This window comes from Rutilus rutilus (assembly GCF_951802725.1).
Source record: "Rutilus rutilus genome assembly, chromosome: 3".
Taxonomy (NCBI): Eukaryota; Metazoa; Chordata; class Actinopteri; order Cypriniformes; family Leuciscidae; genus Rutilus; species Rutilus rutilus.
This window is the reverse complement of record NC_140211.1, coordinates 1,018,843-1,163,021: the sequence shown is the minus strand read 5'-3', so window position 1 is coordinate 1,163,021 and position 144,179 is coordinate 1,018,843. Positions and strand designations below refer to the sequence as shown.

Sequence of the window (144,179 nt, the reverse complement as noted above, 5' to 3'; positions counted from 1 at the left end):
TCTTTCTGTATGTACTGGTCGCCTAGGTCCTAGGTGAGTCTGGTCTGGCAAAAAAAAAGTTATAGGAAAGTTCCTTGTTGGGCTCAGATCGCTTAGCTTGGCGTGTGGTATATCGTTCCCATTGCGTCAGCGTCGACTGAACCTATGAAAGAGAACGTTTCGGGTTACTCGCGTAACCCATGTTCTCTGAATAGGGAACGAGACGCTGCGTTCGCTGCCAATCAGCACATGCCTTCACGTGGCAGCCCTGTTTTGACTAATTTTACAGTACCACACATTTCTAATTAATTAATTCTTTAATGGAATCAAAAGAATGGTTATGAACCACAGAAACCACCAACACTAGGCAAAACGATATGAGAAAGGAGAAATATGCAATTACTTAAGGGAAATTGTACTTATTTTTCGCATAAATATGCTTGTAACTAATTGCTTTAATATATAATTGTACTTGTATTCACTTATCTAGCATGCAAATATACTAATTAGAATATTACATGGCCCAAGCATGTAGCAGGCACCAGTATTCCTGGTCTAGGAGGAATACAAAGGAGTAATGGTCATTTTGAGGACCTGATGGCCGCCATATTGAAAATGGGGCCTTTCTTTGAGTCAAACTTTGGTAAACTTTTAGTATGTTTTTAAGTACATCCAATACTACTGTAAACCACTGAGAAACCTTTTGTTAGAATTTTTTGGGGGTCAAGCCATTTTTGCAGCTGATTAAGCATCTTCCACTAAAACAGGAACTTGTTTCTGAGTCTGTGAAATGTGGCGATATTTCATAAAATACAATAAAAAAATCCATTGCCTAATCTAAATATATATATATGAATTTTTTTTTTTTTTTTTTTTTAAGTAATTTTTCATAGAATGAGCCACTCAATGTTTCAGCTCTTACCAGGTACTTTGCAAAGATCTTCTTATGAAGAAACACACAGATCCATGTTTCCAGTTATTATAGCGGATCCCTGAGCTCAGGCGAGGACACTGATGATGAACACTAGGTGGAGCCACAGCATTATATTCCCTCCAGTGAATCAGTGTTTGTTCAGAATGACACGTGTGTGTGTGTGTGTGTGTGTGTTTAATCTGCTCAAGTGTGTGTTTGCTTTCTGTGTGGATTACTGAGATTTTAACTTGTCGTTTACACCAGAGCAACGAAGCATTTCCCACAAAGCAGCCTTCCATTTTCTGGTTGTTGAAACCACAGATGTAAATTTTACTTCTCCCAACAATGCTAAAAAATGAACATGTGAGAGCGTGTTATGGGCTATGTTATGTTATAGCCAGATATGACGACGCTAATGCAGATGAGCATCTATTCATCAAGCCAACGTGCAAACTATCGCAGATCAAAGCGAAAGACGCAGACACACAATCATCCTCATTAAAGGTAAAGAACTGAATGATCTCACCAGGGCTGTTGCTGCTCTCTCTTATTGCGGTCTTTGATTGTGATATTAGCTGATGATCATTAAAATGCAGCTCATGTTGATTTCGGTGACGTGAACTCCATTAAATCTGCATATAGCGCGGGAATTTAAGGTTGGATTTATATCTGTTTTGCGAAACACATGTATGTGAGCAGGTGTAAACATGCCCTTAATGTCCCCCTGTCCCCCTTTCCGTTAAAACTCATCTCTGATCAACAGAATTACACATTTAAAAGTTTTTTCCTTGAAAAAAGATTCTTTATGCATTCAAATATCTTGACTGTAACTCGACACCCTTGCCTCATTTAGTATGTGCGGTTCTATGAATATGCAAATGAGCCCCGCCTCCACTCACTCACTCAGCTCAGAGATCCACTGGTTGACGATCACACGTTGATCTGATTGGTTACAAGGTAGTTTGTGACGTCAGAAACACCAGCGATTTCAAAGCGTGTTTTTGAGACTGTCTTTGGTTCACTGCAGTTTTGGGGATAAATGTGGGCAAAATTATTTTATTAATTAAAAAAAAATACTTTCCTTAATCTGAGCGGTACAAGACTTGGCTACTTTTCCTAAGTTTGCACCTGAACACACACACACAAAAATGGGCTCGATTCTACAATGTTAAGTGGGTGAAAAAAAACGTCCTAAATCTTGCCTTGGTGGACAGAAATGGGAAACCCATAGGGATGAATGGGAAACCCATAGGGATGAATGGGGGAAAACTAATTCAGAGCTTTTTTTTTTGTTTTGTTTTTGTCAAATAAAAAAATCAATTGATCCAACACAATGCATATCATACACACACACAAATGAAGGGGTGATCCTGTACAACATTCCCACTGTGGCACACACACACACACAAACACACACACAAAGCATTCAATGAGCCTATAACAGAGCTGTTTTTTTTATATATAAGTCACTCACACATACAAAAACAAAAAACTGAATGAGCACACATGCGCACAACTATGATTATTGTTTGTTCTTACCTGTTTATTCTTACATAACACTTACTTTGAGTTATGGTCATATTTGTCTGAGCATATTTTGGCATCTTTGTATAGTCTCACCTAACACAAATATATATATTTAAATTACAGTTTTAACTTGTGATAAAGTCAAAAACTTAAATTCATTATAACAGTTTAATAGAGTTCAGCCTATATGCAGCCATTGAGTACTGCAGCCATCTAGTCACTGTTGATATTATTGCTTTTTTTGTGTTAATTTTATACCAGCATAAGACAGCAGATGTCACCAGAGTCACCTTTAGCTGTCTGAATTTAATGAAATATTATTATTTTTATTTTTTTTGCTGAAGTTAAAGAAATATTAAATATTACTTAAAAATAAGAAAATATGGTACTTTTAGAGGTAAATAAATTCAAAAATAAAATACCCCAAAAATAAATATAAAAAAAGATAGTGATATAACATTTATTTAAAAAATGTTTTTGTTGGATCACACCTGAGACCTCTGTGCCCACATTTGTCCATGAATACAGAAGTATAAGGCTGAATTAAAATACTCATCAATGGTGTCGACTTATGAATTTACACGTGGCTTGTCTTAAAGCGTATTAAAAACACCACATGGGGGACTTTAAATAATTTAATCAGACCCAAAATTGGATTAAAAATGCAAAATAACGATGCACCACTCGTTGAATTAAACACTGTCTAATGATTCACGAGGCAGAAGTGTGTGCTTATCGCATACTTTCACACACTGATTCATGTTTATAACACGTCAAAGCCCTTAACACACGGACTCAGCCATTCTTCATGTAAAATGTATTATTTGACTGTTTCTCAGTTTAGACCTGTTGAATTCTCTCTGTCATTCATACAGCAGAAGATGTGTGTGTACTTCAGATGTTCAGCTCTCAAACACACACACACATTCTGTACGTATGAAACTATTAATCATCTAGCACCTCTGTGTTTACTTCAGGCATTTATTGAGCTCTTTTAATCTTATTAACGCTCAGTGAGATGAGTGTTGTGTACCTGACCCAATACTGCTGTAGATTTAGACTGTAGATGTGGATTTTACTGCTGTATTTGTGCATGTGTGTGTCATTTATATTGATTTGTGGAATCATACTCAGACTTTGCATTTCAGACAATTATTTTATTAAAATAACAACAAAAGTTTCAGGACAGACAAGTATAAAAAAAAATGCAAAGTTATCCTCAGATGTGCACTAATAATAAAAAAAGAGTATAGTTATATGTTTAACTTAATAAGAGCACCACAAACACTTTACAGAGCAGTGTAACACATGCGGTACAACAAGCTAAACACACAAGCTAAACAAGCTAAACACACTCAAAAAAATAAGCTGTTGAACAAACTTAAATTAACGAAAACCTTTCCATGAAAATGAATTACATTTTTCCAACAAAATCGAATTTGTTTGAAATGATTTGTTGTAATCTTGTTGTATAAACTTAAATTAATTAAGTCATTCCTGCTAGACAAAGTTTTGTCAGGTTGACTTTTTTGTCCGGCCTAAAATCACCAACATTATAATTTTAGCTAATTTGACTCTACCGTTATTTCCAATGATAGAAGCTACTAGTGTTCAGTTTAATTAAAACCAAACCACTTTTTACAGAGTAATATTGAATATTACTTATGCAGGTCTGCGAAAGAGATTAATGCATGTGTAGATTACACTGAGTGCCCACAGCCCTAAGCTAAACACAGTCGCCACTCTACTGCATAATGGTCACCACAAAATTCAAAAGCATTACAGAAAGTCCTCTAAGTTTCTAACATTACTGAATATTAAACACGAACATTAACTAACAATATCTTTCCATTTACAGAAAAACACATAAAATAACACTTTAATCCCTAAATTTACCCTCCTAATGCAGTCCCTTGCAAAGCATGCTGGGAACTACAGATCCACTGCCCAGTTAGTTGTCAACAAAAATGATTCATGTAGTTTTCACACAAATAAATTAATTAAGTAAACTTCAGTTTTAAATATATTAGGTTGATTAAACACAATTAAATTAAGTTGTGACAAAATATTAAATGTGTTACTTTTTCTTATTTTAATTAAATTTAACAAGAGGCATAAGTTAATTTTTTGAGTGCACCTGATGCATGCTTTATCAGGAGTTATATCCAGCTATAATCATTGCACGTTTATGTATATCAGTACAACCTCATTAGCTGCCTTTATAGTTACATAATTAATCATCAAAACTTACTTTACCATCTTTTTTCTTTCTATACATTGTCTCCATCAATATTCAATGGAAATGATATTTGATTGCCATATATTTTTGGAAGCAGAATCATTAGGGATCATTATCATCCTTTTTAATGCCATTAGTGCTGTCAATCGATTAAAAAATTAACTTTAATTAAAAAAAAAAAAAAATTCTGTAATTAAAAACACCTAAATTTGTATAGGTTTATATTAGTTTATATATTTTAGAATGTAATCATTTCACAGTTAATCTACAAATGAATGTAGAGACAACATAAAGGCCAGTCTCACTGATACTAACACAGCTATTGATATCTGGATAAAACTTATTTCTCCCCCTTAATGTTAAACATTAATTATAGCCATCTAACATTACAGTGTAATTGAAAGCTATATAAAAAAAAAATTAACATTCGGCTTAAAAAATATACAACTTTGAATTTAAGTGAACTTAACAAACAATCCTCACATAAACCCATAATAAATGTAATATTTCCCTTTTCCCTTACAGTCCAACAGGTAGGACGTATACGGAAATGTAATAAGGTTATCAAGCAGTCTGCACGGCATAAATTATAAATTAATTATAGACTAATGCTTATTAAAGCTACAAGAGTTCTTTAGTCAATAGCAGCGAGTCATTTTCTCTGTTCCCTTTGTTCAGTGATTAACTTTACTGATAGTTAGCTTTATTGGCTGCTGTCCCTTTAAGAGCAGCCGCTGCTGACCGAAACACGGATCTAACACCTTTTTCCGTCGATGTGTGGCGGTCAGACTGAATATGAGATTTTACGGCATTGATTCCCATTGTAGCTACCCAACTTAAATACCTTTTTACAAACGCTGCAAAATCCTTCTTTATTTTGACCACCGACGGGCTGCAACTATGTCCTGAATTGTTTGTCTTCTTTGCACTTTCCCATTTTTCTGGTCTAGTTTTATCCCTGTTGTTCCTGCTGTTCAAAATGCCTGTGTCATCTCCGCATCAGCCGGAGGAAATCGCCAAACTGGTTCCACGTGTTTTCATCACACTAACGTACATATTTTGTGACAGCAAATCAAAATGATTAATTATGAAGGCTATATTCAAATAAATTGGTAATTTAAACATTTCTTCAAAACGATTTTAATGCCTGTAGGATTACAACTTAATGCTTTTTAATGCCCCGCGGAAACCCTGCTTATAAATGAATTACTGAGAATAAGCTGAGAAGAGAGAATAAAAACATTTAGTAGGGCTGGGTAATGCCTTTCAAATGACTACAAACACAGCGTTCGGAAACACACACACATATATATATATATATATATATATATATATGTGTGTGTGTGTGTACACTATATCTAAACTTTTTACTTAACCTGTACTTAAATATTTAAAGTACTATGTTTGAATAAATCAGTCATGAAAACAAGTTTTTATTACAGCCACAGTTTAAATATGTAAACAAATAATTGTGGTAGAAACATTATCATTAAAAAGTTGTTATAAAAACTCTTTAAAGGTTTGTATATAAATCAGTTACTTCTGATATTTTAGTAATGTATCAATTGACCGGGTTCCCTGTACTTTCAGCTTTAGCTGAGTTTTTTTTTTTTTTTTTTACTTTGAGAATTTTATATTTACTGTACCTGATATAAGTCCAAATGAATCTGTATCGAATTGAGATCAAAACTCAATCAAACCACAAGCTTGTGAATCGAAATTGAATTGAGAAATTTGTCAATACCCAGCCCTAATATGTTGTGTTATATTTACACATTTGAAACATTTAGTCTTATCATTTACCTACATTTAGTACTTATTTCATTAATACATTTATTTGTCATCGGTTTAAATTAAATCATTTAGCATATAAGATTGTGATTTCACACCCACACATAAACAAGTGCAGTTCAATTCATCAGCATGCTTGTGTTCCCTATAAAATAATGAATCAGAAATGATATCAGCCACTGGTTCACACAGGGTTCATAACCGTTCACTGCACTGCTTTTCCGTTGTTTTTCAGTGTAAATATGCACTAGATGGACGTCTTTGACCGTTACTCGGCGTCTTGCTGGTTTTTGTGGTTAGTGTATGTGCGTTAATGAGACGTGTTTTAAAAACGCAAAAGTTCACAATGCGTTCTCGAAACCCTACACTACTTGATATCGCTATACTAGTGGAGCTCTGAGGAGCGGAGGCCTCTTTAACTCACATATCAACTCTCTATAGCGAGACGAAGCCGTTCAATCTGAAAGCAGTAGCCAAGGAGACTCAGAGAAAGCCTAACTACTCAGTACTCCTGGCTGGTCAAGCCCTCAGGACGGAGACCTTAGCATGATGACAGTCCGAAGTGAACGGAGGCCTAACTACGTCCTACACTCAGGACAGCTATCAAGAAGGCTCCCAGAGAGCCCAAATACTTGATAATCGCTATCCGGGTGTAGCTCTAGGGAGCGGAAGCCTCTATAAAGAAACTCTCTAAGGCGAGAGGAGGCTCTACGGTGCTCCGGATGAGTGCTAAGCCCCTGGCTGAGCTCGCAGTTGTAGGTGGAGCTCAGGGGAACGGAGGCTCAACACTAAGCTCAACGAACAGTGGAGACCTAACAACGCTCCTATTCCAGGGTCTGCTACTCAATACCGCTGCCTTCCGAGCTTTAAGAACAGAAACTTCAACGCCTCGCGAAGTGAGGGGATGATTACCCACATTCACACTAAGACAGGCCCAAGGAGGCTCACAGGGAGCTTACGACTCGTAACATCCAACAACCCGTCATATGCAGGGCAGGCAGGCTGAGATCGCTCAGAAACATCGTCGTCCTCATCAGCCTCATCCTGCACAGCTTGGCCTGTGGCGAGGGACGTACTCGCTGCTGAGAGAGAGATACTCAAACCCCTCTCAAGCTGATCTGTGAGCTCCACCTGCTCGCCTCACGACTTCAGTCTGCTGCTCGCCTCGTCTGCAGCAGGTCCTGAACCGCGGGCACGGATGGCTGTCCCGATTCCCTCGGGAAAAGGGACAGACGAGAGCGAAGTTTCATTAGAGGAAAACGCTCACAATGCACGCATACAGCCTCCTCAAAGACACATACACATAATGCACATTTCGTGTGTGTCATCAGGTGTCAGAAAACACTGTCCCGGATGAACACACATTCTAAAATTCGCAGTGCTAGTGCTGGTCATGTTCTAAACTTGCCTGTTCAGATCACACGTTCAAACACAATGGCCCTCATTTATCAAAAGTGCGTACACCAAATTTCCAGCGTACACCTGGCGTACACCCAAAACCACGGTGACTTTGAGATTTATCAATATGGACGTTGGCGTACGGCACGCTCAAATCCTACGCCAGCTCAGGAGGTGGTGTACGCACGTTTTGAGTGCGGGAATGCGCAGAAAAACTATTCCTAACACCACAAAACGCACTGACAAACTAAAAGATATGATATATTATGACCCACTGTAAAAAAACAACAACATAGTAATTATAAACTTCAGTGTTTATTTTTGTGCAACATGGACTTCAATGTTTAATTTGTGTGACTTTACCAAAGCATTTGAACTGTAGGCATATGTATTCCTTAAGTTGCGAGCCTGTGCGCTTTACCTGACGTTTCAAGCCTGTTTATACTTTCGCCTGGCTCCGCAGCGCTAGTCTCCGCAGACTGCGCGCGCACCTCCCCAAATGGCGTTTATACTCGACGCGCTCGCAGTTGTACTATTCTTTGAAACGATGGTTAGGCCAGGGTTAGGCCCGGCAGGTGTGCACGGACTGGGTTTAGTAATGAAAGGCTTTCAATGACCAAAAAAATAATTCAGACTGACAAAATAATAAAAATGACATTCTTCTTCTTTTAAATAATAATAATAATAATACAAATAATAATAATAACGACATTCTTCTTCTAAATAACAATAAGTGTCATTAATAATAAAAATCTAGAAATCAATTTTGTTTCTTTCCACTTCCCTGGTTTCACTTTCTCAAAGAAGTTTCTCTTCTTTGCCGTCTTCCGTGTGTCCATGGTGTAACATGAGGGCGTGGGGGGAGCGGAGACTTGAATATATAGGGGCGTGTTATTCTAATGACGATCGTTTTCAGCCGCGGCATTTATCAAGCGCAGGTATTGCGTACACCTGGATTTCAAAGGTACGCACAGCTTCATAAATCAGGCGATGAGAAGAGTGTAAGCATAATCTTACGCCAACATATACGCCCGTTTCTACGCAAGAATGATAAATGAGGGCCAATATGAGGATGACGTATTGCACAGGTGCCCTTTCATACTCTCGGTCTCACCTGTAGTGACGTCATAGGTGCCGCCTGCCAATGTCAAGTTCATTGTCGTGTTTAGATTTCCACTTCAGACACCGGTCACGCCCAAGGCATTCCCCATAGTGACCCCTAGGGGACACAGTGTGAGTTCCCTTTCAAACTATCCACCTTATTCTGCGCCCGTTCTATTTCCCATGATTCATAGCGTTTTCAACTGACTAAACGGTTTTCTACTTGGTTGAAGTGTTTGTTTACATAGACTGTTAGTAGCAGCTACTAGCGTAAAGGCTATGGTGATCGTTTGTAGTTATTAGTAGTAGTAGATAGGGCCGTAGTACTCGAGTCCGGTCTTGGACTAGAGGCTGACATTTTTTCGGGAAACAAAATCACTATTAATCACGGGATTGGGACGAGACAGGAAAAAATGTCAGCGGGAGTGGGCGGGACTGGGAATCGTAATAAAACTATGATACCCAACGTTATACACAAATATACAGTTTCTATAAATAAACTCCTATATTTAAATTTTGAACTAAATTCTATTTGCCCTGTTTATGCTCTCCTGTTTGCTTTGGTGCGGCTGGTAAAGTGAATGACGTGCTCCACACACCCGTACCAGTTGGTGGCTGTAATATGCGTGCCTGTGTGTGTTTGCATGGATGATTTAAAGGAAATGTAATGTGTTTAATGTGCATTGTTTAAACTGGCTTTCAGTTCAATAAAGTAACATAGACTGTGCTACTGTATTTTATTTACTTTAACTGACAGATTCCGGTAAAAAAAACACAACACGGGAGTGGGAGGGAACAGGAGTCATTCTTCTGACATGAGTCATCTTTCATTTGAAAGTCACGTGTCTAGTATCTGTAAAACCGCATTTTTCCATCTTAAAAATATATCTAAATTACGTCATATGCTCTCATTGACAAATGCGGAACAATTAGTCCATGCGTTCATGACCTCAAGGCTAGATTATTGTAATGCTCTACTGGGTGGTTGCCCTGCACGCTTAATAAACAAACTACAGCTGGTCCAAAACGCAGCAGCTCGAGTTCTTACCAGAACCAGGAAGTATGACCATATTAGCCCGGTTCTGTCAAAACTGCACTGGCTCCCTATTAAACATCGCATCAATTTTAAAATATTGCTGATTACTTACAAAGCACTAAATGGTTTAGCTCCGCGGTACTTGAGCGAGCTCTTAACGCATTATACTCCTTCACGTCTATTGCGATCTCAAAATTCCGGCCAGTTGATAATACCTAGAATATCTAAATCAACTGCTGGCGGTAGATCCTTTTCCTATTTAGCACCAAAACTTTGGAACAGCCTTCCTACCATTGTCCGGGAAGCAGACACACTCTGTCAGTTCAAATCTAGATTAAAGACACATCTCTTTGACATAGCGTTCACATAATACATTATAGACTTCTATAATTCAATATTAGGCTGCATAGATTAGGTCAGCTGGAACCGGGAACACTTCCCATAAATCCTGATGTACTTGTTACATCATGAGAAGAATGGCATCTACGCTAATTTTAGTGTCTTTGTTTATCCCAAGGTTTTCCCGCAGCCTGCCGGATCCAGGCCGTTTCCAGATCTGATGAAGGACCTTCGCCTGGACCCGATGTCAATGCAGTGCTGAAGGGCCAACTAGTCTCTCCCTATGGAGGATCCCTTTCCCACTCTACAGATAACGCGTCGTCGGGAAAACTCAATTTGCGTATCTACCCCGAATTGATAAAATAAAATAAAATTCTGAATCAAAACTATAAGGAAACACCAGTAATTTGTTTAGGTTTGGTTTGTAGGGAATTCCAAACCTGCACACATATATTCAAACGCACATAACTATAGAACTCGTTCTTAATGTGCATCTGAACGCCATCAGCGTTTCTCACAGGTTCGCGTTTAAAGTCTGTGTAGAGAGAATGGTGTCGTCTTGGCGGCCCTAATTTAAAAACAAATGATCGTTGCGACGGAAGCGAATCAATCAAAACTAACTTTAGCTGGAAAATAACTTTATTAAAGAACCGCTATAAAGCCAAAACAATCTTACGTTATATTATACATTTATCTCTGTGAAGCTGCTTTGAGACAATCTACATTGTTAAAAGCGCTATATAAATGAAGATGACTTGACTTGACTTGACTTCTGGGATTGGGACGGGATTGGATGTTTTTTTGTGGGAATGGGACGGGAGAGGTTTGAAAATCCACTCCCGTGTCACCCTCTATCTTGGACTTGGGTCTCGGACTTGTCTCGGACTCGCTGGCATTCGGACTCGGACTCGGACTTGTCCCGGTCTCGGCCACTGGTCTTGCCAAATATGGCTTTTGGTCTCGACTGAGTCCAGGTGTCTTTATTATGTTCCCAGTAAGCACACATACAGTATGTCGCCGCGATATTAAAATAAAATATTATTGAAGGGAAAGTGAAACAATAACTTGCGTTGCGATGGGCATTTCGGCTCTTTTTCGTGAGCCGGTGTTCCGACGATTTGTGCTGCGTTGTCGAAAAATGCTACCGTAGCGCGAATCGATCACAGAGAATGTAATTTATTCTCTATTGTTTCCATAATGGTGTAAATCTCACAATATTATGACATCGTTATTTCATTTAAAACAGGGTAAGTGTATGGGGTGCATATATTTTAAATGAACTAGCAATTATCACATTTGATAATAACAAGTAAAAATCTCTCGCACTCTCGCCTTGGGCACCAAATAACCTAGAGCCGGCCCTGAAGTTTTCCGACTTTTTTACTTAAGGCCTGTTCACACCGGGACGAATTTCGCGTCCGATATTCGTCGACGTTTAACGCCTCGTGAATAAACAAAGGGCGCCAATGTGAGTGTGCACACCGACACGAAAAACGCCACGCGTACAAGCGTCATTTTTTAAAAAACGCCTTGGGTTCGTTTTTTTGGTTTGACGCGCCGCGTTAAAAACTATCCGACCAATGAGATTGCCGCTTTTGCTCACGTGTCTGGAGCTTCTGAAGTTACAGTAAAACACAACTTGGGGGCGCTCAAACACAAAACGGTCTTGCCGAGCACACATACGCAACGGCGAAGAAGATATACGCCAAGTAGCGTCTACACTGCAGGGAAGAAATAAGACGAGGAAGATGCAAGGCAAGATGAGTGTAGAGCTGCTGGTCTCGTTGGTGTCGGAACATAAAGAACTATATGACAAACGCCACAGCGACTACAAAAACTGGTATTTCTGTTTTACATTAAGCGCCATCTAATGTCAGGGAATAAATTTGCACGTTCACTCGGCTCATCGTCAGCGAAAATCGCTTGGGTGTGAACACAAAAAACGCGTTGAAAAACGCTGGCGAATAACGCGCGCCGATATTCGTCCCGGTGTGTAGGGCCCTTTATGCTTCAGTTTTAACGCAGCTAACCACTCTAAACGTTTACTTTATTGAATGTATCTGATACGGAACCGGACATGGGCATTATCTCCTTCTTATCTTATGCTCGAAACACTCAGTTTCTAAAAAGTTTGAAATCTTCTTTGAATTGTTAAAACAACCAACAACAGCACATGAGGAGCTTGAACTCATTCTCTCGCTGCTAGTACAGGTCAAGCGCTACGAACCGGAAGTAGGCAACCGGAGTCGTCGTTATGGCAGCGCGCATTGTTTAGAGCAGAATAAGGTGGATATTAGCATCCACTCTAACACACAATATTGTTCTGTTTATTCTCAGTTTTTTCATCTGCCGCTTTAAATGCTCGAGCTCGTTAAAGCAGGACGGATTCTGATTGGCTGTCAATGTTTTTTATCGTTCATCAGCTGGAAAAAAACTTTTTTGAAAGTGATTCTAATGATATTGTTTCTCCGTGCTGTTTATCTTTATAGCTGTGCTGTGGACTCTGCATACTGATATTGTATTTAAGCTTATTATTATTATTCTTAGCCAAAATTTCTCCACGCTACTCCTCCTAAACTGTTCAAGCTACAACCACTAAACTCAGACTAAACCTTCAAACTGACTTGAGTTGCTTGCTCTTTTCAGACTGATCAGACTAACGGTTTTCCTAAAATTACTGATCAAAAATCGGAAAAATCCCATAGACTGCGGAATGTTCAAATTGAGCCAAGACTATTTAAACTTCAACTGTATAAATTCAAATGTTGACAGTTGGAGAGGCTCATCAGACTTCATCAGCTGCCGCTCTATGTGCTATTTCTAATCCATCCAGACTCATTTTCCATTCTATCTAATATTTCTAATCTATCTATCTCATAACATCCACCCAGAACACAATAGCATCCACCCAGAACAATTATTTGATAATTGGATTGTTTTTCACAGCAACAAAATATTTTTAATTGTTATAAAAGGACAGAGAAAGACAAAATCAAGTAATAATGTAATACTTCAAACTACTTTAAACTTCTCGTCCAAACTTTTCCAAGCCAACTTAAAGTTTGTCTCGATGAACTTTCGCATCTAGTTACAGTTATCGTGTGAACAGGCCTTTACAGAGAAAAAAGTTAAAAAGCAGTGCAGTGGAACGCAAACATTTGTTCTGTTTGAAGCGCTGCATAATGAATTCAAGATTATGATTACAGCTGTTGCGAATATCTGATTGTTACAGGTTTCTATCACTGTTTATTTAAATATTATTTAATTCGTGATTTGAGAGTGGAAGCGGAACTGATTCACTCTAAAGATTGTATTGACGTTTGTTAATGATCATAAAGTCAGTGATTTACAGTAGGTTTACTTTTTTTATTTTTATTCTGTTAACACTGACTAATCCAATTTAAGAGATCACTGTTGCACCATAAAGGAGACATTGTTTTTATTTTTATTGTTTTTTATTTACATTCCATCTCAGCAGCTGCCTTAATCTGTGGCGTTATGACTAAAACATTTTATTTATTTATTTATTTTCTATGTCTGATACTGTTGGTTCATGTTGAGTTTTCTGTTCTGCAGTTCAGTCAGTATCAGAGCAAGACGAGATCCCTGAATCAGTCAGATCAAGAGTGTCTCGAGCTGTAATAGTGTTGCTGTGAGCAGCAAATGTGCAGCACTTGATCTGATGATGTTAGGGGATTATTGTAATAATATTGCTTCATCTAAAGCTGTCGTACCTTAAAGACTGAACTGATGCTGCTGTATTCAAGCTGTACATTATCAGTATTCATGATCTCAGTGGGAATCAAACCATGAGCTTGATGTTGCTAGTGCCATGCTCTATTTGGGCATTTTTATACATTTCTGTAGTATGTATATCCAAGAAGAGATATTTACTTTTTCATATTCGTTCTTCTGTCTAAACACACTGGATTGGTCAGTCAGGCGTCTGAGCTGTTACCCAGTAAAGGTGCACTGGACTCTACAGCTGATTCTACAGGTTCTGGACAATCCAGAATTGTAAGTGGACTCGGATCTCCTACACCTGGATTAAACAGCGGAGCGACTGATTCAGTGAATCTGGTGCTCATGGTCAGCAGATGTTTCCTCTCTTTGACACTGTAAAATGACAGCTGACCGTGATCATAATCTAACAGAACTCCCAGTTGTTCAGGTCTCGGCGTCAGTGAGAGTTTAACTGATGGATCAGAGCTGATGTAAAAGCCATTAAGACCGTCTGAACACAAGAACCAGTAACCGTCTGATGGAGTTAAAGCAGATCTGTCTTTTGAACAAAAATTTCCATGTTTCGCCACACCAATTAACCAGTAGTTTTTAGGAGGTGTACCTTGTACCACCAAATCTACCTCCCAATAGTGACGTCCAGATGTAAATGTTTGAGCTCCAAATGCACATAACTCATATGGAAATCCCTCTCCAGTGTGTTTATATTCTGGAGCGTCTCTCACTATTTTACAGTCCTTAGAGACCCTCAGATCTGAATGTGAATGCTCACGGTCAATAGTGATCTGAACTGAGGAAGAGATAAAACAACAATTATTAATCCTCATGTGTGAGATGATATTACACTTACTGTAGGAGCGTATATAACTGAGATGATGAAGAGTGTGAGTATATAACAGATGATGAAGAGTGTGTGTGTGTAACTGAGATGATGAAGAGTGTGAGTGTGTAACTGAGATGATGAAGAGTGTGAGTGTATAACTGAGATGATGAAGAGTGTGTGTGTATAACTGAGATGATGAAGAGTGAGTGTGTATAACTGAGATGATGAAGAGTGTGTGTGTATAACTGAGATGATGAAGAGTGTGTGTGTATAACTGAGATGATGAAGAGTGTGTGTGTATAACTGAGATGATGAAGAGTGAGTGTGTATAACTGAGATGCTGAAGAGTGTGTGTGTATAACTGAGATGCTGAAGAGTGTGTGTGTATAACTGAGATGATGAAGAGTGTGTGTGTATAGCTGAGATGATGAAGAGTGTGAGTGTGTAACTGAGATGATGAAGAGTGTGTGTGTATAACTGAGATGATGAAGAGTGTGTGTGTATAACTGAGATGATGAAGAGTGTGAGTGTGTAACTGAGATGATGAAGAGTGTGTGTGTATAACTGAGATGATGAAGAGTGTGTGTGTATAACTGAGATGATGAAGAGTGTGTGTGTATAACTGAGATGATGAAGAGTGTGTGTGTATAACTGAGATGATGAAGAGTGTGTGTGTATAGCTGAGATGATGAAGAGTGTGAGTGTATAACTGAGATGATGAAGAGTGTGAGTGTATAACTGAGATGATGAAGAGTGTGTGTGTATAACTGAGATGATGAAGAGTGTGTGTGTATAACTGAGATGATGAAGAGTGTGTGTGTATAACTGAGATGATGAAGAGTGTGAGTGTATAACTGAGATGATGAAGAGTGTGTGTGTATAACTGAGATGATGAAGAGTGAGTGTGTATAACTGAGATGATGAAGAGTGTGTGTGTATAACTGAGATGATGAAGAGTGTGTGTGTATAACTGAGATGATGAAGAGTGTGAGTGTATAGCTGAGATGATGAAGAGTGTGTGTGTATAACTGAGATGATGAAGAGTGTGAGTGTATAACTGAGATGATGAAGAGTGTGTGTGTATAACTGAGATGATGAAGAGTGTGTGTGTATAACTGAGATGATGAAGAGTGTGTGTGTATAACTGAGATGATGAAGAGTGTGAGTGTATAACTGAGATGATGAAGAGTGTGTGTGTATAACTGAGATGATGTCATACCTGCTTGTTTCCTCAGTTCTTCTATATTTTCATCTCCCATAACTAAATAAGAAATGAATAATTTGAGGTTTTAGAGAAGGAAAACTAGAGGTGTAATTGAGGACATGAAAATAATATAAATAGTTTAACTTTCATGAATTGTTCATTTCCCATATTGAAGTTGTATGTTTAATTATATTCACATCATTTGCGTCAAAAAAAAAAAAAAAAGTGGGTGGGTCCTCCCCCAGAAAAATGTAAACTAAACTCCACTTAACGTCGGGCGGTGCTTTGCCTCCACGTCGTGCATTAAATGCATAGCTATCCGTGGATTATCCCCCTAATATGGTAATTTGCCAGCAATGACAACTGTTATTGATGTTTGCAACGCAATATTTGACTGGAAAGGTACAACGGGCAGTTACTTTCGTCAGTTGCGGCTCGTTGAGAAATATAATGTAGCGATTCAGCGGAAATGGAGTTTAATTTATTAATTTTAATTAAAAAAAATATATTTAATTTAATTCCTCAAGTGGAATGGATTTGACTGACGGCGCTCTGAAAAGCGAACAGACAAATGCGCTGAATTAGAGATGGTAAAAGTGAGTGGGTATAATATCATTGATCTTAAAAAGTGGGTGGGTCCGGTCCCACCCATATACAATGGTTCCGACGCCCATGATTCACATTATGCTTCTTACAATTATAAGAAACTGCATATATTATTTATTAAATAGTTCATAAAGTATACAGTGGGGTCTAAAAATCTGGGATTCAAAAAATCTAAACATAATCTATGACAGTGTAATATGACATAAAATTAACTCCTGGAATAGAAGGTCAGATTTCCTTGATTCGATGAAGCACAAGATGCTCTTTATGCTGATACAATTATTTATGAAAGATGATAGTAAATTAAATAAACACAAAGCAGAAGCTTTTTCACTGGTTCTCTCAGACCAGTGAACAACATGACAGCACTGGTTTATTTTTACCGTGAATGGAAAGTAATGATTTCTGGGTCAGCATCAGTTGCAGTTCTTAATATTGACTAGCGTTAAAGTTGCAAAGAACAGACAACTACTAATACCTTCTCTGTAGTTCATAACTCCATGCTCACCATCTAAAATCAGAGAAAATATCATTGAAGGGGTTCATTATCAATCAACAAATACTTGAAAGACAATAAACCACATTAAATGACACAGGGAGTCCAGCTTGTTTGTGTAAAAGTACATATCACTAAGATTCATCCATTTTATGCATTAGTTGGCATAAAAACATTTTCTTTTTCATTTAAAGTCTTTCCAGATCGGGTTGCAGTGAGATCAGATTAGTTAACAACATGTATATTCATCGAGTCTTTGCTATAGAATAGTACAGTCACAAACAGAATGATTTCCATCATACCTGCCACATAATTAGGTGTTTCTCTGTATGTATTGTGGTTTCTGTGTGTAACCACCATATTTCACACATATGCATCATGGATGTGCAAAATCACATTTACCATTTAAAGGCAGGGTAGGTGATTTGTTCTAGAAAAAATTCTTGTAATGCTGGTTGAAAGTCTCTTTACATCCTGATAGCAGTCACTACATTAATTGGTCTAAATGTATTTATATATATCGTCTGTGAAAGGTGTAGGAACATAAAATGTTCGTCCAATGCAATGATACAATGTCTTACTTGCCTGTCAACATATGTATTTTAATGCCTGCTCGCGCAAACATCACACGTCATCAGTGCGTTTCATGCTATGCAGTTAGACAGACGTCAGTCACCGAGCACCGCAAACGAAACAGCAGCCGCCTTTTGCAGTTCCTCCTGACCCAAAGCAATGAGCTCATGCTGCATTCACGCCATAACCTGTGACGTTATACTCTGAGAGGTTCGTGATTCTAATTTATGCGTTTCAATGGCAAAACTATCAACGCCGAAATGAATCTGCAGCAGTCAGGTGGTACAACTAGAGCTCTGTAAGTTGTTTGTTCATTATAATTGTAATGTTATGTGCTTTGAGTTAGTTTAACACCATCTCTTGTGAGGCTTTTGTTTGCTCATTGCTCTACGCATTCGTGTGTTTTGAAGAAGCTTTGGAGATGCTCTGAAGGGAGGGTGGGATCTTATGCTTTCAAAGCTAGCTTGCTATTGCAACCCTACCTTTAAAATAATGGTGTCATATTTATTGATTCACCTTCAATGAAACAACATCTTTGTACTAAGATATACTTACATTTTTTTAAATAAAAAGCAAAAGTAACGATAATCTCTTCTGTTCAGGGTCAGTGTCTGAAGATGTTCAAGTGAACACCATGACGCATGCGTGTGATGCTGACGCAGGAGCCGACCAATACTGAGCCTGCCTTCTGACACTGAACCCGGAAGCACTGCACTGTGTTTACAACGTGAACAGCCTCAGAGACTGACACGGAGTAGAGGAGATTGTTGAGTAAAGTCGTTATTTTTGTTTTTGGGGAGGGACAGAAAGCTCTCGGATTTCATCAAAAATATCTTAATTTGTTACCGAAGATGAATGACGGACTTACGGGTTTGGAACGAAATGAGGGCTAGTAATTAATGACAGAATCTTCTTTTTTGGGTGAACTAACCCTTGAATGACATGAATTTATGTTACTTACTTTGATCTGCTTGTTTCTTCCCTGCAAAACAGATAAAAAACATTATGAGATGAAATGGGATAAATAAAGACTGAAGACTAAATATTTTTTAATCTTTTAACCAGATTGTACCTGTTAGTTTATGTCTGTATTTGTACAGGATCAACCCAACCAAACCCAGAAGTGCACCAATAAAAAGGGTGAAGAAAAGAGCCTTCCATGGATCTGATGAATCTGAGAAAGAGAAACCAGATCAATCCAAACACCTTCAAAATATATAAATCAATTACAGTAAAGTAGAACAATAAAAAAAAAAAAAAGTCAACATAAAAATGCTAATTGCAACCCATTTTGCATTTGCATAATCCAAGAGAAAATAATGGATGTAAAAAGAGGGATTGATGACATCTATTATGGAAATATATATATATTTATTATAAATTATATTTATAGCTAATTATATTTGCACAAAATGTAATTAGTAATTAGAACTAATTCGGTTAGGACCCTGGGTGTGCTCTTTGATAACAATCTTTCATTTGAAAGTCACGTTTCTAGCATCTGTAAAATCACATTCTTCCATCTTAAAAATATATCTAAATTACGTCATATGCTCTCATTGAACGCATTAACTAATTGTTCTGCATTTTTCATGACATCAAGGCTATTATTGTAATGCTATTATGGGTGGTTGCCCTGCACGCTTAATAAACAAACTACAGCTGGCCCAAAACGCAGCAGCTCGAGTTCTTACCAGAACCAGGAAGTATGACCATATTAGCCCGGTTCTGTCAACACTGCACTGGCTCCCTATTAAACGTTGCATACATTTTAAAATATTGCTGATTACTTACAAAGGCACTAAATGGTTTAGCTCCGCAGTGCTTGAGCGAGCTCTTAACGCATTATAGTCCTTCACGTCTATTACAGTTGATAATACCTAGAATATCAAAATCGACTGCTGGCGGTAGATCCTTCTCCTATTTAGCACCAAAACTTTGGAACAGTCTTCCTAACATTGTCCGGGAAGCAGACACACTCTGTCAGTTCAAAGCTAGACTAAAAACACATCTCTTTAACCTGGCATACACATAACACATTATACATTTCTATTATTCAAATCAGTTAAATGATTATTATTACAATGTTAGGCTGCATAGATCAGGTCAGCCGGAACCGGGAACACTTCCCATAAATCCTGATGTACTCGTTACATCATACGAAGAATGGCATCTATGCTAATATTACTCTCTCTGTTTATCCCGAGGTTTACCGCAGTCCACCGGATCCAGACCGTATCCAGATCTGATGAAGGACCTGCACCTGGACCCAATGACAACGCAGTCCTGAATGTCAACTAGGCTCTTCCCTGTGAAGGCCTCCTTCCCATTACCTCTGTACAGATAAAACGTTATCAAAATGATTCCAGTTCGCATGGATCCGCGGAAACGAGTAAAAATTCTGTATTATGCAGACCAGACAAGTAATTTGCCGATGTCACTTTGTAAAGAAAGATTACGTGCCTGTGCACATTTACAGTATCTCACCAAAGTGAGTACACCCCTCACATTTTAGCGAACATTTTAGTATATCTACTTAAGGGTCAATACTATAGAAATTAAACTTGGATGTATTTTAGAATTGTCAATGTGCTGCTTGTATAGCAGTATATATTTACTGTCCTCTGAAAATAACTCAACATACAGCCATTACCAGCAGCCATATCACCCTGTAGCCCAACATACAGCCATAACCAGCAGCCATATCACCCTGTAGCCCAAGACTGGCTGCCCACTGAAGCTAAGCAGGGCTGAGCCTGGTTAGTACCTGGATGGGAGACCTCCTGAGAAAACTAGGTTGCTGCTGGAAGAGGTGTTAGTGAGGCCAGCAGGGGGTGCTCACCCTGTGGTCTGTGTGGGTCCTAACACCCCAGTGTAGTGATGGGGACACTATACTGCCAAAAGAGCACCATCCTTCGGATGAGACGTTAAACCGAGGTCCTGACTCTCTGTGGTCATTAAAAATCCCAGGATGTCCTTCGAAAAAGAGTAGGGGTGTAACCCCGGCATCCTGGCCAAATTTGTCCCCTGGCCTCTGTCCGTCATGGCCTCCTAATCATCCCCATATACTGATTGGCCTCATCACTGTCTCCTCTCCACCAGTAAGCTGGTGTGTGGTGAGCGTTCTGGCGCAATATGGCTGCCGTCGCATCATCCAAGTGGATGCTGCACATCGGTGTTGGTTGAGGAGATCCCCCCTTCCTTGTAAAGCGCTTTGAGTACCTAGAAAAGCGCTATATAAATGTAACGAATTATTATTATTGTCAAAATAGCTGGCAACAAAAGTGAGTACACCCTAAGTGATAATAGCTGTACGTCGTTTAATCATGCAAAGCCACATGTCCTATTCATCATTTTCATGTTTTTATTTGCTTGACAGGACCATACAAATTGTTGTATCTTGTATTAGAGCAGTTAAAATTTGTGCTTAGAGTACAATTCTCTCATACTGACCACTGGATGTTCAACATGGCACCTCATGGCAAAGAACTCTCTAAGGATTGGAGAATCAGAATTGTTGCTCTCCACAAAGATGGCCTAGTCTATAAGAAGATTGGTAACACCCTGAAACTGAGTTACAGTGGCCAGGGTCATACAGAGGTTTTCCAAGACAGGTTCCACTCAGAACAGGCTTTGCAAGGGTCAAAGAAGTCGAGTCCTCGGGCTGTGCGTCAGATGCAGAAGCTAGCTTAAAAAAACAGACGCATGATCGGTCCAGCATTGCTTTAGAGGTTGCAGAAGTGGAAGGTCAGCTTGTCAGTGCTCAGACCATACGCCGCACACTGCAACAAGTCGGTTTGCATGGCCGTCGTCCCAGAAGGAAGCCTCTTCTGAAGCTGGCTCACAAGAAAGCCCGCAAACAGTTTGATGAAGACAGCCTGTCCAACAGCATGAATTACTGGAACCATGTCCTGTGGTCTGATGAGACTAAGATGAACTTGTTTGGCTCAGATGGTGTCCAGAATGTGTGGCGTTGCCCTGGTTGGATACAGTGGGCATACAGTGGATAATGGTGGTGGTAGCATCATGGTCTGGGGCTGCATGAGTGCTGCTAGTACTGGGGAGCTGAGCTTCATTGACGGAAACGTGGATTCCAACATAAACTGTGACATTCTGAAGCAGAACATGATGCCCTCCCTTCAGAAACTGGGCCGAACGGCATGATAATGACCCCAAACACACCCCCAAGATGATGACTGCCTTGCTGAGGAAGCTGAAGGTGAAGGTGATGGAGTGGCCAAGTATGTCTCCAGACCTGAACCCTATTGAGTACCTGTGGGGCATCTTCAAGCGGGAGGTGGAGAAGCACCATGTGTCTAACATCCAGCAGCTCTGTGATGTCATTATGGAGGAGTGGATGAGGGTCCCAGCAACAACCTGTGCAGCTCTGGTGAACTCCATGCCCAGGAGGATTAAGGCAGGGCTAGATAACAATGGTGCTCACACAAAATATTGACACTTTGGACACAGTTTTGACATGTTCACTTACGGTGTACTCACTTTTGTTGCCAGCTATTTTGACAATAATGGCTGTATGTTGAGTTATTTTCAGAGGACAGTAAATATATACTGCTATACAAGCAGCACACTGACTACTCTAAAATATATCCAAGTTTCTTTTCTTTAGTATTGTCTCTTGAGAAGATATACTAAAATGTTTGCTGAAATGTGAGGGGTGTACTCACTTTTGTGAGATACTGTATATTACCCATACAAACGTTAAACTCGCATACCTATAGACTAAACACGTCATGTGCACGCCGTCACCGTTTTCACAGATTCATGTTTATGAAGTTTACACAGAGTATTATGTGCCTTCAAGGATGTTTTGAGTGTACTTTGTGGGAAACATTTGAAACCTGATTATATCTCTGATTATATACTTTTTTGTGTGGAGTCAGTTCTACCCATGAAAACCTATAAATTATTTCCAAATAATAAGCCATGGGTATCAAAGAAACTTAAACAACGACTAAATAAGAAGAAGGTAGCATATTATAATAATGATGTTTTAGCTTAAAGGGACATTCAAAGGGAAATTAAAAGACAAATTAAGGTAGATAAGGCCCTATATAAACAAAAAATTGAAGCTAAAATGTCACAGGGAAATTGTAAACAGGCATAGGAAGGTATTAGGACGATGATTAGTGTATCACATAAAAGTAAAGGAAAGTATAACACAAATATGACAATCACAGATGGTAAAAGTGAGGATCTGGAGCTAGCAAATAGGTTAAATAATTTTTTTCACGTTTTGAGGGGAATAGTGAGTATACTAATAGTGGTGAGGGAACTTTCTTGACATATATGATAATGCTAATGTTTTATAATTCTTTTATTGAAAGTGTTTTTACATTTTGTATCACCTGTTGGTTTGGAAATGTCACAGTGGAACAAAAGAGTTTGCTTAGGAAAGTTTAAGTATTGCGAGTAAACTACTTGGTATCCCTATAAGAGGCCTTGAACAAATGTATCAAGTCAAGTCAAGTCAAGTCAAGTGTATTTGTATAGCGCTTTTCACAATACAGATTGTATCAAAGCAGCTTCACAGTATTAAATTAAAATAATACAACAAGGTTTGTTTCTAGTGGAATATAAACTAGTTTATATCTAGTTGATATAAACTCTTTTATATTAAACCAGATGCCTTAGTAAAGCTGTTCTTAAATGAAAGGTAGTTTTGCCGTTTACTGAGCGGGTCCCAGTGATGATTTATTTTTATTTTTTGGGGGTGTTTTTTCATGTTTTTTATATTTATGTATATTGTTGGTTCTTTGTGTGTACGCATGTTGAAACACAAGCAAAAAAAAAAAAATCCCCATGGGGATAATAAAGTAATCAATCAATCAAAAGATGATAACGTTTTCAAAAAATTCTAAACTTGCACCTTGGCACCTATTTCAAAGTTTGTATTCTTGAGCCGCCAAACACTGTTGTCGTGCAAATGAACGGCCAGAACGCATTAAAAGTTTTCTGTGTTCAGTTGAAACGGTGTTGTGTTAGCGGCCCATAGGTTAATAACTAATGATTTTTTACAACGGAAGTGAATCAATAAAAATTTTTACTTAAGCTGGACAATAACTTTATTCTTGAGCTGCAGTAAAACCAAAACAATCTCTGTTCTATTATGCTTTGAAACAATCTGTATTGTAAAAAGCGCTAAATAAATGAAGGTGACTTGACTTGACTTGATCACAGGGCTGAACTACAAGCTAACTTGATCACTTTTTTTTAGATAACTACCATGAAATATCCTGCCATATTCTGCAACTTTAACATGTATGATTATGAGTGAAATGTCCCCTTACCTGAAGAGATGATGGCTTGTATGTTCAATCTTCCTTCTCTAAACTCTCCAGTCTTGAGAGACATTGAACATGAGATCAGTTGAGCGTCCGAGTGAGAGACGGCCGTCCAGCTGTGGACAGAGAACATCTCATCTGCTCCACGTCTGCGAGACACTCCTCCAGGACGGAGAGCCGTTCGCTCATCTGACATCCAGGTGATGTTCGGCTCTGGATACCAGCCGCTGGACTTACAGCTGATGTTCACATGTCCATCATCCAGAGGCTGTGGAAACAGGACAGGAGCGGATCCTAAAGCTGGAAGAGAAGAGACAGGTGTTCAGATGTTCTCCCAAACTGTGCAAGTATATTTTTAATTTCTTTGGGTAAATGCATCTCCAGTGGTTCAGTGGAGGCTGCTTGACCCTTTATTTGGAAAATGATGGCAGCATTCCTTAAAAAATGTGTTTGATATTCTATTGGTTACAGAGATAGATTAGTGGAAATCTGGAGAAAAGCCTACTCAAGCAACAAAACGTGAACTATATCTTTAATAAGGTGTAGATCCTTGAAAACAATGAATTGTAGTTTTTGACTCACCAGTGACTTTGAGAACCACTTTACTGCTGTCATATGACTTTTCTCCACTGACATAACAGTAAAATGAATCTTCATCCTGAATCCTGAGTTTCTCCAGGCGTAGAGAGACGTCTCCATCCTTCAGTCCACCAGACAGATCTGAGCGCAGAGTCAGTGAGCTTCTGTTCCTGAACGATTCCTCCTGGACCTGGATCTTCCCATGCTGATAGAGGAGAACAGGGTTGCTGAACTGGTCATGACGGTACCAGCGGATCTCCAGAGCTTCAGCGTTCTCAGGAGGAGAGATCCAGCAGGGCAGAGTGACTGTGGACCCGACATGAGCCACTATCTGATCACGAGGAACCACAACAGTGAACGACTCTGAGAGACACAGAGAGACACACCCAATGAAATATCCCATGCCTTAGTCAATAATGCATGTGCATTAGTGCAAATATTCTAAGCATAAACTGTATTTGTTTGTATATCTTACATAATGAGCATTTGTAATTCTTCATTTGATGTTCCACTGAATTTAAACGTGTTTGATTAGTTTATTGTGCGGCAAACATATTTGCTTATTCTTTTGCTCATATAATTGTTAAGATATAGTTTTTAATTTTTTTTTTTTTTTAAATCATGGAAGCAAGGTTTTTTTTTTTTTTAAATGACCTTGTTGTCAAAGAGTTATAGCATTCGGGTTTTAGTTTAGTGCCACATTATCCTAAATAACCTACAATGTGTTATTGTAACCCAGATATTCCAGATATTTTCTGTAGAACTCAGTGGCTCCGGTGCTGCTGCCCTCAAATGTTAGTCTGGAGCCCTGTGAACTTAAAATAAAACTGCACATTGTAATATCTGTACGTTAAGTCTATTTATTATTAAAGAATTGGTCAGTATTACAGTTATTTGGGGGGAAATTTGAATAATTGCATTGCAAGCTGATTTAAGGTGTGCCCCTAAATTTTCAGTCAGGGGCTAAAAAAAAAAATCTCCATGTTTTCGGTGCTGATGCGTTCATGCAACATGTAAGGGTTACTTGATTAAAATTAAGATACAATTAATACAAAACGAAATCAAATTTAAAGACAGGCTTTGTGCTTTCTGTTTGAGGTCTCTGTGAAAGTTTTAAAGCAGTCTTTTAGTGCCGCTTTCAGAGCGCTCACGTCCGTAACGGAGAACTGTCCCATCTGTAACATTGTTTTTTTTGTAAAATAAATTTCTAAATAAATGCGACTTATAGTCCAGTCCGACTTAGGCTATATATGTTTTTTCGTCTTTATGGCGCATTTTTTGACTGATGCGACTTATACTCCGAAGCGTCTTAGTCCGGAAAATACGGTGAGTTGTTTATTCTTTCTGTGCGGCCCGGTACCAAATGTCCCACGGACCGGTACTGGTCCGCGGCCCGGGGGGTTGGGGACCCCTTAGACCACAGCCTTACCTCCTAAAGAACTAATGAGCAACAACGACATTTCAACAACAACAACATTTCTATTTCAAATAGAAATGTTTTATTTCAAATTACAAATTATGCCTATGTAAGAAGGAATATAGCATACACAAAAAATCCTGTAAAATTAAACGAATAAATGGGCCTAATAATATACACAAAAACATACATAAAAGTTTTAAAAGTAAATGAACTATTAGGCCAGAATTTTGATAAGTGAACTTTTGCGCAACGCGCACAATTAAAATTTAAATTGGCTTATATCCATTGTACACACAAACTGCTGTAAAACTAAACGAATAAATGGGCCTAATAATATAAATATTATTATGGACGACACAAATTAAATAAAACGAACCATTAGGCCTACTTGAATGACAAAATGGCTCGTATTGCCAGCAGTAAGTCAGACTTGTTCCCGGTGCGTGTTGGACTCCGGCAGGGCTGCCCTTTGTCGCCGGTTCTGTTCATGATTATTATGTACAGAATTTCTAGGCGCAGCCAGGGGCCGGAGGGGGTCGGGTTTGGGGACCACACGATTTCATCTCTGCTCTTTGCGGATGATGTTGTCGTGTTGGCCTCATCAGACCAGGACCTCCAGCATGCACTGGGACAGTTTGCAGCCGAGTGTAAAGCGGCTGGGATGAAAATCAGCACCTCCAAGTCCGAGGCCATGGTTCTCAGTCGGAAAAGGGTGGCTTGCCCACTTCAGGTTGGTGGAGAGTTCCTGCCTCAAGTGGAGGAGTTCAAGTATCTTGGGGTCTTGTTCACGAGTGAGGGAAGGATGGAACGGGAGATTGACAGGCGGATCGGTGCAGCTTCTGCAGTAATGCGGTCCCTGTACCGGTCTGTCGTGGTAAAGAAGGAGCTGAGCCGCAAGGCGAAGCTCTCGATTTACCAGTCAATCTACGTTCCTACTCTCACCTATGGTCATGAGCTGTGGGTCATGACCGAAAGGACAAGATCCCGGATACAAGCGGCCGAAATGAGCTTTCTCCGCAGGGTGGCTGGGCGATCCCTTAGAGATAGGGTGAGAAGCTCGGTCACTCGGGAGGAGCTCAGAGTAGAGCCGCTGCTCCTCCACATCGAGAGGGGTCAGTTGAGGTGGCTCGGGCATCTTTTCCGGATGCCTCCTGGACGCCTTCCCGGGAAGGTGTTCCGGGCATGTCCCACCGGGAGGAGACCCCGGGGAAGACCTAGGACACGCTGGAGAGACTATGTCTCCCGGCTGGCCTGGGAACGCCTCGGTGTCCCCCCGGAAGAGCTGGAGGAAGTGTCTAGGGAGAGGGAAGTCTGGGCATCCCTGCTTAGACTGCTGCCCCCGCGACCCGGCCCCGGATAAGCGGTAGAAGATGGATGGATGGATGGATGGAATGACAAAACTAATTTGTTTGAATATTACGCTATATTTAACTTACACTTTGTTACAAGTTACCGTATTCAATTGGCTAACCTTTTGCTTTCTTCCCAGCGTGTTCACGCAGCACACTTTCATGTTTTCGAGAGATGTGTCTTTTTAGATTCCAAAATGAATCTCTACTGACTGAAACGATGTCTCCACATTCGTTTTCTTGTACCACATTATCATTGTTAGTAAGTTTTATATTAATAGTACAAGTCAAGTCAAGTATATTTGTATAGCGCTTTTCACAATACAGATTGTATCAAAGCAGCTTCACAGTATTAAATTAAAATAATACAACAAGGTTTGTTTCTAGTGGAATTTATTGATTGATAAAATTAAATATCCCCAAAATATCCCCAACGGAGCAAGCCAAAGGCAACAGTGGCAGGGAACCGAAAAACTCCATCAGGTGACCTAATGGTGACCTAAAACTCCATCAGGTGACCTAATGGAGAAAAAAAAAACCTTGGGAGAACCCAGGCTCAGTCGGGGGCCAGTTCTCCTCTGGCGTTTATTAACTAGAGGCCGGATTTAACTGTAAGATTAAAAATATTATATGAATGCCTGGCTGAAGAGATGTGTCTTTAATCTAGTTTTAAACTGGGAGAGCGAGTCTGAGCAACGAACAGTATCAGGAAGGCTATTCCAGAGTTTTGGAGCTAAATGGGGTGGGGTATAGGGTGGTGTGGCGCAATGGATAAGACACATGCCTTTGGTGTGAGAGACCCGGGTTCGAATCCACTGTGAGACACCAATGTGTCCCTGAGCAAGACACTTAACCCCTAGTTGCTCCAGAGGCGTGCGACCTCTGACATATATAGCAATTGTAAGTCGCTTTGGATAAAAGTGTCAGCTAAATGAATAAATGTAAATGTAAATGTAAATGTAAATGTGAAAATGCTCTCCCTCCTTTGGTGGTTCTGGATATCCTAGGTATGACCAAAAGCCTTGAATTAAGTGATCTTAAAGAGCGCGATGGATTATAGGGCGATAGAAGATCCGTTAAATAGACTGGAGCTAAGCCGTTTAGGGCTTTATAAGTCAGTAGCAATACCTTGTAATTAATACGGAACTTTATAGGTAACCAATGCAGTGATGATAAAATCGGTGTTATATGATCATATTTTCTTGATCTAGTAAGAACTCTAGCGGCGGCATTTTGGACTAACTGTAGCTTGTTTATTGAGGATGCAGGACAACCGGCTAATAAAGCATTACAGTAATCTAGTCTCGAGGTCATGAATGCATGAACTAACTTTTCTGCATCAGAAACTGATAGCATGTTACGTAGCTTAGCAATGTTTCTAAGGTGGAAAAAGGCTGTTTTTGTAACATATGAAATATGATTTTCAAAAGACAGGTTGCAGTCTAGTATAACACCCAGGTCTTTTACTGTAGAGGATAAAGTAACAGGACATCCTACTATGTTAAAGTTGTATTGTGAGAGGTTTTGTGGGCGGTTTTTTTAACCGATAAGTAGTACCTCTGTTTTGTCTGGATTTAATAAAAGAAAATTACGCGTCCTCCAATCTTTTATATCTTTAACACACTCAGTCAATTTGGATAATTTAGTGTTTTCATCTGGTCGTAATGAAATATATATTTGAGTGTCATCAGCATAACAATGGAAACTAATTCCATGTTTCCTTATAATATTTCCAAGTGGCAGCATATATACTGAGAATAATAGAGGGCCTAACACAGATCCCTGCGGCACTCCATAGTTTACTGGAGTTATGATCGGTTTTTCTCCATTTAAATAGACAAAATGGTAGCGGTCAGATAAGTATGATCTGAACCAGCTTAATGCTTGTCCTTGAACACCAGTATAATTTTGTAGTCGATCTAAGAGTATTATGTGATCTATAGTATCGAACGCAACACTAAGATCAAGTAAAACTAGTATTGAGATACAGCCTTGGTCAGAAGCTAAAAGTAAATCATTTGTGATTTTAACGAGCGCAGTTTCAGTGCTATGATGCGGCCTGAATCCTGACTGAAACTTTTCATAGATGTCATTTTCTTGCAAGAAAGAGCCCAGTTGAGCGGACACAATTTTTTCTAATATTTTAGACATAAATGGAAGATTTGAAATGGGTCTATAATTTGCTAGGTTATTATGATCTAATTGTGGTTTCTTAATGAGAGGTTTTATAACTGCCAATTTAAATGTTCTTGGAACATGACCTAAAGATAAAGACGAGTTAATAATATTGAGGAGAGGCTCTTCCACTATAGGTAACACTTCTTTCAGTAGTTTAGTTGGTATAGGATCTAATAAACATGTTGTTGTTTTAGATGAAGTGATAAGTTTATTTAACTCTTTTTGTTCTATAGTTGTAAAGCACTGTAATTGTTCTTGCGGGGTGATAATTGAGGCTGAATTATAAGGCGCAATTGAAGATTGAACGTTTACAATTGTGGTTCTGATGCTTTCTATTTTCTCAGTGAAGAAGTTCATGAAATCATTACTACTGAACTGTAACGGGATATTTTGTTCAGGTGACGTCTGTTTATTTGTTAGTCTAGCCACGGTGTTAAATAAAAACCTTGGATTGTTTTGGTTGTTTTCTATTAGTTTGCGGAGATGCTCAGCCCTGGCTGCTTTTAGGGCCTTTTTATAACGTGACATACTGTCTTTCCACGCGATTCTAAAGACCTCTAAATTAGTTTGTTTCCATTTACGCTCTAAATTACGGGTTTCTCTCTTTAGAACGTGCGTAGAATTGTTGTACCATGGTGCTTTAATTTTCTCTCTGACCTTTTTTAATTTAATAGGTGCAACAACATCCAATGTTCCAGAGAGAATGGTGCTCATAGTGCTAGTTAGTTCTTCTAGTTCATCTGTTTGTTTGGGTTCAGGGAGCAGCTGAGACAGATCAGATAAGCAATTTGAGAAATTATCTATGGTGGATGGAAGGATTGTTCTGCCTGGTCGATAAAGCGGCGCAGCATGACATAGTACAGCAGTACGTAATATGCAAGTTACCATGTAATGGTCAGTAACATCAGATTTTAACGTGTATGTTAAAATCTCCAACAATTAATGCTTTATCGACGTTGACCAATAGATCTGAGAGAAAATCTGCAAACTCTTTTAGGAAATCAGCGTAAGGCCCAGGCGGTCTATATACGGTAGCCAAGGCTAGAGATAATAGGGATTTTTTTCTTACATCTGAGAGCGTAACATTTAGTACAAGTACTTCAAACGAATTAAACTTGTCACCCGTTTTCTGGGTAACATTAAGAATATCTCTATAGATTGTTGCAACACCGCCGCCACGACCAATCAGACGGGGCTCATGCTTATAACAGTATCCTGGTGGAGTAGACTCATTAAGACCGAAATAATCATTTGGTTTAAGCCAGGTTTCAGTAAAACAAAGTACATTGATGCTATTATCTGTGACTATTTCATTTACAATAACTGCCTTAGGTGTGAGTGATCTAATGTTTAGAAGACCTAGCTTTATAAATTGTTTTTGTTCACTAATAGCGAGATTTTCTGTTTTAATAACAATTAGATTTTTCCTAGATCCTGCAGTAGATTTATTATTTGATCTCACTAAACGAGGAATAGACACAGTTTCTATGCAATGTTCTACACTAGTATTTATATCAATTAAGTTGGTGCAGCAGAGACTTTAACATAGGGGTGTCCAAACTTATGCAACCTGTATTTTAAGGAAGAACATTTATTTATTTACGATACATTATTCATTCACAAAGAAAATTGGTGTCCTTAAAGATTGGATTTTTCCTAATTTTTTAAATTAAGGCATTAAGTTCAGTTTCCAAAAGATGATTTTTTATTCCTCTTTTTAGTCAACTTTAGTATGGGTGTCTAAACTTATGCATAGCACTGTATGTCCAGAAAATGCTCTGTATATTGTCCAACGGCTACATTGAAAAATGTCGTCCAAAGTCTTGTTCTGTCTCACTTATATTACTGTCCAGTAGTTTGGACTAGTGCGGCCCAAAAACATTTAAGAAAACTTCAAATTGCACAGAATAGAGCAGCCAGAGTAGTTCTGCACTGTTCTTTTCGCGCTAGTGTGTGTGAGATGCATATTAAATTATCTTGGTTAACAGTAGAGGCAAAAGTAAAATATAATCTTCTGTTGCTCATGCACAAGGTCATGGCTAATGAAGCATATAACTTTATAAAAGAAAAAATATTGTTTAGTGGATATGGTCATGAGCATGTGACACGCTCAGTCAGCAACAAGATAATGATTACTCCTAGTCCAAGATGTAATTTTGTATACAGAGGGGCTGTAGAGTGGAACTTACTTCCATCCAGCGTCAGGGAAATCAAAAGTCAATTTTCTTTTAAGAAAACAATAAAACAGAGATTACAGGAGTGAAAGTATTATCTATTTATTTTTATTTTTTTGCATGTTTTGTTTTTAAATTGTTTAAATTGCATGTTGAATAGATGTTGCTTTTTGCATAACTGCATAATTTGTACTGTTCTTTTAAATGTGTGTCATGGCAGCTAATACATTGTATAGTTTTCATAGATCTTACTGATGTATTGATTAATTGAATTTTGTATTTTTGTATTGTGATTTTAGTGGACCCCAGGAAGACTAGCGACCACCATAGTGGGAGCTAATGGGGATCCAAATAAAACAATAAACAATAAAACAATAAACAATAAGGCTTTCAGGATACGGAGTGCATTCACAGCCAAAAACCTGGGTTTAGCAGAGCACACACATCCCGTCAAGATAATCCAGAAGTACAAGCACCTTACAGACCTGCCACTACAGCATCTTCACAAAGTGAAACCAGTAGTTCTCATTGGCTCATTAGCCTCATCACACCCATAGAACCAGTCAGACTGGGTCCACCTGGTGGCCCTGCTGCTGTGAGAACATGTCTAGGATGGATACTATAGGGCCCAGCTCATGAACTAACCGGCAGACTTTCCCCACAACAATGTCTCTTCACAGCTTATGGCCCAGTAATGACCTTGTGGAGAATGTGGAGAAATTGTGAAAAATGGACACTCTTGCATATCGGCAAGACCAAGAGTCCATCCAACTTCTCCAGGACAAATCCGTGAAGGTGGATGTTAACAGAATCCAGCACTATGCTACCACTCTTCTATGTACCAAAGGTATGCCATGTCTACATGCACATAAAGAAGCTGTCCTGCCACAATTAAGGGGAATAGGAAATCAGCTGAACAAGAATCCTAGATGGTCAGGTTACAGCAAGCTGGCTACATCACAAAACTCACTTCTGGACAGGTGGACCATTCCAGAGAGAGCTGGTAAATTCAACATCATCTGGTAGAGCATATTAGAAAGAAAAGGGTTATCTTCAACTGTTCGTTTGCTGACCAAGGCCACAACCTGAATGAGTACTTACTGCCAGGTCCACCACTCAGTCCTTCTCTTCTGTCAATTCTTCTGCGTTTTCAGTACGATTCTATTACCATTATTAGTGACATTTGTGGGATGTTCCACCAGGTGAGGTACACCTTTTGCCTGAAGACAATTCATTTGGAGAAATCTTCAGAGAGACAAGGCACCAGACATGTATGAATAAGTCAAATCAAGTCACCTCTATTTATATAGCGCTTTATACAATACATATGGTTTCAAAGCAGCTTTACAGTGATAACAGGAAAATTATGCATTTCAGCTGTTCTTCAACTTCAGTGTTTATTCAGTTCTATTGTAAAGATCATAAATTATTCAAATTAAAGCCAAAAACATTTTTTTTTTGTAAAAAAAATGTCATCGTCCAGCTTAGTCAGTTCTTACAACAAGAAGAAAAGAGAGTGGGATGATCTCCGGCTGCCTGGGGACCTACTGAACTTGTGGTAAGGTTGGAAGAGTGAGCTTGCATTGTTTACAGCATGTTGTTTTACTGAGGTGTTACTGCAGTAAAGAACTGGATCGCCAGCATAAGGCAGGTCCACATTTTCTGTAATGCTTCAGAGCGAGCCTACGGTTCTGTGGCTTACTTATGAACTGAGAAACCCTAAAGGTAGAGTTCTGAAGTTCTGAAGATAGAGCTAACTTTGCCCATACACAGTGTTACTCTGTGGTCTGAATCCCCGACTGTACTTACCCAGCTGCTATCACACTCCTGTCATTCTAAAGTGGCATCCAGGAAAAAATCCAGGAACTCGCAGAGTCTGATAACTGGACGTAAGTGCCATCAAAGGAGAACCCCGCAGGTGCCATCACAAAGGGAAAATTGCTCTTTAACAGGCCAGGAAATCAGATGGAATAAAGGGCATACATTTCTCAGACAAACAACTGACCATGGGTCAGAGAAGCCACTGTTAATGACCATTGATCAAGACAATGAACTGAGAAAGCCTGTGGTCTGTGGTCTATCAATCTCTTTTCCACCTCCTCCCGATCCACAGAAGTAACATACACTTTCAGGGTTACTGAAGGCTTACATCCAGCATGCCAACAGGGCGGCCACTGATATCCCGACAGCAGATGACTACAAAGAGGCAGAACTTGCTGTCCTTCGTCAAAGCCAAACCGACTGATTTCCAGAGGAACTGTCCTACCTCAGAGAAAGTAAATCCTTACCAAAAAACATCTCCGGTTACTCACGTAACCTCGGTTCCCTGAGAGGAGGGAGCGAGACATTGCGTTACCACGCTATGGGGGTTATCCCTTCCTTTCAGAAATACTGAAGCATGATTGCATTGCGCCAGTGAATAAACCGGCCAATGACGCACGGACGCACGAGCTAGGGGCGGAGCCTTCCATTATATAGCTCGGAGCTCACAGTCATTGAGTCAGAATCTCCGACTGAACGAACAGGTGTGCTGTGCGAGACTCTGAGCGTTATAACCATGTAACCATTGCCATGTAAAGGCAATCTCTGAATCATGGTTAACTCCTAATATTCCGGATTCTTTTCTTTCAATTGAAAATTATGAATTGTATCGTAAAGACCGCATTAGCAAGGTCGGCGGCGGAGTGGCCTTCTATGTGAATCGGAAATATGCACATTTAATATCAAAAATTTAAACCGAAACTGAAACATTAAAATTGATCGTACATTTTACACCTCAACATGCAATCACCATTATTGTTACCTACAAACCCCCTAATGTTAGTGAAAGTTCTTATCTATCCCAGCTTACTGACATAATTAAATCTGTTACAACAAAGGAGCTTGTAATTCTGGGTGATATCAATCTTGACTGGAATGATAGCTCATCGAAATCTTTAAAAAATATTGCAATAAAACTTGGACTGTATCAATTAATTAAGGATCCAACAAGAATTGGTAAAAACGCGCAGTTCGATTCTGGATCTTTTTCTCACAAATCAGCCTTCAAAATATGCAATGTCTGGTGTCATAGATGTGGCTATTTCAGATCATTCGCTCATCTATGCAGTTAGAACGATCTTAAAATCTAAAAAAAACTTATGCTTCTCACTCTGTACCAAAAATACCAATTTCAAAACTGTCGCAATTCAATGCTGATTTTAGTGCTATTAATTGGAGTGATGAACTGTCATTAGAAGATCCAGAACAAATTTTAACGCAATTTCATACTAAATTACATTTAATACAGAATAAATATGCCACTGTCAGCAAGATTCGATCAAGAAAAAGTAAATTACCTTGGATAAATTCTGAAATAATTCAACTTCTTAAATTGAAGGCTTCTTCTCTTAAATTGTATAGGGCAAGTCGAACATCTGAGAGTAAGAATAATTTTATACAAATTAGAAATAAATGTACTTTGGAATTGCGTAAGGCTAAGGGCGGTCTATTTCCAACAGCTGATTATTCAATCTGCTAGCAATCCAAAGACATTGTGGCAGACCCTTCAGGTCATCACCGGTGAAAATGAAAATGAGAAGAAAAATAATGTTAATGTTCAAATTTCCATACGGGGTACTCTTATCTCAGATTCAGAAAAGATTGCAAGTGCTTTTAATGATTATTTTGTATCATCTGTTAAGGAATTGGCTAAGCATTTTGCCATTCCCTCTTTGTCCTCACCTGTTCTTTCTTCAACATCTGATCAGTTCTCATTTTCTGAGATCTCACAGAACGAGGTGATACAAACATTACATCTGCTTAAAAACTCCAATGCCCGTGATATTTATGGTTTAAATACCTTATTTTTAAAGACACATGCTGATAGCCTCATACCTCTCTTTCTGCATTTAACCAATCTTTGTATCAGGCTTTCTATTTTCCCCACTAACTGGAAAACAGCACAAATTATTCCGATTTTTAAATCTGATGATCACACCCTTGTCTCAAATTACAGACCTATTGCAATACTTCCAGCAATGTCTAAGTTGCTGGAAAAAGTCTTGCATAACCAGTTAAGTTCTTACCTTCAAACTAATAACTGGCTCAGTGACTGTCAACACGGTTTTCGTACTAAGAGATCTACTATGTCGGCGTTACTACTTTTCACTGAACAAATACGTGATGCACTTAACAAAGGTCACATTGCTGGAGCTATTTTTATTGATTTCCGTAAAGCGTTCGATACGGTGAACCACCAGATTCTGCTAAACAAACTTCACTTATTTGAATTGTCTCCATCTGTGATAGAAATGATCTCTTCTTATTTGACGAACAGGTTGCAGACTGTCAAAGTTAATCAGGTTATATCTCAACCTTTAGTTTGTGACATAGGGGTTCCGCAAGGCAGCATTCTTGGACCCTTACTTTTTCTTTTATATATCAATGATTTTCCTCGAGTGTGTAAACACTCAAAATGTTTGCTGTACGCTGATGATACTGTGATTTTTCTTTCTGGTGTAAACCCCAATGTCATAAACTCCAAACTATCATCTGATCTTCACCTCATACATGATTGGTTGAAAAAGAACCATCTGACCATCAATGTAAAGAAAACTGAATGTATGTACTTTCATTCATCCAGAAAAAGTTTTTCTTTTACTGATGTTATTACTTTTGTAAATCAAGATCTTGTTGTTACAAAAACATACAACTACCTTGGTGTACTACTTGATTCACATCTTACATATCGGGAACACATCTCTAAATTGATAAAAAAGTTGAATCAGAAACTCTATGTGTATAATAAGATCAGATCATATCTTTCTTTTTCAGTCTCTGAAACTTACTTGCATGCTATTGTGTTCTCAACAATGTCCTATTGTCTTCCAATCTGGTCTCTAACCACTAAGGACATTACTGAACCAATAGCACGACCATATTACCGAGCACTTAAGATTCACAGCAATATACCAAGGTGGTCTCATCATTGTAGTGCGCTCACACGCACAAATGCTTTGACCAATGAGAATTACGTAAACAGTCGTGCCATAGTACTTTATTTTCAGATTCAAAATAGCTCTTCACCAGCATCTAGAATTCCTTTTCCGACACACAATGTGAGACCATTACGTGTTACTAGGTCAGTCTCACAGGCACTTATTCCAGTTCCACCATACAAAAACAACTATGGTCAAAAATCTTTTTTCTATATTTACACTAAAGTTTGGAATGATATTCCCCATCGCATTCGAACATTGTCATCTATTGCATATTTCAAAAAGTCATATAAACTGTTTCTTCTTGATAGTCATACATGCATGCATTGATTGTGTATTGTTTTTAGTTTTGTCTTTTTGTATTTAATGTTGTATTTGTCTGTATTTGTTTGATTAGTTATAATGTTTTGTTTAAATGTGCCGAAATTGTGATCATTGTTCTATGTTGCTGCAGAACAGGAACTTGCTGTAAACCAGTTTTTAAACTGAGTCAGGCCTGTTTATTGTAACTTAATTGTTGCTTTTAAATTTTCCTGTATAATAAATGAAATGAAATGAAATGAAATAACACAGCAGCGTGCGCAATGTCTTGTTCCCTCCTCTCAGGGAACCGAGATTACGATGGGGAGACCTCGACGGTCTGCCTCGTCGACTGTAGAGAGGAGAGGTGCTCCTGCTGCTTGGGCTTGCATGCGATTCATTTTAAAATCCTTGACACGTTAAGCTATTCAAACAAATAATGACGCAGCTACATGTACTTTTGTAATTTAATGTAATATACGTCACGCAGTTAGATGATCTTAGAAGTTGGGGGTTTCTCACAAGGAGCATCTACAAGGAAATTTCCATTCTAACCCTTTAACCCGATTCTGCTTCTCTGTTTGTGATCAGACCATTTTAAGCCGTTGAACTCTGGGAAAGCTTTCAGTGATCCAGTAATCGCATTCATTCAAACAATCAGTCCAAAACAGCAATAATGTAAAGAAGGCCAGGCTGATTACATCAGCGATATCAGAGAGAATAGAGACTCACATTGTGATTTTAGTTAATTATTTATTCCAGTGTGTGCTTTGCTTTAAAACACGAGCTCTGTCATATTCTGTGATTGTTTCTGAAGAGCAATGTACAGGAGTTGTACAGTCAGCGTGTAAGAAGTGATTTTCCTGCTAAAACAAAAGCTGAGATAAAATTCACCCTGCAATAAAGCAATAAAGCAATAAAACCCACCCTGAACAGAAGATCTCAAAGAAAGAGCACAGGACATTGTCCTGTCCAAACTTATCTCCTTCCTTATCTCTCTGCATCCCCCTCTCCCTCCTCCTTCCTCTCCCCCTGATTCAAGTCACCAAAAGATCACTAAGAATATCTAAATATCACATATGATGTATCTTGTGAATCTATTGTTTTTCCTTTTCATGTTTGGTATCATTTTAAATGTCTCAAATGTCTTTTAAATGATTGGTAAAATGGTCTTAATTTCATTGCAGTCACTGGTTTAATGAGAAAGATTGAAAACGTTGGAGAATTCTGTTCTCCTCAGGTGAGAGAGCCCCCTCAGAAATGAACTGACCCAAAACAACAAAATATTGGTATAACCCTTTTGTTCTGGTCTGGGTATTTAAGGGTAGGTGACGGAGCAGTCTTTGGGAACCTGTAACCAGGAAAGCCCCCATGCAGTGCTGTGTCCGTGTTTTCTCAAGTCTAACACTTGGAACACACTCACACACCGCTGTGTGTCTCTGTCAGGAATGCATTGCTTACTTTCAGTCTGGTGTTTCCGCAAATCTCTGTCCAGGATAGATCAAACCGAAGGCACTAATGAATGGAGCCCGGGGCATATCATTAAGGAGACCTTCCGATTTCTGACTATCACTGACTTAGCACGTTATATTGACGCACAAACAACAAACCCTGTATGTTTGCTCTCGACCACTGATCGAACGCTGCATTTACGCACAGACACAGTTGTTTCCGCACACACTCAGGATAATGTTTGATTTGTCATGTGTACGTGGCTGTGTTTAGTAATCGTAGATTTATTCACTCAAGTCAAGGCGGTTTATCCAGGTGTTTCCTTGTGGTCCTGTTCGGTATCGCAGCTTGACTCGTCAAAAATGACAACAAGCTCTGTGTTGTTGCTCTGTACACATACTAAACTGTGAATTCTGTCAAGTCTAATGTTTTTTTCATGGGATCTTTGATGTTGCATACATTTATTATATAAAATAATTATATGGACTCCTTTTATCATATGGATATTTGGTGTCCTTTTGAAGTCTTCAAATGTCCTTGAAACTTGCAGAAAATACAGTTTTGTGAGAATCATCATTCAGTCTGATTGTTTACTCTGCTGGATACAGCAAATGATGACAAAATTAATGTGTTAAACAAGATAAATATGCTTAATTTCATGATAAGTGTGCGATTCATCCGATTAAAAAAATTGATCAATTGACAGCACTAATTTATTCCTTGTAAGCACTGATGCGGTGTTGCATCTCAGGCATCATGTATGCGCTCAAAGATGTTTACATCTTAGTTTGACCGCAGTAGCCATGCTCATACGCACAGCATTAGCGCACACGTGGTTTTGGTGCGTTCAAGTCACTTCGTCGGAGTAAGATGGCCGTGTACTTCCTCTTAATTAATTACACAAACATACAGCAAAGTTCTTAAACTCTACTTCTAGAAAATGAAGAACAAGGAATGTGCATCAGGTGTGTTTTGCTTTTTTATGTTTTCAATTCACTTATGAAGCCACTGTAAACTTTATCGTTACATATTATATTGTTATAATATAATGCTATCATATTTTGTGCAGGCAATCAGCTTACTTTGCTGTAAAATAAAAAAGCCTGACAATATCACTGCTAAATACCCTGAAGTATTGTGGTAACTCGTACCGACAACTCGTAGATCGGGGCTTAAAAAAATCCAGAGCTCTCCACTCGTATTTACGACATTATGATGGCGTTCATGTGTGTTCAACTCGTAAATATGATCTTTACGACATGACTTGAACGCACCATTTGTCACATTATGTTGAACAGCCCATTCCAATTTATTCAAATATCATATTTTACCTTTATTGATCAGTGTTTTAATACTGTATTGTGTTTTTACATGTTTACATCCATATTTATATTTGTATTTTGTATTCACAGAACCACACATAGCCTATGCACATTTAATAATCATGGTTCTGACCAGACAAACTGTAGTCTTCAGCAAAACCCGGACTAGTGATCAAGGAAACATTTGATAAAGTATTAACTAACATGAACTAACAATGAGCAATACATATGTTACAGTGTCAGTATGTATTAATATTTGTTAATGTTAGTTAATAAAAATACAGCTGTTCATTGTTTGTTCATGTTAGTTCACAGTGCATTAACTAATGTTAACAAATACAACCTTTGATTTTAATAATGTTTTAGTAAATGTTGAAATTACAATGAACTAAGATTAATAAATGCTGTATAAGTATTGTTCATTCTTAGTTTATGTTAACTAAAGTAGTTTACTAATGTTAACTAATGAAACCTTATTGTAAAGTGTTGTCCTCTGTCTCATTTGTTTAAATCGGTCATGGGGGTATCCAAAATTGAATCGTAAATTATCTCATCATGTTGATTTTGAGTAGATTTTATGAATAACCAGGTATGTCAAGGTGCCACGCTTGCTGGAATTGTTTCATGGCTGGAAGTTTGGAATGCCACAGACCCACCAATAACATTATTCCCCATCCGCCACTGGATATTCCAATGGACACTCAATATTTTTTAGAAAAAAAGGGCAAACCGAGAGAAAACGAAGCTAGAACAGAACACCACGTTACAATAGCAGGCCTGTGTGAGCGCAATATTTTAGCCATCTGAATGAAATCAAAACCTGTTTGTTTTGTTCTTACCAGAAGTCTCTATGAGGAGATTCACCAGTAAAGCGATGATAATATTCGACATCATTCCTGTGAAAATACAGACAGACTCAAATAAAACAAACTCTGAGGGATTTCTCCCTCAAACACGCGAATAATATGAGAGAAATATGATCAGACTGTCGTGTTCAACGAGGAAACAGAAACTCACCGGAGACAGAGACCCGTCAGTTAAATCACAGTAATCTGGTTGGTTTAGATGAATATGAGCTGTTCGACACAATAATAGAGTCGAAATAAACGATAAAATAGACGAAAATCAGAATCTATGAAGCGTGCTCCCGATTTCCTCCTTTAGGATACTTTCACTTTCTATAGATAGCGCGATCCCAATAAAACAGACGTCATCAGATGACGAATAACCCTTCATATTCAGTTTAATTCTGTTAGATGTGTTTTTGTGTAATACTCTTTGCGGTGTGAACATGCAGTGTGTGTTTTCTGTTTTTACGAGGCGATTTAATAAACAATGGAAAATTCATGCGGTCAGATCTCGTAGCTTCGACAGTGACGTGTAGGATTTTTCCCTCATGGATCAATATTATGAACCTGCAGACTCGGAGCCTCTGCTGCAGCTACAGTCCCGCACCCAGAGTCCCGCATTCTCAGAGTCAGACCCCTCGTTTTTCGATACAGCGCCTCCTGCTGTTCAGAAGATCGTATAACACCCTTATCCAAATGCCATTGAAAACAATAGGATGCAATATTACGGTCTCGTTTTATTTAAAGTTATCCAAATAAATATTTGCGTTCCCTGCTTAATGCATGTGCCAAAAAACTCATTAACAAATTACCCAGTAGTTATTTTTTTGAGCGTGGGTGTAATTGAAAGAAAATTACTGATGGAAGGGATACAATTAGCCAACAGAATGAACTATCTTCTGAAAAAATATTATGTGATATTATATTGCTACAATGTTTTTTTTTTTTATTCAAATTCCAAATTTTCTTTCAGTTCAACCTTGTAATGGTCCAATTAACATTATACCATGCTAACATTACAAAACTTGTTTTTTGATATTTTGAATGCAAAGCAAAACTCAAATAAGAATAGACAAAACAGCAATAATAAACAATTCTGTACTTTATTTAACGATCACCTAAACATCATCTTGCTGTAAACAGGACAAAGCAAAGAAAAAAGGAAGAAAGAATTGTGTTAGTGACTTTACTTTTCGTCTTCAATTGCATTAAAAAAAACCTAAGTCGCTTTGGATAAATGCGTCTGCTAAATGAATAAATGTAATGCAAATGCATAAGGTAAAATAATTACTTTCTGGCAGGCGAATGTTCCTTCTTTTTTCCTTCTTTTTGCAAACGCTCTGTCAAATTCCTCGACTTCACTAAAATAAAAGATGAATGCCATTGTCAAAAATATTGTTAATACATAGTGAAGGCATAGTAAATTTGATTATTAGGCAATTGTATGAGTTGTAAATGGCTGGCAACAACCCCATATCACAGTTAAATTAATATTGATTCATTTTAATACTTACGTTTTATAAGAACTAATTTAAGTAGTCTACATAAATTATATAAAGTAAAATAATTGCTCCGGCATTAATTAACGTTAATTCAATTTATAGTTTTAGGAGAAAAGGTCCGGTAATTAAAAAAAAAAGGTCAAAAGGTAAATCTGATTAAATAATTAATGATGATATTCTTTGATATTAACACACTTAATGTATTTAATTGGTCTACTTTAATGTCAACTAATTTTAATCAAATTTTTACAATGGCTTGTCTACAAAAAGTCCAAGGTTAAAGGCTAACGTAAGCTATCAAAATATTTTCGGGCAAAAAAGGCGAAAAAACATACATTAACGGCTCAAATTTTGTTACAGACTATCTTTACAAATATTAAATGGACTAATCATATGTTGGTGTGTTGATGAGCTATAAAGTAGTTTGATTAAAAAAGAAATCGAATGAGTATGATTCGCTAAATAAAATTGACGATAGCCTACTCACGTTTCGGCTTAAGTTCTTCACATGTTTATCCGATCCAATTTGATAGGAGGCGCTGTCTCGAAAAACGAGGGGTCTGAGAATGCGGGGCTCTGGGTGCGGGACTGCTGCGGGCTCCTGCATTAGTTTGGATGAGGAGAGAAGCTTCATCAGCCTGTTCTTCTGCTCATGGTAACATTAATGTGATGCATGAACAGCTTTGGGAATATTTTTAATAGTGAAATCAGAGTTTGCTTTTTGTTTGACCCTGTTTAAGTGAACAATCTGAGCTTTACTGTTGTTTATGGGTTTAATCTGATCCTCTAATAGGCTATATGTATTTATTTTATCTTTTGTATTATTAATAAAAGTGTTTGGAGCTCTTCAGAGTTTGAAATTAAAATATGGTTCATTTTAAGTTGGCAAAGACCAAAATAGTGACATTATGGTAAATACTTGATATAACAAAACTGTGTGTCATATGTTATTCACTGAACTAACAAATTAGCTCAAAGAGCTTAACTTGTTATTGGAACACCTGAATTCAGTGATATGGAGGGCTGTCCCAATACTTTTGGCAATATAGTTTATGACCTTGGCTGAACTTTACCATAGTCTAATACTGCATTAACATTAATATTATAATAATAATTTAAAAAAGGAATGCTTATCAAAACTTAAATAAAGAACACAAAACGTAACTTTTTATGCATCAAAGAAATCCATAAAGGCAGTCCTGTCACACAGGAGATATAAAAATGTACTATTTGAGGAAATATTGATGAATTAATGTCTTTAACTGTGTAGATGAAGGTGGAGGTATACATCCACCACTATGTTTATGTAAAAATCTCCTATGTAAAGGTAGTTCTTTTACAACTATATGAGTGCCTGGCAAGTATGCTGTGATTTTGTGTAGGCTACTACGGTTGACAGAAAAGTTGCTTATATTTCTTATAGGAATTAGAAAACCATGTTAGATACAATCAGGGACATGTAGCCAATAAGAAAATGCTATTTGTATCAAAGAAATTCATTAGGAAACCATTCTAACATGAATGGCCTGACATTTTAGGGGTGAAATGCATATAAAAATGTATTTTATTCAATCATTAAAACATGCTGAGATGGCATGATATGTGTTTCTCATAGTTTATCCTCCATATGACTCAACGTTCAGATTTAAGAATACGATTTTTTTTCCTCCAAGATTTTTTTAAAAGTGGAAATGTACGTTTCTGGTAGAATGTCCCATGATTAATTATGAATATTTGGATCAATTCATCGGATGAAGCTAAATCAATATTACAATTAATAAATCAGTTCATCCAGCGAACACTCAGTATTGATAATTTATTAATTCTAAGAAAAGGGCCACAGAAAAATAATATTTTTTTTTAGCATGTACGGCGCTCAACAGCGTTTAACAAGATCAAAAATCGTTTACGTGACATTAATCTGCAAGCAGAATCAGAACCAGGGAGCTCATAGGTATTGTGCACAAGTTTTATTAACTAAATCCAAAACACAACTAATCTAAACAAACACAATCACACATACATGGGTAAAATGGAAAGTCACAGAATGAAAACAGAAACAAACGGAATGAAGCTATGGAAAAGATTCTTTCAACATGAAAAGAACAATCAGCTTATTATTTTCAAAGCATCTCGTTAAGAGGATTTTACTGCTTATCCCAAACCTCTGTTAAGTCAGTTAATTGTACGATACTTGCATTACCGTTGCAGTGGAAGCAGTTTCGTAATGTTCCTGATTTGATGGTTCTATGAGTCAGTGGCGTTGAAGTTGCAATCGATTTCCTCTGTGTTGAATGAGGAAGATATGATGAACTTGCATGGTTAGTTCGACTGCGTCATGGTCGTGGAAGTTGCACACATCTTGATGTGTTGGACCTGCTGGCCGGTTTCCGGTCCCACACGCACAGCAACCAGCAGAAGCAGCCCAGACAGCAACATAGTGTCGGCCCAGATCCGGCCCACGTCTGGGTGTACTGGATGTGGGCCTACACTTGCTGTCTGGTACCCCTTTTCCACCAAGGCAGTGCTGGTGCCGGTTCGGAGCCGGTGCCTACTCGCGATGCAGTTCTTTGTGTTTCGACAGCCAAAGAACCAGTTCTCAGCCAGGAAAATTTGTTCCAAAGCGGCACCAACTCTTTGCTGTACTAGAACCGTTCTTTTACCACGTCATGCTTACGTCCGGGGCTGGGGGCGGGGTTATTGTGACCAACAACTCGACGGGAAAGGTTGTGACCGCCATTGCTAAAAAACACAGCGCTAGCTAGTAGACGTCTTCTTCTGACCCCAATATAGGATCGCAAAGCCAGGAGAAACATTTGCAGAAAGACGATGTAGTCCGCCATTGTAATTGTTATGCTTGAAGTTGCCGCAAGCGTTTCTGGGAAAGCTAAGACATATGGCAACGTACACAGTGACGTAACGACGTTGTTCGCTGGGCTCTCTAGTCAGTGGAAAAACAAACAGGTTCTGAGAAGGTTCGCAAGTTGAACCAACTTTGAACCAGCACCAGTTCCAAACCAGGGTGGAAAATGGGTATGGGAGGAAGAGAGGGAAGAGCCTGTGTGGATGCTCTATAAAGCCTGGGAAAGTCACACCGTTCAGGAGTGCCTTGACCAGTGAGGAAGGTGGAATTTCCAAGCGGGAAAATTCTTCTGTTGGGAGGTTTTATGGCTCTTTGTCTCAAGTGTTGTTAGAAATGGGCCTGGGAGTTTGTGTCCATTTATACTCAGATTAATATAACAAACACACTGCATTCTATGAGGAGGTTATGTACACTAAAGTGTGAGTCTTTGAATACAATCAATTGAATACAAAATTCCTATGAAAGTTATGTAGCAGGTGTGCATTAAGAGCATTTATTTTGTGATTCCACTTGCCTTGACCATTTTTGGTTTTCCTCATTCTTTCCGTCCGCCATGCTGATTTGTGGGGGTGACGCACTTTGCCTCTTCCCACTCTGCATGCGCATTCACAGCGGTGGGTCACGCAAGTTTACGTGCTGATTTAATAAGGCCATATTTCTTGTAACTGATTGTTTCACATGTTATACTTGTGTAATTGTGACTTTAAGTCCCTCAGTATTGGACACACATGTTTTATTAATTATTGTCTTTCTTTAAGGGGTTTTCTTTACATTAATTTAATCTTTTATCGTTCACAGCGCGTCGTGCATTGCTGCCGCACGAGTCCTCATAATCTGTTTGTTACTCCAGATGAAATAAAAGGGACGAATTTCAGCATTCAAGAGTGATTCTTAGTTGACACAACGCAGATAACACACCGCTACACATACAGTAGTAGGATGAACCCGTATGCGCAATCCCTGTTTCATGGGCCATCTGTAGCGTCTGGACCAAATCACGATGACTTACTCATTCTAAGATTCAGAAAGCTTTACCCCATTGACTTCCATAGTATTTTTTTTTTCCTACTATGGAAGTCAATGGGGTCCATCAACTGTCTGGTTACCGACATTTTTCAAAATTTCTTCTTTTGTGTTCAGCAGAAAAAAGAAATTCATACAGGTTTGAAACAACTCGAGGGTGAGTAAATGATGACAGAAATTTCATTTTTGGCCGAACTATCCCTGTAACAGCTGAATTCAGTCTACTAAACGTTCTCAGTTTATAGTCTATATGATTGGAACCTAAATTAAACATTTAATAGATTTGTAATACAACAATAGTATGTAATTTATGTTGATATCAACAATTATCTGATTGTGTCTCATTTTAACAGCTACAGAATGGCACAGAAAGCCGAGAGAGCGCCGTCTACAGGCAGGTAAGGGAACATTCAGTCCAATGATAAAGTATGCTGATGAAATTGCATTGGTCTCCTGTCAGAAAGAAATTAATTGCTCCTTATACTTTGAGTATATTGACAGTATTATTTGTAGGGGTGTAAATCAGACAGTTCATCATGATACGATATGATATCGATTCTCTCAGCCAGCAATACGATATTTGCCGATACCTCAAAAAGTTCTGCGATATGATTACGATTTGATTTGATTCAGGGCTATATCGATTGATTTATCGATATTTAGATATTATGTGCCAAGTTTACACAACCAGCTACATTTTTATTAACTCACAAATGCAACCAAAATATATAACATTAATGTTTAATTAAACTATTTGAAAATTGCATGCCATCTCCCAATTGGGACATACAGAAGAGTTCATTTGCAAAAACAGATAACTTCGTTGTTGTTAATTTTCATCAATCATGTTTTTTTTAAAATTGTGCATTCCATCAATGAAACTGCAGCTGGGTTGTAAAAAATAAAAAAAAATACAGGTAACTTGCAAAATTAAAGTTAATTGAAAATATGTTTTTTCATATATTAAAGCGTTAATCTCCTCAAACTTTGTTATTGTGGTTACTAGTGATGGGAAGTCCGGTTCTTTTCCTCGAACCGGTTCTTTCGGACAGTTCGTTTCAATGAACCGGTTCAAAAAACCGGTTCACCAGTTCTTTTACGTCATCACGTAATGACGTCAATTCTATCATCCCGGCGTCTAAATATACATTCAAATAAAGGCATTTGTAATCATAACTTCAGTACTCATCGTCATGATCATCTTGGATAGGTTTCTTACATTTACGTTTTGAAAATGAACCCTGTAGTAGGCCTAAGGCAATGCGCAAACGCGGATGTTTTACATGTCTTAAAGTGAATAAACTGGTCTTCATCATTTTTATTTTATTTGCAATTAAATAAACTTACATTTCGCCGAATTCGGCCCCTCATTCAAGTCATTGGTTCACCCGTGCTCATGTAACAGCACAGCACAGACAGTATATAAACAGAAACACAGCATCAGTTGGCCAAAAGAAAGTTCGGTTCAGAGACGGTGCGATCACGCATGCGCAGTCTCTCCAGCTCATCGGTTCTCCGTATCGAACGTGTCCGAAAGAAACAGTTCTCGGTTCTGTGCTGGTGATCCGAGAACTGCTGCAACAACCAGTTCTTGACCAGAGAACCGTAACATGCCTGTGTGTGAGCTGAAAACTTACTAGGCTAAATCAGTCGACAAAACTAAAAACTCGATGCATGTCTCCAGTAGGCTATGTTTAATACGTTATGTTTTTGATTAACACATTATAAACATTTGCACCCTTTAAAACCTTGGAAAGAGTTTAGGCTACGTCAAAAACGTATATCACCTTACTTAGAAATTAAATTATCTGTTCCTGAAAATAATGTTTTAGTATAATAATAATGTTTAGTTTTATAATCCATTCATTGTTTCCAATCTTTAAAATAATACAGTGAAAAGGCAGTAGCCTATGTGATAAACATGTTTCTAACATGTTTTATTTTGTTACACTTATTGATGTTCAATAAAATACTTAAGAGACGCATTTCGTCCCTCTGAAAAAATTGCACGCATGCTCAGCTCATCAGCTCATTGGTTCTCCGTATCGAACGCGTCCGAAAGAAACAGTTCACAGTTCTGTACTGGTGATCCGAGAACCGCTGTACCTGTACGTTCGGTAGTGCGCGCATGCTCAGTATCTGCTCGTGCTCATCACTTCTCTCAGCACAACATATCTCAGTTCAGTGAACTGTTGGATTTACTGGAGTAACATATATGCCTACTCCGGGATATTGGTTTATTTTGAGTCAAAGGGACTGTCAGGACTCATGTCCGAAAGTGAGTAACTTAAATTGTGGATCAGCGCTGACGCAAGACGCGAACTGTTTCAAACGATTCAGTCCGATTTAGTGTACTGGTTCGACCAGTTCACTAAAAAGAACCGGTTCAAAAGAACGATTCGTTCACGAACCGGCCATCACTAGTGGTTACACGCAATACTGGGAGCTTTTCCCTCAACACTGTAACGTACTGCTTTAGCAAGGTTCCGTGAAAAAGTTTCAGCTTTTATTTTCCTTTTACGCCCCGAAGAAGATTTCACGGGTTCATTAAGTTTGTTGAAATTATCCATCCTCGATCACTTTTAATCAGCTTTAATGAAACTCCTCTCGGCTAGCGTATCTTTTCGAAGTGACTAGCAGCCTTATGACCTGACCTCAATACCGCGCGCTGATTTGCTAAAACGGACTGGTCGGACAAAGGGTGCTTGTCGGTTTCTGCTGTAAAACATGAACTCGCGATGCCTTGACCGTGGACAATACCGGCTTTTGTGACGAAACGTGTTTAGGGTTCAGTCAATCTTGTCAGGTGTCTATTTCAGATGAGGAGATTAACGTTTCAAAGACACACCGCAGACAGTATGGCAAGTAAACGAAAATGCGCGTTTTGGAGGAAATGCATAGATGGACGTTACATAAGGATATGGAGAGTGTCAAAATAAAGGTACCTAATATCGATATTTTACGTGTGGCAATGATGCTTTGTGTCATTAGACATTTGTTCGATGCCTCGATCCATATTGATGTATTGTTACACCCCTAATTATTTGTTGGTTTGATAGCAGTTATCAAACCTTCTTAATATTGAAAAGACAAAAGAGATATGCCTGAGGAATCAAACAAGAATAGTAGGTAATGGCCCTGTATACAAACCAGTTGTCATAAAAGGAAAAACTGTAGAGCAGGTCACAGATTTTAAATACCTAGGTACAATTATTGATGAGAAACCTCATTTTGAAAGTAACGTAGAACATCCATAAAAAGGCAAGACATTGCCTGGGTCTTCTTAGAGAACGTTGTCTCTAGTATATAGATCAATGATTGAGAGTATTCTTACATATAATATTGTTTCATGGTAAGGTAATCTGACAGTTAAACAGAAGAACAAACTTTTACAAATAATCAATCACTGGACACAAACAACACCCACTTCATGGCTTATTTGATTGTTTTATGAAAAAAAGGCAATTGCGATTTTTAAAGATCATACTCATCCATTTCATTCTACTTTTAAAATGCTCCCATCTGAGCGTAGACTCAATTCCTTTGGCCAGAAGAAACGTGTATTAAAAAAAGTCGTTTGTCCCAATGGCAGTGATTATCTTATTTTCTAATATAATACAAGCATTATAGCGTTTTTTTTTAATGGATTTTTTTTTTTTTTTATGATGGGGATAGTGTTTAATTGTATAATTGAGTTAATTCTGTGTTTGTGTTGTTAATGTGTGATGTGTTTTAAAGCGTTAATGTGGATGTCACCAGTGTCAAAGTATTACGATTCGTCTAGGTTTAATCGTAACAAAAATATAGACATGACTCCCAGGCCTAGTCGTCAGACCCGAAAGATTCAAAAGACTACAAAATTCAAGATAAACGATAAACGTTTTATAAAGATGGGAAAAAATAAACATTTATAAAGTTGAGTGTTTTCAGAGTAACAAAAGAACCAGTAGGTGTAATAATCTTCAGGAAGACCCAAGGCCCAAAATAACAAACAAAACAGATAATAAATAAAATGTCAAACTAATTTCCCTCAAAGTATCCAAAACAAAATCCAACAAATTACCCTCAATACACTAACAAAACAGAACGAACGTGATTTCAAAAGAAAAGGGCAGGTCAACCCTACAAAACACCACTGAAAATAAAAGAATTTCCGCCTTGTGACAAACAGAACGGACAATAAACTTAAACAAGAAATCACAGCTCTGTTGTCACACAAGGTTGAAGGAAGAACAAGAAGATATGAGAATGAAATGAGAATGAGTGTCTGTGACATGTGAAGGTTTTTTGGAGAAGGCTTAGGAGTAGGCGAAGGACTGGTAATAACAAACAAGCAGACAGGACTGAGGTGGAGCCGGTGGGACGGAGGACAGAGGCGGAGCTGGAGAGAAGGAGGACTGAGGCGGAGCTGGAGAGAAGGAGGACTGAGGCGGAGCTGGAGAGAAGGAGGACTGAGGTGGAGCCGGTGGGACGGAGGACAGAGGCGGAGCCGGAGGGAAGGAGGACTGAGGTGGAGCCGGAGGGACGTGGAGCAATGTTGGAGCAACGTTAATAAACACAATGTCCATTTCTTTATTTGTCGTTTCAAGTGTTTAATAATCCACTTCGAAGGCAATCCATACAGGCAGGCAAACAAAACAACCTCTAACATAGACCGTGACCAGACGAAGAGTGACTTTCAGTGTACAACTTCTAAAGCAAACACAAACGAGATGATAATCAAACACAGCTGAAACACAGAACTCATAATGACGGTAACCAAGGAGACAAACGAGTGGCGGGAAAATAGAGCAAAAGGGAAACAGGAAAACAAACTAACAGTCCGTGATAATGAGACTGAGAATAAGTGACTGTGACAGTTGTATTTTGATTCTGAGAATATTTACAACTACAAGAAATTATTATTTTTTATATTGATGCAGTTGTGTCTTTCGTTTTCATTCGCCCTCAGCCATCTGTATCAGACTTTACATTTCAGATCATTGTGTTTTTTATTAAATGAACACAAACATCAATCATTGTGCATTTCAATATTAGTTACAGTGTTTTATAAAAGAAAAGTAAGAGCCCAAAGTACAACGATCATCTGTTAAATATCAAAAGTATTTGGTCAAGGCACCGTTAGACATTTTATCAAACATTTTAGACATCATGTTTCTCCATCAATATACAGTAAAAAAGTACTAATATTTTTGAGCGTCATGTTTTGTGACCCTTGATCTTAAAGTCATGAAGACTTTTATTCCTCCTGTGAGACTGAAGATTTACATTTATTCATTATCAGACGCTTTTATCAGTGACTTACAAATGAGGAACAAGCAGTTTGTCGTAAGAGCCAACAATATTCATAATACACAAGTTTAGAGTCGGACCACAGATTAATACACAGGTTAGGGAAATTAAATGCAGGGAAGTATAAAGTATAGTTATAGTAAGTTCATGTGTTTCTGGTTGTGTGTTAGTAACAGAGAGGATGAAGAACTCTTTAATATGTGAAGACTGTAATAACTCACTTCATCATCTCTGTTTTCAGACACTAGATGAATGTGGGAAAGAAGTTGAGTTTGCAATCCCAGCTTACATCTGGACTGTCTCTCTTCTATTGGTGTGATTGTTGTTTTCTATGGCTGATACTGTTGGTTCATGTTGAGTTTTCTGTTCTGCAGTTCAGTCAGTATCAGAGCAAGACGAGATCCCTGAATCAGTCAGATCAAGAGTGTCTCGAGCTGTAATAGTGTTGCTGTGAGCAGCAAATGTGCAGCACTTGATCTGATGATGTTAGGGGATTATTGTAATAATATTGCTTCATCTAAAGCTGTCGTACCTTAAAGACTGAACTGATGCTGCTGTATTCAAGCTGTACATTTTATTTTTCAGTATTCATGATCTCTCAAACCATGAGCTTCAGCTTCACTTTATTCATATTCGTTTTTCTTGCTAAACACTGGATTGGTCAGTCAAGCGTCTGAGCTGTTACTCAGTAAAGGTGCACTGGACTCTACAGCTGATTCTACAGGTTCTGGACAATCCAGAATTTCTAGCGGACTCTGTTCTCCTACACCTGGATTAAACAGTGGAACGACTGATCCAGTGAATCTGATCCTCATGGTCAGCAGATGTTTCCTCTCTTTGACATTGTAAAATGACAGCTGACCGTCATCATAATCTAACAGAACTCCCAGTTGTTCAGGTCTCGCCATCAGTGAGAGTTTAACTGGTGAATCAGAGTTGGTGAAAAAGCCATTAGGACCGTCTGAACACAAGAACCAGTAACCGCTTGATGCAGTAAAAGCAGATCTGAATAAGTTAAGATCTCTATATTCCTCCACACCAATTAACCAGTAGTTTTTAGGAGGTGTATCTTGTACCGCCAAATCAACCTCCCAATAGTGACGTCCAGATGTAAATCTCTGAGCTCCAAATGCACGTAATTGATATGGAAATCCCTCTCCAGTGTGATTATATTCTGGAGCATTTCTCACTATCTTACGGTCCTTAGTGATCATCAGATCTGGATGTGAACGCTCAGGATCAATAATGATCTGAACTGTGAAGAAAACAATGCAACAATTATTAATACACTTCAAGCTGTGTGAGATGATATTTACAAATATGTGCATATATGACTAAAGATGATGAAATATATATATAACTGAGATGATGTCATACCTGCATGTTTCCTCAGTTCTTCTATATTTGTGTCTCCCACAACTAAAATGAAAAATAATGTGAGACTTTAGAGAAAGAAATCTACTCCTGTATCTGTATCATCAATATATAACAGAAATTATTAGTTTTTATCAACTTTTATGAATGGTTTATTCCCCATAATGAAGTTGTATATTTGATTATGTTTCTGCAACACTTTGTAAAATATACAGCGGAGTCCAAAAGTCAAAAGACAATCTGGGATACAACACTTCTACTCTCGGAAATAAAATTTTGAATCACAATACGTGTGTGTGTGTGAGTGAGTGTGTTGCTGTATGTGTGAGAGTGTGTATGTGTGTGTGTGAGAGTGTGTGTGAGTTTGTTTGTGTGTGTGTGTGTGTGTGTGTGTGTGTGAGAGAGAGAGAGAGTGTGTGTGTGTGTGTGTGTGTGTGTGTGTGTGTGTGTGTGTGTGTGTGTGTGTGTGTGTGTGTGAATAGGTCAGTCCTAAACTCAGTGTTTTGAGAGTCACCAAACCTGTAATATTAATGTTTTCTTCTGCTACAACATGAATGTTAATGTTTATTTGATGATTAGTGCGTCACTTCAGCGGTTTCAGTTCTTATAAAATATATCAAAGAACAACATCTTCAAGTACCTTCTTTAGTCAGTTTCTCCGTAGATTCATCGTCACAAACTAAAATGAGAGAAAATGTGATTGGAGGGATTAATTATCATTCAGCTTCCACAAATACTCCAGACACTATAAACCTCAATAACTCCTTTAACTCTTTCAGGCAGAATCTCTTTTATATATTAACTTGTATTGTTGTCAGTTACGCTTCTTAGGCTCAGGGTCAAAGGTCATTCTAGCCTCATAAAAACACCACACTGCTCTTCGTGTTCATCCGTTCATCCAGGAATTACTTTAGTTGTGTCAGTCTTTCAAGACATTCAGATCAGACTGGTTTGAAATGATGATGTTCTTAATTATCAATTATATCTTCAAATAAGAAATGAAAAGTGCTGTATCAGTGTTTGCTGAGGTTATGAATTCTACAGTCATAAACTGAATGATTTTCATCACATCTGCCTCTTGATTTGGTGTTTCTCTGAATGCACTGTGGCTTTAATGTGCAACCCCATCATTTATCTTATCAAATCAAAATGTTTTAGAATGGTATGATTATATTTATAGATTGTGAAAATGTAAACATTTCAACTATGAACTCTGAAGCAATCCTGTTTCTGGAGATCTTCCTGCAGAGTTCAGTTCCAGCCTACACACGGTCAGGGCCGGAGCGAGGGCATGGCTTCTGTGTTTTTTTCAAAAGACCTGAAACTCTAGGTCCCCTTTCAAAAGGGAACTCAAACCCTAGGGATCGCTATAGGGGAATGCCTTGGCCGCGACCAGTGTCTGAAGTGAAAATCTAAACATGACAGTGAACTTGACATTGGCAGGCGGCAGCCTATGACGTCACTACAGGTGAGACCTAGAGTATGAAAGGACTCAGAGTCCACCCCGATCGGCAGCTCCCAAGCCCCCCACAGACTGGAAGCTTGAGCCCATGCCCAGGGAAGGGAAAGCAGTGCCCACCATCGCCCCGGAGCCGAAGCACAACAGAGAGTCTGACCAGGGGTGTGAGCCGGGATCATCATCCATTGTCGTGGGAGTCCTCGTGGAGTTTGAGGGAATGGAAGCAAGCCCAGCCCACCCTCCCGCTACTGAGTGTGAGTACCAGCTGGACTTGGAGAGAGGAATACCGGTGTGGAGAAAGGAATTCCTTATGTCCCCTGATAGTGCCAGAATGTACATCCATTTCAGTCCTGCTGACCCCACCCAGCCTCCCTCTCCCAACACATCTACATGCCAGAGTCCTGCATGGGTCCGATTTTGTAAATCCGCACCCGCCCGTACCCGCAGTGCTTAAAGCCGCATCTGACCTGTTTTCCGACAGCAGCACTAATTAAAATCCGCACCCGACCCGACCCGCTTAAAATAGAACCGACCAACCAACCCGCATAAAATCAGTTTAGACTATCACATTATAGACACACTTACAAAAATGTTTATTGCCAGGTCATACAGAAGTTATTACACGACAATTAACACAAGGACAACTTCAGCCGAAGCTGTCAAAAGGCCGATACATGAAGAACATGGCTAACATTACCACAAAACTGAGTAGCCTTGTAACATTTTACCAATCGAACAGATGTGGCTACAACACTATGGGCCCTATCTTGCACCCAGCACAATTGACTTTGTACACCGACGCATGTATCATTCCTATTTTGCACCCGCGCACAGCGGACTTTTCCCTCGACAGACGCACGTCGGTAAGTTAGGAAATACATCTGCCCTCCCCGGGGCGGTTCAGCGCAAAGAGGAGGCGTGTTCTGGCGCAAATGTTCCCTGATGCTATTTTGCAGGTTTAGAAAACAATTCAGCCACTGACCAGGAAAAACCTTGTCTAAAGTCAGTGGCGCCTTGCGCATGTTATTCATATGCTATTTTAAAGGCGCATGCTTGGCCATAATCAATGTAGCGTGTGCACAACGCCATACACTTTGATTCTCTTATCTACACAGAAGCAGCAGTTTTCATTTTTGCAAATCATACATTATTACAAGGAAAAATATTAGGTTTTGTAGGTCTTGATAAGCCTAGGGCTTCTACCTATCCCTTTTCGAACAGTGTGATTATTATGCAAAAAAAAAAAAATTGTTTTGTTTTTCTTGTTCTTGTTTTTGTTTTATTTTTATTGATGGATATTTCATGTGTTGCTGTCTTAGGTTAATTTATTTTTTAATTGTTCGAAATAAAGATTTCATTCATTCATTCATATTAACACACAAGGGAAATCATTGTTGTGTCCATGAAGATGTGAAAAAATAGGCATAAATCTAGCTTACACATTTACCCAAATTATCATACGCCTGTTTAACCGAAGCTAATTTGGGTGGGTTTCTCCCATCCCCATACAATGTAACTTCTCTGTGTTCTCTTACGAGAGGTCTCTCATACTGCGTAATATCTTACGCTAGGGGAAAATCTCTTTTCCTCGAGATACTGAAGCCAAAAATTATCCTTAATTTTGAAATAATGTAAAACGCGTTGCGGCAGCATGCAGACATAGGCAAGACGGCTCGCGCGCCTATTGGCTGCCCTGCGGCAACTGCAGCAGCCTATCAAGAGAGGCCCTTCGTGACGTCAGAACCAATGGGGACGCTTCGCGCCCACTGTGTCACGTCCCGCCGAAACGGGCGTGGCTTGGGCCTATAAATACAGCTCGACAGGCTGGTAGAATCTGATTTTTCATCTCTTCAGCGGAGCTCACGCATCGCTGAATCCTGAGAGGAAGAAGCCGCGCCATCTGAGAAAGCCTTCTGCGGGACGAGCCTTTGCATCTGAAGCCGCTGGCCGACAACTCGCCGCCTTCAGTCGCCGTTCCTGCTACGCTATCCGGCGTGTATATCCTTTTCTCTGCTAGTGTGTGTTCGCCGCTGCGACTCACACTCTCTGCTAAAAGAGCCAAGCGTCTTTGTAAAGATGTTTCGTACCTTCTGTGGCTCGTGTCGAGCCCCACTCAGAGACGGGGACCGCCATGTCATCTGCGCTTCCTGCCTGGGTGAGGATCACGCAGCTCTCGCGCTCGCTGATGGCGGCTGCCCTCACTGCGAGCTGATGCCCATGGTGACTCTGAGGATTCGCCTGGCATCTTTCGCCGAGACTGCACCTCCGCCCGCTGCGGTGCCGCGCCGTAAAAGCGCCGTGCTCAGCGGGTCCCGGAACCTCCTCCAACCAGCAAAAGCTCGCCGGTTCGCCCGCCAGCTTTGCCCGAGTCTCTCACTGACGGACAGCGGCCGCAGTCTGCTGCCGCTTCCGTCATGAATGACGATGAAGAAGCCGCGTCTATGTGGATGGATGTTTCCTGTAACGGGCTAGCTTTCTTAACGTTACAAGAAAGCTACCCCGCCCCTCGCGCCCCGTTCGCGTGCGTCACTCATCGGCAAAAGGAGGAAAGAGTGTTTTTAGTGCCGCCGAGGCCGGACCAACCTCCATTTCTCACACATTTCTCAGTCCCCTCCTAAGTTCAGGCAACTGGAAATATCAATATTGCAGTAAACAAGCCTGTTATAATACGTGCACGCCTGCAAACAAACGCCGTCACAAGACATGATGACGCTATCTGGCTCAATGGTGAGATAAAGCCCGAGGCCTCAAAGTCTTCCTAGCCCGCCTAGGAAAACGACGGTGTTCAAGTCCCGCTCCGGCCAGACTTCCACCAAAACTTCTCGCTCGTTCAGTTCCAGAAAATGTGACTGTTCCCGTGTATTTTGCAGAAAACAAGCTGGTACCACAGCCGTTTGCCTGCACACAAACGCCGTTTTTACAGCGGCCCAGATAAATCTCATAAAGAGTGTATTTTCTGGTATTCCGGCCACGGCTGATGGTATTATGAGTGTAGTAAAAATGCCCACAGCCCAGTGCTCATTCCTACACACAAGCACAGCCCGCCACATTCCAGGGCTTGCACACATGTCGATTGTGCATTAAATGTAGTGAATGTGCCCACGACCCAGTGCCCACCAACACTGCACACTGCATGTCTCACAGTTTCTGTAAAACGAAACCAACGTACATACAGTCAGCTCAAGCCTACGGTGTTTTCAGTGTAGTAAATGTGCCCGCTGCCCCGTGCCCACATTCACTCACAGACATGACAAGCCACACGGGGTTCCCCCCCGGCCACGGGCAATGGTGTTATGAGTGTAGTAAAAATGCCCACAGCCCAGTGCTCATTCCTACATGCAAGCACAGCCCGCCACATTCCAGGGCTCGCACACATAAAATCGACTCATGTCGATTGTGCATTAAATGTAGTGAATGTGCCCACGACCCAGTGCCCACAAACACTGCACACTGCATGTCTCACGGTTTCTGTAAAAACGAAACCAACGTACATACAGTCGGCTCAAGCCGACGGTGTTCTCAGTGTAGTAAATGTGTCCGCTGTCCCGCGCCCACATTCACTCACAGACATGACAAGCCCCACGGGGCTCACACTGCTCGCTCTCTCTCAGCAAGCCGCCATAAGAGAGTCGAGCAGGCTGCCCGCTGTGATCAGTGCGCCCCCCGCCTCGTACTCTGCAAGCACGGTGTCTATGTTACAGCATACCGAAGCTCTCCGGTCGCCATTATGTCGCGGCCAGAGCCCAGATCTCATTCAACCTCTAGCTATTCGTGCAAGTGCATGGGCAAAGCTTCCCGGGGTATCAGAATGGGTGCTGAACATTATAAAAAGAGGCTATTTGCTACAGTTCGCTCGACGTCCCCGCCGTTATGTGGCGCGAATCGAAACTACGGTAGAAAAGGAAGTAGCACATCTACTTTGAGCCGAAATAGCGAAACTGTTGAGCAAAGGGGCCATAGAGCCTTTATCTCAAGCTCAGAGCGAAGGGGGTCTATACAGCAGATACTTTCTGGTACCGATAAAAGACGGGGGTCTCAGACCCATTCTAGATCTGAGGCAGCTGAACAGAGTGCTTTCGAAACGCTTGTTCAGAATGCTCACAACCAGGAAAATCCTTGCGCAAAGTCGCCAAGGGGACTGGTTTATGTCGATAGATCTAAAGGACGCGTATTTTCAAATACAAATAGCGTCACGTCAGAGGCGATTTTTTTGAGATTCGCCTTCGAGGGACAGGCATATCAATACACAGTCCTGCCATTCGGCCTGTCCCTGGCACCTCGTACATTTACAATGTGCATGGACGTGGCACTTGCACCCCTGAAACTTCGAAACTACTTGGACGATTGGTTGATTCTAGCTCGATCACACTCAGAGCTCATAGAACACAGGACCATATTACTCGAACATCTCGAGAATCTAGGTCTCAAAGTCAATTGGGCGAAGAGTTCGCTGTCTCCCAGTCAGAGAATATCTTTCTGGGCACAGAACTGGACTCGCTGTCTATGACAGCACAACTATCGCCACAGCGCAGACTGAATATTCAGCGCATTGCGAAAACCTTCCGCTGCGGCACTCTAGTCCCGCTCAGAAAGTTTCAGAAAATGCTGGGTCTCATGGCCTCAGCATCATCAGTTCTCCAGTTTGGTTTGCTCCGCTTGCGCCCACTGCAGTTCTGGCTAAAGGCGCGAGTACCACGTCGAGCGTGGACTTCCGGTCTTTATCACCTCAAGGTCGATCAGAAATGCGTCTCAGCTCTGAAATCTTGGAGAGTGACCGGCTGGTACCAGTCAGGTGTAAGCCTGGGGACTTCCTCGAGTGTGAAGGTAGTGTCTACGGACGCCTCCACTTCGGGATGGGGAGCACTGCTCGAGGGCAGACCGTTCTTCGGGCAATGGTCAGAATGGGAAAAGCTTCTACACATCAACTGCCTGGAGATGATGGCAGTCAACAACCCGCTGAGGCGCTTTTGTCCCCAGATAAAAGGACACCACGTCTTGGTCCGTTCAGACAACATGTCGGTGGTAGCCTATATAAATCGCCAGGGAGGTATCAGGTCCCGGAACCTTTACAGGCTGACGGAACACCTCCTGGTCTGGGCTCAGCACAATCTGTGCTCGCTGAGAGCAGCGCACGTGCCAAGCCACCTGAATGTGGGACCAGACAGACTGTCCAGAAACAATGATCTGGCAGGAGAATGGTCTCTACACCCGCAGACAGTCCAACTGCTGTGGAAGACATTTGGCAGAGCGAAGGTAGACCTGTTTGCGTCTCAAGAAAACGCTCACTGTCTGGAGTTTTTCTCCAGGAGCAGGAACGCGCTGGCCCACGTCTGGCCCCGCTGCCCACTCTATGCTTTTCCCCCCGTCATGCTCCTGCCTCAGGTGTTAGAGCGAATCAGGGAAAACGGATGCTCAGTGCTACTTGTGGCTCCATTCTAGAAGAACCAGGCTTCCTTATCGGAGGCGCCGCCCCCTTGCTGGCGACTCTGCTACCATTGTGTCAGAACATCTGTGTTTTTTATGTGTTTTTGTTATTCCTCGGAAGTTTTTAATTCTGGATTATTAGCGTGATCGATCCCTGACGACATAATTATGTTTGTATTCAACAATCGTACTGTTGTTTGCCTTCTGTGGCTGTGGACACTGATTGTTTGGAAAGCCGCACAAACAACATCAACATTCCAGGTGATGAGAGAGCCTGGCCCGCCTCTCATAACGTACAGCCGGCATGAGCTTCTTCAACTGCGTGATTCTGTACCAGGATCACTGGATCAAGATGCTGATCTGACAGATATTAAGCCTAGGGCTAAAGGAAGGAAGAGGGGCAGCAGAGGAGGTGTCCGGGTAGGAAATCGCCGCCGGGGATACAAACCTGTTCTACCTTCGGTTATTATGGGGAACGTCCGCTCCCTTGTCAACAAGGCGGATGAGTTGACAGCTTGTATGAAGTTTGACCGTATGTTCCGGCAGACCAGTTTATTCTGTTTTTCCGAGACGTGGCTGTCCGACAGGATACCAGATTCTCATGTGGAGATGGAAGGTTTCGCACTTCATAGGATGGACAGAGATCAGGCAAACACTGGTAAAAAGCAAGGTGGAGGTGTCTGCTTGTACGTGAATGACCGGTGGTGTCATCCTCAACATGTTACGGTAAAAAAGAGAGTTTGTGACTCGAATATTGAGCTTATTGCAGTAAGCTGTCGACCTTACTACTTACCCAGGGAGTTTTCCCATGTCATTGTTATGGTAGTGTATATTCCACCTTCGGGTAATGGGAAATCTGCCACTGAGACTATTTCGAAAATTGCGCATGAATTACAGCGCCCCTCTCCCGACGCGCTGGTTATCATAAACGGGGACTTTAATCACTGCTCTCTTTCCACTATTTTGCCGTCTTTTAAACAAATGGTGACATGTCCTACGAGGGGGGACAAAACTATTGACTTGTTCTATACGAACGTTAAGGATGGCTATGCTGTTAAATCGCTTCCACCGCTGGGTAAATCGGACCATAACCTGATAATTATGACGTCTAAATACACCCCGGTGATACGGAAACAGCCGATAACGTCAAAGACTGTGCACATCTGGTCAGAGGATGCCTGTGAAACACTAAGGGGGTGCTTTGAATGCACAGACTGGACTGTGTTTTTTGATGGAGACTGTGATCCGGATAGTATTTCTGAAAAAGTGACTTGTTATATTAATTATTGTGTTGAGTCTATAATCCCTTGTAAACTGATCAAGATATTTCCCAATAACAAACCGTGGGTGACCAGAGAAGTTAAGGCAGCTATAAATAAAAAGAAATCTGCTTTTTATAGTGGTGACAAAGAAAGAATTAAAAATGCTCAAAGAGAGTTAAAAGTCATTATTAGACAGAGCAAAATTAAGTATAAGGAAAAGGTTGAAGGAAACATGTCCTGTAACACAAGAGGGCTATGGAATGGTATGAAGTCTATTACTGGATATGGGACCAGTAGACCCAGTTTATGTAATTTGGGTCTACAGGCAAATGATGCCAATACTTTTTTTGCAAGGTTTGATGAACTAGATTTTTCATCACTTCATGATAATGTTATTTCAAACCTTAGGCAAAGCAGCTCTGAGGACTGTAGTCCTGCTATTATTCTTAACGCTGAAGAGGTTCGCCAGCAGCTAAGGCGTACTAAACCAAATAAGGCTGCAGGCCCTGATGGTGTTCATCCTCGTACCCTAAAAGTGTGTGCTGACCAGCTGTGCTCTGTCCTTTATTCATTATTTTCTTTGTCTCTGTCTTCCGCTAAAATCCCGGTTATGTGGAAAACATCATGTCTTGTCCCTATGCCCAAAAAAGCTAGGGTGGCTAACAATCTTTCTAATTTGAGACCTATAGCTATGACTTCGCATATTATGAAGTGTTTTGAGAGGGTTGTACTAGATCATCTGACAAGGCAGGTGTCTGCATTTCAGGATCCTTTGCAATTTGCTTATAGGAAGGGTGTGGGGGTAGATGATGCACTACTATATATGTTACAAAATATTTACAGTCATCTTGAAATTACTGCCAGTTCCGTTAGGATCATGTTTTTTGACTTTTCGAGTGCTTTTAATACTATACAGCCACACATTTTAGCTAGTAAACTAACTGATTTTAAATTACATAACACAACCATTTCTTGGATTTTAGATTACCTGTTAGCACGACCACAGTTTGTTAGGATCGGTAACAAATATTCTGATACTATTCTAACTAACACAGGAGCACCTCAGGGTACAGTTTTATCCCCATTTTTGTTTTCACTTTATACTGCTGACTATAGGCATAGTCAATCATCTTGCTGGGTACAAAAATTCTCTGATGACACTGCTTTAGTGGGTCTACTTAATCAGGATGATGATCTTGCCTATAGAAGGGAGGTGCAGTCTTTTTACAACTGGTGTGAGACAAATTTTTTGAAATTGAACGTAGGGAAAACTAAGGAACTTGTGATTGATTTTAGAAAGAAAAAAGAGAAGGTCCTTCCAGTTACAATTAATGGTCAGGTGATTGAAATTGTGAAGTCATATAAATATTTAGGTGTCTATGTGGATGACAAACTAAACTGGAAAGAGAATACTAATGTTTTAATGAAGAAGGCTCAGTCGAGACTTTTCTTTTTGAGAAAACTCAGATCATTCAACATAAGCACAAAGTTCTTAAATGTCTTTTATCAAGGGATTTTAGCCAGTGTTCTTTTCTATGCTGTACTTGTCTGGGGGGGGGGCAGTATATCTGCTGAGGACAAAAATAGGATAAATAAGCTAATCAAGAGAGCAGGTTCAGTTATTGGTCTTAATCCAGATGTTTTAGAGATTACTGTTGAGAAGAGGATTAGTTCCAAATTAAAAATGGTCCTGCTTTTTGAAGGCCATCCACTGCACAATTTGTTTAAAGGACTCAGAAGCTCTTTTAGTGAGCGACTGATAATGCCACGGTGCTCTAGTGAGCGCATGAGAAGGTCTTTTGTTCCAGCAGCGGTCAGATTTTTTAACCAACATTGCTGATTGTTGAGTATTATTCTTGTCTCTTAAAGTGTTGTTTTTAGTATTTGTTGATTGTGAAAATGAATCTCTCAAATTGTGTCTCGTAATCAGCGCTTAGGCTAGTAGTCGTCTATTAATCCAGAATTATGTACTTGTCTGTTAGTTGTGTATCGTGTCTGATGGCTGTATGGTTGGTAGCAAATTAGTTTCCCTACTGGGATTAATAAAGTTTTTCAATTCAATTCAATTCAATTCAATTCAATTCAATTCAATTCGTTCCCAGTTCTGATGCAGCTGACAAGCACTGCCCCATGGCCGATACCAGTGAGGAGGGACCTCCTCTCTCAGGCCAAGGGCTCGATCTGGCATCCTCGCCCAGAGCTTTGGCCCCTACATGCATGGGCCATCAACGGGTACCCGCTAACCTCCCGGTGGGAGTGTTAACACGATCACGCAGGCTAGGGCACCGTCTACTAGACGGCTCTATTCCTCGAAATGGTCTGTGTTCTCTAGCTGGTGCACAGCTCATGGCATATCACCCCTAGACTGTGGGGTGATGGGGGTTCTCTCCTTCCTGCAAGAGCTACTGGATAAGGGCAGAACCCCATCCACGCTCAAGGTTTATGTGGCGGCCATAGCAGCGTTTACTAGACCGACACTTGGCCAGTCACTTGGGAGGAACGATTTGGTCATCCGCTTCCTTAGAGGAGCTAGGAGGCTGAATCCTCCCAGACCTCCCTCAGTCCCCATGTGGGACCTTTCTATGGTTTTGGAAGCCATGAAAGGTGCCCCATTCGAGCCAATCCAATCAATAGATATCAAACATTTGTCTTTCAAGACAGTGTTTCTTCTGGCTCTCACTTCGGTAAAGCGTATAGGGGACTTGCAAGCGCTCTCAGTGAGCGCAACGTGCATGGAGTTTGGGCCAAATGACTCGAAAGTCATACTCAAACCAAGGCACGGGTATGTTCCAAAATCCCTCAACACACCGTTCAGGGCTCAGGTGATTTCCCTGTCAGCTCTGCCGGTCCATAGTGAGGAGAAGGACGCGAGCTTCCTTGGCCCGGTCAGGGCACTAAGGGCTTATGTGTCTCGCTCGACTGTCTTCTGACAGACGGAGCAGCTCTTTGTTTCGTTCAGCGGACGTTCTAAGGGACTAGCTGCGTCGAAACAGAGTCTATCCAGGTGGATAGTGGATGCTATAGCGCTGGCTTATGCTTCTAAGGGCCTGCAGTGCCCGTTAGGTGTCAGAGCGCACTCCACAAGAGGCATGGCCTCGTCGTGGGCTTGGTCTAGTGGGATTGCCTTGCAGATATCTGTATGGCGGCAGGCTGGGCCTCCCCGTCTACATTTATAAGGTTTTATAACCTAGAGGTTCCCGCCTTGCAGGCTAAGCTGCTTTCGGACTAATAAATCAGTACTGTCTGCTACGATGCTACCGGCTCAGACTACTGAAACTGCTTGAGCACCGCTCGCTGATCGATTAAATAACTCTATGGGCAGTGTGTAAGACCCATAATATTCACCAGCCCAGGCTGAGTCGTTTCGCCCTGACTGTGTGGAACACTGTTGATATAACTTGCTCCTCATAGGATGCTTCTTGTTATGGGAATGATGCTATTCTAGCCCCTCTTTACCGGACTCTCTGCGAGTCCCTGCTGATTGTGCATTATATGAGCCCCGGGCACCTGCCCTTGGGACTTTGGTGTTGGATTTCAGCACGCACAGCGTTTTACACTGTGTTCCCCTAGCGTAAGATATTACGCAGTACGAGAGACCTCTCGTAAGAGAACGTACTCGGTTACTAACGTAACATCGGTTCTCTCTAGAAGAGGGAAGCAGCCGCCCAGGTCATCGGTGTCACATTGCTTCCTCTGCCTTCCATTTTTGCTCTGGGCTCCACTACCTTTGGCTCCATCGCTGACGGTCATTCCCCTAGTGTCGTCAGCTGGGATTCCACCATGACCCCTCCCTCCACCAACTCCACCATGGGCTTCTGTCCTGACGATCACTTGGCTACTCCCATCATCCCAACCATGGCTTCTTCCTCCGTCATCGCCACAATGGTCTCATCTACCTGCTCTCAACATCCCTTTGCCATCTTCTCGTCTGCCTCGTCCGTATATGTTTTGGCCGTACATTTACACGACAACAGAGTTTTGAGTGCTTGAAAATGCAAACTTTTGAAAACGTTCTCTGTGTAAACAACAAAAACAATCTCTAAAAACGATGACGTCATGCACATGCGTATTATGTGTTCAGTCTATTGTGTTTCATCGCCATCTACTGGCCTGGCAGCAGAACACAGCGATTTTAGTCATTTTCGTGGATCCGTGTGAATGGGGATCGTTTTGATATAGGGGTCGTCTGTACGTGGAAAACTCAAAGGAAGGAGAAAACTTCTCCGTTTTAAGCATATCGTTGTCATGTAAACATAACCTACAATGTGATGGAGAGAAAAGGGGACAAGATGGAACAAACCACAAGCTTTATAAATACTGTACAATGTATGTAACTGAGATGTCATAAAATAACTTCTTTAGTTCTTCTGTTAATTCGTATCCCACAACTCAATTGAAAAACAAATAATTTAAGGTTTTAGAGAAAGAAAACTACAGCTGTAATTGTGGACATATACATACAATTATTATTATTTGCTGAAAATGTGTTCTGGTACAAGATTTCTGCTACAACATGCACATGGGCATTTATTTGATGTTTATAGATTCAGATATTATTGCTGATATTGTAATATTAAGGTTCATCAGATACCTTCTTTTGTTACTCTCTCCGCAGATTCATCGTCACAAACTTCCTTAGCGGGACAGACCAGGGGACTTTGTCCGTCATCTGAACCAGCTCTGGAAACCACGGCCTGGATTTCCAGAGGGGGGCCACTAGGAGGACTGGGCATCCGCTCTCCCTGACCCGTTAGATGACCTGGGGGATCATTGAAACAGAGGGAAACGCATAAAGGGGGCGGCTGGGCCAGAGATGGGCCAACGCGTCCCTGTTCTTCGAGAAGAACACGAAAACCAACAGTGAGTGTTGGTTTTCGAGGCGAAAAGGCAAGGCAAGGCAAGTTTATTTATATAGCACATTTCATACACAATGGCAATTAAAAGTGCTTTACATAGAAGAAATTAAAATAATAAAAATAAATAAGAATAATTAAAACAGTTTAGAAAAATAAAATACAGTACAGAACAAACAGTCGGACGAACAGCAGCACAGTGCTCATTCAGTAAATGCATAGCTAAACAGAAGTGTTTTGAGTCTGGATTTGAATGTGACTACTGTAGGAGCACGTCTGATCTCTTCTGGAAGCTGGTTCCAGTTGCGGCTGGCATAATAGCTAAAAGCCGACTCGCCATGCTTAGAGTGAACCCTTGGTATTTCTATCTGATATGATCCTAATGATCTGAGGGATCTGTTGGGTTTATATTCAGTGAGTATATCTGCAATGTATTGAGGTCCTAGGCCATTGAATGATTTATATACCAGTAATAATACTTTAAAATCAATCCTAAATCTAACTGGGAGCCAGTGTAAAGACCTGAGGACTGGTGTGATATGTTCATATTTTCTGGTTCTGCTCAGAATCCTGGCAGTAGCGTTCTGTATGAGCTGCAACTGTCTTATGGTCTGTTTGGGAAGGCCAGTGAGGAGTCCATTACAATAATCCACCCTGCTGGTGATGAAAGCATGAACAAGTTTCTCTAAGTCTTGTCTGGAAACAAAGCATCTAATTCTTGCAATATTTTTCAGATGAAAGTATGCTGATTTAGTTATTGCTTTGACATGACTACTGAAACTAAGGTCTGACTCTAGTGTAACACCAAGATTCCTGACTTGATGTTTAGTTGTTTGACCCCTAGAGTGAAGGTATGCGTTCACCTTGAGAACTTCATCTTTGTTTCCAAACGCAATGACTTCAGTTTTGTCTTTGTTTAATTGAAGAAAGTTTTGACACATCCAACTGTTTACTTCATCAATGCATTGGCACAGGGAGTCAATGGGGCTGTAATCGTTAGGCGATAGGGCTAAGTTGATCTGTGTGTCGTCTGCTTGCAGCAAAAGAGTGGGATAGTTTGGTTCCAGCATACACCAGTTCTTCCATTTTCTGTGAGAAGCACAGAAGTGGAGATGCTGGAGAGAGGGATAACGTGTCTGGTGAGAGGGGCTGTTGCTCAGGTGTTATCAGAGGCTGTAATATGCTGTCCTGGCTTCCCTGGCTGTTTTGAAAAGGTAAACTTTTGGCCTCGCCGAACACACTCCATATCAGACCGACCGTCTGAGGGTTCAGGGACCACTCGCCCAGGGGAGTGTTGCCCCGTGAAAATATATCCGCACCCAGATTCTGAATGCCAGGGATATGTGCTGCCCTCAGAGAGCTCAGATTGGCTTGCGCCCAGAAGAGGAGGTCTCTTGCCATGGCGTACAGGTTGCCCGACCTGACACCGCCCTGCCGATTTATGTATGCCACCACTGACGTGTTGTCCGTGCGGACTAAGACGTGGTGACCTTTGAGGTTTGACAGAAATGCTTTGAGAGCCAAACAAACAGCTTTCATTTCCAGGCAGTTGATATGTAAGCTCTGCTCCGTGCTCGACCAGAGGCCGGAGACAGGCTTGCCCTTGTGCAGCGCTCCCCAACCTAGGTTGGAAGTGTCTGTGAAAACCACTTTCCTCCAGGAAGTCACCCCCATGGTCATGCCCTCGTGGTACCAGTCCTGAGCCTGCCAGGGAATCAGGGTCCATAGACAACCGTGATTCACCATGAATCGCAGGCTGTCTGACTGCCATGCATGGCCTGGCACACGGCGTTTGAGCCAGTGCTGCAGTGGGTGCATGCGCAGTAATCCCATTCGGAGAACTGACGATGCGGCTGCCACGAGACAGAGAAGTTTCTGAAACTTCTTAAGGGTGTGCACACGCCTGCCTTGAAGGAGGCTTCCAGCTTCTGTATAGAGAGCGCGCGCTCTTGTGTAAGCCTCGCTCTCATCGTTGTAGAGTCGATAACTGTGCCCAGAAAGATCACACTCTGGCTGGGGTTCAGTTTGCATTTGGATAAGTTGATTTTGAGACCCAGGCATTTCAAATGGCTGAGAATCAAAGCTCTGTGTGTCAAAAGTTCGGTTCTCGACTGCGCCAGGACCAGCCAGTCATCGAGATAATTTAGCACGCGCACTCCCTGATGCCTCAGAGGAGAAAGCACTGCATCCATGCACTTTGTAAATGTACGGGGTGCTAGGGACAGACCGAACGGCAGAACCGTGTACTGATAAGCCTGCCCCTCGAAGGCGAATCTCAAGAATGGCCTGTGACGAGGGGTTATCTGAATGTGAAAGTATGCATCTTTCAGATCCACCATAAAAAAAAACTATCGCCCGGGCGAACTTGCTCAAGGATATGTTTAGTAGTTAACATTTTGAATGGCAATCTCATGAGAGCCTTGTTCAAATGTCTCAAATCTAGTATGGGTCTGATGCCGCCGTCTTTTTCGGAACTAGAAAATAGCGGCTGTAAAACCCCAAGTGTTTTAGCACAGGGGGGACTAATTCTATCGCCCCTTTTGCTAACAGATTTTGTATTTCGGAGCGAAGCACGTGACACACGCCGCTTCTCATCGAAGTCTCGACAACCGCCTGAAACTTTGGGGGTCTGCGAGCGACTTGGAGCAAGTAGCCTCGCTTTATTGCGTTTATAACCCTGGGGATGGCTTGCCAGGCCAAGGCTTGTGTGGCTAGGGTTTGACACATGTTCGGGGACGGGCCGCCTAACACAGGGGGACCTGATACCCTTAACATATTGAGTGTTGGTGCTGACTGTATAGGCATTCGCCTGGGGCAAAGTCAGAGGGACAACTGGGAAGGGGCCGCCTAATGAAGGGGGACCGTGAAACCGTGTGTTGTGTGCTTAAAACATACTCTTTATGTGCTTTGTTTGTAGAGACGCGCGCAGTGCAGTGGGCCTGTTTTCTACAATAAACAGTTCTCCAGCTGCCTGAGCTAACAGGGAGCTGCGAGAAGTTTCATTGTTTTTTTCGAGGGTGGTCCGGCTAGTGCGAGACACAAGCCCTCCTCCATTATTCGTCCAATTGCACTCATGCTGGGTTTAGATGGGGGGCAGGGTCAAACGATGAGCCCGACCAACCCCTTCTTCGGACGCTGCCAAAGAGAGTGAGGCCGGCGGGGCTCGACGAGGGAATAAACGCGGGGAGCGCGAGAGGCGGTTTGCTGTCCGAAAGGAGAGCTAGCCGCGAGCGCAGGATTTAAATAAGCCGATCCGCCGAGTGAGACGAGACCCGCCGCTCGAAGGGACGCAGGTCTGCCTGAGTGAACAGGACCGGCGAGTGAGACTGAGATGGGGAGAACGAGGGACGCGGGGACGTGGCCGGTGTGGCCTCGCTCACCTCCATTCTTTCGAGCTGTCGTTGGCTGCGGCGCTTCTTTTTCCTCAGGGAAAGTAAGAGAAGGAGAAGGGGCATCGCCATCTTGCAGAGAGCTAGCCGCGTGTGCAGTCACAGAACAGGCATACTCTCGCAGAGAGCGCAGCTTCAGCATGGGGGGTTCCCAGGCATGTGACGCACTTCGCGTGCCCGTCGGCCTCGTGCAGATGGCATCCGCACGTGGCGCATGTAGAGCAAGGTTTTTGTAACAATGCTTGCTTGCTCTTTCAGACTATGTGAACGCAGCGGCGAACACACAGTAGCAATAATGCAATGAAAAGGATATGCGTCGATCGCGCATGGCCACAGGAGAACGGTGACAGGAGAAAAACGACTTTGGCTGTTGAAGGCGTAGTCTACTGTAAAACGTCTCGCTCAGGCTGTAAAAGGCTTATTTCCACGGCGAAGGCTTGCAGAGGAATCAGAGACGTGAAGTGTGTCGCTGATGGAGATAAATCTGCTATAATGGCGAATTCGGGCTCTAATATAGACTCAGCCACACCCAATTTGGCGGTCTCTGACGTGTGTCGGCGGGCTGTTAGCTCATTGGTGCACACGTCAGAGGCACCACACCATTGGATGTGCAGTTGCCACAGCACAACCAATGAGTGAGCCAGACACTGACTGTGCTAGCTGTGCAGCTGCAAATGCATTTTACATTTTAGGCTTTAGAATTATTGAGGAAAAGGAGTTTCCCCACTGCGTATAGCTACGCAATACGAAGTGACCGTTCTCGAAAGGGAACTCCTTTAACTCTTTCAGGCAGAATCTCTTTAAGATATTAACTTGTATTGCTGTCCGTTATGCTTCTTAGGCTCAGGGTCAAAGGTCATTCTAGCCTCATAAAAACACCACACTGCTCTTAATGTTAATCCGTTCATCCAGGAATTACTTTAGTTATGTCAATCTTTCAATACTGTGGCGAGCAGGACGAGGCCGAGGGCCGTGGGAGAACGGCGTGAGGCCGGTGAAAACAGGTGAAAACAGTCTCGTAACTCTCACGGAGGAGCGGAAGCATAAAAGGAGGAGCGACAACGGTGAAGGACGAGAGAGTCCAGACCTGGATTTGATTTGATTTTGTTTCTGTTTTCTGTTTTGTTTCTGTCTTTACTTTCATTTTGTATTTGTTTATTTATTTATTAAAATCTGTTTATTGTTCGCCGGTTCCCGCCTCCTTCTTACCGCAACATCTAACATTGCTACAAATACATGAGGATGTACAAATACAAAATTTTTTTGTTTGCCGTTTTTCGTCTTTAATCAGTCTGAGATTGGAGCAAAGCGGGAGAGAAAAAGGGACAGGATGGAACAAACAACAAGCTTTACAAATACTGTACAGTGTATGCATATATAACTGAGATGTCATCATAACATACCTGTATCATTCTTCAGATCTTCTGTAATTTTGTCTCCCACAACTAAATTAAAAAACAAATAGTTCAAGGTTTTAGAAAAAGAAAACTACAGCTGTAATTGTGGACATGTACAGTTATTACTATTAGCTGGAAATGTGTTCTGGTAAAAGATTTCTGCTACAAAATACACATGAGCATTTTTTTTAAGTTTAGTGGATAGCTTCACATATTATTGCTGATATTGGATATTGCAATAATTACGTTTCTTCAGATACCTTCTTTTGTCAGACTCTCCATAGTTTCATCATCACAAACTAAAATGAGAGAACATTTTATTTTGAAGATTTAATTATTAATTGTTTCCACAAATACTCCAGAATTTGTAAACCATAATACATTTTGCTGTTAAGTGGATTCACATGTGTTTTGGATCTTAAAATGAAATATGTGTAGTTTAATTACCTTCTTTACATGTTTTCTTCCCTGAAAGAAAGATAAAAAAATAAAAAAATATCAACACATAAGCATAAAATACCCGCATAAACATCTTTTAACCAGATTGTACCTGTTAGTTTATGTCTGTATTTGAACAGGATCAGCCCAGTCAAACCCAGAAGAGCACAGATGAGAAGGGTGAAGAAAAGAGCTTTCCATGGATCTGAGGAATTTGTTGGGTCTGAGGAAGACAAACCAGATTAATCTTAATATCTTCAAAATATATAAATTCATTACAATGATTAAGTAGATTTCTTTTTTTTTTTTTTACTTTGTAAACATAAAAATGTCATTCATAATCAATTTTTCTTCTGAAAAAGGATTGTGAATTAAATGTAGGATGGGATTTTATTTTTAATTGTATGGTTGAAAAATGTAAAATTTAATTTGACTAACCAAACTCACACCCGAAAATTTTCTGAACTCACAACCGCATTGTCTGTACAGCCTTTGTTCGGATATCAACAAATATGTTTGTTCTAAGATGTTCTCTGACCTGAAGGGATGACGGCTTGTATGTCAATCCTACTTTCTCTAAACTCTCCAGTCTTGAGAGACATTGAGCATGAGACCAGTTGAGTGTCCGAGTGAGAGACGGCCGTCCAGCTGTGGACAGAGATCATCTCATTTGCTCCACGATTGCGAGACACTCCTTCAGGACGGAGAACCGTTCGCTCATCTGACATCCAGGTGATGTTCGGCTCTGGATACCAGCCGCTGGACTTACAGCTGATGTTCACACGTCCATCATCCAGAGGCTGTGGAAACAGGACAGGAGCGGATCCTAAAGCTGGAAGAGAAGAGACAGACGTTCTACAAACACTGTGCAAGTATATTTTAAATTTCTTTGGGTAAATGCAATCTCTATTATTTTAATGAAGGCTGCTTCCCATAAACAAATGTTTGTTCTAAGAGCGTTTTCCAAACATTGTGTTGATTATGGTAACTTTAAAATATCCAGTTCCCTTTCGAGGGAAATCGCACAGCGTCGGAACAACACTTTGTGGAACTAAAGCCCTATTCGGGCAGGACTAGTTTAACACGGAGAGGTGGGGTAAAGTAATAATTACCAGAGCTTCTCTGTGATTTTAGTCCTGTCCGAATGTGTCATCTCAGTAATCATTACGGATAATGTCAGTAAAGATTACGGCAACTTTTACCTTCAGTAAAAAGGTCCGGAAAAACTACCTCAGGGAATACCAATAGACACGCTGTAAATATGTACATAAATATTTTGGCATTTCCTGTTTAAAAGTAGTTTTCCGCGTTTTTTCAAGTATGGAGACGCTTGAAAAAGCATTCAGTTGCGTTCTAGATGCTGGGACAAAACTCAAGTGTTTTCCACACGCCATTCAGATCAGAAAGAAGATCAAAAGTTGTTAGAGGCACGAAACATCTTTTAGCGTTAGGTAAGTGCCTATTACCAACACAATCCAATCTGAAGTTAATTAATACATCGCTCGACCGGACGTAACTGCTTTATAAATATAGGTTATGTGTTTGCGCATGTGATATCAAGAAGTAACGTAATACGCACATGATGACAGGAGGGTGACGGCGATGTGCAAATCGAGTTACTCTCCCACTTCTGCTAGTTTTACTGAGATATCTTATCCCGTGCGAATTGGCCATTAATATTACAGACGTCCTGTGGTAAAATTACATTACTCTATCTACCCTTGTAAAGTTGATCCCGTCCGAATAGGGCTTAAGCCAATCCTGATTGGTTTTGCGTCATGACGTAATGTGTGAAGGCATATACAGAAGCTACAAAGGGACGCCTACAAACAACAGAGTTAGCTTTCTGCTCTCCAGCAAGCACTCTCTGTCTTATTTGGTGTTTTCTGTCAAACAAGCCTGTAAATTATCAGCAAACATGGCAAAATCATTTAAAAGATGTGTGCACCCCTGTCCGAGATTCATAACAGTTGGGGACACACATCAGATGTGTGTACACTGCTTGGGAGTGCAGCACGCTCAGGCTCTGGAGGGAGCCTGTGCATATTGTGAAAGGGTTCCGCACGAGGAGGGAGAACATCAGAGCTGGCAAAGGAAGCCTGAGAAAGTGCCTCAGCAGTCTCAGGGTCCTCTGGGAACCCCATGATCTAGGACTCCGCGCCCGGACCCGCACCACCGGGGAACGTAAGCCTGACCATCGTCACTGAAAATGGCCAAACGTGAGGGCAGCACTCAGATCGGCAACCTTTCACAATCTGCACAGGCTCCCTCGAGATCTGCCTGAGTGTGCTGCACTCCCAAGCAGTGGTCAAGTCAAGTCAAGTCAAGTATATTTGTATAGCGCTTTTCACAATACAGATTGTATCAAAGCAGCTTCACAGTATTAAATTAAAATAATACAACAAGGTTTGTTTCTAGTGGAATTTATTGATTGATAAAATCAAATTAAATATCCCCAAAATATCCCCAATGTACATAACACATCTGATGTGTGTCCCCATCCGTTCTGAATTTCGGACAAGGGTGCAGTATACAGTAATATTTCAAATATAGTAGAATATTTCAAAGCATGGGAAAACCTGCCGAATATTTCTCCTTGGGTCAGGGAACAATAGAAAAGGGTTACAGGCTGCAGTTCGATTTCCGCCCTCTGAAATCCAGTGGGGTGGTGTGGACTGCAGTTGACACAGAGCAGTGTCGGGTATTGGAACAGGATGTAAACTCCCTGCTGGTAAAGGAGGCCATAGAACGTGTTCCTCCACCAGACAGGGATTCCGGGTTCTACAGCAGCAACTTCATAGTTCACTAGAAGGATGGAGGGTTGTGTCCAATTTTAGATTTAAAGCACTTGAATAGGTCTCTGAGAAGATTCAGGTTAAAGATGCTTAGTATACCCATCATCATCAAATCCGAGGATTGGTTTGTCAAGATAGATCTAAAGGACCCATACCCATACCACATATCCATCCATCTCACAGGAGGTTCCTGAGGTTCACTTTCGGGGGCGGAGAGTTCCAATATCAGGTTCTTCCGTTTGGCCTAGATCTCTCCCTTCGCACATTCACCAAGTGCATGGATGCAGCTCTAGCATCGCAGAGGCTTCAGGGCATCCAGGTGCTGAATTATATTGATGACTGGCTTATTCTGGCCCAGTCACAGGAGCTGGCAGGTTGGCACTGAGATGTCGTCCTTGCCCACATTCAGAGCTTGGGGTTGAGGCTCAACACAAAGAAAAGTGTGGGGTCGTGAAGGGGTCAGTCTACTTCTAGTAGCCCCGTTGTGGCCAGCCCGGTTCTCAGACATAGTATCGCTCCTGGAGGGCCTTCAATGGGAGATCCCCATCAGGAGGGATCTGCTTTCTCAGGCAGAGGGCTCAATTTTCAAGAGTTCCCACATGGGACCTGGCAGTGGTTCTCGAAGGGCTGGTCGAGGCCCCCTTCGAACCTTTAGAGTCGGCTGAAGCCAAGAACCTTTCACTCAAGGTAGGTTTTCTCTTAGCAATCACTTCCCTTAAAAGAGTAGGAGATCTTCAGGCCCTTTCTATATCTCCTGAGTGTCTGGAGTTTGCTCCTGGAAGGGTTAAGGCTATCTTGCATCCCAGGCCTGTTTATGTGCCTAAGGTGCCTTCTAACACAGCACGGCCCACGGTTCTGCAGGCTTTTCATCCTCCACCTCACATGAAGGCGGAAGATGAGAGACTCCATCTGCTCTGCCCTGTCAGAGCTCTCAATATTTATGTTCAGAGGTCTTCTCATTGGCGGAAGTCAGACCAGTTGCTGGTGTGTTTTGGGTCACCCAAGAAGGGGCTTCCCGCCTCCAAACAGACCATCAGCAACTATATAGTTCAGGCTAATTTCTCTGGCCTATCAGGTGCGCAGTTTGCCTTCACCGTTGGCCATAAGGGCTCACTCAACCAGAGGCATGGCGTCCTCTAGAGCCCTCCTCTCAGGGGCCCCTATCCAGGAAGTGTGTGATGCGGCTGGATGGGCCACCCCTCATACATTTACAAAATTCTATAGTCTGGACCTTCCTTCGATGCCGGGTGCACGAGTGCTCTTGTCCTAAGTTGTGCCTGTGACAGCCTCACACTGTGACAGGCGGGGTTTGTTTGTGGCATAGTGGGTATTTGTTCCCCAAAGTGTCATGACCGACGCAGTGTGAGTTCCCTCGAAAGGGAACATCTCGGGTTATGACTGTAACCCTTGTTCCCTGAGAAGGGAATGAGAAACTGCGTCCCTTTGCCACGCCTCCCCCTGCCTGGGAGCAACTTGCTTCGCCACAGAAGCTAACTCTGTTGTGTGCCAGCGTCCCTTTGTAGCTTCTGTGTATGTCGTCACACACTACATCATGACGCAACACCAATCACGATTGGCTTAGTTTCATTCATGCTTCAGAGTCGCTACGCTGAGGGGCGTTCCCTAAAATGTAACGTTACCGACGCAGTGTCTCGTTCCCTTCTAAGGGAACATGGGTTACGCGAGACGGTTTCCTTATATTAGAGGATTTTTTTTTTTTTTTTTAACAGTTAGTATTATATTCCTGAAACATTCTTTCAACTTGATCTTTATTAACAACAACATTCTTCACAGCAAAATCTTTAGTTGATCTCTTGACCCTTGACTTTTGTTGATTTCTCGTTCAGAAATTGCATTTCTGTTTTCAGAGAACATTACTGCATTGATAAAGAAAGAGATTGTTAAAAAAGCATATCAACATGACTACTTTAATGATAGTCAAATTACTGCATTAAAATGGGTTAAACAACTGCTTTTTCTGTGGTTTCATGATAGGCTTAAATTTAACAACTATGAAGTTGGAGCATTAATGAAAAAACAGAACCAGCTATTGTGATATAGCTACAGCTATAACTGTAGTGCATTAACACTGGAAAGATGAAGATATCTTTGTGAGACCAGAAAGTGTTAAATCACAAGTTCAGTATGGAGTACCACAAGGCTCAGTACTAGGACCATTTCTGTTCACCCTGTACATGCTACCCTTGTGAGATATCATTAGGAAGCATGGCATTAGTTTTCACTGTTATGCTGATGATACTCTATAATTCTTCATGCCCCGATGAAACTTACCAATTCACAAAATGAATGGAATGCATAGCTGATATAAAAAAATGGATGACTAGAAATTAATCATTTTCTACTACTTAATTCTGAAGAAAAAAACTGAGTTTCTAATTATTGGACCAAAAACCTCAGGACGTAATAACCTAAAATACTGTCTAACACTTGCTGAATGTTCTGACAAGTCTCCGTCGTCAGTTATGTCTCGTTTCCACTGAGCAGTACGGTATGGTACAGTACGGTACGCAATTTTAGGAACCCGGGTTTGCTCTTTGATACCAATCTTTCATTTGAAAGTCACGTTTCTAGCATCTGTAAAACCACATTCTTCAAATAAAAAAAAAAGTTTAACAAATATTCTATTAATATTACTAGAAAAATATTGAAAGAATATTCATTTTGAGAGAACATTGCCAGAACATTAGCGAAAGTTATGAGAACATTCCCTGATTGTAGGGTTGACCATTTCTTTGGAAAATTATGGCAGCATTATGCTGCAAAAAAACTGATTTTGATATTCCATTTGTTTCAGAGTTATAGAAGTTGAAATCTGGAGAAAAGCCTACTCATGCAACACAATAGGTGAACTATTCCTTTAATGAGCAGTAGATCCATAAAAACAATACATTGTATATTATAGTTTTTGACTCACCAGTGACTTTGAGAAACACCTCTCTGCTGTCATATGCACTTTCTCCACTGACATAACAGTGAAATGAACCTTCATCCTGAATCCTGAGTTTCTCCAGGCGTAGAGAGACGTCTCCATCCTTCAGTCCACCAGACAGATCTGAGCGCAGAGTCAGTGAGCTTCGATTCCTGAACGATTCCTCCTGGTCCTGGATCTTCCCATGCTGATAGAGGAGAACAGGGTTGCTGAACTGGTCATGACGGTACCAGCGGATCTCCAGAGCTTCAGCGTTCTCAGGAGGAGAGATCCAGCAGGGCAGAGTGACTGTGGACCCGACATGAGCCACTATCTGATCACGAGGACCCACAACAGTGAACGACACTGAGAGACACAGAAAGACACACCCAATGTAATACATGCATTATATACTGTATTTATGGGCTACATTTACCAGTCACAGTGATTCTAAATCTGTAGCCTATGTTTTTTGTGAAAAAAATAAATAAATAAGACTTGGCCAGATTAGCGAATCGATATTTCAGGGAAATTTCACATGCAAAAAGTCCATAGCGATGTATGAAGCACAGCTCACACAGAAGTCACTTTCAAATTAAGCAGCTTTCTGTTTGTCATTGCAGAGAATTTAAGGAAACAACACTTGAATATCATCGATATCTGCTTACAGAACATTTTCACCCTCAAGCGATTCTCCCGATTGAGTCAAAGAGTATAGAAGTACCAAGAGGCGAAACTCCGTTGCAGTTTTGACAACAATCGCTAGATGGCGCTGTCGCGCTGTCGCCATTTTGGACTGAACCAACGGCTTTACCGTTATCACAACTACCGTATACAGCATTAACATTAACTACATAGTCATATGTACATTAATAATAACATTAATATAACATTAATAACATAGTCTAATATGTCTGGAAATAATTGGAAACAAAGAAAACAGTGTTCTTCCATCAACTGCAACAACTACCAGTGTACAACCAATCAACTAGCATTTCATAGATTCCCCAAAGATCCAGAGAGATAAAGTAGAAAAGGTTTTTATTAACGTTAAAGTGAGCTAACGTCAACGATAACAGGTGCTGTAACGTTAATGTAAGCTATCCCATAACCGCAGTAACAGTTTGCTAACATTTTGTATTTGGTCGAAATTGAGTCAAGACTCGAAATGGGCTTTTTAAATCGCATACTTTCAGAGATCTATGAACACCTAATCTGGCAAATGACCGCTTTATTAATTCATTGTTATCACTAAATTAACCCTTTAACTGTTTTAATCTATAACTGCAAGAAAGCTCACCTATTATGCTAACCTAGATTGCTATCAGGATCATTTTGGGTGTTGATATGGCGGCGCGCGCGGTCGCTGCGGCTTCAGGCTCATCACTAAGGTGCTGTTTTTGTGTATTTTTCTTTTTGTTCATGGCCTATCTAACGGACTATTGTAGAGCCAAACTTCAGTACAGTCAACTGGAATTGTACAACATTGGATACAATTGCCAAACGCCCGTTCGATCGTGAACAAAATCGATGAAGTGGAAGCACTACTCGCAGGAAATTTATTTGTCCGGGACTGTTGCGTCCTGGTAGTGACGGAGACATGGCTTCGGGAGGACATCCCCGATGCTTCAGTGCAGCTAGCAAGCCGCACGACGCACCGTAGCGACAGAACAGCTTCAGCTGGGAAAAGCAAAGGAGGAGGTTTGTGCATTTATATTCATAACGACTGGTGCATGAACAGTAAAATTGTCACCACAGTCTGCTCCCCGGACATAGAGGCAATGTCCGTCATGTGCAGGCCATTTTACTTGCCCAGAGAACTGTCTGTAGTGCTAATAACTGCGGTTTACATACCCCCGGCTGCAAATGTTAGCTCAGCCCTTGCTTATTTACACGACTTTATCTCTGAACAGCAGCGTATATATCCAGAGGGAGTACACATCATTGCAGGGGATTTCAATAAAGCTTGTTTAAGGACTGTGTTGCCTAAATTTGTCCAACATGTCAAATGCCCCACTAGAGGTAACAACACCTTGGATCATGTTTATACAAATATTAAGCAAGCTTATAGATCCGTACCCCTCCCTCACTTGGGTATGTCAGACCATCTCTCCCTGCTCCTTATTCCGGCTTACATACCACTCAGGAGAAGAACAAAGCCCATCATCAGGACTATTAACCCTCTGAGGTCGGCAAACGCGCCGGCGCGTTTTGTTGGATTTTCTTCACATTGTAGCACTATAAACTTAAATTACTCTGTCATTTATGGTCATACAGAAAAAAGAAATATAAAAAAAGAATCTGTGATATTTCTACTTTTGTATGTGTCCACTTACAATCAAATCAAAACATTGTGCTTTTGAAAAATAAAGAAAATAAACAGGGTGTGCTTTCTGCCTCTCCGTCGCGGTGAACTTTTTTTTCTTGAGCACGTCTATAAAATGAATCAAAACTCAGCGAATACTTGTCACACATTTATGAGCCATATACCTTTATAAACATTTAAGTGTGTACTTTTAAATGATCGGATTCAAACTGAAAACAAATATTCTCTGTTTAAGTAATTTGTATAAAACCAACAAGATGTCCAGCTTCTCAAACGCTTCCTAATTATTTTTAATTTGACCACGCCCACTCGCGCAAAAGATATTCACATGCAAATCTCCACATGGAACGCGAACGCGCTCATTACCTCAAAAACAAAGCAACAAAAACACTTCACAAGTCTCTGCTTTTCGTCGCGTTTGAAAGACGCGCCGTGAGCTTACATTGGATTTACCTCAGAAGAAGAAGAACGCGATTTGAAGACAAGAAAGATGTTAGGTAAGAAATTCTTACATATTAGTTTGTTATTGTTGCATAAATTTCACATTGCAGTTGAACTGTTGCTAGATATATGGTGAATATTATAATATTTAGACCCGTGTTTACTGTGTTTGTGGATATCTGCTCAAATGTAGATATGTATATGGTAACCATAATGTTTTATATTTGAGCGCGATCGCGTTTGAATGTATCATATTTTGGATCGCGATCGCGTTTGAAAAGCACCAAACGGCTTCATTTTTTTACTATTATTTCATTTCATATCATCATAACGAATGGAAACATTTTAAGTAACATGATAATCAATATATTTTTCTCTAACTTAGTTGTAGCTATAGGTTATTGTTATTATTATTTTATGCAGCACTGCGCATAGCCTATGCCAGTGGTTCTCAAACCTGTCCTGGCGTACCCCCAACACTGCACGTTTTCTTTGTCGCCCTAATCAAACACACCTGATTCAATTCATCAGCTCATTATAACATGGGTGAATGAGCTGATGAGTTGAATTAGGTGTGTTTTATTAGGGAGACAAAGAAAACGTGCAGTGTTGGGGGTACGCCAGGACAGGTTTGAGAACCACTGGCCTATGCCTACAAGGCACAACAAACCTGGTGTTCATTATATTATATATTGTTGGAAACATTTGTGTGTGTGTGTGTGTGTGTGTGTGTGTGTGTGTGTGTGTGTGTGTGTGTATTCTGTGAATTTTAAAAAGCAATTTTAACCAGAAAAATCTAAAATGTATTCCCAAAATCGTGCAGGCCTTTCTCTTGATATCAGTATGTTCACTTTTTTTTTCTTTCAGGGCCCAGATGCCACTGAGTCCTGCTGACTTCAACATTCACATGAGTCTCTGTACATGAACATGGTAAAGTGAAAATCAAACACCTTGGAAATGAAAGGTATGTACAATGTTTTTAGGAATGGCACAAAGGTCTCTGTCTTTGGATCATTGTTTTCAATGAGTGCTTTTTTTGTCATTTGTTGTGTATCTTTGGATTATGTTGTGTTGTAAATAAATCAAACAATCTAAAAGCCATTCTTTTTTATATCTCCTCATTCTTTGTGCAAGGTTGCTCAGAATGATAGGGCCTGATGGCTCCTAATAGGGCCATTAGGGGAGGGTCTTTGTCTTTCTCAGGTGTGAAAAGCTTACATATTAATGAGCTCCCGCATAAAGCTTTTTCACACAAAACACGTCGTAAAAATTTTAAATCAATATATTGTCTTATCTGAATGAGCAGTCAGGGTGATTTTCACATAGTTTTAGAGCAAATATTCTAGGCTATGTCATACAATTTTCAAAAGTCTTGTGAAGAAATAATCAGTAGGGGTTTCATGACCTTATTTCAGTGAGTTTTTTTTTTTTGTATTTTCACAAACCACGCATAAATGTCATTATCTCAAAACTACAAACTTTTACATACATGCTGCTGATATATTATTGTAGCAGAGTTTGTGCTGAATACAGTGTAATCAGACTTTAGCCATGAAAATGTCACAAGTAACAGAAATAAGCACAAATGTCAGAGCATGCCAGAACACCTCCAGGGCCAGAAAACAGCTCAGACCCCAGAGGGTTAACACCTTGTCTGATGAAGCCCTGGCTCAGCTGCAGGATTGCTTCGCCCTCACAGAGTGGAGTGTTTTTGAGCATGAGGACCTACAGAGTCACACAGAGGCTGTACTGGGATACATCGCTCATTGCATGGACACCGCCACCATAGAAAAGCGTGTTTTGATTTACCCTAACCGCAAACCCTGGATGACGGGTAAGGTCCAGTCTCTGCTAAAAGCACGAAATTCTGCTTATAAATCTGGGGACCAGGCCATGTACAGCAGTGCAAGGGCAGACCTCAAGAGGGGCATCAGGGAGGCAAAATAAGCTGTCTGACCACCTCTCAGACAACGACCCAAGGCAGGTATGGAAAGGTCTGAAATGCATTACAAATTATAAGGGCAATAGTATAAATACAGAATTAACCCTCTGGGGACCAAAAACGCGCCCGCACGTTTTGCTCGTTTTTTTTTTTAGCAATGAAAAATAAACACAAAATGCTCTGTTCATTTTGATCTTTCATTTTTGTGTTATACATCAATCGATCCTGTTCAGTTTCTATTTTTTTTCTGTATACTCACAATAAAAATAAAGTGTTTTGCTTTTTGACAAATAAAGAAAAATTAACATGATGCGATTTCTGCCTTCTCTCTGTCAGTAAACTCCCATTTGAAACGCGTTCGAAAATGATCTATAACTCCGCGAAAATTCAGTCAAACAGGCAAACAGACCCAAGGGCATAAAGCTTGAGATCGCATCTTTTAAATTAAGTAATTTATATAAAACAAATATAATTCAGCTTCTGTAATCTGTATAAAAAGAGAGTGATTCCAGTCGAGCTTATTACAAGCTCATTGACTTTAATTCGTTCACGCCTACTCACGGAGCGCGCTATTCACAAGATAATGTGTTAAGCCATCTATGCAAAACAGGTAAACGCCCCCAAGCAAATGCATTAAACGCTTCAAGTTTCATCATTTCGTCACCTGTGCGTTGGGAAGATGACACGATACACCGGTGCGGAAGCCCTTCAGCTCGTCCTGGATACTAGCGACGAAGAGTCCAGATTTTCATCAGAAGAAGAGCGTGACTACTCTGATGACGACCATTTGTATTTTGAAGAGCGACTTGATCCAGCCGTGGATAGAATTTCGGATGAGTAAGTATTTATTCTTACTTGCATTAGTTGACAAGCTATTCAAAACATGAGCTTACATATTATACTGGGTGGACTTGCCATCCAGAGTATTGACATTTGATATCTACCTATATTCAACACGATCTAATGAAAGTGCATATCTATACCATGAATTTAATATCTCGTACCATTTCAACGTCAAAAATGTTTTGTTTTGTTTTTTTGTGTACATATGCTACGCACTGTAAACCCCTTGGTTAGGAAATTTGTATTTGTATGTGTAGCCTAAATGATATGTTTAGATCATTATGTATGAAAGCTAGAATTTAGAAAGGATTTATTTACTGTGAGATACCTGCCTTTTACTTTTGTTTATTTATCGCTCACAATTGCTTTGTTTATAGCCGACTGATTATTTATTTTGGTCACATTTGATTTGCTTAGAGCCCGCATCAACGGGGCATAAGCATTTACTGTGAGATATCGCCTTTACATTTGTTTTTACAAAATTACAATAAAACAGATTGAAAAACAAAACCTTTGAATCTCCTCTTCTTTGTTCAGGCTGCCTCACTTGATGGCCCATTAGCAATTGGGTGAGCATCTATGTCACACCCCTGGTCTGAATCTCATTAATATTGATGGCCCATTACCACTCCCACGCATAAACCTCTTCTGACAAAAAAACTGTTTTACAAAGTTTAAATCAATGTAGTGTTTTATGTGAACGATTAGGCAGGATGATTTTCACATCACTTTGAAGCCAGAACTCGAAGCGACAACATCCATTAGTCAAAAGTCTTGTGAACACATATTTTGTATGTGTTTTGTGGTCTTATTTCAGCAACTTTCATTTAAATTTTTTTCAATAACCATGCATAAACATTATTCTCTTAAAAATACAAACATGTACATACATGTGGCTCACATATTATGGTAGCCCTGTTTGTGCTATATAGAGTGAATTTACACCTTTGCTATTAACATGTTTATAAATAACTGAAAAAAGCACAAATGTCAGGGCATGTCAGAACATTCCAAGGGCCCCAAAAACACCTTGGTCCCCAGAGGGTTAACTTTCTCACTAGCAGAAGAACTTAATCACTTCTTTGCACGTTTTGAGAAAACCACAACTATCTCCACCACACATATATCCTTGACGACGCCCTTTTTAGAGCCCGGCCCACACACATTTACTCTTCAGGCACAACAGGTTTGCGGTGTGTTCAGGGCAGTGAATCAGAGCAGCAGGCCCTGATGGAATTCCTGGGAAGGTGCTCAAGGCCTGTGCTGACCAGCTGTCTACTGTGTTCACTAAATTATTTAACCTCTCCCTGTCTCAAGCCACCGTCCCACACTGCCTGAAATCAGCAATAATAGTTCCCATCCCCAAGTCCACCACCATCAGCAGTCTTAATGACTACAGACCGATTGCACTAACACCTGTGGTGGCAAAATGCTTTGAGACGCTTGTTCTAAAACACATCAAGGACTGCCTCCCCCACAGCTTCGATCCTTACCAGTTTGCCTACAAGGCTAACAGGTCTACCAAGGATGCTATCTCCACTGCTCTCCACACTGCCTTACAACACCTGGAAAAACCTGGGACATCAGTAAGGATGCTTTTTATTTATTTTAGTTCGGCCTTTAATACCATCATCCCGGACATTCTCGTAACCAAGCTGGCCGACTTGGACTTTTCCCCCACCTTGTGCACCTGGATCAAAGACTTCCTTACCAACCGTCCACAGTCTGTCAGGATTGGCAACAGGAGTTCATCCACCCTGACGCTCAGCACTGGCTCCCCACAGGGCTGTGTGCTGAGTCCCCTCCTGTATACCATTTACACCTCTGACTGCACTCCCAAACATTCCTGCAACACCATACTAAAATTTGCTGATGACACCACTCTCGTAGGACTCATCACCGGAGATGATGACACGGCCTACAGAGACGAGGTCCAGCAACTGACAGCGTGGTGTGATAGGAATAACCTCACAATCAACACTAAAAAGACTAAGGAGGTGGTCATGGACTTCCGTAGGAGCAAAGCTGACCCCCTCCCTCTCTGCATAAAAGGTGACAATGTGGAGAGGGTGTCATCTTTTAAGTTCCTTGGCACCCACATCTCTAGGGACCCGTCGTGGGCTGCTAACACGACTGCCCTAGTTAAAAAGGCCCAGCAGCGCCTCCATTTCTTGAGGGTACTGAGATGGAACAGGCTGCAGACCAATCTGTTGGTCTCCTTCTATCGAGCCACAATTGAGAGTGTGCTGGTGCATGCCATCCCTGTGTGGTACGCTGGCTGTTCATTGGCTGATAGAGGGAGACTACAGAGGGTCACCAGAAGCGCGGAGAGGGTGATTGGCTGTCTACTCCCGCCCCTGGACTCCATCGCCAGCTCCAGATGTCTCACCAAAGCCAGGTCGATCATAAAGGACCATCTTCACCCCGACCATCACCTGTTCACTATGTTGCCCTCAGGGAGGAGGTTCAGATCCCTCAAAAGCAAGACCAACAGGCTGAGAAATAGTTTCTTCCCCTGGGCAGTCAGAACTTTAAATGAAGCAGACCACTGACTGACTTTGCATTCTTACAGTCGTTCTGTTGTGTGTTTGCACACGTGTGTCAATGATTTTTAACAATGATGCTGCTACTGTTGTTTATTTAATTTTCTTTTTCTTTATTAACTTTTTGTTTTATCGTAGATGATGATATTGCACCTGGGTGGCCCTGTTTGCAAATTTCGTTGTGCAGGAGACTGTCCAATGACAAATAAAACTCTTGAATCTTGAAAATGAAAGCAAAAAATCTGAACAAGTTGTGTTCCACATTTTAGGTTGATATCTCAAAAAATGAGATTTCAGAAAGATTTTATTTTGGCGTAGTACCAAACTTTCACTAGCACACACACGCAAGGTCTCTCGCTCCCTCACCCTTTCTGCCGTGTGCTCTGCACGGTTTGGAGCTGCACGCTCTTGCTCGCTCGCTCTAGATTCCGGGAGATTTTAGCTAATTTGCGGGCATCAGGGAGCCGCTATCAATATGCGGAAGACTCATAGGCGTAATTTGCGGGTGGGACAGGTGGGACATTAGAACCCAAAACTTCTGACACGGTTGGTGAAAGTTCTACCACTGGACCATTAAGGTACAATTGTTCAAATAGGCTGATCTATGTATTTATTCACACGAAGATTCTCGGCACTGACAACATAGGCTACATCTCATTAACCCTCTGAGGTCTGAGCTGTTTTCTGGGCCCTGGAGGTGTTCTGACATGCTCTGACATTTGTGCTTATTTCTGTTACTTGTGACATTTTCATGGCTAAAGTTTAATTACACTGTATTCAGCACAAACTCTGCTACAATAATATATCAGCAGCATGTATGTAAAAGTTTGTAGTTTTGAGATAATGACATTTATGCGTGGTTTGTGAAAATACAAAAAAAAAATCTCACTGAAATAAGGCCATGAAACCCATACTGATTATTTCTTCACAAGACTTTTGAAAATTGTATGACATAGCCTAGAATATTTGCTCTAAAACTATGTGAAAATCACCCTGACTGCTCATTCAGAGAAGACAATATATTGATTTAAAATTTTTACGACGTGTTTTGTGTGAGAAAGCTCTATGCGTGAGCTCATTAATATGTATGGATTTCACACCTGAGAAAGACAAAGACCCTCCTCCAACTGCCCTATTAGGAGCTATCAGGCCCCTGTCATTCTGAGCAACCTTGCACAATACTGTAAATGAGGAGATTTAAAAAAGAATGGCTTTTAGATTGTTTGGATTTATTTACACAACATAATCCAAATAGACACAACAAATGGCAAAAAAGCACTTATTGAAAGACAGAGACCTTTGTGCCATTCCTAAAAACATTGTACATACCTTTCATTTCCAAGGTGTTTGATTTTCACTTTACCATGTTCATGTTCCAGAGACTCGTGTGAATGTTGAAGTCAGCAGGACTCAGTGGCATCTGGGCCCTGAAAAAAAAAGTGAACACACTGATATCAAGAGAAAGGCCTGCACGATTTTGGAAATAAATATTAGATTTTTCTGGTTAAAATTGCTTTTTAAAATTCACAGAATACACACACACACACAAATGTTTCCAACAATATATAATTTAATGAACACCAGGTTTGTTGTGCCTTGTAGGCATAGGCTATGCGCAGTTCTGGGTAAAATAATAATAACAATAGATAGCAGTATAAATCTTCCAAAAGATTTCAGTAACAACCAAGCTAGAGAAAAATATATTGATTATCATGTTACTTCAAATGTTTCCATTCGTTATGATGATATGAAATGAGATAATAGTAAAAACATGAAGCTGTTTGGTGTGTTTTGCTTTTCAAATTTTCAAATGATACATTCATCAAATGCGATCGCGCTGCAAAATATGATACATTCAAACGCGATCGCGCTGCAAAATATGATACATTCAAACGCGATCGCGCTCAAATATAAAACATTATGGTTACCATACATATCTACGTTTGACCAGATATCCACAAACACAGTAGGCCTAACAGTAAACACGGGTCTAAATATTATAATATTCCCCATATATCTAGCAACAGTTCAACTGCAATGTGACACTTATGCAACAATAACAAACTAATATGTAAGAATTTCTTACCTTAAATCTTTCTTGTCTTCAAATCGCATTCTTCTTCTTCTTCTGAGGTAGCCTAAATCCAATGTAAGCTCACGGTGCGCCTAACTCGACGAAAAGTAAAGTGTTTTGGTGTTTTGTTTTTGAGGTAATGAGCGCGATCGCGTTCCATGTGGAGATTTGCATGTGAATGTCTTTTGCGCGAGTAGGCGTGGCCAAATTAACTGTAATGAGCAAGCGTTTGAGAAGCTGGACATCTTGTTGGTTTTATACAAATTACTTAAACAGAGAATATTTGTTTTCGTTTTGAACCCGATCGTTTTAAAAGTACACACTTAAATGTTTATAAAGGTGTATGGCTCATAAATGTGTGACAAGTATTCGCTGAGTTTTGTTTCAGTTTATAGACGTGCTCAAGAAAAAAAAGTTCACCGCGACGGAGAGGCAGAACGCACCAGACATGGGGACTTGTGACTTGGTGACTTGGACTCGAGTCGACTCGAGTCCCTATTTTTATGACTTGTGACTTGACTTGACAAAAAATAAAATACTTGAGACTTGACTCGGACTTGGAAGTTAAAGACTCGGGACTTGACTTGACTTGAGACACGATGACTTGAATGACTTGAGTGTTAATCACATCATGTTTTCAGTTTGAATATAAAATATATAAATTATTTAAAAAAAATAAAGTTGATTACTCAGCTGGAGCGCACATAGAGGGAGCGCGGGCTGAGAATAGCGTTGTCATGACTGGATCACGACACTATCATCAGTCATGCCCTCTCGTACCTTACGCACACCACGCCCATTTAGATCAGATATCACATCACATCAACATGTCAGCCGGAGGGGTACCGAGGGTCATCGCTTTCGGCTTCAAGAATTTTTTTGCAAGATGGCAAAAAAAGAACAGTGCTTTGCAAGACATGCAACATAAAAATCTCGGACAGCCAGACGACAACCTCCAATTTCGTCCGTCATCTGAAGAGCCATTCTGCCCAGTAAGTGGAGTGCTTGTCAATATGTTAATGTTATCTGGTTAGTTGGTAGTTAGCTAATGTAATAATAGCTAAAATAGCCATTAAAGGTTTTATCAGCGATTTCAGGCCCAAAAAAGGCCCAAACATAAATGATCACATTCATCTAATCTTTCCTAACGATCCGCTAGCTGCCTGCTCCATAAGCAGGCCGTCAAAAAAACGCGTTTCTTGCAGGGGCGGCGCTAGGGCTGAGCTAAGGGGGCTTAGCCCCGAATGTTTATAGTAAAGCCCCGAATATTTTGTTACCTTGTCTTTCTCATAGAGCAAAAAAAATTATCACAAAAACAAATGTGAATAAGACTACAGCTGCCACGATTATCATGAAAAGTGCATATTACAGTTAAATATATATATATATATATATTCCCTTTGCATTAATGGTACTCACGACGTGCGTTTGCAGCGTTGAGCATTGTAGCCAATCACAGACATGTCTGTTGAACGCATTGGCCAATCAGAGACGTGCAAATGAGTCGCTGTGCTGAAGATGTTTTTTGCGCGAGTTCACCGAGTTCTACACTTTCACAAACCTGTCATTATTATTGGCAATAAACTTAAGATGCAAATAAGAGATCCACTGCAAAATATTTGATATTCTTGATGCTGCTCTGATGCACTCCATTAGGCATGCACCGCTCTGTTTGTTGTTAGGAAGACTAAAAGTTCAGCGGTCTAAATCATCATTGTCAAAATGATTAAAGAAGTGAACGAATGCCTGGTAAAATGTAAGTAGATAAATATTTAACATTTTTATTTATTTATTACATTTTGCCTTTTTGAATTGAAAATATGCTATAATGTCCTTTATTAATTTAGAGACAATGCATGCATAATTAAAAATAAAATATTATTTGCAAATAGTTAAAATTATTTCACTAATACAATAAGTCTTGTGTGTGTGTGTGTGAGAGAGAGAGAGAGTGAGTGAGTGTGTGTGTGTGTGTGTGTGTGTGTGTGTGTGTGTGTGTGAGAGAGAGTGTGTGTGTGTGAGTGAGTGTGTGTGTGTGTGTGTGTGTGAGAGAGAGAGAGAGAGAGAGAGAGTGTGTGTGTGTGTGTGTGTGTGTGTGAGAGAGAAAGTGTGTGTGTGTGTGTGTGTGTGTGTGTGTGTGTGAGAGAGAGAGAGAGAGAGAGTGTGTGAGTGTGAGTGTGCGTGTGTGTGTGAGAGAGAGGAGAAATGTAACAAAGTTTAATGTTGTATGCAAACTGTGTTTGAGAGAGAGAGAGGGAGGTGTTCAAAGAGGAGTCTGTTGGATGTTAAGCAGTTATTTGTTTTATGGACTCAATGTTGCAAATTTAAAACATTTTAAACACTGTTGGCAGAAGTGAAAAATAAATAATTTTATGAAGTTACAATTTTGTTTGGATTCCATGATGTATTTTACTGAACATGAGTATTTACAATGCAAATCCAAATTATTGTAATTTACCGACAGTTTCATCTTGTCTTTTCACTTTATTAAGATCAGATTCTGCAGGTAAAATTACAATAATACGGTGACTTGACTTGGACTTGACTTGACCTACTACAGGACTTGACTTGACTTGACTTGACATAGCTTGTGACTTGACTTGACTTGACTTGCCCAAGAAAAAAATACTTGGGACTTACTTGAGACTTGAAGGTTAAGACTTGAGACTTACTTGAGACTTGCACATGTGTGACTTGGTCCCATCTCTGGAACGCACACCCTGTTTATTTTCTTTATTTTACAAAAGCACAATGTTTTGATTTGATTGTAAGTGGACACATACAAAAGTAGAAATATCACAGATTCTTTTTTTATATTTCTTTTTTTCTGTATGACCATAAATGATGGAGTAATTTAAGTTTATAGTTCTACAATGTGGAGAAAATCCAGCAAAACGCGGGGGCGCGTTTGCCGACCTCAGAGGGTTAAACGACAAATTAAACCCCATGTAGCCTACTATTTAAAGGGACACTCCACCCATTTGCATTAAGCTTTGCATTGTTAGAAACCCAGTCATACTATTGAATGGTCGTGCAACACTCTCTCATTTTCCCCTGAGACGGGAGAAATCCGTTATTTACCTTTTACACTTCCTCCTACAATGACGCAAAAATCGTCATTTTGCTTCATTGTAGGAGGAAGTGTAAGAGGGGGGGATTTCTGTTGAGACTACAAGCACTAGTTCCTCATCTTTCCCAGGGGGCGGGACCCGCTCACGCTACAGACCTATTACAGATCAGTGGGTGGGACTTTACTCTCTGAAACTGAAAGCAATATCCTCCATCTTGTTTGAAGCTAAGCTAACAGGCGCTGTGGAGACAGATGTAAAGTTATGACAATAGCGGAGGAGAGTGCTCAATATGATATAGAAGAAGAGGATTTCGGAAGTCTGATGCTTGAATCAGGTGTTTGTGGCTACCTTTACAAGCCGCATTATAGCGAAGAGCAGCCGAGGCAGAAGACCTGCCTGCCGCGGACGAGGAGCCCGGACTGGCTCGAGTTAGGGCGGACTGGTGGCGCCGGTGATCTCACTATGCAACTCATAGACTGTAAGATGCAACTACGAACACAGAGATAGAGTCCGTCTGCGGCAAAGAATTTCAACGATGCCAATTTCTCCTGGACGAAATCTCTGAATCAGACGAGGACACGGATGTTTGTGTTGAGAACTATCCTAGTTTCGCACCGCATATGTTCTGACTGAACATCCAGGTACCATGCAATAATTCACCTTTTCGAAAGAAATACAAACGAGGAGTAATGCACTAATGAGTTCGCCAACTAACTAGACATTTTGTGTGAATGTGAAATGAATTTCAAGCTCTGGTGGTAGCTAGCCTTGTAGACGGAAGAGTGATTTCTCTTATAGGCAGATATGCGCTTTCTGGATTAGTGGGAGTGGCTTGCGGAGCTGTGCAATGTGGTGCATTGTGGGAGTTGTTGTCTTTCATACAAATGCGTCCTGAAGTTATTCTTTGTCTTTCCTCGGTCACGAAGGCACCAAATTCAAAATTTATTTTACATTTCGACTACATATATGACCCACTTTAAATAAAAAACAATGTTCAAATGGGTGGAATGCCCCTTTAAATTGATTGCTGGACATCGTAATGTTATTGTACATATGTCTGATTTAGCATTGTATTAGCTTAAAAGTTCCAGTGCATCTTTCCCCTCGATGCTGCCCGGGCTGGACTCTGACTGCGGGCGGTTGGTTGGCCATCAACCACGGACACATCTAAACTATGTGTGTGTAGCAACCGTACAACTGGGGAATGGTGGACTTCGGCCTTGTACACCAATGCAGGTTTCGTCTTGCGAGTGATGCGGTCCCGAGGACTTTTCTATCGCTTCAGAGGTGTGTGTATGTGTGTGTGTGTGTCTAAAATGTAACCCTGACCGTTTTACTTGCCTTTTGTTAAATAATCACTCGTTATTAAAATTTAGATATTTCGATAATACCTCAATTGTATGATTAACATATGCTTAATTTGTGCAAATTTCTATGTAACTGCCCCTCTTTATTATGTGGGTTTAGGGGGCGCGTAGAGGCTATGAACAGAACTTTTCATTTTTTTAAGCGGAACATTTATTATTTTCAAATACTGTATATGTATTTATAGTGTGTATATAAACAAATATATATTTTATAATGGCATAATTATACATATACATGTACATTTATATGTTTTAAATACAGTTATGATTACTGTAGGCTAATATATGTAGCAGTGCATTCAGTTACTTTTGAAAAGACACAAATAAGGTGTCAGTGTATTTCATTAGACTTTAACTTTGTCAGCTATAAAAGAAATCTAGCATTTTCCTCACGTTTTACCACTGATTTTTAGTGACAGTCGATATGCATGGGCCACTGGCGATCGATCGAGGTTTGTATAATAAGTGTTTGTCTAAGTGTGTTCCATCTATTACACAAGACATTGTCAACAGCTGAAAAAAAAATGCTTCTAATCCCGTAATTATTTCAGTTTTAAAACTACAGAAAAAGCAGTTGTTTAAATTACTTTAATGAAGTAATTTGATGGCCATTAAAATGGACATGTTGATCTGCCTTTTCAGAGTCTCTTTCATCGCTGCAGAATGTCAATGCATCAATGAATTTTGTGAAAACATTTGCAATTGTTGAAAGAGAAATAATCTAACAAAAATACAGGGTCAAGAGCCCAAATAAAGCAAACACTGATCACCATAATGGTGACTCCAAACGAAACATTTGCAATAAAACATCAACAACTAATCCTCTGTTAATTCTCTATAAGAACTTGTGTAGACGTATGACAGAAATAAAGTAAATCTGTTTAGTAATAAGTGAAGCTGGTAATGCTGTTTGTATAGTTGTTTAATCCTCCTCTGCTGAGATCTTTATTTTCAGATGATTTCATCTAAGGCAGTGGTGTGAAGTCAGTTGTAGGTTCAGTTCTTGTTATTTCTCTTTCCTTCATTGGTTCTGCCTGTTAACAGCAGGTGTTCGAATGTTTGAAAGAATGTTTCAGGAACATCATACTAACCTTAAATGACATTCTAATAACATTAAGGAAGCAGGATGTTTAAATGTTCTTGGAATGTTGCAAATCAACATTCCTAGAATGTTGAGTTGTTGATAAAAAGTAAGTTGAAAGAATGTTTCAAGAACATCATACTAAACTTTTATAAACGCTCCTCTAACACTAAGAAAACTGGACACTTTAACGTTTCCATAACCAAAACAGAATGTTTGGAAAACGTTATTAGAACAAAAATTTGTTAGCTTGGTCGGTGTCACATTGACCTAATAACCTTCCATGTCTAAGCATTTTAACCCAGTGTCATAATATCCAATTAAAATAGTTCACATTAGGCCTACCCCATAAATATCAACATTTGTTGATCTATCAGGAATGGTGTGTTTGGAATATATGCCATAAAACTGAATGAAATCCAAACCTGTCAATCACTACCTCTTACTCAACCATCTTGAAACTGTCTTTGGTGTTTCTGAGACCTGGTTTATATCTTATCTCTCTGACCGCTGCCAGATTGTTTTTATGAGTGGCTTCAGGTCTGAGATTGACTGGCGTCCCTCAGGGTTCGGTTTTAAGCCCCTTAATTTTTATCATTTATATATATATCCTCCTGGATTGCTCTTAAGAACACTCAGGCGTAATGATCACTTCTGTGCAGATGAGACTCAGATTTATATCCACTCCAATCCTGGTCAAAATGTGGATGTTTCTTTTCTCTCACATAGTATTTCTGATATATAAACATGGATGAGCCTTAATAGTGATAAGAGGTTGTGCTTATTTTCTCTCCGCATCAGCTCTGTAAAGCTGGTTCACTAATGTTAAACATAGATGGCTCTGTTCCAAACTAAATAAAACATTTTTAGAAGGTATATTTGATTTGAGTTTGTCTTTTGGCCCATACTGTTAAGAATTCCTTTTTTTCATTTCAGAAATATTGCTACTTTGCCCTATTTTTTCCTGTGACTAAAAGGCTTATCAATACTTTTGTTTTTTAACACACGCACTTCTTGCTGGGGTTCCTAAAACCACACTCAATGTGTGCAAAATTATGTCTGTTTTATAGTGTAAAGTGCCTTGAGAAGCTGCTTTAAAGACGGCATATGAAATACAGTTTATTATTATTAAACATGTTCTTACCAGAAGTCTCTATGAAGAGATTCACCAGTACAGCGACAATAATAGTCAACATTCCTGTGAAAATACAGACACTCAAATAAAACACTACGGGATTTTTTTCCAGAAACACACGAATCATGTGAGAGAAATAATAAATCAGACTGTCGTGTTCAACGAGGAACAGAAACTCACCGGAGAAGAAGACTCGTCTGTTAAATCACAGAGATCTGAAGATGAGCTGTTACGCGTTCAACACGAGAATAGAGTCAAAATAAACGGACAAAATCGACGACATTCTGCATCTATCAAACGTGCACCTGATTTCCTCCTCTTAACTTTCACTTTCTGAACATAACGTGACTCCTCAATAAAAACGTCATCATCATATGATTAAAACCGCTTCATATAGTAAGTCTCATAAATGTATTTTTTAGTGTGTTTTCTTTTTTTTACGAGGCGATTGACTAATCGGAAAATCCACATAGATCTCAAGGATTTTTTCCTCAAGGATCGACTGTAGAAAAAAAAGTAGCCTATCAAGGGAAAAGCCTGCAGTGTGCGATATTGTAGATCATTATCGATGATAAAGACGACAGAGACGACGCTCTCTTAACAACAGCGTGCATTAATACATTAACACATGTGTTTAGCATGGACATGATGATGATACATCATATAGGGTAGAGTGGGGGAAAACGCCCCCCTTAAGGAAAATGTGACATTACAGTGAAACAAAACATAAATGTGACTAGAATTGCCATCCCGGTTTTGAGTGACTATGGCAGGAGTTATTCACCAAATATTAAAATTGCTCAGCCTTCATAATTAATTAGTATTTCCACTGAAAATATTTTTGTACAAAGGGGGCGTTTTGCCCCAGCGGTGGGGTAAAACGCCCCCCAAGGTGGGGTAAAATGCCCCCTTTCTTACCAACCAGTTTGCTTCATAGATAAACAGCAAAATTAACAGACAATAGTTTTTAATCTCTAAAGGTAAAAGGCAAGTAATGTATCAACATGTATTAATATTTATTTCAGAAATGTTCAAAATAGGCAAAATTAACTACCTTCCATCAGTGAGCTAACTTTGCTAGCGAGCTAGCTAGTTAATGTTCACTTGAGGTATTTTTTTCATGTTTTGTTCAAATATTTTGATTTTACCACCTAGTTATACTGCATTAAGTGTAAAACAAAGGATTTGATAGACAGAAATATTTTATTATAGTAATTATGATAGAGAAACTATGCCCCCAGGGGGGGCGTTTTACCCCTCAGCGTAGGGGGCGTTTTACCCCACAAGCTATGAGTTTTTTAAAATAATGTTTAATTTTTAAAATATAATTATATTCCTTATAAATAATATATGATCTCAAACTATAGACTTCACTATTCATCTATCATACATCACTGTGATATCCTGCAGAACAATATTCTCTTAAACACTTATTTACTAATATCTGAAAATTATAGCATTTACCATGTAATCCTCTTCTCTTCAAATGTGTCGCTGGTGTCAGCTTCTCCATAGAGATTTGTATATCCCCGTTATCAACGTAGTGCATAGCAACAGTAAAAATGTATCTTAACTACTTTTAGTGGTTATTTTGGGAAAAACAGGTGGGGGGCGTTTTACCCCAGGGGGGCGTTTTCCCCCACTCTACCCTAATTATGAATATATTGTTAGTGAAAATAAATGTATTAACCCTTTCATGCATGAATTACTGTATGATAACTATGTGTTTTTATTGCTCTTAGGGCATGAAAAACAAGATTTGAAATTTTTTAACACATTTTTCAAAGAGATTTTCAGATGTCCACTTGAGTGGAAACCCTGCGTTTATGGTTTAAACTGAAGCGATACTGTATTAAACATAATACAATAATCAAACAGATAGTGTGTGTATTTAACAAACCAATCAATACAATTATATCAAATCATGTGAAAACTATAAAATATATACAAAAAATATAAATGCGAAATATTGCAAAGGCTTCATACAACTTCATACAAGTTGACCTTCGCGTGTCTTTGATATCAGAACATGAGGACGTGATTCCATCAGAACTTTCTACAGCCTGTCGGTATAACTGTGGAAACCTCTCAGACTCAGATGAAAATATTGTACATTTTAATAGGCAAAATATCAAAATATTGAAGGTATAAATACTTGATAGGAAAAAAACTGTTATTAATTTATTATATTATAAATGTGACAATCAGTGTTGTTAGTATCAACATAAATGTCACACTCTGATTGTGTTACACTGGAAGAATCTTATTTCATCTCCACTATCTGAGCTTAGATTAGTTTGTTCACAACACTTTCATTTAGTTGAGCCCTCTATGGTACGCATGATGTTATAACCATGAAATATTTTTTCCAAATAACATGAAATAGCTTTTTTATATAATTCCCACTTTTATAGGGAAACGCTGCACCACAATGGAAAATGGTCAAAAATGTAGTTTTTCTATAAAAATATGATTTTCTTTTCTATTATATACTAGATTTATTGTAATTTATTGTAATTTCTAGATTTATATAGTAGGAACTCATGCAAACCAAACATAAGTAGATCCCTATCATTTAATCCCATCATTCCCAGTCATTTGTCTAACGTATCCTCACTCTCATCACATGAAGAGCTAACTGCACTATTGCCCTTCCCGTTAAATATTGCTGTATTCATTTTCTGAGAAGAAGAAATCAATCAGTTATTTATACATAAATACAACTATACTACAATAAACACTTCAAATAAAGAAATAACTGCAATCATATTGTTGATGCTACTATCTATAAAAAATGCCAATGTAGAAATACATTACTGCAATTCTACTGTGGTACAGCGTTGCCATATGGAAACATTGATATTTTCTCAATTTACAGTAAAACTATGTTAGACAAAGTTGATTTGTGCATAAAAAAATCTAATTTACTTATCAAAGATGCTTCAAGAAAATCCAAATTCAAATGTCATGTGACTTAAGAACAGCACATCATTGGCCACCTCAAGGCCTGCCCTTTTAATTCTCATGGAGCAATATATTGCATTTTTCTCTGAACAACGAGCAGAAATGAATTAATAGCCGTTTCATAAAGGGTTCATTTAATTTTTGTCCTTATCAGCCACGATCAAGCATCAGTTCTGGTAAGGAAACATGCAACAGAGACTTTCATTTTCAGTTCATGAGTTTCTCACATTTCTGCATTTTCTCATTCTGACAGCATCAAATCCAGCCAATCAGCAGACGGCTCCGCCCCCAAACCAGCCCAAAAGAAGAAGAGCAAGACATCAGGAGTCATGAAGAAGGAGGACAGTCTTTGGACAGGTATCTCAAACATCTCAAACATCACTGTATATCAGGTGTCATTCCTTCCTGCGGTTGAGTCTGGAGTTTATATTCAGACTGCTGGTCTTTAGTGTCGAGATCAAGTTCTGTTCATCACACAGAAGTATCATATAACTTCAGAACACTTAGAATAAAGCACACAAGTCATGTGCACTACTCTTATGATAAGTTCACAGTGTTTTTTTTATATAATTTTAAAGCTCAACCGTGTCCGTTCTGAACATCTCCTCCTGTGTTTGCCTGAGGAAAGGAAGTCTTACAGAAGAACAGTGACTGTAGTCCCGACCGTAAGGAACCACAACTGTGATTAATGGAGAAAGAAAGAGAACTTCTAAATTAATTCACATTCACATTTAAGAGGTTTACAGCAGTGGCCCCAAAAGCATTGGTGCATCGAGTGTGTGTTTCTGCGTGTCTCACGAACATCTCTTTACTTCATCATGTCTGAAGTCTCAGTGTGTTTGAATCAGATGTGCTCTGGTGATTTTTCTCCTCAAGATCTCATTTATGAAGAAAAAACACAAGTATTTTGATTATTTATTTATTGTGTCTTTTATTAAAATGACAAAAAAATCAATCAAAGTGTACTTCAATATCATTTAACAATATAGTTTATAAAAGAAATGTATTACAAAGTCCCCAAAGTACAGTGTCCATCTATTGAAAATATCTTACAACATCAAATTTAATTTTTATATTAAATTTGCTGGGATTTCACTCGTTTTTAAGATCAAATTCACTCAAAGTCACAGAACTGACAAACAGAAGGCTTGAAAGTGCTGCTTTAGTGTGTGTGTGTGTGTGTGTGTGTGTGTGTGTGTGCCCTTGTTTATGGTAGGTAGGTTCTTTATTGATCCTTTAACAGGAAATTACAGTGTCACAGCAGCTTCATGACAGACATAACACCACATATTAGTTCAGTTTTATCCTGACCTATTTAAGTTAAAAATATATATATAACAGACTACTATAGCAAACTATGCATAAAAGAGACAAAGGTTATTTTTGTGCGTTGTAGAGTCTTATAGCAGCTGGTATAAAGGATTTCCTGTACCGCTCCGTCTTGCATACTGGTGCAATCAGTCTTTGACTGAAGGTGCTTCTGTTTATCACCTTCAGGGAGTGGAGAGGGTGTGCGGGGTTGTCCAGTATTGAGCCTAGTTTGTTTACTGCTCTGGTCCCTGCCACCTGCTGGACCGTCTCAAGTTCAGCCCCAACCACTGAGCTGGCCTTCCTGATGAGCTTGTCAACTCTGTTTCTGTTACATTGTGGGGACCAAATGTCCCCATAAGAATAGTAAAACCTAGGGTAGTGTAAGGGGACAGACAGAATATACAGTTTGTACTGTATAAAAACCATTACGTCTATGGAGAGTCCCCACAAAGATAGTGAACCAGACATGTGTGTGTGTGTGTGTGTGTGTGTGTGTGTGTGTGTGTGTGTGTGTGTGGAGTACATCAGGAATAGAGCAGAGCATCAGTTTGCTATTGTCCATCATCCAGTGTAGACAGCATCACTGATTATAATGGTTTCTATTTGCTTTTGATGCGTTGTATCCAAGGGCGTAGGTTTGATTTTGAAATTGGTGGGGACGGGGACATCCCCTGAAGCTGAGCTGCATCTGTCATTAAAGGGATAGTTCACCCAAAAATGAACATTCTGTCATCATTTACTCTCCCTCAAGTTGTTTTAAACCTGTATGAATTTCTTTCTTCTTCTGAACACAAAAGAAGATATTTTGAAGAATGTTCATATTATTTTCATTGATGAATGAAAGATTATATTTTGAAAAAAAGAACCCGGTTTTTAAAATTGCGTGTAAACAATTGAAAAAAACTGTAATAATCAGGTTAGGGAAATTAAATGCAGGGAAGTAAAAAGTATAATTATAGTAAGTTCATGTGTTTCTGGATATATGTATTAGTAAAAGAGAGGATGAAGAACTCTTTAATATGTGAGAAATGTGAAAACAACTCACTTCATCATCTCTGTTTTCAGACACTAGATGAATGTGGGAAAGAAGTTGAGTTTGCAATCCCAGCTTACATCTGGATTTGGCATAAGAGAGAAAAGCATCTGTGTCAGTATCTGTGCACATGCTTCATTCTGTCTAAACACACTGGATTAGTCAGTCAAGCGTCTGAGCTGTGTAAGCTCGCGCTAAATCGGCAGAAAGTCTGGCATCCGACCAGCGCGGAAGGTCTTTACGTGTTACTAGCGTCCCGAGGTAACAACAGAAAAGCAGATGGGAAATAATTAGCATAGCTGCTGTTCATAATATTAATGCATTCGATCTGATTCAACTGTAGTATAAAAGGTAAGTATTATGTGAACGCTTGGCTAAAGAGATGCGTCTTTAATCTAGTTTTAAACTGGGACAGCGAGTCTGAGCCTCGAACAATATCAGGAAGGCCATTCCAGAGTTTAGGAGCTAAATGTGAAAACGCCCTCCCTCCTTTAGTGGACTTAGATATCATAGGAATGACCAGAAGCCTCGAATTTAGTGATCTTAAAGAGCGCGATGGATTGTAGGGCGATAGAAGATCCGTTAAATACACTGGAGCTAAACCATTTAGGGCTTTATAGGTCAGTAGTAATATTTTGTAATTGATATGGAACTTAATAGGTAACCAGTGTAGAGATGATAGAATCGGTGTTATATGATCATATTTTCTTGATCTAGTAAGAACTCTAGCAGCTGCATTTTGGACTAACTGTAGCTTGTTTATTGAGGATGCAGGACAACCGGCTAATAAAGCATTACAGTAATCTAGTCTCGAGGTCATGAATGCATGAACTAGCTTTTCTGCATCAGAAACAGATAGCATGTTACGTAGCTTAGCAATGTTTCTAAGGTGGAAAAAGGCTGTTCTTGTAACATTTTCGAAAGACAAGTTGCGATCTAGTATAACACCCAGGTCTTTTACTGTAGTGGATAAAGTAACAGGACATCCTTCTAAATTAAAGTTGTATTGCAAGAGGTTTTGTTGGCAGTTTTTTGGACCAATAAGTAATACCTCCGTTTTATCTGAATTTAATAGCAGAAAATTACACGTCATCCAGTTTTTTATATCTTTAACACACTCTGTCAATTTAGATAATTTATTGTTTTCATCTGGTCGTGATGAAATATATAATTGAGTGTCATCAGCATAACAGTGGAAATTAATTCCATGTTTTCTTATAATATTACCAAGTGGCAGCATATATATTGAGAATAGCAGAGGGCCTAACACAGATCCTTGCGGCACTCCATAGTTTACTGACGTTATTTTACCCCATTTAAACAGACAAAATGGTAGCGGTCTGATAAGTACGATCTGAACCAGTTTAATGCCTGTCCCCGAACACCAGTGTAGTTCCCTTTCAAGGGAACTCCCGTTGCGTCGAGAATGACGCTATGGGGAACGCTTTGCGTGATGACGTCTTGAAGCACATGTAAAATCAGTCCAATGGTGTGGCGGAACGTCAGAGGCGGGTGACGTCACCTACCAGGAAACTATAAAAGCCGGCCCGAAACAGAAAACGAAAGCTTTCTGAGTCTTCAGTTGCGCTCTGTGTTGAATCTGTCCGTTTATTTGGTGTTGTCTGTCTATATATCTATATATATTATTCAGTATGGCGAGCAAGCAGCAGTATCGAGTGTGTGTCCATCCCTGCCCGCGTTATTTAACGGGAGGTGACACACACACTCTTTGTGTTGTTTGTTTGGGAGAGGAGCATGCCCAGTCAGCACTCGAGGGTGGTGACTGTGTGCATTGCTGTGCGCTTCCATTGCGTACGCTCCGATCCCGGTTGGCACGGTTCAATCCCGATCACGTTCCCCAGGGCTCTGGTCCCGCTGCTGCCGAGGCACAGCGTCGATCTCAGACCTGGGGTTCGCAAATGGATCTATCAGTGGATGTTGAGACGGGCTCTGCCTTATCTCAGCAACCTTCTGATAGATCCAGTGCCTCTCATCAGGGTGTGGAAGCACGCGCTGCGGTTTCTTCCCCCCCGATGGAGGCACCAATACTGCAATTGTCCAGCTCTGAGGAGTTGGACGTTGGTAGTGTTGAAGCTGAGTCTGAGGATTCGCCACCTCAGTCTCACGCTTTTGAGGAATTGCTTGATGTTGTCACGAGAGCAGTTCACAGACTATCTATTGAGTGGCCAGAGGATAGGCAGGACGTTCGTTCGAAAAGTAAGCTCGACGAACGCTTCCTGCCATCTCGTGCACAGCCTCAGCGCAGGAGTCTTCCGTTTTTCCCCGATCTCCACACCGAGGTGTCGAGATTGTGGGGAAAACCTATGTCATATAGAGTTTACACACCACAAACCTCACATTACTCTTCCATCCACAAATATAAAGAGTATGGTTATGGGGAGATGCCGAAGGTGGAAGAGACGCTTGCGGGCTATCTCTCTCCAGCAACGGCATCTTCCCTGAAGGCTCCTACACTCCCCACTAAACCAGTTAAATTTACTTCCTCCCTGATTCATAAGTCGTATGCAGCCGCTGGTCAAGCTGCAGCGTGTCTGCATACGATGTCCCTTATGCAAGCCTATCAGGCGGAATTACTGGGTGATTTAGAGGAGGGCGGGGGTATTGGTCCTGACACAGTAGCCGAACTGCGTAGGGCCACAGATTTGTCTCTCAGGGCCACCAAGGAGACCGCTAAATCAATCGGGCGGTCTATGGCAGCCCTGGTGGCCACTGAGAGGCATCTGTGGCTCAATCTGAGTGACATCAAAGATAGAGAGAAACATGTTCTATTAGATGCTCCGGTTTCTACTGTTGGGCTATTTGGAGATGCAGTGAACAGTGCGGTAGCTAAATCACAAGAAGCTTCAAAACAGGCTGCTGCACTCCAGAAACTCCTCCCCCGTCGTTCTTTCTTTGAGGCTGCTGAGCGGGAGCAGCCTCACTCCTCTAAAAAGAGCGCTGATCATCGTGCCACACAAAAACAGAGTGTGTCCTCCCGTGCTCCCCCACAAAAATCACGGGGACACGGAGGGCGCGCTCAAACCCAGCAGTCTTAGAGGGGTAAGACGGATCTGCGGACCGTCATTACTGCCAGGAAGGCTGCTGGGAAAAAGTCCTGACGTCCGAGGGCTCAGGACAAATGAGGGTAGTCCCCCCCCGAAGCAGAGCGGTTAACACCTCTTTTTACGGTGCCCGTCTCTCTTCGGAACCCTCAGGGGACCGTTCTGCCAACCCTGCCGCCTCAGGTGTTACAGGGCGCAGCGGTCTCCGGCGAGCACATATCTCAAAGACCACCCGGAAACGTAGTGGCCTCGGGATGCCCGCCCCCTCCGAGGAGGGTGTTAGAGCAGTCTGTTCGGTCGTTCCGTGCTGGTGCGCCGTTACAGGGCGACGAATTGACTACTCAACAACAACGAAATCCAGAAACCAGTCTCGAGAGGCTGGTACCTCTAGTAGAATCTTTGACAGCGTGGAAGCTACTGTCGAATGTTTCTCGTTGGGTCCTGCAGACCGTGGAAAAAGGGTATCAGATACAATTAAAAAAACGCCCACCTCGGTTTATGGGGGTCCTGCCCACAGTGGTGGGCCCCGAGCAGGTTCTGGTTATGGAACAGGAAGTAAACACTCTGTTAGAGAAAGGGGCCATAGAATATGTACCTCCCTCCAACAGGGAAACCGGGTTTTACAGCCGGTATTTCATAGTTCCGAAAAAGGACGGGGGATTGCGTCCCATTTTAGATCTTCGAGTTCTGAACGAGTCAGTCATGCAGCTCAAGTTCAAAATGTTAACATTGAGACAGATCGTGCCACAGATCAGGTCCGAGGACTGGTTTGTCACGATAGACCTCAAGGACGCATATTTCCATATTTCCATCCGTCCGTGTCATTGGAAGTTCCTGAGGTTTGCTTTCGGGGGCAAAGCATACCAATATCGTGTTCTTCCATTCGGCCTAGCTTTATCACCCCGCACTTTCACCAAATGCATGGATGCAGCTCTGGCGCCGCTGTGCCTCCAGGGTATTCGCATCATGAACTACATCGACGATTGGTTGATTTTAGCTCAGTCGCATCAGTTGGCGGTTCAACATCGAGATGTTGTTCTCGCCCACATGAAAGAGTTGGGGTTACGGCTGAACGCCAAGAAGAGTGTGCTTTCTCCACTCCAGAGGACCACTTTTTTAGGCGTAGTTTGGGATTCAGTGTCGATGCAGGCGCGCCTGTCACCGCCACGTATAGAGTCCATCCTTGCAGCTGTGAAAAGTGTAAAGCTAGGCCAGCTACTCACTGTCAAACAGTTCCAGAGACTGTTGGGTCTCATGGCAGCAGCTTCCAACGTGATACCTTTTGGACTGCTACACATGAGGCCCCTGCAGTGGTGGCTCAGGACCAGGGGGTTTTCCCCGAGGGGCAACCCATTTCGCACAATCAGGGTCACGCGGCGATGCTTACGTGCCCTGGTTATGTGGAAGAAACCTTGGTTCCTGTCCCAGGGCCCAGTGTTGGGAGCTCCTTGTCGTCGCAAACTGCTAACGACGGATGCTTCCCTCACGGGTTGGGGAGCGATCCTGGAGGGTCGCTCAGCTCAAGGTCTGTGGGAAGACCATCATCGTTCCTGGCATATCAATCGCCTAGAGATGTTAGCTGTCTTCCGGGCTCTGAGGAGCTTTATCACAGATCTCAGGGGACACCATGTGCTAGTACATACGGACAACACGTCGGTAGTCGCCTATATCAACCACCAAGGGGGTTTGCGCTCGCGCCCGTTATCCAACTTGGCACGCCATATCCTCTTGTGGTCCCAGGGGAAGTTACTGTCACTCAGGGCAGCTTACATCCCCGGGGTCCAGAATATAGGAGCAGACACTCTGTCGAGGCAGGGGCCGAGGCCCGGGGAATGGAGGCTCCACCCCGAGGTGGTGGAGCTGATATGGAGGGAGTTCGGCCAAGCACAAGTGGATCTGTTTGCGTCTCGAGGGACGTCTCACTGTCCACTTTGGTTCTCCCTCACGCATCCAGCTCCTCTGGGACTGGATGCTATGGTTCAGACGTGGCCGAGGCTACGTCTGTACGCCTTTCCCCCAGTGGCTCTGCTCCCGGGAGTTCTGGAGAGAGTTCGCAGGGACCGGGTTTGCCTGCTTCTTATAGCCCCGCGCTGGCCGAGCAGAGTATGGTTTCCCGATCTTGTGTCGCTCCTCGACAGGCCTCCTCTGGAGCTACCCGTAAGGAGAGACCTTCTGTCCCAGGCAGAGGGCTCGATATTTCACCCTCGGCCAGAACTGTGGAACCTGTGGGCTTGGCCTCTGAGGGGGCCCAGCTCATAGAGTCAGGTCTCTCAACTGAGGTTGTTGAGACCATTCTTCAGTCCAGAGCTCCCTCCACGAGGAAACTTTACGCCCTGAAGTGGAGAGTTTTCACTTCTTGGTGTAGTGACCGTCGGTTGGACCCAGTTAACTGCCCAATTGGTACAGTGCTGGAGTTCCTGCAGGACCGGTTCACGGCAGGTCTGACCCCGTCCACTTTAAAGGTTTATGTGGCGGCCATAGGTGCTTACCACATTCCTTTGGGTGGAATGTCTGTGGGGAAAGACCCTTTAATATCTCGTTTCCTTCGTGGCACTTGGAGGCTGAGGCCTGCAGTTCGCTCTAGGGTGCCACCATGGGACTTGTCCATTGCTCTACAAGGCCTGTCCCTGGCCCCCTTTGAGCCCATTGAGGAGGTTCCTGAGAAGTTTCTAACTCTGAAAGCTCTTTTCCTTCTGGCTATTTCTTCTCTTAAGAGAATAGGGGATCTGCAAGCATTGTCGGTTGCTCCGTCATGCTTAGAGTTTGCTCCGGGTATGGTTAAAGCTTTTCTACATCCGAGACCGGGTTATATCCCCAAGGTCCCCGCTAATGTGGTCAGACCTATTGTTCTGCAGGCCTTTTGTCCTCCTCCCTTTCAAAAGGCTGACCAGGAGGCTAATAATTTGCTTTGCCCTGTGCGGGCGTTAGACGCTTATGTCCACAGAGCTGCCCTGTGGCGTAAAAGTGATCAATTATTTGTGTGCTTTGGGTCCCCTAACAAAGGAGGTCCAGTGTCTAAGCAAAGGATGAGCAAGTGGGTGGTCGAGGCTATCTCACTTGCTTATGAGGCGGCTGGGCAGCCTTCTCCTTTGGCTGTCCGGTCGCACTCGACGAGGAGTATGGCGGCCTCTAAGGCCCTTATTTCAGGAGTTTCATTACAGGACGTCTGTGATGCGGCAGGCTGGTCCTCACCGCACACTTTCGTCAGGTTTTACTCTCTGGATCTAGACTCTGCTCCAGGGTCTCATGTTCTGTCTTCCTAGTGCTGCTCACCAGATTACACACAGGACAGACATTCGTAGCTATGGAGGCGTTGGTATAGACGTTCCCCATAGCGTCATTCTCGACGCAACGGGAGTTCCCTTGAAAGGGAACGCCTCGGTTACAACTGTAACCTCGGTTCCCTGAAGAGGGAACGAGCGTTGCGTCGCCTTGCCATATCTCCTTCATGCCTGTCAGCTCGACTTCAGACTTTTACGAAGCTTTCATTTTCTGTTTCGGGCCGGCTTTTATAGTTTCCTGGTAGGTGACGTCACCCGCCTCTGACGTTCCGCCACACCATTGGACTGATTTTACATGTGCTTCAAGACGTCATCACGCAAAGCGTTCCCCATAGCGTCATTCTCGACGCAACGCTCGTTCCCTCTTCAGGGAACCGAGGTTACAGTCGTAACCGAGGCGTTTTGTAGTCGATCTAAGAGTATTTTATGATCTATGGTGTCGAACGCAGCGCTAAGATCAAGTAAAACTAGTATTGAGATACAGCCTTGGTCAGAAGCTAAAAGTAAATTGATTTAAAGTGATTTTAACGAGCGCAGTTTCAGTGCTATGATGCGGCCTGAATCCTGACTGAAAATTTTCATAGATGTCATTTTCTTGCAAGAAAGAGCCCAGTTGAGCGGACACAACTTTTTCTAGTATTTTAGACATAAATGGAAGATTTGAAATGGGTCTGTAATTTGCTAGATTATTATGATCTAATTGTGGTTTCTTAATGAGAGGTTTTATAACTGCCAACTTGAATATTCTTGGAACATGACCTAAAGTTGAAGACGAGTTAATAATATTGAGAAGAGGCTCTTCCACTACAGGTAACACTTCTTTCAGTAGTTTAGTGGGTATTGGGTCTAATAAACATGTTGTTGGTTTAGATGCAATGATAAGTTTATTTAGCTCTTCCTGTCCTATAGTTGTAAAGCGGTGTAGCTGTTCTTGAGGGGCGATAATTGAGGCTGAATCATAAGACACCATTAAAGATTGTACGTTTACAATTGTGTTTCTGATGCTTTCTATTTTCTCAGTGAAGAAATTCATGAAATCATTACTACTACACTGTAACGGAATATTTTGCTCCGGTGACGTCTGTTTATTTGTTAGTCTAGCCACGGTGTTAAATAAAAATCTTGGATTATTTTCTATTAGTTTGCGGAGGTGCTCAGCCCTGGCTGCTTTTAGGGCCTTTTTATAATGTGACATACTGTCTTTCCACGCAATTCTAAAGACCTCTAAATTAGTTTGTTTCCATTTACGCTCTAAATTGCGAGGTTCTCTCTTGATAACATGCGTAGCATTGTTGTACCATGGTGCTTTAGTTTTCTCTCTAACCTTTTTTAATCTAATTGGTGCAACAATGTCTAATGTACTAGAGAAAATGGTGCTCATAGTGCTAGTCATTTCCTCTAGTTCATCTGTTTGTTTGGGTTCACTGAGCAGCTGAGTTAGATCAGGTAAGCTATTTGAGAATCTATCTATAGTGGATGGAAGGATTGTTCTGCCTAGTTGATAACGTGGCGCAACATGACAAATTTCAGCAGTACGTAGTATGCAAGTGACCATGTAATGGTCAGTGACATCATCACTTTGCGGCATAATATCTATATCGGTTGGATTGGTTCCATGTGATATAATTAAATCTAGCGTATGATTAAGACGATGAGTGGGACCAGTGACGTTTTGCTTGACCCTAAAGGAGTTTAATAAATCTGTAAATGCAGCCCCTAACGCATCATTTGTTTTATCTACGTGTATGTTAAAATCTCCAAAATAATGCTTTATCGACATTGACCAATAGATCTGAGAGAAAGTCTGCAAACTCTTTTAGGAAATCAGCATAGGGCCCTGGAGGTCTATATACAGTAGCCAAAGCTAGAGATAATAGGGATTTCTTTCTTACATCTGAGAGCGTAATATTTAGCACAAGTACTTCAAACGAATTAAACCTGTGACCTGTTTTCTGAGTAACATTAAGAATATCTCTGTAGATTGTTGCAACACCGCCGCCACGACCAATCAGACAGGGCTCATGCTTATAACAATATCCTGGTGGAGTAGACTCATTAAGACCGAAATAATAATTTGGTTTAAGCCAGGTTTCAGTTAGGCAAAGTACATCGAAACTATTATCTGTGACCATTTCATTTACAATAACTGCCTTAGGTGTGAGTGATCTAATGTTTAGAAGACCTAGCTTTAGAAATTGTTTTTGTTCACTAATATTGAGATTTTCTGGTTTAATCACAATTAGATTTTTCCTAGATCCTACAGTAGATTTTTGGCCTCACTAAACGAGGAATAGACACAGTTTCTATATAATGTTCTACATTGGTACTTATATCAATTAAGTTCGGACAGCAAAGAGTGTGATTTGGACTTTGACTTACTAGTCATATGGTGTGTAGCGTCTTGGAGATGTTGTCCGACAGAATAGCCGCTCCGTTTCTGCTGGGGTGAAGGCCATCAGCACGGAAGAGCCTAGGTCGCTCCCAGAACAGATTCCAGTTATTTACGAAGAGCAGTCTCTGTTCATTACACCATGACATTAACCATTCATGTAGAGCAAATAATCTACTGAACCTTTCATGTCCTAGTCGGTACTTGGGAAGCGGTCCAGACACGATGATCGTTGTTTCAGGCGATGTGCTGCGGACCGTCTCGATCAGGCTCCTGTAGTCCTTGTTCAGAACCTCCGTCTGCCGCAGCCTGATGTCGTTCGTTCCCGCATGCAGCACGTCGTTCTGTCCCGCGTAGAGGGGAGAAGCGGTTCCGGGTGGAGATCTCGAAGGCCGGGAGGGGCGGAGAGGTCCTTGCTCTGGTCCTGGCTCGCGTGTTCCGCTGTGGAATCACCCAGGGTCCATGGTGTTGTGTCGGTGCCGGAGTGAACGAAACCAGTGATGATCGCGTCCTGAGTGCTCGGGTCCTGTGCAGAGAAACACACGGAGTAGACGAGGTCGGAGTCAAAAGGTTACTAACCACTGACTTGTGAGCATTGGCGCGTGATGTTTCAAGCGCGGATCGCCGCTCTCTCAGCTCGGCCTGTCTCTCTAGTAGGTCGCGGATCTGCTTGTCCACCGACTCCAACTGCACAGAATGTAGCTCGAACGTGTCCTCACTTGCACTCAAAGGTAATGTTAGACACACATCCGATATATTCGCCATTATAAGAGATGTGCTATAATGGCGAATTATAGCTTTCAGTGATACGGGTGTAAATAAGACGATCGATAGGTGAGACCACGCGGGCTAAGGCTAGTAGCGGAAGTTCGGAAAGTTGGATATAAGTAGCGATATCAAAGCAATCCGATTGTTTTTTATAGAGAATAGTATCGGAGATATGTTTACACGCTGTAAAAATAGAAAATGTTCGTTTGTAAATGAGTGTAAAGAAGAAAATCAAGGATTATGAATCAATTTGACGGAGCTCAAACACAAACAACGCGCTCAGTCGCGACGCATATTGATACGCTCTGTATAAGTACAAAAATATTCTACATAATGGTAATTTTTTGTTATATTATAGTCTCTTTTATAACAGGCACTGTTAAATAAATGGTTGTCTGTTTATAAAAGCAACCAAGAAAAAGGCTGAGAAAAAAAAAGAAAAGATCTTAGTAGCCTACACTGTAAAATCATTTTGCTGCATTAAATTAAGGCCGTATAGTCATTTCAGCTGTTAAATCTTGAGTAATGATGAATTGCTTTGACTTGTGAAAGTGAAAACTGATAAACTTATGTTAATGTAAAAATAGTGATGAGTTATTGATCACATTTTTTCCGAGTGTAGGTCATTGTAATGACATTGGGCCCTATTTTAACGATCTGAAACGCAAGTGTCAAAGCGCAAAGCGCAAGTAACTTTGTGGGCGGGTCTCGGCGCTGTTGCTATTTTCCCGGCGGGATAAATGACTCTTGCGCCGGGCGCAAATCTAAAAGGGGTTGGTCTGAAGTAGCTTCATTATTCATAGGTGTGGTTTGGGCGTAACGTGAAATAAACCAATCAGAGCATCATCTCACATTCCCTTTAAGAGCAGACGCACTTTTTCCTTGGCGTATTGCTATTATAACGGCGGATTTGCCAGGCGCGCGTCAAGAGCGGTTCACAGCCGAGGAGAGCAACGCTCTCGTCACGGCCGTAAAAGAGAGAGAAGTGACATTGGGGATGGGAGAAACACACCCAAATTAGCTTCGGCTAAACAGGCATATAATAATGTGGGTAAATGTGTAAGCTAGATGTATGCTTTTATAATAAATTATTATATTTATAATAAATTATCTATCTATCTATCTATCTATCTATCTATCTATCTATCTATCTATCTATCTATCTATCTATCGTTTGTAATAATATGATTTGCAAAAATGAAAACTGCTGCTTCTGTGTAGATTAGAGAATCACAGTGTATGAGCGTTTGTGCACTCTATACATTATGGTCAAGCATGCGCCCTTAAAATAGCATAATGAACAACGCGCAACGCGCCACTGACTTTAGACTAGGTTTTTTCTGGCCAGTGGCGCAATTGTTTTATGGAACAGTAAAATAGCACCAGGGAACGTTTGCGCCAAAACACGCCTCCTTTTTTGCGCTGAACCGCCCAGCGAGCGCAAGTTCATTCCCTAGTTTAGCGACGTGCTTCTGTGGAGGGAAAAGCGCGCTTTGCGCGGGTGCAAAATAGGAATGAAACATGCGTCGGTGTACAAAGTCAATTGCGCTGGGTGCAAGATAGGGCCCATAGTGTTTTCCTCTTTTGTGCACTTTTACATAATACACCTTTACATAATACACCAACACTTGTATCTGTTCCCAAGAAAGTGGTGGCTGAAATATGTGCAGTAAGTGGACATGTTCTAACTTTCCAAAGGAAAGAAAATATAAGACTTTGTAATGTCCATTTGTTTCCATTGCACTGGACAGTGAATAAACCCTCTCAGATAACTGTCATATGAAGGAACTAGCCTACCTGCAAGTGCATAAATAACTTTACTTCATTTATACTTGTATGCTTTATGGCTGCAGTATAAGTTGCAGGATTCCACATCTACAGAAAGGCCTACAGAAGAGTCTGCACAGACAGAGGAGACATAGGCCTACAGGTGGGCAGTGTATAGCCAACTTTACCTTTTTATTTGTTGCATGAGGCATGTGTCTAATATCTCTTGTTGCAGGCACTTGACCACTGGCTTTTCTTTACAAAGAACAATTGAAATAAAACTCAAGGAACTAAGCATATTTGTCTTTTATTAAACATTTAATGAAAAGTGTTTATTTTTTTTGGCAATGTTGTGTAATTTGGCACGTGCAACAAGTCAAGTCAAGTCAAGTCATCTTCATTTATATAGCGCTTTTAACAACGTAAATTGTTTCAAAGCAGCTTCACAGAGATAAGTGTATAATTTAAGGTAACAGAGATTGTTTTGGCTTTATAGCAGAGTTAAGTTATTTTCCATCATAAGTTAGTTTTGATTGATTTGCTTCCGTCGCAACAATCATTTGTTATTAAATTAGGGGCCGCTAAGACGACACCATTCCCTCTACACAGACTTTAAACGCGAACCTGTTAGAAACGCTGATGGCGTTCACATGTGCATTTAGAATGGGTTCTATAGTTATGTGCATTTGAATATACGCAGGTTTGGAATTCCTTACAAGCCAAGCCTAAACAAAGTACTTGTCTTTCCTTATAAATTTTGATAAAGAATTTTATTTTATTTTATTTGTGACAACAATGTCACAGGCCCTGTCAGGTGTGCAACCCTCAGACTTTTCAGACACTGAAATCTTCCCTTTAGTTAGCCAAAGTTCATTTCATTGTGTGCCCTTGTCCTGGCTAGAGCTGCATTGTAACTGGTTTGGGTCAGGGGATGGGGTCATAAAACACCTGTCTGCAGGCAGGAACATGTCATAATCACCTATGAAAAAATGCAGTTCTGTTAGGATCAGCATAAGTGTATGTAATACAGTGAGCTTGATATTTAATTGTGGAACTTTCCTTACCACTTTCAAATAATGTGCATAAATGTGAATCTCTGAAAATTCTTAAGTCATGCACAGGTCCTGGCCATTTTGCTTTCACATTTGTGATATGGAAGATTTTAGTCAACTGCCTTTTTTTTTTATTTGATATAATATTACTAATCTGGAATATTAAGAATCACAATAGTGACTGGGCTGCACATTTACATTGTGAACCCCCTTTCTGTTCACATAATCCCCTTCATTGAGGCCTTGATGGCAGTCTATGGTCTAGCCTATAGTCTATGGTACCAATCACGTTAGTGAAGACTGAGTGACATATCTGTAATCGGCATGGTCATGATTGCATGATCTTCATAAAGAAATTATGATAGCCTTAAAAAAAAAACTGCTTTAAAAAAACTGCTTTACAACATTGGGTCTTCAGTGGCTTGGAAATGCCTCAAAAAAAACTAAAACTGTTTTTTAAACCTATAAGCGCCAGGTAAACTCCAAATGACACGACAGACAGCACTTTCCATCAAGTTCTCCACATCTCCAATAGTGTAAAGGAAAGAGCCACTCGCAAATAATCTTAGGGCAATGCAAACAGTTTGTGCTGTAGTTAAAGCCCGACTCCGACAAGTCGAAAATAAATGTGCGTTTCCAACAAATTAATAATGTAAACGACAATCTCACGAGTCACAAGAAAAAATATACATCTCAGAAAGTGCACTATCGCGCTGCGCTGGACTTCCCGTATCAGCTACGCTTATGAAGCCGCAGTCTAATCCTGTTTACATCAAATAAACTGCTCGCGAGCAGGTTTAAGCTCGCGCACCTGTTGCTATGACAGCAAGTCCAGGATGAGCGTCGAAGAACCAAACAATCCAAGATCATGCCAAATCGCCAACAATCAAATCCAGCTAACTGAGTTAGCGACGTACGAAGAACGGGCCACTTGATTGAAAAAACAACAACAACAACCTGTGTGTCATTATGTGTTATTCATTGAACTAACAAATTAGCTCAAAGAGGGAATATTAATACTTTTATGATTAATTATGAATATTTGGATCAGTTAATCTGATAAATTAATATTTCAGTCAATTAATCAGTTCGTCCAGCGAACACTCAGTATTGATCATTTATTAATTAAAGGGTATTTTTCATGGCCACAGAAAACAATTCTTTCTTAGCATGTACAGCGCTCAACAGTGTGTAACAAGATCAGAAATCGTTTAATGCTCAGTTCACCTAAACGATTATGGTCCGACAGGTTTTGTGAGATCGCCGACAAATGCCTGAAATCATAGGCAAATCGGTGCTCGTTCACACGAGTGACAATCACGCAGTGTGTATTATCAAAGACGCGATCTGAGAGAATCGCAGACGAGTCGCCGATGCCTGTGAGCGATTGGCATGCTAAATATCTGGACCTGTCTGCGATTCACAATCCTGCTGTGTGAATGTGTTCTGACTGAAAACTACATCAGCGATGACCGACAGCCAATGAGAGAGCAAGAAACGGCAGCGGGAAGTTCGGGGAGGAGTTATAGACTAAAATATCAGTATTTTAATAGATATATACAATTATATCAAACAGAAACAAAGTACACAGTTGCTTGACCGGCAGCAACAGCAGCGCATTGCAAAATGATTTATTTACCTCCAACTCTCTTTGCAGAACACACACTCCTTGCTCCCCGCGTCTCCCCAACCATTTCCTCCTGAATAAGCTGTTTGTCTTTTCTCCTTTTCGCTGCAAATCAGCGCACAGACAATTTGGATCGCAATCTTCTTGCAGCAGGATATCATTTTTAATAACAATTTCAGTGTTGCGCGAGAACTCCGATCTTGCTTTATTTCCTTATCATTTCTCGTGTGTGTTTGGTTGTGAAACATAGTTTGTGAACCAGACAGAAGTTGTCAGCGATTCTTTCTTTTGTAAAGTCTTGCAGTGTGAAACCTCCTGTTGCCGATCCATCGTGCAGTGTGAACACTAACATTGCATTCGGACGCAGGGCCGTCGCTAGTGGGGTGAAAGGTGATGACAATTATCAGGGGCCCCACAAAATCCAGCAGTTACACTATATAGGCCCGTGTTGTATGAATAATTCTAATATTAATATTAGTTGTATGCCTGAGATTTAAATGAAAACCACAAAACATGCAATTTGGTTAAATATTTTTTCCATATATCTGCTTCTCTTACCTCCCTAAAAAAGGTTTAGTCCGATCTAAAGTATTTATTAATTATTCAGACAGTGACAAACATCAGAAGGACCCAATAAAATTGTAAGTCCCACCCCGGCTGGTGAACAGAACCAATCAGAGTTGAGTGTCCAATCAGTGCCTGAAGTTAACAATGAACTTGGTGGAAGAGCAGGAGACTGACTGACTGAAAAATGTCGGGGGAAAAGAAAATATTAATCAGGGAACCAGAAACGCCATGAACAGAAGGAGAGGGAGGCCAGGAGAGTTGTTGTATCTAGGGCTGGGACGGTTACCGCATTACCGCAATACCGCGGTCACGTGACGCCTACCGCGGGTCTGAGCTTGTCACCGTCATCACCGCAAAAAAAAAATAAAAAAAAAAATAAAAATAAACACTGGCCTTCACATGTGTTCACGTTGTCTAATGACATGGATTCATTGATTCTAATGACATGGATTGTGTCTAATAACATTGTGTCTTGCATGGATTCAAGGTTTTCTAAACAAAACTTATCATCAATAGATGGAGCAAATCCGACCTTTCGCAAGTACGTAAGTTGTTCCATGACACATAATAACATTCCATTCGTAGGCTATTGACTATAACCCCTTATTTACACTCTGTGGCGTGTTACGGCTGCGGCTACCGGAGCTGATCGCGCCCACTCTAGTCAATGCTTGTGTGTTTACAACAGCCACGACGCGGCGCGTTTCAGAAGCGTCTCTCCGCGCCGCTTCGATAAAGATAGGCGCCTAGTCTATTTTCGACGGACGCCGCGTCCAAGCCGCACCGTAAATAAAAAAAAGTAAAAGGACCTCAGCTTTTAATTGCACGTGCTTATTTAACACAATTCTCTCACGTGAAGACCGCATTTGTCAACCCTTGCGAGTCGCGGCAAGTGCACACTCACAGCAGCACCAGAGAGTAATCTTGACGGCGCTTGCAAGAAAATGGATAAGTAGACTACATAATCAAATTCACAAATATTACACCATTTAAACATTATTAAAAATACATAGGCTACTAAAACAATATTTGTCAAAGAATACACTTGTATGTTCACAGTTTGAACGTTCTGGTTTCCATTTGTTTAATATCAAGATCTGAGGTGAATTATCCACTGTTGCTTTTACAGCTACAAAGCTGGAGCACTAAATGATATTCAAAGTCACATTGCATGCTTTTAACATTAAATAAAGCACATAAACAGTACCTGAGATTATCATTGTCACACTTTGTTTGTTGTTCCAGCCGCGACGTTGCAGAAAAAAAAACTGGGGGAGGGTGGGAAGGGGGGTTGAGGTTTAAAGCGGTTTACCGCAATACCGCGGGAATTTCTTGCTTTTCAACCGCGGTAAGAAAAAATCTTGGTTATGTCATTATGAGTTATGTGTTTTAACTGTGTTTGATTATCGTCTCGTTTGTGTTTGCTTTATAATGCCGAGTTCACTTCCTGTCTCCTGAGATTCCTTCATCTGATAGATTTTTGAAGGCAGCATAGATCTATCCTTTGATATCCCACAATCCTGTGCTTTTCATTCTGTGACAGTTGAGCTAGAAACATAAAGTTGGCGTCTGAAAGTTGCGTGTAAATGTACATTTTTGATAAACATTTTCCATTTATGAAGTCATTTTTAGCGAGAAAATACTATTGTAGTAATTAAATATTTATTAATATAAATAAATGAGTGTCTGTGACATTAGCCCCCTCCCCAGAAGGGCGCGCCGTAACAAAAACAAACAGGAGATGAGGGAGGGGATTTTGGAGGAGGTTGAGGAGTAGGAGAAGGACTGGTACTAACAGGCAGCCAGACAGGCAGAGACTCCATGGAGGAACTGATGGTGGGAGAATCCATGAGGGCAATGATGGAAGGAGTGGCCAGATGGTACAGACCCAGAGCACAGTTAGGACGACAGCCCACGGCAGAGATGATGGAGGGTGGGAGTTTTGGCTGACGATATCTTTGGGGCGACCGACGGAGGAGTCAGCAATGGAGGTGGAGCTCAGAGTGCAGACAGAGAGTGGATGGGCTTGAGTGACACTGCTGGCTCTGGAGACCAAGTGGAGGGTGCAACGACGAGTGTTTTTTTACAACAAAAATGAAACATCACTTAACTTGCTTAAGCTGGACTGGGACGCTATTTTCTTCTGGAAACAAACTTTGTTGCATTATTTTCCTGTTATCTCTGTAAAGCTGCTTTGAAACAATCTGTATTGTAAAAAGCGCTATATAATAAAGGTGACTTGACGATTGACCAAGGGGGAGCCGGTGGGGCCTCAGGGTCGAGGGTCTCTGGTGGAGCCGAGGGTGGGAGGAGCCAATGCGGAGCCGACAGGTCGATGGGCCGAGGTGGAGCGAAGGGATCAGAGGCCGGAGGCACAGCCACAGGATCCTCTCGCTCGGGCAGGGCTGGTGGATGCACCACCTGAGGCTTCACGTCACAGCAAGTCGTTCCCGGGGAAGATGAAGGGCCGCAGGCATCCAGCAGATGCGGGGCAGGAGGACTGGCTGAGCTCTGAGGTGAGGGTGAGAGAGGGAAGCTGGACGGGATCAATAACGGTAATTCCAATTCCCAACAGGTCAATGAAACGGTCTCAGTGCCGTCTTTAAACAGCGATGATGAAGAACAGACAAATTATTCAGGGTGGGAGGCAGTAGCTCAGTGTCCCAGTTTATCAGCCAGTCCTCAGTGTCCAATTCCACCAGAACTCCCTCAGCCACAGATGTCGCTGGCTCACACCCCTGGTCAGACTCAGTCTGAGGCTCTGGCTCCGGGACGATGGTCGGCACTGTCCTCTCTTTAACGGCTCTGGCTCACACATCGCGGCAGACTGAAGCTCTCCGTCTGCGGGGGCTCAGATGAAATCTCCTCGGTTAAGGGTGGCGGTGGGCAGGGCTCTGGGTCTGGCTGTACAACATCTGTGAGGTGTGGCTGGAAGAGACTGCTGTTATCCTACGCTTCGCCCACTGTGAACGGCGATCCATTCGTCCACAGTGTGAAGTTGATGTAAGCTTCTGGCATCCAGCAGGGGATGACAAAGCGGAGATCTTCGTCCAGACCACACTGTAATCCCTCCATTAAGGCGGCTATACACTGTGTGATGTCTGTGCGATTTCAGCAAGGTACCTACTCACACTGAACGAGATGATCGCATGTGATCTAAAGCCAAAGCCCAGGATTTCTGTGCTCACACTATACTGTCCGAACGTCTAGCTGCGACTTTGTCCCTTGTGCCGGGTTTCGCTAATAGATTTCTAATTTATGTATTAAATTATTATTAGTATTATTATTAGTAGTATTATTATTAGGGAAGGCCTAGGCTACTTGTATTGTTAAAGTGATAGGCTGTTATAATTAAATTGCCACGCAATAATTTCATCACCGCATAACCAACTTTAGATTAGATTCAACTTTATTGTCATTACACAAGTACAGGTACAAGGCAACGAAATGCAATTTAGGACCGACCTGAAGTTAGTAAGAAATACAGCATAACATGAGGAGAGTTGAGGAGAAAAAAAAGGCAACCCCCAGACTATGTTCCAATAGGGAGTACAGTTTGGGGACAGTAAAACACCTCAGCACATTTGCACATAATCAGTACACAACATGAACACACAAGACTTGTAACAGGGGAGGGGAGAGGGGGTTGGAGGTAACCCAGCACAGGCAAGCAGCCATCCGGTCCTGCAGCCATTTCGGCGCTGGTCACAGACCCGCCTGCCAGACTGGTGGTACAAAGCGTCGAAGGCGTGGGATGGGGGCTGGGGGTTGGTGATTGCATATCTGTATCTATGTAAGAGTTTCTGTATGTGTAGGCCTGAAGAGTCGCTACGCCTGGCATCCCAATCTAGGTGCCTCAGTCCGCAGGATGTCATAGCGAAACACAGCAGTTGCCATGGAGACAACCTTGATCAGGTCCCAGACAGAGTCAACAATCAGCAGGTGTCAGTGTGGAGTCGGGGAAGGAACGCAAGAGCGTCTCGCTGCAGTGCTCTCTCCAGAGGGAGTTGTTGTTCCAGCAGCGGCCTCGGCCAAGGCCAGTGCTGATAGAGGGGGGCCGAAAGCAGATAAGATTGTGGTTGTTTGGTCTTGGGACGAGTAGCCGCATTCCAATTTACACAGCTCCTGGTCCGTTTGGGTCTCCGAAACGATCCATTTGCCTTTGCAAAGCTGTGAGCTTCTCCATGATGTTATCCATATTGTGGTTCATAGTCACAGTCTGAGTGCCAACAGCTCTGCCCACTGCTTCAATCATGACGGGCAGCCTTGTGGGGTTTTGGACAGCTGTCACCGTCTTCTTAATTCCTCGATAAACCAGGGCAATGCCTAATCCAAACAGCAGAAAACCTGTTATCATGGTTCCGAATAGGTAGATATCTTCAACGTCCTCCACGGAAAGAGCCGCCAGACACACGACCCGCCACCTCTCCCATGCGTCCATCGTGTAGCCAGCTGCGAACGTTCCGGCAGGGCAGTCAGGTTCCCCCGAACCCAAGCTTCTCGTCGAGAAGATGGTGTCAATTGTGTTGAGAGACCAGTTGTTCAATCCATAATTTCTTAGTTTGGAGAGCAGTGCGGAGAGAGTCTCTCAAAGTACAAGACAGTAGACGAGACGAGACGAGAGGAGCAAAGCAGGGAAGATAAGGGAGAGGAGGGTAAGAAAATGCGACCACCTTCGTTGATAGCCAAAGCAACAACACGCTGTGAGGATAATAAAATATTACATAGAAGCTGTACTCCTCCTCATTGAAAATTGTCTAAAACATTTAGGTCGATTACAATGAACTATAGGCATATAATTAATTATTAACAGTCTAATATGTCCGAACACTGCAATAATTCATTAATGAAAATAAAAACAGCTTTATTTCAAAAACATTGTTTAACAAATTAATAAAAGGGGCAAAGTGTATCGCAGGTGGCTTGGAAGACGTGGGAAACGGTTGATCCAGTGTGCAGCACGAACCGGAGGTAAGCAACAGTAATGTGTAGCTAGTTTGAACAACAGAACTTAAAGATCTCCCTCTTTTCTTTTCTTTTTTTTTTTTTTTTTGCTGCTGATGAAACTTCTGTTTCCGCACAGGCGCAGTGAGGGGGAAGGGAAACAACACTGAGTTTAGGCCAATCGGTTCGTAGCTCTGCTTCAACTGCGCGATATAGTCACGAGGAGCGACCAACATTTCTAACATGCCAGAAATTCATCCGAACATCCGATTGCCGGTCGGGAGAGGTTAATCGCCTCTCGTTTCCCCCTGTACACTGCACGAACACTGCATGACAAACGACGCACGACAAAGCTGAAAATTGGCCCGACTCGAAAAAGAGTCGCACGAGTCAGAATTCGACTCAAAATCGGACGAAAATCGCACAGTGTATGCCCGCCTTTAGACTGACGTCATCACAGGTGGCAAGATGGAAGCTGTCCAGGAACTCCTCCACGTATCGCTCCAGGTCTCTGCCATTCTGGAACATAAAAACTGTCCTTCCATCCAAAAATCTGTTGCCCCTCCTTGTGTCGTTAATTGACACAATAGTAATTTCTTTGTTTGGTCCGGTCATCTGTCACACAAGGTTGATGATGATTATTATTAATGATGTTTTAAGAGTCTTTAATAATCCACTTCGAAGGCAATCCATACAGGCAGGCAAACCAAACAACCTCTAACATAGACAGTGACCAGACGAAGAGTGACTTTGAGTGTACAACTTCTAAAGCAAACACAAACGAGATGATAATCAAACACAGCTGAAACACAGAACTCATAATGACGGTAACCAAGGAGACAAACGAGTGGCGGGAAAATAGAGCAAAAGGGAAACAGGAAAACAAACTAAAAGTCTGTGATAATGAGACTGAGAATAAGTGACTGTGACAGTTGTATTTTGATTCTGAAAATATTTACAACTACAAGAAATTATTATTTTTTATATTGATGCAGTTGTGTCTTTCGTTTTCATTCGCCCTCAGCCATCTGTATCAGACTTTACATTTCAGATCATTGTGTTTTTTATTAAATGAACATAAACATCAATCATTGTGCATTTCAATATTAGTTACAGTGTTTTATAAAAGAAAAGTAAGAGCCCAAAGTACAGCGATCATCTGTTAAATATCAAGAGTATTTGGTCAAGGCACCGTTAGACATTTTATCAAACATTTTAGACATCATGTTTCTCCATCAATATACAATTGTCGTAAGAGCCAACAATATTCATAATACACAAGTTTAGAGTAGAACCACAGATTAATACACAGGTTAGGGAAATTAAATGCAGGGAAGTATAAAGTATAGTTATAGTAAGTTCATGTGTTTCTGGTTGTGTGTTAGTAACAGAGAGGATGAAGAACTCTTTAATATGTGAAGACTGTAATAACTCACTTCATCATCTCTGTTTTCAGACACTAGATGAATGTGGGAAAGAAGTTGAGTTTGCAATCCCAGTTTACATCTGGACTGTCTCTCTTCTATTGGTGTGATTTTTGTTGTTTTCTATGTCTGATACTGTTGGTTCATGTTGAGTTTTCTGTTCTGCAGTTCAGTCAGTATCAGAGCAAGACGAGATCCCTGAATCAGTCAGATCAAGAGTGTCTCGAGCTGTAATAGTGTTGCTGTGAGCAGCAAATGTGCAGCACTTGATCTGATGATGTTAGGGGATTATTGTAATAATATTGCTTCATCTAAAGCTGTCGTACCTTAAAGACTGAACTGATGCTGCTGTATTCAAGCTGTACATTATCAGTATTCATGATCTCAGTGGGAATCAAACCATGAGCTTGATGCTCTACTTGTGCATTTTAAACACTTTTCTAGTATGTATATCTGAGAAGAGATATTTACTTTTTTCATATTCGTTCTTCTGTCTAAACACACTGGATTGGTCAGTCAGGCGTCTGAGCTGTTACCCAGTAAAGGTGCACTGGACTCTACAGCTGATTCTACAGGTGATTCTACAGGTGTTTCTACAGGTGATTCTACAGGTGCAGGTGTTTCTACAGCTGATTCTTCTGTTTTTGGACAATCCAGAATTATAAGTGGACTCGGATCTCCTACACCTGGATTAAACAGCGGAGTGACTGATCCAGTGAATCTGGTGCTCATGGTCAGCAGATGTTTCCTCTCTTTGACATTGTAAAATGACAGCTGACCGTCATCATAATCTAACAGAACTCCCAGTTGTTCAGGTCTCGGCGTCACTGAGAGTTTAACTGGTGGATCAGTGTTGGTGAAAATGCCATTAGGACCGTCTGAACACAAGAACCAGCAACCGCGTGATGGAGTAAAAGCAGATCTGAATCTGTGAAGATTTCTATATTCCTCCACACCAATTAACCAGTAGTTTTTAGGAGGTGTATCTTGTACCGCCAAAGAAACCTCCCAATAGTGACGTCCAGATGTAAATGTTTGAGCTCCAATTGCACGTAATAGATATGGAAATCCCTCTCCAGTGTGTTTATATCCTGGAGCGTCACTCACTGTTTTACAGTCCTTAGAAACCGTCAGACCTGAATATGAACGCCCAGGATCAATAGTGATCTGAACTGTGAAGAAAACAATGCAACAATTATTAATACACTTCAACGTGTGTGAGATGATATTTACAAATATATGCATATATGACTAAAGATGATGAAATGCATATATATAACTGAGATGATGTCATACCTGCATGTTTCCTCAGGTCTTCTATATTTGTGTCTCCCACAACTAAAATGAAAAATAATTTGAGACTTTAGAGAAATAAATCTACTCCTGTATCTGTATCATCAATATATAACAGAAATTATTAGTTTTTATCAACTTTTATGAATTGCTTATTCCCCATAATGAAGTTGTATATTTGACTATGTTTCTGCAACACTTTGTAAAATATACAGCGGAGTCCAAAAGTCAAACGTGTGTGTGTGTGTGAGTGTGAGTGAGTGAGTGTGTGTGTGAGTTTGTTTGTGTGTGTGTGTGTGAGTGTGTGTGTGTGTGCGTGAGAGAGAGAAAGAGAGAGAGAGAGTGTGTGTGTGTACTTGTTTTCATGACAACTGAGGACATTTTTATGATAACACACCTGCAAATGAGGACACTCGGGAAAATACGTGATTTATGAGGACATTTTGGGGGTCCTCATTTTTCAAATGGCTTTAAAAACATACTAAGCAGTGTTTTTTTTAAAATGTAAAAATGCAGAATGTTTCCTGTGATGGGTAGGTTTAGGGGTAGGGTTAGTGTGTGTGTGTGTGTGTGTGTGATGGGTAGGTTTAGAGGTAGGGTTAGTGTAAGGGGATAGAATATACAGTTTGTACAGTATAAAAACCATTACGCCTATGGAATGTCCTCACAAATCACATAAACATGGCTGTGTGTGTGTGTGTGTGTGTGTGTGTGTGTGTGTGTGTGTGTGTGTGTGTGTGTGTGTGTGAGATTGTGCCCTTGTTTATATAACATTGTGGGGACCAATTTCGGGTATGGGGGGATTAGGTGGAAGGAAGTAGTTGTTTGGGTTCTGTGTATGTACTTTGTGTGTGTACTTATTTTCGTGTTAATTTTTTAATTTTAAATGTAATTTAACTTTTACAGATTTTTAATGTATTGTTCCTTTGTATGCTGTCTTGCTGTAAAACCAATTGCCCTTCGGGGACATATACAATAAACACTAAACACTAAACACTAAATGTCCCCATAAGAATAGTAAAACCTGAGATCACCTACATTGACCAGCCAGCGGTCCCCACTTTTCAAAAGGCTTATAAATCACACAGGATGAGTTGTTTTGAGAAAGTAAAAATGCAGAATGTTTCCTGTGATGGGTAGGTTTAGGGGTAGGGTTAGTGTGTGTGTGTGTGTGTGTGATGGGTAGGTTTAGGGGTAGGGTTAGTGTAAGGGGATAGAATGTACAGTTTGAACTGTATAAAAACCATTATGTCTATGGAGAGTCCCCACAAAGATAGTGAACCAGACATGTGTGTGTGTGTGTGTGTGTGTGTGTGTGAATAGGTCAGTCCTAAACTCAGTGTTTTGTGAGTCACCAAACCTGTTATATTAATGTTTTCTTCTGCTACAACATGAATGTTAATGTTTATTTGATGATTAGTGCGTCACTTCAGCGGTTTCAGTTCTTGTAAAATATATAAAAGAAAAACATCTTCAAGTACCTTCTTTTGTCAGTTTCTCCGTAGATTCATCGTCACAAACTAAAATGAGAGAAAATGTGATTGGAGGGATTAATTATCATTCAGCTTCCACAAATACTCCAGACACTATAAACCTCAATAACTCCTTTAACTCTTTCAGGTAGAATCTCTTTTATATATTAACTTGTATTGTTGTCAGTTATGCTTCTTAGGCTCAGGGTCAAAGGTCATTCTAGCCTCATAAAAACACCACACTGCTCTTCGTGTTCATCCGTTCATCCAGGAATTACTTTAGTTGTGTCAGCCTTTCAAGACATTCAGATCAGATTGGTTTGAAATGATGATGTTCTTAATTATCAATTAAATCTTTAAATAAGAAATGAAAAGTGCTGTATCAGTGTTTGCTGAGGGTGTGAATTCTACAGTCATAAACTGAATGATTTTCATCACATCTGCCTCGTGATTTGGTGTTTCTCTGAATTTACTGTGGCTTCAATGTGTAACCACTTCATTTTACCTTATACAATCAAAATGTTTAAGAATGGTATGATTATATTTATAGATTCTGCACAATTTGTTTGTTTACCGTTATTTGTCTTTAATAAGTCTGAGATTGGAGCAAAGCGGGAGAGAAAAGAGGAAAGGATGGAACAAACAACAAGCTTTACAAATACTGTACAGTGTACGCATATATAACTGAGATATCATCATAAAATACCTGTATCTTTCTTCAGTTCTTCTGGCATTTTTTCTCCCACAACTAAATTAAAAAACAAATAGTTCAAGGTTTTAGAAAAAGAAAACTACAGCTGTAATTGTGGACATATACAGTTATTACTATTAGCTGGAAATGTGTTCTGGTACAAGATTTCTGCTACAAAATACACATGAGCATTTGTTTGAAGTTTAGTGGATAGCTTCAGATATTATTGCTGATATTGGATATTGCAATAATTACGCTTTTGTCAGACTCTCCATAGTTTCATCGTCACAAACTAAAATGAGAGAAAATTTCATTTTGAAGATTATGTGTTTTGGATCTTAAAATGAAATGTGTGTAGTTTAATTACCTTCTTTACCTGTTTTCTTCCCTGAAAGAAAGATAAAAAAAATAAAAAAAAATAAACACATAAGCATAAAATACCCACATAAAAAGCTTTTAAAGATTAAATAATTTTAATCTTTTAACCAGATTGTACCTGTTAGTTTATGTCTGTATTTGAACAGGATCTGCCCAGTCAAACCCAGAAGAGCACAGATGAGAAGGGTGAAGAAAAGAGCTTTCCATGGATCTGAGGAATTTGGTGGAACTGAGGAAGACAAACCAGATTAATCTTAAATTCTTCAAAATCCATTACAATGATTAAGTAGATTTTTTTTTTGTAAAAACATAAAAATGTCATTCATAATCCATTTTTCTTCTGAAACAGGATTGAGAACTAAATGTAGGATGGGATTTTATTTTTAATTGTATGGCTGAAAAATGTAAAATTTAATTTGACTAACCAAATTCACACCCGAAAATTTTCGGAACTTACAACCACATTGTCTGTACAGCCTTTTTTTGGATATCTACAAATATGTTTGTTCTAAGATGTTCCCTGACCTGAAGAGATGATGGCTTGTATGTTCAATCTTCCTTCTCTAAACTCTCCAGTCTTGAGAGACATTGAACATGAGATCAGTTGAGCGTCCGAGTGAGAGACGGCCGTCCAGCTGTGGACAGAGAACATCTCATCTGCTCCACGACTGCGAGACACTCCTCCAGGACGGAGAGCCGTTCGCTCATCTGACATCCAGTTGACGTCCGGCTCTGGATACCAGCCGCTGGACTTGATACCATCCTGATTGGTTCTCTTTCTAACATTCGTTCGGTATCTCACTATGGGAACACCTCACGGAAGCAACAATTACACCACATCTGCCAACCATGGCAGACCCATCGCTGCAGCAATCAGGGAGTCCCGCCTCCCTGTATATAAACCGCAGCTACCTGCCGTTTCATCATTCTCGCTCTCTTCCCCGTGGAAGATTTCAGAAGCTGTCCTCAGCAGACTTGGGAATTATTGCTTAACAATTTTCAGACGGAGCCGAAAGGTAACGTCCCAAACGCAATACAATTCTTAAGTTGTTGAGTGACTTTGTCACTTAAGAGTGCGATAACTAACGTGTCAAGACAAGTTTTCCTGCTCTTAAGTTTTTCCATTTAATTTCCAAGTTTTTCTGGGCGCTCACCACACACAAAAAAAAATAAGGAAAAGAGAGCTCTCTAATCGCAGCACAGCTCCGTACTAGTTATCACGTTGTGGTTAAAACTTACCGTACAAAGAGAGTGCAGGCTCCATCATGGCTACCATGATAGAACCGGAGAGCCCCGGAGGAAAAGGTCATCCTCCGCATCCGTGTGCTTGTGGAATGTGGATTTCTGCTAAGGATGCACACAACCTCTGCATCTCCTGTCTGGGTGCTAAACACGCTCAGGCAGCGCTGTCCAACCCCGAGGGCTGCCTGCACTGCACGATTTTCTCGGCTAAGATCTGAGAAAGAAGACTCTGTGTGGCAGTCGCTGGAAAATCGGACCCATGCCTCTCTGCTCAACCCAGAGAGGAACCCATGGATTGTCCTCAGACCACCAGCTCATGTGTGGCTGAGATGAAAACATTTTGGGACAAGCCTTTTTCACATCGAGTGCCCGTTAAGGGCTTCTCAAGGCTGGATGTTCAGGGAATGGACGATCTAGGGATGGCAGATCCTCTCCCTGTGGAAACATCTGTAGCGAATCATTTGCACCCGGGCCGCAGATCGGCGCTCTCTTCAACCGGAGCCTCGATGCCAGGAAAGACAGAGCGCTTCGCCACCTCTGTTTTTCAAAAGATCTACAAATCATCTGCACTATCCGTTCGTGGTTTGAATGCGACGTCCCTCCTTACAGTCTATCAAGCAGAGCTATTAGAGGAGATGGGTTGTCAGCTGGACTCCGGATCTCCCAACCCAGTGCTCTGGGAGGAGATATGCGTCATCGCGTCAACCTACGCACGTCCCACGGAGCAGTTCAAAGTTGCGGACGGAGTATGGGCTTAGCAGTTGTGGGAGAGAGACCACTGTGGCTGGGTTTGTCAGGACTCTCTGACAAAGAGAAGGTGGAGTTTTTAAATGCCCCTATAGATCCAAAGGCCATGTTCGGCGCGACAGTAATGGCGTTGCGGCAGCAGTGTAACCTGCGGAAGAGGGAGGGAGAAGCTTTCCAGGTCTGTCTCCCAAGAAAGCCGGCTGCTCGGCCTTATCATCCGAGCCGGCCGAATTTCAGACCCTCAGGGAGAGGAGGGCATTCAGATTATCAGCCTTCCCGCCCCGCTCCACCACAACAGCCGTGCAATGCGGCTCCACAGTCAAAGCCCAGTTTCGCTAGGCCGAAACAGTCATTCGCGGCCGCAGCAGCGAAACACCAATCAGCTGCCCCCTCAGGGGAATAAGAAGAGGCGGTCGACCTGATACGTCAGTTCAGCATCAGGAAGGGTTGGGAGACAGCACCCAGGGTTTCTCTGTCTCATCCCTTCAGAACGATTCCTCTCTCCCTCCCGCGGGGAAAATGGGTCTCCGTCCCATTCTGGATTTACGGGTCCTCAACAGACACCTCAGAAAATACAAATTCAAAATGCTGTGTGTCAGAACGTTGTGTCAAAATATTCGTCAAGGAGACTGGTTAACCTCGGTGGATCTCCAGGACGCATATTTTCACATAGATATTTTTCCTATCAGGTCTGCCTATCAGGGCACAGTATAAGAGTATACGAGAATACCGTTTGGCCTCGCTTTAGCCCCTCGGGTATTCAGCAAGTGTGTGGAAGGAGCCCTGACTCCATTGAGTAGACTAGGGGTCAGGGTTTCATCATATCTGTATGATCTTCTCATCAGCGCCGTGCCTACGGCAGGCAGTGACACACACTAGTGACGCATCTGGAGAGATTAGGTTTCAAAATAAACCAGACAAAGAGTTGTCTATTTCCGTCACGGGAGATCAGTGGACTTGCTGGCTTTTCATCCACCTCCTTTTTCATCTCCAGAGGAGGAGAGGTTGCACTGTTTATTTCCGGTTCGTCCGTTGTATATGTATGTACAGAGAACCCGCACATTGCGTAAGAGTAACCAGCTGTTTGTCTCGTGGGCTGACTCTTACAAGGGCAAACCAATCTCCCGTCAACGGCTTTCCCACTGGGTGGTAGAGGCTATTGTGCTATGTTACAATAGCATGAATTTTAATAGCATGAAGCCCCCAGTAGGTCTACAAGCGCAATTTACTAGAGGTATGTCTACATCCTGGGCTCTATTTAGAGGTATTTCTATTCAAGAAATTTGCACGGCAGCCAGCTGGTCCTCTCCGCACACATTTATTCATTTCTATATACTGGATGTGACAGGATCCTCTCTGGCCCACTCTGTTCTGGGAGTGAGCAGTCAGGTGGTATAAGGTGGTTCTTTAACCCTCTGGGGTCTGAGGTGTTTTTGGGGTCCTTGAGATGTTCTGACATGCCCTGACATTTGTGCTTTTTTCAGTTGCTTATAAACATAGTAATGGCAAAAAAAAATTACACACTATTTAGCACAAACAGGGCTACCATAATATGTGAGCAACAAGAATGTACATGTCTGCATTTTTGAGAGAATAATGTTTATGCGTGGTTATTGAAAAAACTAAAAACTAAAGTTTCTGAAATAAGGCCACAAAACACACACTAAATATGTGCCAATAAGACTTTTGTCTAATGGATGTCATCGCCTAGTGTTTTTTCTTCAAAATTATGTGAAAATCACCCTGCCTAATCCTTCACATAACACAATACATTGATTTGAATTTTGCAAAGCACTTTCTGTTTGGAAAGGCCATATGCGGAGTGGGCGTCACAGATCATGCATATGTAGTGGTTCACACCTGAGGACCGCATACTTAATGAGCCATTCATTCAGGTGAGTCACTGAGCCACAAGAATGCAAGAGCAACAGTTGGAAGCATCTCAATTCTTTTTTATTTTTCCACATATTGTGCTTGCAATTTGGCCTATAATAGCCAAGGAAAACATGTAATTGTGCCGTTAATTCTCATACTGTATTTTCAGTTTTGGAATATTTATCCTCTCCCCAAATTTGTCACTAATAAAACACAATAAAAATTATTTAAAGAAAAGGCTTATATTTACCTTTTAATAGTTTGTTTACATCTACCTTGTAAATATTTAAATAAACAACAATTCAAGTGTAATCTTTCTTTGTACAAACTAAAGTATACATTTTATCATACATATTTCAAAGTTAAGGATTTGATTGATTATTTGATTATTTTTGACAAAAAAATTGGCAAATAAAAGCTTATTTGAGGTGGCAGATATTTTACAGTAAAAATGTATAATCTATCCAAAACTAACCAACGAAATGTTGTCTTTCATATGTCTGTAACATAGGTCTTTCATTTTTATTATAAGGAATATAAATGCTAATTTGCAGTTTAATACGTTGCTTATACAAATATATATATGTGCATACACACACACACATATACATGTGTATATATTTATACACAAAAATAAATTTTATTTATATTTTTTATATACATTTTTTTTTCCCACAAATTGTGCTTGTAAATTGTATAATATCCAAGGTAAACATGTCTAGTAATTGTGCAGTAAATTCTCATACTGTATTTTCAGTTTTGGAATATTTATCCTCTCCCCAAATTTGTTACTAATAAAACACAATAAAAATTATTTAAAGAAAAAAAAATTATATTTACCTTTTAATAGTTTGTTTACATCTACCTTTTGAGGGACATTTTCCCTTATTATTATTATTCCTCACAGCGCTGCGAGACGGTGTAAACAAGTAATGATCTGAATAAACTTGTGTTTTATTGAGCTGATATGGGGCTCGAGAAAACACAGCCCCTCACAGGTTTGCGCCGTGGATTCCCGCGAGTCAGACGCGGATACTGTGTTTGTTTTAGGCTCGCGCAGTCTTCACTCGGACGCGCGCTTCAATCCGTTGTGGAGACTCTCTTTTCGTTCCAGTGAAATTACAAAACAAAATACACACACACACATGTCTCTGCCTGATATACAACCACTGATAAACATAATCTGATTTGACAAAAAAAAAAAAAAACTATGAATGCGGATTCGAACTCAGAACCTCTGACACGCTAGGCAAATGTTCTACCACTAGACCACTTGAGTTCACGTATTTACTCACGTGAAAACTCGGTGTTTACTCGGCGTGATCAATTCGCTCTTGAACATGCTGCCGTTCGTCTGAGTTACAATCTTCCTCTGAGGAAAAGCCAAGGTGAGTTATTCCTCGCTGTCCAGGATCATCTGAAGACCGTCTTTACCGGAGAACATAATGTTCTAAATTTGCTGTAAGCAAATCAAATGTGACCAAAATAAAAAAAATAATCAGTCTGTTATAAACAAACGGTCTGGTTCATGATGATCTCCAGTTCAAGCACCTTATGTTGTGATTGCTAGCCTATTTACTTTTTATGTATTAAATCCAGGAAATTTGTTAATGAAAATAATATTAAAATTAAGATACAATTAAAACAAAACGAAATTCGTTTTAAAGAATGGATTTGTGCTTTCTGTTTTGAAGTCTCTGTGAAAGTTTGAAAGTCTTTTAGCGCTCGCGTCCATAATGGAGAACTGTCACGTAATATTGTTTTTTCCTCATAAATGCGAACATGTGTCAACTAATGCAAGTAAATTTAAAAAGACTTACCCGAAATATTATCCACGGCTGGATCAAGTCGCTCAACGTTCGTCGCTCAAAATACAAACGTTCGTCGTCAGAGTCCTGCTCTTCTTCTGAGCAAAATTTGAACTCGTGTCATCTTCCAACAGCACAGGAAAGTGAATAAATGAAACTTGCTGGTTTTAAGGCATTTCAGGGGGCGTTTACCTTATTTTGCATAGATCACCTCAGCTCATTATCTTATGAATAGCGCGCTCTGCGAGTGGGTGTGAACTCATTACCGATAATTAGGTGAGACGGGAGAAACTGTACTTCTCTTTAGTTTCTTACAGATTACATTGCAGGAGAATATTTGTTTTGAATGTGAATTGTTTTATTTAAAAGTAGAAATTTAAAGCTTTCTTTAGACGCATGTTTCATGGTTGTGTGATAAGTATTAGCTGAGTTTCAGTTCATTTTCCAGACTTGTTTCAAAAAGATTTTTGCGGAGACAGAGTGAGCTGAAAGCGCACCCTGTTTATTTTATTTATTTAAAAATAAATACAAGGTTTTGATGTTAATGTGAGTGTACACAAAAAAAGAAGACCCTCTATAGTTTATAATCATGTATTTATTTTATTAATATGACCGTAAATGACGGACTTTTTTAAGTTTATGTTGCTGCTATGTGAAAAAAATCCAGCAAAACGCGGGGGCGCGTTTGCCGACCTCAGAGGGTTAAAGGGGCGGATTCTTCATAATATTCTGTTTCACCATCTGGGACAGTGATTCAGTCATAACTTGTATTCTCTCTTCTTCAGTCTGCTCCGTCAGCATATCAGCAATACGGAAGTTGTCTATATCCCATAGTGAGATACCGAACGAATGTTAGAAAGAGAATGATTAGGTTACTAACGTAACCCAGGTTCTCTGATAACATGAAGTGAGGTATCTCACATTGCCCTCCTTGCCTTTTCGCACGGAGAAGAGATATGCGGACAATGACGAAACGACAGGTAGCTGCGGTTTATATGGGGGGAGGCGGGACTCCCTGATCGCTGCAGCGATTGGTCTGCCATGGTTGGCAGACGTGGTGTAATTGGTGCTTCCGCGATCGGTCACGCCCAGAGGCGTTCCCATAGTGAGATACCTCACTTCATGTTATCAGAGAACCTGGGTTACGTCAGTAACCTAATCGTTTTGTGTCATGACATAATGTGTGACGGCATATACAGAAGCTACAAAGGGACGCCAAAACACACCAGAGTTAGCTTTCTGCTCTTCAGCAAGCACTCTCTGTCTTTGTCTGTCTTATTTGGTGTTTCTGTCAAACAAGCCTGTATATTATCAGCAAACATGGCAAAATCATTTAAAAGATGTGTGCACCCCTGTCCGAAATTCATAACGGATGGGGACAGACATCAGATGTGTGTACACTGCTTGGGAGTGCAGCACGCTCAGGCTCTGGAGGGAGCCTGTGCATATTGTGAAAGGATTCAGCACGAGGAGGGAGAACATCAGAGCTGGCAAAGGAAGCCTGAGAAAGTCAGAGAAAGCCAGTCTCAGGTGCTCCATCTGGGAACCCCGTGATCTGAGACGCCGCGCCCAAACCATGGGGAACGCAAGCCTGACCATCGTCACTGAAAATGGCCAGACGGGAGAGCAGCACTCAGATCAGCAACCTTTCACAATCTGAAGTGTGCTGCACTCCCAAGCAGTGGAGAACCCGATGCTTGAGCTATCTGCTTCTGAAGAAGTGGATGTGCTCAGCATCGAAGACGGGGATTTTGAAGATGACTCGCCACTTCATGTCCCCGCATATGAGGAGCTGGTTTCTCGTGCTGTGGACAGATTGAACATCAGCTGGCCAGGTGAAAGGCAGGAAACGCAAGCGAGAAGCAAGTTGTACGAGCGCTTCCTGCAGCACAGGGAACAACCTCACCGCCGGGGGTTTGCCATTCTTTGTGTAAATCATGGAACAAACCTCATTCATCTCGTGTGTCCACTTGGGAAAGACAGGGCTTTCCTCCTTGATGCCTCGATTTCGCCTTCTGGCCTGTTCGGTGACAATATCAATACAGTCGTCAACAGGTTTTAGGAGGCGAAAAAACAGTGTGCAGCCTTTAACCCCCTGGGGTCGGCAATCACGCCGGCGTGATCTGCTTGCTTTTTTTCTTATCAGTGCAAAAGAGACTCAAAATACTCTGTTGATTTTGATCTTACATATAAGTGTTATACATCATTCAAAACTGTTAAATGTCTTCTTTTATTTGTGTACACTCAAAATAAAAACAAAATGTTGTGTTTTTCGTAAAATAAAGAAAATAAACCTGAAGCGCGTTCTGCCATCTCTCTTAATGTGAAACTTATTCTGAAACGCATGTCTATACAACACTTGGAGTCTCTATTTTTAAAGTATGTAAATTATATAAAAAACAAATATTCTCTGTTTATGTAATCCGTATGAAAGCAGCGCCATGTACAGTTTCTCAAACGCATCCTAATTAAGTCTAATGTGACCACGCTCACGTGCGCACGAGCAATTGACATGCAAATGATCCATGCGGAGGAACGCAGACCTGTAAACGCCCCATCACCTCAAAACAAAGAATCAGAAACTTCAGTAACTTACTCCTCTCTGCTTTTCACCGAGTTTGGAAGACTGTGTTTGTGCTATGCTGTTTCACTTGGATTTACCACAGAAGAATTGGAAGAACGCGATTTGAAGATGAGAAGATTTTTAAAATAAGACATGTTAAACTGGTGGTGCCAGATTAAAATGTATGTTATGAAATGAGATTGGAGTAAAAACATGAAGCCCAATGTCATACATGTATATGTATCTGTATATAGACAGAAACATGTTGAAATGTGAACTAGACTGGTAGGCAACCTTTCAATGCTAAATGTATATACATGTCCGACACGAGGATGTTTTTATATTCTATAATAAAACACAGCATGATAAAAGTAGGCTAGTATGAGTGTATCAGGCGCAAGGTTATAATCGTTAACGAAAACGAACGAAAAAACGAAAACTAGGTGGGAAAAAACATTGTCGTTAACTGAAATAAAAATAAAAACGAGGTATTACAAAAAAACGATAACTAACTAAAACTGTAATGTGTGTTTGGCAAAACTAACTAAAATAAAATAAAATTATAGAGTAAATGTCCTTAGTTTTCGTCTTCGTCAAGGTCTTTCATTTTTTAACGCTATTTAAAACACGCTGCATTTCCTTTCCCTGCTCTCCCTCCGCCTCTCTGTCACTCATGCGTCTCTCACATGCGCGCGCACACACACACACACACACAGCCCCTCCCCTCCCCTCCGTGCACACCGCGTCTCCATGAGAACGAGTGTTCGTTCGACGTTGAAAGCAAGTTCGCGAAAGGTTGGTATCTCTATCTCGTGAACACCTTTACACAATCACACATTCAAAAATGGTATAAAATTATTTTAAATTCTGAATATAATTTTGTCAGTGTGTTAATGTCGACCCGAGAAGCGATTGCGCCTTCTTTAGAAAGTTAACTAGTCACAAGTTTGAGGTAAAATGCACTTTTTGGTTGTGGTTGTCGATGTCAAACACTATATAAGCTGTGATTCAAATATTAAATAATGTTATGTCATTTTTTTACTTTTACACTGAATGTTTGCTGCTTCAGTCCAGAGGAGTAGGCTATTGACTGTATAGGGTAAAAATTAGTATAGGGTGTGAAAATTGTACAGCTGTGGTATTTGTTATAGGGTGTGAATTCTGTATAGAAGATGTGTAGATTTCTGGTACGGCGTGTGGATTTTATAAGAGGTAAAGGAATTTCAATGGGGTGTGAATTTTTTTCTAAAATTGTGTGTTTTTGTTGAGTTATTATTATTACACAATACTTTTTCAGACCTTTTTGAATCTTGCCCCTGACAAATAACCCAAATTACAAAAAAGACTAAAACTAACACTAAAACTAATAAAAACTAAACTAAAACTAAGCATTTTCAAAAAATAAAAACTAAACTAAACTAGCAAACCCACTTTAAAAACTAATTAAAACTAAACTGAATTTGAAAACAAAAAGTCAAAACGAATGAAAAATAAAAACGAATGAAAAATGCAAAACTATAATAACCCTGATTCAGGCGCGGATTTATGGGTGGGCCTGGGTGGGCACGTGCCCACCCAGATTGACCGGTGGCCCACCCAATCAGATTAATATAGCTCTCTTCTCTTCTGCCTCTCAACGAAGGCGGTCGCATTTTCTTACCCTCCTCTCCCTTATCTTCCCTGCTTTATTCCTCTCGTCTCGTCTAGTCTACTGTCTTGTACTTTGAGAGACTCTCTCCGCACTGCTCTCCAAACTAAGAAATTATGGATTTGATCAACTGGTCTCTCAACGCAATTGACACCATCTTCTCGACGAGAAGCTTGGGTTCGGGGGAACCTGACTGCCCTGCCGGAACGTTCGCAGCTGGCTACACGATGGACGCATGGGAGAGGTGGCGGGTCGTGTGTCTGGCGGCTCTTTCCGTGGAGGACGTTGAAGATATCTACCTATTCGGAACCATGATAACAGGTTTTCTGCTGTTTGGATTAGGCATTGCCCTGGTTTATCGAGGAATTAAGAAGACGGTGACAGCTGTCCAAAACCCCATAAGGCTGCCCGTCATGATTGAAGCAGTGGGCAGAGCTGTCAGCACTCAGACTGTGACTTTGGTGACTATGAACCAAAATATTGATAACATCTTGGAGAAGCTTACAGCTTTGCAAAGGCAAATGGATCGTGGAGACCCAAATGGACCAGGAGCTGTGTAAATTGGAATGCGGCTACTCGTCCCAAGACCAAACATCCCCAATCTTATCTGCTTTCGGCCCCCCTCAACCAGCAATGGCCTTGGCCGAGGCCGCTGCTGCAACAACAACTCCTCCAGAAGAGCACTGCTGTGAGACGCTCTTGCGTTCCTTCCCCGACTCCACACTGACACCTGCTGATTGTTGACTCTGTCTGGGACCTGATCAAGGTTGTCTCCATGGCAACTGCTGTGTATCGCTATGACATCCTGCGGACTGAGGCACCTAGATTGGGATGTCAGGCGTAGCGACTCTCGAGGCCTACACATACACGGACTCTTACATATACACAGATATGCAATCACCCTCCCCCACCCCCCATCCATCGCCTTCGACGCTTTGTACCCCCAGTCTGACAGGCGGGTCTGACCAGCGCCGAGAATGGCTGCAGGACCGGATGGCTGCTTGCCAATGCTGGGTTACCTCCATTCCCCACTCCCCTCCCCTGTTGCAAGTCTTGAGTGTTCATGTTGTGTACTGATTATGTGCTAATGTTGCTGAGGTGTTTTTTACTGTTCCCACACTGTACTCCTTACAGGATCACAGTCTGGGGGTTGCCTTTTTTCTCCTCACCTCTCCTAATGTTATGCTGTATTTTTCTCCTCAAACGAATTTCCCCATTGTGGGATTAATAAAGGTTTTCAATTCAATTCAATTCAATAAAAACAATTTACATTTTTAATTTTAATAATAATAATAATAATAATGAATTAATAAATAATTTCATTTTAATAGTTTCCTGACGACATTTATGTACAATAGCTACGAAAAATAGCTACAAAAGAAAAATATTATGTCGGCATATCACGTGTCAGTCCAGTGATGCTATCACGCAACACGCTCTCTGTGCGCGCACTGACTTAACCCCCTGAGGTCGGCGGTATCGCCGGCGATACCAGCTCTCTTTTTTTTTATCAGTGTAAAAGAAACTCATAAATACTCTGTTGACTTTGATGTGTATTATTTTTCTGTATACTCACAATAAAAACAAAGTGTGGTGCTTTTCGCCAAATTAAGAAAAATAATCACGGAGCGAGTTCTGCCTTCTCTCTGTCCGTGTAGTCCATTCTGAAACGCGTCCGAAAATGAATCATAACTCAGCGAATACTTCTCACACAGGCACGTGATACATGTCTTTATGAAGCTTGAAATCTCTTCTTTTAAATGAAGTAATTAATAAAAAAAACAAATGTTTTCAACTCATGTAATCCGTTTGAAAGCAAGGAGAGGTACCGTTTTTTCCTTCTGCCTAATTATCTCTATAATGAACTGAGGCCGCCCCGCCCCCGGCGCTATTGACATGGTAAATAGTTTAGGTGATCTATGCTTCGCACCCGCCCCCCGATCAATGCCTTGAAAACACGAAGTTTCATCAGATCAGATTCACTGATAGTTCATCGCGTTTAGAGAGGATGGCGCGTTTCTCCGGTAAAGACGCTCTTCAGATGATTCTGGACAGCGAGGAATAACTCACCTTGGCTTTTCCTCAGAGGAAGATTGTAACACAGAGGAACGGCAGCATGTTCAAGAGCGAATTGATCACGCCGAGTAAACACCGAGTTTTCACGCAATTAAATACGTGAACTCAAGTGGTCTAGTGGTAGAACATTTGCCTAGCGTGTCAGAGGTTCTGAGTTCGAATCCGCACTCATATAGTTTTTTTTTTTTTTTTTTGTCAAATCAGATTATGTTTATCAGTGGTTGTATATCAGGCCTCTGCCTGATATACAACCACACATGTTTGTGTGTATTTTGTTTTGTAATTTCACTGGAACGAAAAGAGAGTCTCCACAACGGATTGAAGCGCGCGTCCGAGTGAAGACTGCGCGAGCCTAAAACAAACACAGTATCCGCGTCTGAATTTATATTCCTTATAATAAAAATGAAAGACCTATGTTACAGACATATGAAAGACAACATTTCGTTGATTAGTTTTGGATAGATTATACATTTTTACTGTAAAATATCTGCCACCTCAAATAAGCTTTTATTTGCCAATTTTTTTGTCAAAAATAATCAAATAATCAATCAAATCCTTAACTTTGAAATATGTATGATAAAATGTATACTTTAGTTTGTACAAAGAAAGATTACACTTGAATTGTTGTTTATTTAAATATTTACAAGGTAGATGTAAACAAACTATTAAAAGGTAAATATAAGCCTTTTCTTTAAATAATTTTTATTGTGTTTTATTAGTGACAAATTTGGGGAGAGGATAAATATTCCAAAACTGAAAATACAGTATGAGAATTAACTGCACAATTACATGTTTTCCTTGGCTATTATAGGCCAAATTGCAAGCACAATATGTGGAAAAATAAAAAAAGAATTGAGATGCTTCCAACTGTTGCTCTTGCAGGGTTTTTCCTGGGTCAAAATTGGTCTTCGGTGGTGGCTGACCGACATGGTCATCCACACACAGCAAAGAGTACTCTAGTACCCACATGATCCGCAAGCCCAATATTGACAATAAATGTTAAATTTAAAATAAATACAAAGAAACAGTTTGTGATTTTTTTTTTCTTAAAGAAAAGAAAGTAATTAAATGAACAAATATGAAAATAAAACAAAACATAGACTTCACTGTATAAATTATACATTGATACTTATTAAAGCTAAAGTTATCAGTGAAGAGCAGTGAGTGATTTTCTCTTTGCATTTTGTTGTCTTATTAGGGATAGTTCTCCTAAAAATTCAAATTATCATAATTTACTCTCTCAAGTTGTTTTAAACTCGAATAAGTTTCTTTCTTCTGTTGAAAATAAAAGTTATTTGGAAGATTGTGGGTAACCAAACAGTTGATGTACCCCAGTGACTTCCATAGTATATTCTCCTATGAAAGTCAATGGGGATCAGCTACTGTTTGGATAGCCACATTCTTCAAAATATTAATATTAGAAAAATATTAGAAAATATTAGAAGGAAATTAATAGAGGATTGGAACAACATTAGAGTGCATTAATGATGAGATAATTTTTATTTTTGGGTGAACTATCCCTTTAAGGACAAGTGGCAGCGTGTTTACTATAACTACTGTCTCTTTAAGAGTTGCGCGCGACGCGTCTAATATACACGCATTTGACAAGCAGATTTTCTCTCAATTTTCTCAAGTTTGCTTTCACTTTAGACATAACCGACTTTGTTTATATAAACCTTGTATGTATTTAACAGTATAAGCACAATAAGACTCGAAAGATAACTTAGTACCAGGCGCTGGTAGACAGGCTTTTAGTGCATGTGAGCTTCACAGCACAGGTCAGAACAGCGCATCAGCACGCGAATTAAATGTTTAACCGACAAGGCATTAAGCACATGCAAATTATGAACTGCAGTGTCCCGTTCCGCTGCGTTAACATTTATGTGAACATACGTCGCGTTGTTTAGTATGTTGGGAGGCGCCAGAACAGATATAATGCACGATTCTACGATATTTCTTCAAAAGCAGATCGTGGAGACATTTTAATCGTCCACGATCAAAAATCGTCATATCGCACACGGTACACCCCTAAAAAACCACTTCAAACTGGATAGATTTTTTTTTATTTTTTTTTTTTGCGTTTATTTAAAGTTATGTCAGCTGCATGTGCGGAATGCTTGTCACAAGCTGTAAGAGAAGATAAGGCAACTTTTTTTTACTGCAATTCACACCCAACGCTAATTCAGCAAAAATATTCTCCGAATGCACCACGTGCACCATGGATTCGGTCTTCCGACCTTTATGATCAGTTGATTTTGATGCGAGGGAGCAAAGACAGAACTGAAGACGGAGAGTGCCCGCGCGGGGGTGGGGCGCTGTGATCGTTCTCTCCGTCACTCCGTCAGTAGCCTGCTTCACTCGCAAAACCAAATTACTGGTCAAATAAGGCTTTGGCGGGACAAAAAATCGTTTTGGCGGCCGCCAAAAAATTTTCAATGTAGGAAAAACCCTGTCTTGCATTCTTGTGGCTCAGTGACTCACCTGAATGAATGGCTCATTAAGTATGCGGTCCTCAGGTGTGAACCACTACATATGCATGATCGTCAACGCCCACTCGAATATTGCCTTTCCAAACAGAAAGTGCTTTGCAAAATTCAAATCAATGTATTGTGTTATGTGAAGGATTAGGCAGGGTGATTTTCACATAATTTTGAAGAAAAAACACTAGGCGATGACATCCATTAGACAAAAGTCTTATTGGCACATATTTAGTGTGTGTTTTGTGGTCTTATTTCAGAAACTTTAGTTTTTAGTTTTTTCAATAACCACGCATAAACATTATTCTCTCAAAAATGCAGACATGTACATTCTTGTTGCTCACATATTATGGTAGCCCTGTTTGTGCTAAAGTGTGTAATTTTTTTTTGCCATTACTATGTTTATAAGCAACTGAAAAAAGCACAAATGTCAGGGCATGTCAGAACATCTCAAGGACCCCAAAAACACCTCAGACCCCAGAGGGTTAACGTTGTGATAGTCTACACGCGACTCGCGTGACAGACAGATTAACTTCAGGTTTAAAGCAGCCGAGAGGGCTGACTGACATGAGTACAAGGTAGTTAAATTCACTACCTAAGTACCGATCTGCTATAGTTGACATATTTATCAGGCGTGTTACATAGGCGTAATTTGCGGGTGAGGCGGGTGGGACATGTCCCCACCACTTTTTAAAACATCTCGCGGCACGAATGTACCAATTCTACAAAACATTAAACAACCAGCAGAGCATTCATTTCGTTCGTTTGTTAAATAAGAGACGATCTAGCGCTGAAATGTGTTTTTTAAATCAAGTGATGAAAGTGCTGGTTGCCGCTGCGATCAGTGGCGCTGATAGCCACAGTGTTTTCTCGTGTGGCTCGCGCACACCGCACTGTCTTTACTCGGACGCGCGCTTCAATCCGTTGCGGATACTCTCTATTCGTTCTGGTGAAATCACACATCATAATGCATACATGTCCCTCCTTGATATACAACCACTGATGAACATAATCAGTTTTAATGAGAAAAAAAAAAAAAACTGTACTTATGCGGATTAGATCCCACAACCTCTGACACTGTTGGCGAAAGTTCTACCACTGGACCATTTAGGCACGTTGTTCAAATAGGCGAATCTATGTATTTTAGCACTGACAACATATATTAGGCTACATCTCATTAAACGACAAATTAAACACCATGTAGCCTACTATTTAAATCGATTGCTGGACATTGTAATTTTGTTGTACAATGTACATATATCTAATTTAGCAAAAGTTACGCCACTGGGCGTGTATATAAGCTTAAAAAACCGAGGCCCCCGTATATTCACCAGGCCCACCTATTAATGACATTCTGTATCCGCCACTGGAGTGTATACTATGTTTAGAACCGTGCTTACTGTTAAATACTGTGTTTGTGGAAATCTGCTCAAGCGTAGATGTATAATATGGTAACAATAATTAGTTTAATAGTTTGGAGAGGCTTGATCGCTTCAGTAAATGTTCTCTGCACGCGTTTGAAAAGCAAAACGCGCCAAACAATAGAATAGGCTTAATTTTTTTACTCTAAATGTTTATTTTCGTTATGACATTATGAAATTAGATTGAAGTATATATATATTTATTTATGTGTGTGTGTGTGTGTGTGTGTGTGTGTGTGTGTATTTTGTACATTTTAAATTGCAATTTTAACCAGAAAAATCTAAAATGTATTCCCAAAATCGCACAGCCCTATAGTTTTTCAGGGACCAGATGCCCCACTAATGAGTCCTACTTACTTCAACATTCACATGACTACATGAACATGGTAAAGTGAAAAATCAAACACCATAGAAATGACAGGTATGTACTATGTTTCAGGAATGGCACACAGGTGTGTGACTGGTTAAGTCTCTGTCTTTAGTTCAGTGTGTTAAAGGGGTGGTAAAATGCCCTTTTCACAAGATGTAAAATAATGATGTCCCCAGAGAATGTGTATGAAGTTTTAGCACAAAAAACCCCACAGTTATTTTTATATAGCATGTTAAAGTTGTCACTTTTTGAGGGTGAGCAAAAACGCACCGTTTTGTGCCTGGCCCTTTAAATGCAAATGAGCTGCTGCAGAGGGCAGGGTTTCAAGAGCTTCTGTGTGTTAGCAGCTCCGATTACCTCATGCAGACACACACTAAAATGACAGACATTGTTCTGCCTTTTATGTTAAAACGGAGTCAGACAAAGATGGAGAGACTCAAGAAGAAGTGACAACATGTAGAATACAACAGGACGTCTCTGAATGGTTAGTTGATGAATTTATGTTGCTGATGTGGAGTTAACTATATCTTCAATTAGCATATTCTGTCATGGTAATCTATAAATCACTCGTATAGGAACTGTTGTGAGAATGACTTTCTATTGCATGTGAAAAGACGGATGCTACAGTTTGAGCTGACTCACAAATGTACTCTTATACAACAACTTTTCCTCTTCTCAACATGGACTGCGTGTGGCCGTGGGCGGGGTTTATGTACATTTTAGGGTTGGTGATGTCACTATCCCGGGAAGAATGTCGTGTAGTCCCTACCAGCCGTTTGTTGTAGTCCTTTTCTTTAAAAGCAAATATCTTCCTTTGCTTTGAACTTTGAGTGTTGTAACTTTGCAGATGTTGTTTATTCTCAAACAGCAACATTTCCCACTAACTAAAGTTAGAAAAGTGAAATCATACTCAACCACCCCTTTAAATAATGTGTTTTTTTGGTGGTTTTTTTGTCATTTCTTGTGTATCTTTGGATTATGTTGTGTTGTAAATAAATCCAAACAATCAAAAAGCCATTCTTTTTTAAATCTCCTCACTCTTTGTGCAAGGTTGCTCAGAATGATAGGGCCTGATAGCACCTAATAGGGCCATTAGGGGAGTGTCTTTGTCTTTCTCAGGTGTGAAAGACATTAATATTCATGATGTGTTCACGCCTACTCATAAAGCTTACTCACACAAAACATGTCTTGCAAATTTTAAATCAATATATTGTCTTATCTGAATGAGTTGTCAGGATGATTTTCACATAGTTATGGAGCAAATATTCTAGGCTACGTAATACAATTTTCAAAAGTTGTGTGAAGAAATAATCAATATGGGTTTTATGACCTTATTTCAGTGACATTTTTTTTAGTTTTTCACAAACCACGCATAAATGTCATTATCTCAAAACTACAAACTTTTACATACATGCTGCTTACATATTATTGTAGCAGAGTTTGTGCTTAAAGTGTAAGTTGCAGGTTATTTTTCACGAAGTAATGCAATGTGTTTATTAAACATAAAGATAAGAACCGCCCACCATTGTTTTTTATACCAAAATGCTGATATAATATGAAAAGTTGGCACTTTTAACAGTGGTTTTAACCGCTCCCGCTCCCTTCCACTAGATGGGGCGTGACGTCATAAGAGGAACTCACTGTAGAGTTACCGTACACTAGCAGATATTTTCGCCTTACATAACTTCAGAAAAGTTGGTTGTATGTTTTATTTGATAAAAAAAATTATGGATAAAATAACTCCATTGTAAACATACTCGTGTGTGCTGACTTCAAGGTGAACGTGATCCAGCCTGAAATGAGAGTAAGCTAATCGCAAAACAAACGGGTTCAGGCTCCGGGTTCAGGCACGTCAGATCAGCCGGTCGCAGGTCGAGCTGTTCCACTAAACTAAACGCGTTCACCTCACGGCAGCACACACTCTCCACTGCTGATTCAATTGGGTGGCATAGCCCACACAAACACAGTGATGGGGACATCGATCTCTCTTTTTCTTTTCTGACAATATCGCTAATTAAATCGTGAGAAATTGATAACGCGTGGATTGAGGAAGGGTATTAATAACGTTAACTTACATGACATTTGAGGCGTCGATGAGTGTTGCGTTCACTACGTCACGGGTGTTCAGCAGCAATGTAACGTAGGTTAATAGGTGGGAGGTTCACTTACCTGATTGAAGCACGGGCCAGTCAAGAGTTGAAACGTGGACCAGTAAAATCCCAAAGCAGTGTGTTAGAATCCAGTAATGTATGAGCACGAGCTATAAGCGGGAGCGAGTACTAGTTTTGGCATGTTGTCTCGTCAGGAGAGATGCGCCACCGGTAAGCTGCTGTTTCTATCCATTGAGCTGCGGTTTAAGTTTGTTTATCTGTTTGCGCTACCGCTGTGCTGCCGCTGTATATGTGCGCTGTTTGTATGCTTGATAACTGTTACTTTGGTCACGCGGATAAAACCTTGTTTGCGGTCTAATGTTTAACGTTGTCGGCTCGATAGTATCCGTGGCTATATTCCAGCAAATGTTTGAAATTGGAACGTTTCACTGTCACACGAGTTACTTCCTGTTTGCGGTGGTGGATGGGTAATGTAGTTAATCACTTTACATTGGTAATGGATTGCTATGCTCAGCGTTGCTACTTAAAACTACACTCACTGTCTTTCACTTTAAGCCAACATACTGAGAACACTTTTGTGGTTTAGGGCTATTGGTTTAATGTGTAACATTGACATTGATGTACATTTGGTGTGTGTGAAATTGTTGCATTTCTGTGTTTAGATGCATGTGCTTTGTTTAGTCATTAAGTTTAAACACTAAGTATATTATAATATTTATAATATTAAATACTGACTATATTGAAATTTATATTTGTATATTATTCAGAATTTATGGTATATTATGTATGTGGCTATAAATATTGTTGTTTACACCATAGCTTTTCTATTTCTACAGGTTTATAACCTGCTATTTGTGGACTAATCAACTGTATGTGAAAAATTAATAAGAGTAAATAAAAAAAACCACAACGAGTTACAACAACGTGTCCTCTCCTGACGCCCCGTTCGGTGGGGAGATTTTTAAAGAACCGAACAATGAGACTCGCGATTGATGCCTGTGCAGTGTGTGCATCTCTACAGCTCTGATTTTGACTGACACCATGTACTGTAAGTAAATAATGTCTTCAGTCGTTGTCCCTCCTTGCTATTCTACATGACGGCAATATTTTGAAAAGTAGACTAGCTCTAACCAGGGTTTCCGTTGTCCGGTAATTGCCGGACATTGGCCGAAAAAAAAATGAAATGTCCGACAAAATTAAATCTCTCCGGTCAAATTGTCAGATTAAAATTGCCTAACACCGTGTCCTAACTAACTACACGCGACGCCGCGACACGCGATAAAAGGTATCTTTTCCATGTTAATCAGAGTTTGTCCTGACCAGACGCGACGGCGACATTTCTAATTTAGAAACGGTTTCTATTTTTCTGCGACGTCGCGCTGCACATCAAACACAAAGTGTGGCAAACTGGCAATGATAATCTCTGGTAGGCTACTGTTTATGTGCTTTATTTAATGTTAAAAGCGTGTAATGTGACTTTGAATATCATTTAGTGCTCCAGCTTTGTAGCTGTAAAAGCAACAATGGATATAATTCACCTCAGATCTTGAAATTAAACAAATGGAAACATGAACGTTAAAACTGTGAACAAACAGGTGTATTATTTGACAAAGAATGTTTTAGTAACTCAGTAGCCTATGTATTTTTTAAATGGTGTAATATTTGTGAATTTTATTATGTAGCTACTTATCCATTTTCTTGCGAGTGCCGTCAAGTTTATTCTCTATATGGATGTTAACCGATGACTGTTTGATCGATGGTTGACCGTATCAACGTTAACCGATCAAAGTTGTAGCCTAGTCGGTTAAAAAAAAAAAAAGTGATCTCTAAATTAGGCTATTATAGGCAGTGGTCTAAACGCTACTACAGTTAGCCATCTCATTCCAAGATCTTTCTGTGTGACGTGAACAAATCCCTCACACTCAATTCTTCATAACTCTCTCTCTCTCTCTCTCTCTCTCTCTGTTTTCGGTGCTGATGCAGTGACGCGTTCATGTAAACGGCACCTAAAAGCTGTCACAAAGAACCAGCAAAAGTAATGATATGTAAAATATTGCAATGAGACATTTTAATTGTCTATTAATAAACAAGTGTTTTCTGTGTCGGCTGAAAAGATTAAGTGTGACTAGCGGTCTTCGCAGTAGTGAACGCGCCGGAGAGAAATACACATTTCATACGGATTACATCGTTTTATTTTGTTTTGTATGGTTCTGTTCAAAAGTAGAGATTTCTGTAGATTTACATTTACATTTACATTTACATTTAGTCATTTAGCAGACACTTTTATCCAAAGCGACTTACAAATCAGGACTAAATTAAGCGAGTC

At 40.8% G+C, this 144,179-nt stretch overlaps 3 protein-coding genes across 3 annotated transcripts in view; all 3 read right to left on the bottom strand.

The window, feature by feature from the left end:
- Positions 1-13,674: 13,674 nt before the first annotated feature.
- On the bottom strand, positions 13,675-41,240 carry LOC311287877 (butyrophilin subfamily 1 member A1-like). The gene is made up of 9 exons (XM_084404987.1): positions 40,839-41,240; positions 40,661-40,717; positions 24,651-25,010; positions 24,075-24,368; positions 18,839-18,940; positions 18,728-18,748; positions 17,176-17,208; positions 16,107-16,148; positions 13,675-14,854 (listed from the first exon to the last, which is right to left on the bottom strand). The coding sequence occupies exons 2-9, from the start codon at positions 40,713-40,715 to the stop codon at positions 14,262-14,264; spliced, it is 1,500 nt and encodes a 499-aa protein (XP_084261113.1). The 5' UTR covers positions 40,716-40,717; positions 40,839-41,240; the 3' UTR covers positions 13,675-14,261.
- Positions 41,241-50,635: 9,395 nt separating this feature from the next.
- Positions 50,636-94,062, bottom strand: LOC311287875 (butyrophilin subfamily 1 member A1-like). Its single transcript, XM_084404985.1, has 12 exons — positions 93,673-94,062; positions 93,502-93,555; positions 76,676-77,035; positions 71,484-71,777; positions 71,058-71,168; positions 70,955-70,975; positions 70,768-70,806; positions 70,514-70,555; positions 65,460-65,627; positions 53,364-53,402; positions 52,727-52,768; positions 50,636-52,604 (listed from the first exon to the last, which is right to left on the bottom strand). Exons 2-12 carry the CDS (start codon positions 93,551-93,553, stop codon positions 52,015-52,017), a joined length of 1,758 nt encoding a protein of 585 aa, XP_084261111.1. The 5' UTR covers positions 93,554-93,555; positions 93,673-94,062; the 3' UTR covers positions 50,636-52,014.
- Positions 94,063-120,197: 26,135 nt separating this feature from the next.
- Positions 120,198-144,179, bottom strand: part of LOC311287874 (erythroid membrane-associated protein-like) — a gene marked incomplete at its 3' end in the record, with an annotated part of 177,103 nt that continues 153,121 nt past the window's right edge. Inside the window, exon 13 of the mRNA XM_084404984.1 lies at positions 120,198-120,853. Within this exon, the coding sequence (XP_084261110.1) occupies positions 120,198-120,853 (656 nt within the window). The remainder of the gene's footprint in view (positions 120,854-144,179) is intronic.

What these genes read in the sequence shown, in the direction of transcription:
- LOC311287877 (XM_084404987.1), bottom strand. Translation starts at nt 40,715, where the DNA reads ATGATGTCGAATATTATCATCGCTTTACTGGTGAATCTCCTCATAGAG. An exon ending in ACAAGCCATCATCTCTTCAG is followed by an intron (nt 18,941 to 24,074) that starts GTAAGGGGACAT and finishes TCTCTTTCTCAG; the next exon opens with ATTCATCAGATCCATGGAAG. An exon ending in AGTTATGAACTACAGAGAAG is followed by an intron (nt 16,149 to 17,175) that starts GTATTAGTAGTT and finishes TTTCTTATTTAG; the next exon opens with TTATGGGAGATGAAAATATA.
- LOC311287875 (XM_084404985.1), bottom strand. Translation starts at nt 93,553, where the DNA reads ATGTTGACTATTATTGTCGCTGTACTGGTGAATCTCTTCATAGAGACT. An exon ending in TCTCTTCATAGAGACTTCTG is followed by an intron (nt 77,036 to 93,501) that starts GTAAGAACATGT and finishes TGTGTCTCTCAG; the next exon opens with TGTCGTTCACTGTTGTGGGT. An exon ending in GGAGAGTCTGACAAAAGAAG is followed by an intron (nt 70,556 to 70,767) that starts GTATCTGAAGAA and finishes TTTTTAATTTAG; the next exon opens with TTGTGGGAGACAAAATTACA.